This window comes from Anabrus simplex, chromosome 3 (genome assembly GCF_040414725.1).
Source record: "Anabrus simplex isolate iqAnaSimp1 chromosome 3, ASM4041472v1, whole genome shotgun sequence".
Classification (NCBI taxonomy): Eukaryota; Metazoa; Arthropoda; class Insecta; order Orthoptera; family Tettigoniidae; genus Anabrus; species Anabrus simplex.
Genome location: NC_090267.1, coordinates 494,566,846 through 494,697,113, shown reverse-complemented (window position 1 = coordinate 494,697,113; position 130,268 = coordinate 494,566,846). Strand labels below are relative to the sequence as shown.

Here is a 130,268-nt window from a genome sequence, read left to right as displayed (position 1 = left end):
TCATTTTTGTCATAGGTAAATTTTATACTTCTTTAGCATTAGTCACCTCCTCTGTCTGGACAATATCATTGTAACACACAATCTTTACATACTGCTGACTGAATACTTCTGCCTTTTGAGGATCCTCGCATACACACTCCCCTTGTTCGTTAATGATTCCTGGAATGTCCTTCTTTGAACCTGTTTCTGCCTTAAAGTACCTATACATACTCTTCCATTTTTCACTAAAATTTGTATGACCACCAATTATGCTTGCCATCATGTTATCCTTTGCTGACTTCTTTGCTAGATTTAATTTCCTAGTAAGTTCCTTCAATTTCTTCTGTAAGCAGGCATACTGCTTTTCTTCCTCGGTCAACATTTCAAGAAATAGGTGCAGTATGTTTTGCACATCTATAACTGTGAAGTTAGCAGTGTCATAAAAGAAAATGGAGGCAGTTATTCTCTGTGTAGTCTTTCTAATCAAACACCAACTTCCTGATCATGAAGAGTAATTTCATGCACTGCATGAGAATAGTCAGTCTCCCAATACTTTGAATTCTGAGAATTCACATACCCAGGTAAAAATGGAAATAAGCTTTATCCATAATTAAAAGAGAAGGATTGACAGTACCAGCAACTTCCTTGGAAGGAAATTTACGCAGGCAGCTGGATCCTGTAGTGTTATCTGATTAATTACCCAACACTTCTTAAGGATAAAAGTGTATCATTTTCAGTCTCTGTGATGCCAATCTTTGTGAAATACCACACACCTGCTCCACTTGGCTTGAAGATTTACTCAGGCTGATCCCATTTTTGCTTGAATATCTGGAAGCTTCTCTTCTGTGGCTGTCTCTTTTTGTTTAAAACAGACTCTATGTCTTGCCATTTACTTAATAACTTGGTTATGTATTGTCTCAAAGGCATTCAGCACCAGTTAAGCAACATAGAAATTTGCGAACAGTTCTGTCAAACAATTTTTTCTTTAGGAAAAATGTCTCAACTAGAAATACCCATTGTTCAGCAGTATATGTTATTATACTGATTGATAACTAACACAAATAACATTCAGCAACAAGTGTAGGAATGGAACACTAATAATGTGTGCTCAACAGGAACTCTACTAGTAAACTAAACATTCATTCTGTACGCTTATCGCTAACCATGATGACTGTGCGCTCTATCCTCACTGCTCAGGAACAAAGCAAGCATTTCTCCAGGTAAACTTTATGGCAGCTTTGGCTTAGGTACCACTAACTTCTCACTGTCTCTCCCTGTATAAGTGGTATGGCACTAAGTATTCTCTTTTTGGGAGCTCTTTTTAATAGGTTAAAGTACATTTAGGTTACACTTATAAGTCTGCATTGTAAGTACTAGAGTCATTAACTTGTATAAGAAGATTTGTGACTCGTAAAGTAATATCTTCTGTGTAGTTGTACCTAAAGTTGCAACAGAAGTTGAATTTTAAAATTTGATTTGTTGCTATTTACATCGCTGTTAATGAATTAAGGGGGATAGTTGATATAATAATAAAGGAATGCGCACAATGGTCATGGTTTTACAACACTCAATGGCACAACTGTCTCAGGATTTCTTGTCTAAGAACACACATCACAGAATGGTATCTCTCATGTAGTAGTTGTTCACAGCATCTATATACATACTCTGGACCCAACTCGTTGAATCTCACTGTTCTCCATACTGACAAGGAAACCTTTCCATTTGTAAGTCTCTGATCTAACTGAGAGTTTGTACGATGACTTCAGTAGGAATGCTTTATTCAGTCATATCAAAATTAGATGCCTAGTCGTATATTTAGCACCTGTTTTGGGGTGGCAGAGTTTGCTCATTTAAGCACTGCGTAGAAAGGAGTTACTTCAAAACTACCTTAAAAAGATGTTTTCCACCAAATCAACACTTCTTATGTACTGAACTAGTTTTATTACACTAGAGGACCAGTTTCAACTCATCATGGAATCATCTTCAGCTGAAATACAGTACTTCAAACCATCAAAGGTTCTGGAAAACTATTCCTCAATGTCTTGTAATTTGATATTACATAACATATGATATTTTATTATAACTTTTTACCTGTATGTATTTGTATAATGGTTTCTGATTTTAATATTTGAACTGAAGATGACTCCATGATGAGTTGAAACTGGTCCTCTAGTGTAATGTAATAAAACTAGTTCATTGCATAACGGAACATCTTTTTGGTAGTTTTGAAGAAAGTTAACATCAACATGGAAATAAACTCAACTCGTGCCCTCATCCCGAGGTGGTGCAGCTCTTTTCAGGCACACCCCCATTGGAGGTGAGCTGCATTACCATTTCAGCCATGAACCTGGGCTCCCGAGGATGGCAGCTAATAACACTAACTGTTACGTACTCGCACCCCGCCTACTGGACTCACCCCTCCCCTACTCTCCCTTCAAGCCAGCTTCCATCACACATGGCTTCCACAGTTCACTTCCAGTCAGCAGTCAACATCAACACGCTTCGAGCTAACCATTATTGGGCAGGCAGGGGCGGACACCCAACTGCACACAATGTCTCCACCTATGAAATCACAGTCAGATGTTCCACCTGCCTTATAACTAAGAATTGTTAACATCATCAAGCCAACAAGAAGAATTCAATTTTATCTTATTGGAACTATCACATATGTTTAACATATATTTAACATTTTTGTCTTCATTAATTAGAACTAAACATTGTGCTCCATAACATTCTCCGAGTTTTAATCGACATATTCAGCAAATTGAATCGTATTTTAACACAACATCATGCCAGAAGGACACGATTACCATTTTTTTAATGAACTGTCTCATGTGTTCAACATCTTTATATTTCATTTTAATAGTACCAAATATTGTGCTCCGAAACATTCCAACATTTCTAACATGAATTCTTAACTGATGTATTCGGTAATCTGAATCATTTTAATGTATTTTTGTCCTTGTCCATTGCTCTTAATCTTAATATTATTCGTCTTATGATGTCTACAAGATAGATGAAACAGGTTCCGATTTTTAAATGTTAATTAAATAAATAAATAAATTTTTAATATTGTAAAGGTGGAACATTTGACTATACCATTTGATTAAATTCATTTCAACCATATACCAGCCCTCATGCCATTCTTAAGTTTCTGGCAGTACCGGGAATTGAACCTGGGCCCCCGAGGACGGCAGCTAATAACGCCAACCGTTATGCTACGGAGGTGGACAACACGGAAATTCAAATTATTTATCAAGATTAGACAGGAGTTAATGGCGGGAAGCAGGTAGAGGCGAGGTGGCCGGCCAGTTCATGTGTCACACCCTCACTCTTTCTCTCTCGCACACGCATTATTTCTCCGCCTCTGTATGCTTTATGCCATTCACTCCTGTCTACGTGGTGCTTAAATGAGTAGAGTTTCCCACCCCAACACAGGTACTAAATATACGACTGGACATCTAATTTTGATACGGCTGAATAAAGCATTACTACTGAAGTCGTCGTACCAAATTTCAATCAGATCGGAGACCTACAGTTGGAGTGATCAAATCCAGGTATGGTGAATCTAGTAACCATGTGCCTTAAATCATATCCTCCATGTGTCCATGCCTGATTTACTATTAAGTCAAGTGCGTAAAACTCACTCCCTATCATTGCCCTCTTTCTCCGCAGCCCTTGTAAGAGTTTCTTATGGCTTGTAGCTGAAAGCAGAAGTTGCAGTCTCACATCTTCCCATAGGAGAATTTTCATGGCAAATAGGTAGGCTATTCAGAATGGCGTCTATTTTGACTCACTGAGAGCTTGCTTAAGAAACTTTGCCTTCAAATTTTCTAGTTGTTTTATTAGTTGTTCCCAGTGATGGGAAGAGTATAAGAAAAAAGTAAGAAGAAATGGGTCTCACAGTCAACACAAAGAAAACAAAACTAATGATTTTCAGTCGAGGAAGAGATAAAACTATTCTGAAACTGAAAGGTCAACAGATCCAACAAGTTGACAATTTTAAATACCTTGTTTGTTGGATATCATATGATTTAATCCTAGATTTCAAAATTACGACCCATATGTAAATGACCTTTTGGAGTGGCGAACCCATCGTACAGACAGCCTAAAAAATGAGTACGAGTGAATCAAGGCCTCAGAAAATGCTAGGGCGTCTCCCTAAAGTGACGTGCAGTTCCCGGTGCTCTGGGGGAACTGCGAGAACTGGGCTACCAGACATCACAAGAATCGGTATCATCGTCTTGACCTTTAATGGCAAGGTAGAACTGATAAAGAGTATATGGAGAAGAAAGACATAGCAATGATGGGAATGAGTGAGACAAAATGTAAGGAAAAAGTTTTAAAAAATTGAAGAAAGGGTATAGATTATATTGGAGTGAGGAAAGATGGCAACAAATAGTGTTGGGTGTTATATTGAGAGAAGACCTAGCGCAATATGTGGACAAAATTGACCAGATCAGTGACAGGATAATTAAAGTTAGAGTTGGACTTGAGAATAGAATCAAGGATTTTATACAGGTTTATGCACCCCAATCGGGGAATGCAGATTAATGTTTAGAAGAGTTTCTAGAAGAACTGGAAAGTTGCATTGAAGACAAAGAGGTTATAACAATGGGAGACATGAATGCACATGTTGGAACAGACAGGGAAAAGAAGAGTTAATTGGCCCCTATAGTTATGAAAACCAAAATGAAGAAGGAGATTTGAAAATAAGATTTTTGTAGAAGGAATGAATTAATTGTTGGCAAACACTACATAGGAAAATGAGTACAAAAGAAACAAATGGAGAACTGGAAAAATACTCCAGGATGCAGGCTTGCAAAGGAACTAATAAAAGGACCAAACAAGAAGCATACTAAAGAACTGTTGAAACTCAGCAGAGAAAATATAAGATGGGTAGTAGGACTGTTGACAGGAACTGCCATCTGAAAAAACGCTTACATAGAATTGGAGTAATAAGAGACAATATATGTAGGAAATGCAGTGAAGCAGAGCAATCAGCTGAACACATACTTTTCAAATGTAAGGTGCTGGGTAAAATCAGACTCTCCCTTCTAGGACTACCAGGTGAAAAGAGAAAAAAAATCCAAGATGAACCAATAAGAACAACCTGCAGCTTTGTGAAGGGAGCAAGTATATCTAGGTAGGAATGAAGGAAAAACATGGTAGCAAAAATCTTAGAGGTCGACGCTTATTAGGAACTAATATTTAGAGGCACCATGAAGAAAAGAAGAAGAATTGTTGGCAATACATGGTTTAGAAAAAGGAACTCACAAAAAATAACTAGATATGGTTGAGGAGATAGAAAGACAAAGACAATGATTGATCTTATTCTGGTGGAGAAGGAGAAACTTAAGACAACTGGAAGATGTGACAGCAATGCCAAGAGCAGATTTCGAAGGGGACCATAAGGTGGTGGTAGCCAAATTAAGACTTGATAAATTAACGAAGTTAATAAAAAAAGGGGAAAGAAAAAAAGGATGGAATTTAAAAGAAAAAAGAAATAAGGGAAAAGTTTCAAGAGGATCTGAAGAAATAAATTCCCAAAGATGATGTGAACAGTGTGGTAGAGGAATAGACATGTTTCAGAAATGGTTTTGTAAAGTGTGCAGTAAACACCTGTGGAAGACTATCAGGGAGGAAAAAGGAAAAGGAGACTCCTTGGTGGAACAGCAGGGTAAAGGAAGCAGTTAAAGAGAAACATATGGTTTGGAGGAAGTGGATAGGCAGCAATAGTACAGAGAATTGGCAGAAATATAAAGAAGCCAAAAAGGTATGTAGGAAAATATTACAAGAAGGGAAAGTTTCACAGGAACTTTACAGGAGGATATAAAGGGAAGTAAAAAGGTTTTGTATGGTTTGGTGAAGAATAGTTTACAAAATAGGGAAGATACAAAATTGGTAAAAACTGAAACAGGGCAGATATTTAGTTTATTATCTGGGTTGAACCTGTTGTTGTTATCTGTACATTACGTACAGATTGCTGACGTTTCGAATACATTGCAGTATTCTTTTTCAAGGCGACTGAAATATCCCTACTCGATCTGAGGTAGTCAGTCTCCCAGGCAGCAATCGCACTATAAGGGTGGTTCCTGACCTTGGTCTTTTATATCCTAGCCTTTGTGGCTGACGCAAGGCCCCTGGCTGTCTCGTGAGAATTCTGGAAGGTATGCGTCACAGCCAGATAGTGAGGCTTGCCCGTGCTGTTATGTAATTGGAGGTTCGGACTGCGTGTTAATGTTGTGGTCTGTATGTCTTATTAAACTATGAATGATAGGCATCCAAGAATTACTGATTTTATATCCTTCTAAATTCATATTGTTTGGATGTTTCTTGATTTCGATAGCCTCATGGATTTTCCTTTCCAGATTCCAAGGGATAGCTGCTAGGATCTTGGTTTTATCAAATGATATTCTGTGCCTTGTTTCGTAGGAATGCTTGGCTACCGCTGAGATATCTGTATTTTGGTTCTTGATGGGACGGATATCTTCTTTTAGGCGGGTAGAGATCAGACGTTTTGTTTCACCAACATAACATGCTCCGCAGCTACATTCAGTGTGGTACACTCCAGGAGCCTGTAGTTCTATTGTGTCTTTTACTGGTGGTAGATAATGGGCTAGCTTCCGATGTGGTTTATAGATGGATTTTATGTCGTATTTGTCCAGTATCTTGCCGATCCTGTCTATAGTGTTTTTGATGTATGGCAGTATCGCTGTTTTTGGGCAGGTCAGTTCTTCTTTCCCGTTGTTTTCTCCTACAGCGGCCTTTTCTTTGTTCTCTTCTGATTTTCTAAAGACTCGTCAGATGTTATTGAGCAAGTAGCCATTTCCCCATGGCGTACCAGAGCTGCTTATCAACTGGGTCAGGATGATTTTGTGAACCATGCTGTATTCTAATGACATCCTACTTGCAGCTACAACCAAAGAGGAACTGCAGGGCTGTGTTCAAACATCAAGCGAACGCCTAAGCCAATACGACCTGGATCTAATGGAAACTAACCTGACCCCTTCCACCATCACAATCCATGATCAAGACTTAGTGAACTAACTACTTTTAATATTCAGGATCCTGCCTGCAGTGACGATGGCATTCATCAGGCTAGAGTGAATATAGCATGGATTAGATGGAGGGGAGTCATTACATCTGCATTACCTTCCCAGTTAACCTTTGGTAAATTGAGATCACCCACTAACAGTAGCAACTGCTGAGGGGGACTGGCAGAGAACCACTGCTTTTTCATAAATTTATGTTCTTACTAAACACACATAAGTAAACAAATGCTTACACTGTTTTTCCTAACTTGATCATTACATTTGTTAATCATTTGGTGATAAGAAGAATCCACATGTGTCCCCTGTGGGTGAGAGGGTGGTGGTAGAATAATGCCTACGTTATCCCCTGCCTGCTGTAAGAGGCGACTCAAAGGGGCCTCGGGGGCTCTAAACTTGGGAGCATGTGTTGGCAACCACAGGGCCCTTAGCTGAGTCCTGGGATAGCTTCCACTTACTTGTGCCAGGCTTTCATCTATCCTATCCGACCTCCCTTGGTAAACTCTTCTTCTTTTCCGACCCTGACTCTAATAAGTTCCTGAGGCTTAGAGAGTCTTTCATTTTCACGCCCTTCCTGGTCCTTGTCTTCCTTTGGCCAATACCTTCATTTTTCAAAGTGTCAGATCCCTTCTATTTTTTCTCTCTCATCATCATCATCATCATTATACAGTTCCAGTTTCTCGGGTACTGTTTACGAGCCTCTTCCTGTCCATATACAGAATATCATCCTCTGTCCATCCTCTGGTAACTAGATCAACCTTGATCATGTCCATCCATTTAGGTCTTCCTGCAGATCTTTTCCCCTCCACTCGACTTTCCAAACTTATTCTGGCTGTTCTTATAGGTTCCAATGTTGTGTTGGTCGACCAAGTGTCTTTATCCCTGTCTTTTCAGTTAGAGACAGTTGCGAAAATGGTCTGTTTAGAAAATTACCCACAGAATTTGGTGTTTTAGAAAAATTACCTATTTTTTGTACCTCACTTGTAGGTTAATCATACCTACGAGTACTTCTGTGATATTCGTTATGTGTCTCTTCATTGGAATACTATATATATCCAGACACTGCATAGGACAATTTCATTTTAACTACACCACACTAAATATTATGTAACAGGATATTGATTAATTTCATTAGCCTGCATGACAGGCTTGTCAGACTACAAATTTGCAACACTTGCATTGAAAACAGATGTCGGACTCGGCACAATAAGCCTTTGTGTATTTCCATTGTGGGCTCTGGCTTTGCCAATGCCCATATTTCCTGTTCTGTGCGTATTGAGAAAGAGTACCGTACGTTCTATGCAGGTGCGAACCAAACTTACACATGAAAGAGTCTGCAAAGAAGGGCAGTGGCTCAGCTTGACTGGCCATCAAGCCAGAGGAAGCAAACTTTGCGTTAGATAAAAACATCATCCCACTAGCTGCATGCTGCACCTAGTTGAAAAATGGAATGAATCAACATTCGAAGTGCCGGTACTTTTAAAACAATACAATAATAAAAACATTTAAGCTCATTAGGCCTTTTCAATCTTGAAATTATCAGCGTTTCACCCCAGCGTAGCAGTGGACTCATCAGTTGGATTGCTACACCTTTTCAAGATGCTAGTGGCTAGTGCGCTGTTGAAATACAACTGCAAGTCTGTTATGTAGGACATTGCAGTGACAGTGCACTAGGGGATGCATGTGCCTCCACTTGCATAAATGCCTGAAGTACAATAATAGTTAACCCTGGAGTGGTCGCATGGGTTTTGTCAATATTAATGGTCGCATCGGGTCTCTCAGACCCATTTTTTCTCAGTGTTTTACTATTAGATTTTTATACTTTATTTCCAATTGCAGTATTATAGGACATTATTTTGTTTATTTTAATGCAGTCTACATGACTAAAATATTTAACTATCCCGTTTCTTAACCAAAAAATGTATTTTAATAATTACACTGAAAACCTGATTGTTTTCTGTTAACTTGTGAAAGGTAAAAACATGGTAACAGCAAAATGTATTTCACATTTTTTTTTTTTTTTTTTCCACTTTTTCCTGCATCTACATGCACGAAGCAGCACTTTCATCTATTTTCTGTACAGCGTCAAAACAACAAATGTTTGAGAATTTCACACTTGAACTATTGGTACAAAAATATGGATTTTTTTAGGTATGTGTGAATTATGTATCATAATTCATAAAATAAAAATCAAAGTTTTAGAAACACATCCAAGTACAGGAAAACATCACTTTAATCAATTTATATGCACATTCTGTAGACAAGTTGTCCATGTTCTCCGCAAATGAAATTTTGGCCCTTGGGGCAGATGAAGGATGTCTTCCTCTTTGTCGGGCATAAATGACCAAGAGCTTCTTCATCTTCAGATTCCTCCAATATGGAACGTATCCAGGCAGAGTTAGCTTCACCCATTGTTGCACAGAAGAAAAAGTGTACTAAACTAGCAATGCGAAGTTTGACCAACGTTAACAGTCGCACTGGGTCTGCGAGACCCTGAACAGCCTGTACGCGCAAAGTTTCCAAGGCAACTGAGAGGGGGCTACTGTGTTCGGTTGAAGGTCGGGAGCCAAGAAGCTACCAGGGATGGGGAAGCGCTTGTTCCATTCCAACAACAGGAACACCAATAAGTATGTCCGCCCGGGTCTCGCAGACCCATCGCGACCACTCCAGGGTTAATTAACCTGGAGGACTGAGCAAGTAGCCATGCAGCTTGGGTCATGTAGCTATCAGCTTGCATTTGGGAGATAGTGGGTTCAAACCCCACTGTCGGAAGCCCTGAAGATGGTTTTCCTTGGTTTCCCATTTTCAGTCCAGGTAAATGCTGGGGCTGTACCTTAAATGAGGCCACGGTCGCTTTCTTCCTACTCCTAGCCCATTCCTATCCCATAATTGCCATAAGACACCTGAGATGCTACAGCCTTATTATCCGAGCAGCAAATGGTATCGTCACTTGTAATGCATACAACTTTACCGTTGATGGTAAGTGCCCATGTGGAAGACCAATACAATGGTGGTGAGACAATGAAGTTGCATCTAATAGTTTAAAATGGCATTCGTCAATCCGCACCTACGGGTAAAACACTAAGTTGAAAATGAAGAAAAAGTTAAGGATCAGAAACACTGCATTCCAGATAACAGGCAATTTTATGTTGCTTGGGATGTTTGCCATTGTTTTCTCGAGTGCCACTTCTCTGTATGAATCCAGGCTGTTTGCATAACCTTCCCCTTGTACAAGACTGTTATACTTGCTAACCTCCCTGTTATGATTTGTATTGTTATGCTATACATGATATTGTTGAAGAGACACGTACGTCCATCAACATGGCTGTTTCCCGCAAAATCATCCACCCAACGTAACCAACGACCTCTGTATAACTGTACTATCATGGATTTGGGTTGTTATGTAGAATTGGCCGTTCTTCTCCCTCTAGGATTTACTGTTTAAAAGTGTTGTATTTTCCGCATCATTAATGGCTCTTTGTTTTAAAGTCTCTTCCATAGCAAATACAGCCATAGTTGGTGTTTGGTAAGACCAGTTACTGTGTAAACCGCTATCGGCGAAGCCCATTAAATTATAAAGGAGAAGAAGAAAAACGGCTCTTTATCAATAGCATGATAAAAATAACGTCATGACATTTCCGCTGCTCTCATAGCGTAAACTTTGGTAAACCTAGCCGAGCATTCACTTGATGAATAAACTTGACACATGGATTTCTTTTCTCATTTAACATCATGCCTTATGCATTTTACAGTTTATTGCGTTTGATTAGAGCTCGATGACTTGTAAGTCTTTCAATACAATGTTTTATTACCTCTTGTATTGGTGGCTTATCGCTTTTGATCGAAATTCATTTTTTAGAGTTAACCTCACTTTAATACCATTTTGCAATCGCTTACACTTAAGTAACATGCTTTTCCAGAATAAGGTAGGGGGTCAGGAATACAACTAAATTGATCTATTGATGGAATAGTACTGTAGATGGCACATTTGAGTTCAAAGTCCATTGAAGTGAGCCGTAAATCGGGAAAGTATATTTAGAACACGACAGGTTGAGCCTTTGTGTTATTTATCGGAATTTCTTCAGTATCATTCATGTAAATAAATTTCCCGTTTAAAATAGTTGTTTCGGTGCAGTCCAAGCCCAAGAAATGATGACCAAATATCTCTTATTTATGGTATTATATGGTTCTGCAAATAGTTATTTCGTGGTAGATGCTGGTTACAGAACGTGTGACATGTTTCCTGTAGTCTTAAACACGTGGGCTTTTACTGAAGCAACTGAAAAAGGTAAATATTTCGTTTCTTTTTATTATATTTATAACATTGTGCAAATTGATTTATAACATGACTGTATTAGCCTTATGGTCTGTGTATTGAACTATGTTTTAAAACTTTTACCGTATTTCTCTTCAAAATATAATTATTATAGCTTGGGAAACGGTTTATCTGAGGAATAAATCAGCGGTGGATGCTATAGAGGCAGGTTGTACTACTTGTGAAAAGCTACAGTGTGATGGTACTGTAGGTTATGGAGGCAGTCCAGATGAAAGTGGAGAAACTACTTTAGATGCCATGATCATGGATGGGTAAGATTCTTTTATTCTTAGAGTATGTTTACTTAACAGCCTAAACTCTGTACATGTCCAGTATTTAGGAATGATGAGGTGTGTTATCGTCTAATGATAGTTTGGTGCTATCTTTCACTTTTCCAACATTTTCACTTATCTTTACCTCTCACACTGAATCACTAATCAAACTATTGTTAGTATGGGAGTCCACTATGGGAAAGTCTATCCAATTATACTTGCAAGGAGTATTTTCATTGTTTGCTTTAGGTATTCCTTAATTTAGCCTACTTTTATTTAATTGGTAGAACATAGCAATCTCTGGGCATTTTGTGTACAGTATATTTGTGCTAGTATGCACGTAAAATGTCCTTGCAATTTCATAAGCTTGTTCTCTTATTCTCTTGGAGGTTAATAATGCTTTAATCTGCATGAAAATATTTGGGAGAATATCTGGTGAAATGGCCAAACTAATCATATCTGTCTAGGGTAGTCTGCTGCCCAAGCCTTTATTTTTGTATTCCCTAAGAGGTGCTATCCCTTGGGAACGAGAACAGCAGAAGAGAATGGAATCTGATTTTCTCAAATTCTTGGTTGCTTGCTACCAGGACTGACATGGACGACTTCAAGTTTGTGAAGAGCATTACGTTCTCCAAGCATTTTTAAGGAGTTTATAGTGAACTCATGGAATTTAGAAGATGAGAATTGTTTGTATGTACCTTAAGATCCTTAGCGTATCACAAGTGGAGGTGCTGCTAAAATATAGCAACTTTGGCAAAGTGGAAAAGCACAAAACTCGAAACCAGATCTGTGATATTATTTTCCAGCGAGATCCGGTGCTGGTTGCTAATGAGAAACTCAAGGAAGATATGAAGAACTGTGGTGTGGTAGAAATCCATTGCATTACACACGAAGTTGACCGCTAATGGTGCCTTTGCCTCCTTCGAGCTTCTAGAGAAAGTATTAATGAACTTGACCATATTTGGTTCCTATCTGTTCTCGAAACATGTACGATGTTAGAATTTAGTAAACATATAATATTGTATATTGCCGGGCGAGTTGGCCATGTGGTTAGGGGCGCACACCTGTGAGCTTGCATCTGGGAGATACGGGGTTCAAACCCCACTGTCAGTAGCCCTGAAGATGGTTTTCCGTGGTTTCCCATTTTCACACCAGGCAAATTTTGGGGCTGTACCTTCATTAAGGCCACATCCACTTCCTTCCAACTCCTAGCACTTTCCTATCCCAACATTGCCATAAGACCTATCTGCGTCGGTGCGACGTAAAGCCAATTGTAAAAATTCTTAGATTGCAGGCTTTCAACACAGTCTGCCATTAAGACCAGTCATCAGCCAACGTCAAAACCTACCCATTTCTCTAAGTGAATCCCTCCCTGCTATTTCTTATACTTTCAGTATTTCTTCTTCTTCTTGTTTCGTATAGGCCAGCTAAGGACCACGACATTCAACTATTGCATTTTGGAATGGGCTTTGATGTTTGCCCAGTAGTTGCGCATCCTCAGGCTGTGTTGCTCCTTCCTCTCCTTCGTCCAAAGGGCGCCAGTCTTCTTTGTTGGTAATCTGTCCTGGAACTTCTTATGTTTAAGCATCTTCCTGAGTGCTGTACGATCCTTTAAGATTCCTTCTGTTACTCCCAGTTCCTGTAGATCTTTATTCACTTCCATCAACCATGGTGACTTGGTCTTCCTATTTTGCCAGTAGCTGAGAATCCGGTTGGTCAACCTGGTAGGATGCATCCTGTAGACGTGCCCATAGAATGCTAGGCGTCTCTTCCTTGCTACACTCGTTATTCTTTCACAGTACTTGTAGAGCTCTTGGTTAGGCCGTCTTTTATAACTGTCCCCTTCCTTGAGTGGCCCCAGTATCTTCCTCATTATCTTTCTTTCCTGGATTTCAAGTTTTTCCATGTGTCCCTTCCTGTTGAATGTTAAACATTCTGAAGCATATAAAGCTTCAGGGCGGATGACTGTATTTATTATTTATTTATTTATTTATCTATCGTATGGCATATACATGAACAGTGCAATAAATTTCAGGTTTATATCTACATTATCCTCCTCTGCGAACCATGTGACCTTGCCGCGGTGGGGAGGCTTGTGTGTCCCAATGATGCAGATAGCCGAGCCGCAGGTGCAACCATATCGGATGGGTATCTGTTGAGAGACCAGACTAACGAATGGTTCATCGAAAGGGGGGTAGCAGCCTTTCGGTAGTTGCAAGGGCGGCAGTCTAGATGATTGACTGATACGGCCTTGTAATAATACTCAACATGGCTTAGCTGTGTTGATACTGGTACACGCCTGAAAGCAACGGGAAACTACAGCCGTAACTACGTCCCGAGGACATGCAGCTCCCTCTGTATGAATGATGTACTGATGATGGCTTCCTCCCGGGTAAAATATTCCGGAGGTAAACTAGTCCCCCATTCGGATCTCCGGGTGGGGACTACACGAGAGGGGGCGATCATCAGGAAGAAGGATACTGACATTCTGCGAGTCGGAGCGTGGAATGTTAGAAGTTTGAATCGTTGTGGTAGGTTAGAGAATCTGAAAAGGGAGATGGATAGGCTAAAGTTAGATGTAGTTGGTATAAGTGAAGTACGTTGGCAGGAAGAACAGGATTTTTGGTCAGGCGACTACCGAATTATCAACACGAAATCAAACAGGGGAAATGCAGGAGTTGGTTTAATAATGAATAAGAAAATAGGGCAGCGGATAAGCTACTACGACCAGCATAGTGAAAGAATTATTGTCGCCAAGATAGACACCAAACCAATGCCCACCACAATAGTGCAGGTCTATATGCCTACTAGTTCAGCGGATGATGAAGAAATCGAAAGAATATATGAGGAGATAGAAGATTTAATTCAATATGTAAAAGGTGACGAGAATCTAATTGTGATGGGAGACTGGAATGCAGTGGTAGGCCAAGGAAGAGAAGGTAGTACAGTAGGAGAATTCGGATTGGGACAAAGGAACGAAAGAGGAAGTCGGCTGGTTGAATTCTGCACTGATCATAATCTAGTCCTTGCCAATACTTGGTTTAAACACCACAAACGACGGCTGTATACGTGGACGAGACCTGGAGACACTGGAAGGTATCAAATAGACTTCATTATGATTAGACAGAGATTCAGAAACCAGGTGTTGGATTGCAAAACTTTCCCAGGAGCAGACGTGGACTCTGACCACAACTTGTTGGTCATGAAATGCCATCTGAAGTTGAAGAAATTGAAGAAAGGAAAGAATGCAAGTTGACAAGTTGAAAGAAAAGTGTGTGAGAGATTGTTTCAAGGAACATGTTGCACAAGGACTAAATGAAAAGGCTGAAGGAAACACAATAGAGGAAGAGTGGAGAGTCATGAAAAATGAAGTCAGTAGGCCGACTGAAGAAATGTTAGGAAGGAAGAAAAGATCAACTAAGAATCAGTGGATAACTCAGGAGATACTAGACCTGATTGATGAACGACGAAAATACAAGAATGCTAGAAATGATGAGGGCAGAAAAGAATACAGGCGATTAAAGAATCAAGTGGATAGAAAGTGCAAGGTAGCTGAGGAAGAATGGCTGAAGGAGAAGTGCAAGTATGTCGAAGACTGTATGGTCTTGGGAAAGGTAGATGCTGCATACAGGAAAATCAAGGAAACCTTTGGAGAAAGGAAATCTAGGTGCATGAATATTAAGAGCTCAGATGGAAAGCCACTTCTAGGGAAAGAAGACAAAGCAGAAAGATGGCAGGAGCATATCCAACAGTTGTATCAAGGTAACGATGTAGATAATTTCGTTCTGGAACAAGAAGAGGCTGTTGATGCTGATGAAATGGGAGACCCAATTTTGAGGTCGGAGTTTGACAGAGCTGTGAGTGACCTAAATTGGAACAAGGCACCTGGAATTGATGATATTCCCTCTGAACTACTGACTGCCTTACGAGAAACCAGCATGGTAAAGTTATTTCATTTAGTGTGCAGGATGTATGAGACAGGAGAAGTCCCGTCCGATTTTCGGCAGAATGTTGTCATACCTATTCCCAAGAAAGCCGGTGCTGACAGGTGTGAAAACTACCGCACCATTAGTTTAGTATCTCATGCCTGCAAAATTTTAACACGTATTATTTACAGAAGAATGGAAAAACAAGTTGAAGCTGAGTTGGGAGAAGATCAATTTGGCTTCAGGAGAAATGTAGGAACACGTGAAGCAATCCTGACTTTACGTCTGATCTTAGAGGATCGAATCAAGAAGGACAAGCCCACGTACATGGCATTCGTAGATCTAGAAAAGGCATTCGATAATGTTGATTGGAACAAGCTATTTATGATTCTGAGGATGATAGGGATCAGATACCGAGAACGAAGAATTATCTACAACCTGTATAAAAATCAGTCTGCAGTGATAAGAATCGAGGGCTTTGAAAAAGAAGCAGCAATCCAGAAAGGAGTGAGGCAAGGCTGCAGTTTGTCCCCTCTCCTTTTCAATGTTTACATAGAACAGGCGGTAAAGGAAATCAAAGAGAAATTTGGAAAGGGAATCACAGTTCAAGGAGAGGAAATCAAAACCTTGAGATTTGCCGATGATATTGTTATTTTATCTGAGACTGCAGAAGATCTCGAGAAGTTGCTGAATGGTATGGATGAAGTCTTGGGTAAGGAATACAAGATGAAAATAAATAAGTCCAAAACAAAAGTAATGGAGTGCAGTCGAACGAAGGCAGGTGATGTAGGAAATATTAGATTAGGAAACAAAGTCTTAAAGGAAGTAGATGAATATTGTTACTTGGGTAATAAAGTAACTAACGATGGCAGAAGTAAGGAGGACATAAAATGCAGACTAGCACAAGCAATGAAGAGCTTTCTTAAGAAGAGAAATTTGCTCACTTCAAACATTGATATCGGAATTAGAAAGATGTTTTTGAAGACTTTCGTGTGGAGCGTGGCATTGTATGGAAGTGAAACATGGACGATAACTAGCTCAGAAAGAAAGAGAATAGAAGCTTTTGAAATGTGGTGTTACAGAAGAATGCTGAAGGTGAGATGGATAGATCGAATCACGAATGAAGAGATACTGAATCGAATTGGTGAGACGAGATCGATTTGGCTAAATTTGACGAGAAGAAGAGATAGAATGACAGGACACATCTTAAGACACCCAGGACTTGTTCAGTTGGTTTTTGAAGGAAGTGTAGGTGGTAAGAACGGTAGGGGTAGACCAAGGTATGAATATGACAAACAGATTAGAGCAGATGTAGGGTGCAATAGTTACGTAGAAATGAAAAGGTTAGCACAGGATTGGGTGGCATGGAGGGCTGCATCAAACCAGTCTATGGACTGATGACTCAAACACACACAACACACATCTACATTATTTACATAGGTAATCGCCTGTGGCGTCGCCAGGAAAAATTCACTCGTTTCTCCATTGAAACATCTAAGTGGGCATTCTTGTATGATGTGCTTCACAGTTTGCCTCTCAGCACCACAGCCGCAGCAGGATGATGATTTTTTCCTCCATTTATACAGCAGATCTGCACACACACCATGGTTAGTCCGGATCCGGTTTAACTTGGACCATTCTTTCCAAGGTTGTTCAAAGCCAGGTACCTTCTGTGTAATGCACAGCATATATAAGGATTCTGCTGAAGCAAATTGTCTCCATTTATTAGACCATCTCTCAGTCAGATTGAAATGACTGGCTATAAGGTTCTCCGCCGTACGGATGGGTGAACGTCTTGACTTAAGTCTGTCTATATGTAGGTAGGGGATATCCTCATGAATGGGCAATCTTTGATTATTATGGATCATATTGTATTCATTCATCAGAGCAGTGCATCTACGGAGGTGGGATGGAGGAATATGGCTTAGTACGGGCAGCCATTGAATTGGAGTTGATCTGATCATGCCCGTGATCATTCTCATTGTGTCATTTAACTTAATATCTATTCTCTTCACATGAGGACTGTTCATCCAGGCAGTACAATACTCCGCAGTAGAGTAAACTAGACTTAGAGCTGAGCAGCATAGAGTAGTTGCACTTGCACCCCAAAAAGAACTACACAGTTTTCGAATTATGTTGTTACATGTCTGAATCTTGGTAGCACTCTTTCTCAGATGTTCTTGGAATGACAGTGTTCTGTCGAGTGTAACACCTAGATATTTGGGGTGTCTATTGTGGCAGAGGAGAGTGTTTTCGAAGTATATTTTGAGGTCCCTTGAAGCCATTCGGTTGTTCAGATGAAAACAAGAAACTTCTGTTTTATTCATACTTGGTTGAAGTCTTCATTTTTGAAAGTATTTTCCTAAAACAGAGAGATCTTTTGTCAACATTTCTTCTGTCTGCTCAAAGCATAGGTCTTTAGTGGCAAGAGCCCAGTCATCTGCATATCCAAATTTCCTGGAACTTGTGGATGGTATATCTCTGAACAAGAGTGGGGCAAGCACTGACCCTTGCGGGAGTCCATTATATTGTTTGCTGGGTTTACTGATTTCATCCCTCATGACTACACAAAATGTTATGTCACTCAGCATGTTATTTATAAGATGAGCCAGACTCCTACATGGAATCACTTTAAGGAGTTTGCTGATTATACCTTCTCTCCAAACTGTGTCGTAAGCTGCCTTTAAGTCAATAAATGCTACTGAAGTCTTTAGTCCTTGCTGGAATCCTGCTTCAATGAAGGTAGTTAGTGACAAGACTTGGTCAGCACAGCTTCTTTGTGGCCTGAATCCTGCTTGTTCAATAGGGATCGTTTCCAACACTTTTGTAGCAATTCTATTCAAGATTAGCCTTTCAAGTAATTTATAGCAAACACTAAGCAACGCTATTGGTCTATAGCTCTCTGGTGCATCATTAGGCTTTTCTGGCTTGAGGATTGCAATCTTACTCATTTTAAATAAGCGAGGTAGATTACCTGTTCTAAGAATGTAGGTTAGAGACCTAGATAACCATAATTTCATATTTGCTCCACAATTAATTAGAAACTCTGGATGAATCCCATCAAATCCCGGTGCTTTACCAGTTTTTATGTCTTTTAAAGCTGCCTCAATATCTTGCACACTAAATGGTCTAGTGTATTCCAAATCAGGGGGGCTTGTGGACTTAAGACTGGTTGATTGTTTTTTGATGTTTGTTGTATGATTTCTGTCTCAGTGATCTAGACATATCAACTATATGAGCTGCAATTTTGTTTGGAGTGACTGCAGAACTTTTACGAAAGATGGAAGTGGCCCCACCAAGCTTCCGTAACAATGACCATGCCTTTCTGCTCGATTCTCTGAAATTCATAGATGTTGACAGTTTCAGTCCATCTTTCTCTTCGAGCATTATCTAGATTATGAAGCAGTTCATCCCCGATTTCTTGTTCACCACTGGCAAGGAATTCTTTGTATAACTTTTCAGTTGCATCAGTCCAGCCAGGAATATATTCCTTCCTATAGCCTCTAGGAATGAATTTTTTTGCTGTGGCAATTACAGCACCCACAAATCTCTCATAATTGTTACTTGTTGGTGGTATCCATCTAACATATTTATCAAGGTCACACGAGAACGCTTTCCAATCTGCTTTCCTGAAGTTCCATCGTTGACGAGGATAAGAAGTTACCAGGGGTATTTGCATTCCAACCTCAAGACTTATAGGTCGATGTTGACTATGTGGGAAATCTTGAAGTACTTTCCGTGATGTGGGCAGAGGTTGATTATTCTGATCACTGGAAACAAAACATAGGTCTGGGTTGTATACCTGTTTCCATACACCAGATCTAAATGTTCCTCTATCTTTTGCATCAAATACAAGATGAATATTATGTTCCTTGGCCCAGTTCATGAGAGTTTCTCCATTAAAATCAGTGGCACTATATTTCCATTCTTCATGGTGACTGTTGAAGTCACCCACATAGATGGCTGGATGGTCCTGTACCTGAAGCATCTGGGAGGGCCATGGTGAAGGTGGAGGCTTGTAGATGTTTATGATGGTGACATCTCCAACTTTGATGACAACTGTATGTATGTCGTCTTTTGAGCTAGCTGCGAGCAATGAGGCATTTTCAATAGTACTACGGACATACGTAGCTGTACCATATGCATGGTGATATGTTGCACCTACGATATCATATCCCAATATTAGCCCTCTCATTTGTAATTGATGTTCATCCGCAACATGTGTTTCCTGAATGCCAACCACATCAATTTTTCCATCTCGTAGGATTCTTGACAAGTATTGACATTTGGATTTGCTTATGCCTTCTATATTTAGATGAAGGACTTTAAGTGTAGGCCTGAAAGTCTTTGCCTGTTAGTTCTGAAAAGAACCGTTTGAATGATATTTCATTTTCATGTAAAATAGCCAGGAGATCACTAGGATAGTCTGGCAGCCTGATCGCTGTTGCTCGCTTAGCACCACTCAGGGAGCATGTGAAGGGTAATATTAGGTTAAAACCTACAGACGTGAGCAACTTCACTTTCAGTAAATGGTACTTCTCTACTGTGAACAACACAGGGGAAGGATTACGGTCTTGTCTAACCCCGATGACTACTTTGAATCAAGAACTCATTCTACAATCAGTTCTTTCTATGGCAAGGTGTATTTCCTCTTAAAATTACAATCACCATCACCATCTCACTGTATCCGAATTGTCAACATAAATGCCTTCGTTTACCTGTTATAATCTACCTATAATCCCTCCATACAGCTAACATACTTTCCCTTGGTACTCTATTGTATGTTCTCTCTAGATCTATGAAACATGAAACATAACATGTTTGAATATTACATTTCAGCAATAATAAGCCTGGAAATTTTTCTACCAATATTTATCTTAAGATTTTTACCTAAGGGGTTAATCAATCCAGAATGTTATTTTTTCAAATTAGGGAAACCATGAACATGGGTGCAGTGGGAGCTTTGCGCAGAGTGAAGAGTGCCATATCTGTTGCTCGCCATGTAATGGATTACACTGACCATTCAATGCTGGTGGGAGATCAGGCAACACGGTTTGCACTTTCAATGGGCTTTAAGGAAGAATCCTTACAAACAGAGACTTCTCATGCAATATGGAAGACGTGGAAGGACAACTGTTGTCAACCTAACTTCTGGGTGGTAAGATAAAGACGAATTTACTTTCTGTATTTTATTTTCGGATAATGGCCGGCTCTGTGGTTTGAGGGTAGTATGCCTGCCTCTCGCCCAATTGTCCAGGGTTCGATTCCCAGCCTGTCAGGGATTTTTACTTGGATCTGAGGGCTTGTTCGAGGTCCACTCAGCGTACGTGATTACTGGGCCCAGCTTCAATTCCTGGCCAGGTCAGGGATTTTTACCTGGATCTGAGGACTTGTTTGAGGTCCACTCAGCCTAAGTGGTTACAATCTGATGGTGAGATCACAGTTGTGATATAGAAAGCCAAGAATAATAGGCGAGAGGATTTGTCATGCTGACCACTCATCACAATTAATAAATTCATGTTTTTCAAAATTTTAATAATTTAACTCTAAATTAAGAATGAGTCATATATGTATTACATGTTTTGGTCTAGGCCCTATATGATCTTCAGCTACAAAAAGCATAATTTACATTGAATATACAAAATAGTTGTGCACATTGAAGTTATTTTTTAAAAATGTTTTAAAAGGATAAAAATATGAAAACCAGAATTGAATCATCAATCTTAAGTTATATATATATATAAATTTTAGATAGTTCTTTGGTACTATTTAACTGTTAGTATTACTCTTGATAGTGATCAACTGGAACATAAAAATGAATTATTAAAAAATCCTATCTTACAAGTCGTATGAATGAATTATCAATACATTGAGCAATATATAGGCCTATACAAAATTCAGAAAGTTCATTTGTACTATTTGAATGTTTGCATCACACTAAAAAAATAATACATTGATAAGTTATATTTTGCAATTATATTTTGCAAGTCATTTAAAATGAACTAGAGTAGTAACTTTAACTTTGTTTTGGACACTTCCACCTAGTCAACACTTACAGGCAACAGGCATTTTAACATGACTCTGCCTCCTGACTCTGCCCATTCCACCTCCGTTAGAATCAAACCTCACACAAGAGAAAGCAGTCACTCATCTTGTAACACACCAGCAAGAAGGTCAAACGAGAAAGAAAGAATAAGTAAAGAATAGTATAGGTATCGCACTTAGGATATATAGATTTCTTTCCACTACATACAACAGTTCGGTGTTTATTTCATTGCAGGTTCCTTTCACAAAATTCATTCTTGGGAAACCCAATGATAAAACGTGATTTATTTTCCCATTCACATGCTGGTGTTTTTGACTCATGAAACAACAAGAAATTTCACGAGGACTTCTACCTTTCACAACACTCAACTGCTGCCATTTAAAATGAATGTATCCAAATCAAAACAAGGATACTGGGGAGATTGTTGCCTCCTACATACTTTATATGTTGTTGTTTGTCCAACCCTTGTCCCGTTCCTCTATGGGATCGGGTATGAGATGAGTTGAATCTTTCGTGGCAAGTTTTTATGACCGGATGCCTTTCCTGACATCAACCTCATCAGAGGAGTTATTGAGATGAAATGATTGACATGATATATGGTTGTAGGAAGGGAGAGGGTGAAACCCGGTGCCAGCACATAGCCTACTCCTGTCGAATAGCACCAAGGGGTCTGCTCAAGTCTTAACGTAGCTATCCGACAGACTAATCACCCCCTGCGGAGAGGTTTGGAATTTAATCCAGGCTTTTGGCACGCAATCTAGTGATTAGCAATTGTATACCACCACCTCCCCTACCCTGCCGGCCAACATTCTGATGGTGGAAATTTTTTCGACCAACGGGACTTGTACCGGTTAACCATGGTGTCTGACCGTTTAGACTTCAATGCCTTAACGATAATTGCCACCAGGCAATACTGGATGAAAGGCTTCTATGAAAAAAAGCCCAGAAGAAGGAGATAAAGAAAAATACTTCAGAGATAATAAATAAAATTATACCCCATCGTAATCCTTTACTTACTGGCACGGTATGGAGGCCTTGATATGTTCCCTCCCGTGTGATATCACGTCACCATTGAATTACAGTTAGAGTAATTAAAGCTAATCCTAAAAACAAAAGGGAATTATCATATTGGTGAAATCACTTAATTATTCCTATGGTAGTTGCTGTTGCTCCAATAGCACCAGTTAAAGGTCAAGGTCTTGGGTTAACTAGATGATACGGATGATTTGAATGTGTTACTATAATTTACTTCTCTAGAATAAAGGGTGGCTAAAACAGCCAAAAGCCGGGCTGAGTGGCTCAGACGGTTAAGGCGCTGGCCTTCTAACCCCAACTTGGCAGGTTCGATCCTGGCTCAGTCCAGTGGTATTTGAAAGTGCTCAAATACGACAGCCCCTTGTCGGTAGATTTACTGGCACGTAAAAGAACTCCTGCGGGACTAAATTCTGGCACCTCGGTGTCTCCGAAGACCTTAAAAAGTAGTTAGTGGGACGTAAAGCAAATAACATTATTATTATTAAAATAGCAAAAACATATGATTGAATAATAACTACTGCTGATTCTAATGTTATTAAAAGTATTTCAGCAATAAGTAGAATAGAGAGTGTTGAGAGTATCAAAGAAGGCCCAGTATTCCCTAGAAGAGTTAAAAGAAGGTGGCCTGCAATTATATTAGCGGCTACACGAACAGCTAACATTCCTGGGCGAATAATGTTTCTAATAGTTTCAGTACAAACTATAAAAGGTATGAGGACTGGTGGTGTTCCTTGAGGGACTATATGAGCAAATATATGAGTTGTATGATTAATTCACCCATATAATATGAAAGACAATCATAAAGGTAGTGCTAATGCAAGTGTTAGTACTAAGTGGCTGGAACTTATGAAAATATAAGGAAATAATAATCCTAAAAAACTCCCATGGTATCCCCTGCCTGTCGTAAGAGGTGACTAAAAGGGGCCCCACGGGCTCTGAACTTTGGAGTGTGGGTTGGCGACCACGGGGCCCTTAGCTGAGTCCTGGTATTGCTTCCACTTACTTGTGCCAGGCACCTCACTTTCATCTATCCTATCTGACCTCTTTTGGTCAACTCTTGTTCTTTTCCGACCCCTACGCTATTAGGTTTGCGAGGGCTAGGGAGTCTTTCATTTTCACGCCCTTCGTGGCCCTTGTCTTCCTATGGCCGATATCTTCATTTTTCGAAGTGTCGGATCCCTTCCATTTTTTTCCACTCCACAAATTCATCATTCATCAATCCATATTTCATTAATCATCCTTCCAGATCACATCTGGAATGGTAAACCCTGACTACAGTCAGAAACATTGATCATTGATCAGATAATCAGCCAAATATGATTAGTCTTCTCACGAATAAATCCACCGGTTTGGATATACAAAATCAGCAGGTCCAAACAAAGACACCACTCAGATATGGTGGGGTGTCACGTAGAAGATCAAGGCGAGTCGGAGCGCCTGGAAGCCCAACAGATGACATGCAGACACATCCGGTTAAGAAAAGACTGAAATTCAATAAACCAGGACAATTTTCATTTTTTGCAACATTAAATATCAATTCAATTATGAAAGTTGGAAAGTTAAAACATTTAACAGATGTATTGGACCAGCATAAGATAGTAATAACAGCTCTTCAAGAATTGCGCAATACAGATCAGGACCCATTAGAATCAGGAGGATATCGCCTTTACAAAGGTCCTCCAGGGAAAAGAGTGATGAAGAATGTTCCTCAATTTGGAGTAGGATTCTTGGTCCATAACAGCATATTAGATTCAATTGAAGCTTTTTCTTCGACCTCCCCAAGAATGGCACTCCTAACAGTTAAAGTAGAGAATAAAACATACACATTGATAAATGTCCATGCCCCAACGAATGACAAAAATAACAAAGAAAAGGAAGAAACAGAAAATTTTTGGGTAGAATTGGACCAGTTGATTTCAGGTATCTCTGATACACATATTAAAATTTTACTTGGTGACTTTAATGCTAAAATAGGAAAAGAAAAACGATTTCGTACAGTAGTGGGTAAATGGCCAGTGCATAAATTTACACATAAAAATGGTCAAAGATTAATTGATCTTTGTATAGATCATGGATTCATTTTGGAATCTACAAGGTTTAAAAGAAGACCACACAAACTACTGACTTGGAAATGCCCTAATACTAAATTGGGGGAGTTCCAGATTGACCATGTGGCCATGGACAAGAATTATCACAAAGAAATCTATAATGTGAAAGTACTCCGTGGGGTAGACATAGATTCGGATCACTATATTTCCAAGATTAAAATAAAATTAACGCCAAAAAAGAAGAACAAAATATCCAAATCCAATAGGAGGAAGAAGTATGACCCTAGTTATTTAATTAATAATAAACTGTATTTTGAAAGGTCTAAAACTCCTCTAAGTGACAATTTGGGGACGGTAATTGAAAAATTAAAAACCATAGCTGAAGAAATTGCTCCTGTTAAAAGCGAAAGAAACATGCTTGGTGGAATGTGGAGTGTGACACAGCGATTCAAAACAGGCACAAAGCATGGTTGAATGATCAACAAAAGAGAACAGAAAAGTCCCGTGAAGAACTAAATAATGCTAGAAAACAAACAGCCAAAGAAATCAGAAGGGTTAAGAGAAATTATCACAAAGAATCATTAAACGCCATAGATGAAGCATTCATACAACATAAGACGAGGGATTTTTATAAAACGTTTCGACAATACCAATCATACTATACTCCACCAACACTTATGATGAGAAATACAAATGGAAAACTGGCACATAGTAACCAAGAGAATGCAGAAATTTTAGCTCAATACCTTCAAGAATTACTTAATAGCGAAGAACCAACACAATACCTAGAGTATGACCTTCATTCAAAAAATAAAACACCAATAGAAAAGGTTATACCACCAGATTACAATGAAGTGTTGAAAGCCATCGATTCACTTAAAAATTACAAAGCTTCAGAGGAGAATCAACTAACTGCAGAAATATGGAAGAATGCTAATACACAAACCATTCAGAATTTACATAAATACCTCATAGACATTTGGAATACTGAAAAAATGCCCGAAGAGTGGAATATGGCGATAATACACCCTTTACATAAAAAAGGTGATAGATCAGATCCCAACAATTATGGGGGATATCATTGCTGGATATCACTTACAAAATTTTTTCAAAGTTATTATACATGAGAATTCAAGAACAATTTGACTGTGAACTTGGAGAATACCAAGGAGGCTTTTGTCCAGGGAGAAGTTGTCCAGATCAAATTGTTACGGAGTTATCCGTGGTAGTTAGAGGTGAAAGAAGGTGCGGGCTGGAATAGGTCTCAACTACAAAAGTAAAGTTAATTTAAAACTTTAACAAAGGTTATATTTTCTTTTCAAAATCAACAGATAACAACAACAGAGTAACAGGTACCAAGTAGCAGGAAAACAAGTTAAGAAATTACAATTGTTACAAGATTTGGGCTTCGAGCCCCAAGATTAATTTCTGAGCTCTCAGCTCACCACCACAATAGCTGAAGGGCAGAAAACCCCTAAGTACGAGGAGCACTTGCTCCTAATTACAATGTTAAGAGGAAAAGAGCAGACCCGCTCTCAATTTTACAAGCCTATCAAAGGCTACAACAAACTACATTCCTAACTGCCCTTAAGGCACACACACAGTGAAACAGGGGTATCTTGTACCCAACCTACAGGGCCTTCACATGAAGAAAACAAACTCTGGGTTAATTAAATGGCCCAAAAAACCAAATTGACTGGAGGCGTAGCTTGCACTCCTACATGAAACTTCTTAAAACCTAGGTGGCACTCGGCCAGTTATACAGGGGCTAATCCCATACTAGGGAGGTGACTAGTCGGCAAATAAGTTTAAGACTTTAAGAAGGAAAAGAAAAACGGTTACGAAAACATAGTCACCTCAAATTCAAAATGAAGGGGAGTTCGAGAGGGTGAAGCACTCTCTATCCCCGCTTTACAGATTTGTAATTTATAGATAGACAGAAAAGAATTTACATTTTAAAAGGGTAGTTTACATACTAAAGGTTTCGAACCCTCCCCGAGAGTTAAACTGCTGAGCTAGCAAGAAATGAAGATGTTAACTGGCCATTACCTTGTAGATGAACTGCTGCTTGGAGAAAGGGGCGCTTCCCGCCCCCTGCTATATATTCCCACACTGAGAAAGATGTTACTGAAGTGGCCCCGAGACAAGAAAATCAGCAGTTTATATATCCTCATGGAACATTCGAGACCTTTCATGAATGATAACAACCCGCCCACAAACTTTTATTGGCCGACAGCAAAAACTAATACACAAGACAATGAAGAAACACCTTATTGGTGGAAAATTAATTACAGAAATTTATGATTGGCTAATTTCAAAACTGGCAGAAGGAAAGGATTATATTGCCAACTCACAAACCACAGAACAAAATTTAGTAAAAATAAAACTTAGGAATACAATATTTCTTCAAGAAAGTTCATTCCATTGCACCAGAGTGTGTTACCATAGTTTTGGGTAGCGACATCTGTTAGAGAATGTTCAAACTTCTTGATATGGAGCAAACAAACACAAATCAAAATAGACACAGTTCAGAACACTTCAAGATTACCAAATTTACAGTAGTGACATCTTCCGAGAAACCATTGAGTTAATACAGTTTGTTAAAGTTCAGGCTTCCTCCTGTAGAGGGATTTGAACTGGCGCAATATTTGAATTCGCGGCGTGGAGGTGTACCGCCTGGTACAGACCTCCACCCCCCCCAAAAGTCCCTCCAAGGGGTGACACAGAAGAAAAAAAATTGTTTTAAAAAAAAGAGTCGAAGTTTTTGCTGAGGAGTTGAAGAATTTAGAAGAGAAAAATATAACTTTTCAATAGTCGAAGATCTCAGAAGTTAGTTTGATATAAGTGGGATTAAATAAAATCCAGTTTTGGAATTTCTTTGTAGTAATTTTGATGAAAGGTCTCTATGGTTGTAGAAGTTGAATTCCAAAGGAAAACTTTAATTCTTGGAAGAGGAAGAAAAAAAAAAAAATTTTTTTCTAAGTCCACCAGATGTTGATGTTGAATCCAAAAATACCGTAATTGTGGATATGGAATGTCCATGTAGCTGAATCAGTACATTAGTTGTTGATTAAGTTTGACGGCCGGCCCAGCCGCCGCTGCTTGTGTTCAGAGGAGGCCGCTCGGACCCCTCAAGTACCCTGAGATACACCTCTCCCGCTACTATGAGAAGGGTAGTGGTGGTGAAGCACGCCGCACATGCGACGATTGTTTACAGTCCGCAGGCAGTTAGCAGGTGGTGCGCCGCACATCAGCCTTGGCCGGAAGGAGGACTCCGACTCGTCGTACACTGGTTCACCTCACTGGAGTAGAGCGGGCCCATACTCCACCACAGTGGCGGTACGGCGCCGCATGGCTGCGGGGGTCACTGAAACATTAAGATCTCGGCGGCAGAATTTTGTTGGACCATAATGATTTTAGGGTACAGTCTTTGTGGTGAGGCTGAGGGGCCAGCGACGTGGAAGTTTTTATTTCATTTTAATTAGCCACTGGTGTGGTTTAGCAGGAGACGGGAGCTTGGTAATGGCCTTACGGAGAGGACAGCAGAGTAACCTGAGGGAAAGTTTCACACAATTTATACAAGGTAGATTCAACCAAATGTAAAACAACAAGGGGCAGAAGGCCTTAAAATGAACTTAAAAATATAACCTTCAGGATTTTTACAAAATTATAAGGACCAAGTTAGCACAGAAATTACACAGGTTTCACCTGCGACAGGTGAACCCTAAATATCCTCTCGGTGGCTGGATTGCTTAGTAACAACGTCACCGGGGTAAGGAAATCTAAAATGACGCACGGCCCATGAAATCCGGGGGAAGCTTGCCCGCGGGAACAAAATTCTTGACCATAACCTGGTCGCCTACCTTCAAATGGGTGGGTCTCCGTCCACGATCATACCTTTCCCTAACCTTTTCATGAGACACTTTAAGGTTGGCCTTAGCCTTCTTCCAAAGATCTTTAATGTTATCAGGATCTATTGTCTCGGGTAGAATATCACTAAGAGACCAAAGGTTAGAGAGCGGCGTGTTGGGAACAAACTTGAACATCAAAGAAGCTGGAGTAAACTTATGAGATTCATGAACCGCCGAATTCAAAGCAAAAGCTAACCAATGCAGGGACGTGTCCCACATAGAATGAATGATCTTCATGATGATATGCAATCAGCGCCGACCTCAGATTACGATTGACCCGTTCAGCCAGAGATGGTTGAGGATAGTAAGCAGAAGTTGTTACATGAGAGATAGATAGATCAAAACAAAATTTATGGAAAAGATTCGAAGTGAAAGCTTTAGCGTTGTCGGACACGATATATTGACAAGGACCAAAAGAAGCAAAGATAGAATTTAAACAGGAAATGGTGGACTGAGCGGTAGCCAGCTTAGTCGGAAATAACCATAAGAATCTAGTGAAGCCATCTACACAACAAGGATGAACTTGTTGGCATTCCCCTTTGACTGGGGGAAGGGTCCGACGTAGTTGATATACAGACGTTCCATTGGGCGCGATGCTTGATGAGAAGACAATAGGCCTACCTTGGTGGACATGGTGGGTTTACTAAGCAAGCAAGATTTACAAACTTTAACTAGTTCACGAATTTCACCATCCATACCTTTCCAAATAAACATCTCCCGGATCTTTTCACGGGTTTTGAAGATACCTAAATGCCCCCCTAATGGGGTTTCATGATAGTACTTGAAGATCATGGGCACGAGCACAGCTGGAACCACAACCTTCATCTTATTATCATGCCTCGACGGGCAACATAAAACACCATTCCTCAGCACATAAGGGACAACATATTCCCCAGAAGAAAGGGTTTCCATGGTAGGGGCCAGCGTCGGATCTTCACGTTGATATTTCTCAAGATCCCGAAACAACATGGGAGCATCAGTTAAAATGGCATTAACCTCAGGTCGTATGGACTCGGGAGGTGAAGAACTATCGACCAGTTCATGGATCTCTACATCATTGGAAAACATACGGCTGAGTCCGTCTGCCACAACATTTTCAGTAGATATGCCTAACGTCAAATTGGAAGGCAGAAATTCGGATGGCCCACCGGGTTATACGACCAGTACGACGCGGCCTACCTAAGACCCAGCATAAGGCTTGGTTATCAGTCTCCAAGTCAAACTTGACATGTTCCAGATAAAGGCGGAACTTTTCTAGCGCAAACAAGACGGCCAAACCCTCAAGTTCATAGATGGAATACTTGGCTTCTTGAGCCGAAAGAGTCCTAGATGCATAGGCGATGGGTCGCCCCCCCTGTTTGGTCTCTTGAAGAAGGACCGCAGCCACTGCCGACGATGACGCGTCGGTTTGGACGATGAATTTCTTCGAGAAATCCAGCATAGCCAGAACAGGGGCATTACACAGAGCTAATTTGAGATCTTCAAAAGCAGCTTGTTGACAAGGTCCCCACTCAAATTTGATGCCTTTCCTACGAAGTAAGTTCAAGGGCGCCGCTCTGTTAGCGAAGTTAGGAATAAATTTCCTGAAGAAATTCACCATGCCAATGAATCTGGCAATACCTTTGACATCCTTAGGAGGTTTGAACTCACGGATGGCCTGTGTTCTAGAATGATCGACTGCAACACCATCGGGCGACACAATATGCCCTAGAAATGACATGGAAGGCTTAGCGAAGGCGACCTTGGACAACTTCACAGTTAACCCAGCCTTACGAAGGCGATTGAGAAATTCTTTCAGATGATCTAGGTGTTCTTCGAAGGTCTCCAAAAATACGACGACATCATCAAGATAGTGGTACAGGTACTCAAACTTAATGTCGGAGAAGACCCTGTCTAGTAGCCTCGTAAGCACAGCTGCTCCCGTGGGGAGCCCGAAAGGCACGCGGTTGTACTCATAAAAGTTCCAATCCGTGGCAAAAGCTGTCGGGTGTTTGGATTCCTCTGCTAGCGGTATCTGGTTATAAGCCTGATTGAGGTCTAATATTGTGAAGAACTTAGCTTTACGAAACCATGAAAAACAAGAATGAAGGTCAGGAAGGGGTACAGATTGTAACACCACCTTCCGATTGAGAGCCCTATAATCATTCACAGGCCTGAAGCCACCTTGTGGTTTCAGGACTAGAAAAATCGGCGAAGAGTATGCCGACTTAGAGGGGCGAATAATACCATCTTTTAGTATCTGATAAATGATTTCATTCAGCGCCTTCATTTTCGGTGGAGATAGCCTATAAGGTGGAAACCGTACGGGAATAGAATCCGTAACCTCAATCTTATATTCGATAAGGTCAGTAACACCAAGAGTATCAGAGAAAACCTCTGGAAACGACTGACATAACTTACGAATACTCTCTGCCTGCTCCTCAGGTAGATGTCTTAAGGTCTAACAACATCTCATCCTGGGTAGGCGAAATAGATGAACATGTTACAGAACTACATTTTAACAAAGGGATTTTGGAATTACTATCAAATTTGAAAGTGCACGTCTTGCTCTGAAGGTCGAGCACTAGACCGGTGTGAGACATGAAATCAGCTCCCAATATAATGGGGCAAGACAAGTGCTTAGCCACAAACAGTTTTATTTTCCAAGTAAATTTCAAAATGCGGATCTTGGCATACAGAGAACCTAAAATTTCTAATGGAGATGAGTTGGCCGAAACATATTGAACCGAAGTCGAACAAAAATCAGGAAGTTTACAAATAGATTTTAATTTGGAATACCATTCAACCGAAATAATGGAACAAACACTGCCAGAATCTAATAGAGCTGTTACAGGTTCAGTATTTAATTCAATTTTGAGAAAAGGAACAGGTGCGGGGGTATCCGCCGCAATCCTAAGACATTCTTTGGGACATTCAAAAGATACATTTGAAGACTGAGTTTTCCCTGAAATTTCGACATGTTTACTTGGGGCTGAGCCTCGGGAAGATGGGTTCGCCGGCTCAGCCAAAGCCACTAGTCACTTATTATTATTGGCATTGGTGGAAGTTGCACCAGAAGTTGAGCAGGAGGGGGTGCTATTCGAATTTGGGCAATTCTTGGCGATATGGGAAAACGCGCCGCATTTAAAACAGCCTTGAGATGACCCTGCTCCATTCCTTGTCTCACTAGACTTGATCAATGGACATTTATTGCGAAGATGATCAGGCGACCCGCAAGCGTAAAATTTATGGGGTGTGATGGGTCGGCGAGGTGGAGGCCGAAAACTACTACCGGATGGAGGGGGTTCTTTCGCGACACGCAAGGTATCGGCGTATCTAACTCCTTCCGCTGAGACAGCCATAGCCTCTAACTCAGCAAAAGTTTGCGGACGCGACGCAAAACACAGGTATGATCTGTAAGGTGGTGAAATTCCTTCCACAATGGCTTGAACGATTTGATCTTCGGAAAAATGAAGGGCAAATACCCTCGTATAGAATTTAATGTCTTGGATGAAGTCTGCCAAATTTTCATCCAACCGTTGTACTCGGTAGTAGTACTTTTGAATGAGCGATGACCTAGCTCGAGCGGGGATAAAATTTGCCAACAGATGGGCATGGAAGTCTTCTGTGGATGACTGTTCAGCAATTGCTCTAACTATCTTGTCTGAGAGAACACCAATTGCATGGAGATAAATGATCTGCAAAATTTGACACAGAGAAAGAGAAAAAACCAGGGCATGATCCTGAAACTCAACTAAAAACCTTAAGAATGAAATTACGTCACTGGTAGAGTTAACAGAAAACTTAGAAATACCTCTGAACAACATTGCTAAAGGATGGGGCAAACTGCTGAAACCCAACGACGTAGTAGGAAGAGGCCTAAGTGGCAGAGAAGCAGTTTCAGAAGGAGCATTATTTAACACGAAGGGTGGAATGGACGTGCGACGATCGGACTCAGTTTCTAGTGGGGCAGGTGTTCGTTGGGTAGCCTCCGCAGTTCTACCTCCTTCCTCTTTAGAGGAATCCTCCCCACTTACGATATTTACTACCATAGGCTGGTCGGTTTTTGGAATAGCAGATCCAGATAACAAATGGCTAACTTTACTAGACATTTTAGACAGGTTTTCAGCAAGAGCACTAGCTTCCTTACCCTGAAGGTCATTTAACTTCAAGGACAATAGATCACATACCCTATTATAAAAATGGTACAATCTGGCCTGTACTCTTTTGAGTTGATTGGGAGATGGATCACTTACTTTAAAAAAAACTAACTACAAATGCTAGCTCAGTAGCATTATCAGTGATCGTGGAGAGAGCGTCATCGATCTCTTTTTCTCCCAAAGTCGGGATGGTAATAGGCAAATCAAGGGAATCTTTTAACTTATTGGTGTCTATCGCAACCGTGCCTCCAGATTGAACATTCCTAATCGTTAATTCATAGATCAATTCCTCCTTGCGCAAATAGCCGGGATGGAGGACGTCGCGAGAGCCGGACATGATGACAGAAAAATTTTAGAAAAAAAAAAAAATTCCAGCAACTGAGAAAATTGTTAGAGTTCGAAACAAAAACAATGTTTAGCCATCAAAAGGGGCTAAATTGAGACCCATTCAACTACGCTCTGCTACCACTTGTTACGGAGTTATCCGTGGTAGTTAGAGGTGAAAGAAGGTGCGGGCTGGAATAGGTCTCAACTACAAAAGCAAAGTTAATTTAAAACTTTAACAAAGGTTATATTTTCTTTTCAAAATCAGCAGATAACAACAACAGAGTAACAGGTACCAAGTAGCAGGAAAACAAGTTAAGAAATTACAATTGTTACAAGATTTGGGCTTCGAGCCCCAAGATTAATTTCTGAGCTCTCAGCTCACCACCACAATAGCTGAAGGGCAGAAAACCCCTAAGTACGAGGAGCACTTGCTCCTAATTACAATGTTAAGAGGAAAAGAGCAGACCCGCTCTCAATTTTACAAGCCTATCAAAGGCTACAACAAACTTCATTCCTAACTGCCCTTAAGGCACAGATACAGTGAAACAGGGGTATCTTGTACCCAACCTACAGGGCCTTCACATGAAGGAAACAAACTCTGGGTTAATTAAATGGCCCAAAAAACCAAATTGACTGGAGGCGTAGCTTGCACTCCTACATGAAACTTCTTAAAACCTAGGTGGCACTCGGCCAGTTATACAGGGGCTAATCCCATACTAGGGAGGTGACTAGTCGGCAAATAAGTTTAAGACTTTAAGAAGGAAGAGAAAAACGGTTACGAAAACATAGTCACCTCAAATTCAAAATGAAGGGGAGTTCGAGAGGGTGAAGCACTCTCTATCCCCGCTTTACAGATTTGTAATTTATAGATAGACAGAAAAGAATTTACATTTTAAAAGGGTAGTTTACATACTAAAGGTTTCGAACCCTCCCCGAGAGTTAAACTGCTGAGCTAGCAAGAAATGAAGATGTTAACAGGCCATTACCTTGTAGATGAACTGCTGCTCGGAGAAAGGGGCGCTTCCCGCCCCCTGCTATATATTCCCACACTGAGAAAGATGTTACTGAAGTGGCCCCGAGACAAGAAAATCAGCAGTTTATATATCCTCGTGGAACATTCGAGACCTTTCATGAATGATAACAACCCGCCCACAAACTTTTATTGGCTCACAGCAAAAACTAATACACAAGACGATGAAGAAACACCTTATTGGTGGAAAATTAATTACAGAAATTTATGATTGGCTAATTTCAAAACTGGCGCAAGGAAAGGATTATATTGCCAACCCACAAACCACAGAACAAAATTTAGTAAAAATAAAACTTAGGAATACAATATTTCTTCAAGAAAGTTCATTCCATTGCACCAGAGTGTGTTACCATAGTTTTGGGTAGCGACATCTGTTAGAGAATGTTTAAACTTCTTGATACGGAGCAAACAAACACAAATCAAAATAGACACAGTTCAGAACACTTCAAGATTACCAAATTTACAGTAATGACATCTTCCGAGAAACCATTGAGTTAATACAGTTTGTTAAAGTTCAGGCTTCCTCCTGTAGAGGGATTTCAACTGGCGCAATATTTGAATTCGCGGCGTGGAGGTGTACCGCCTGGTACACAAATTATCAGTTTAAAGTGGATTATGAAGCATCATAGGGTTAGAATCAAAAAGTTAGTTATCACTTTTGTTGATTTTAAAAAGGCGTATGATAGTATCCATCGTGAGTCATTATTGAATATCCTAAAAGAATTTGGTTTACATCCAAAACTTATTCGCCTTATTGGAATTGCCCTTAAGAACACTAAATCTATAGTCAGATTTAGAAATGAACTCTCAAAGCCATTTGACATTAATACTGGACTTCGGCAGGGAGATGGACTCTCACCATTATTGTTTAATTGTGTGTTGGAAAAAATCATGCAGGAATGGAATAAGATATGTCAACCTAACATCAAGATTGGCAGAAAAATAAGACTTAATTGTTTAGCATTCGCTGATGATCTTGCACTACTTGCTAATGATATGGAAGAAGCTAAATTGCAAATAGAAGAACTTGATAACATAGCAAGAAAAGTTGGATTGCAAATTTCATGTGAAAAAACAGAAATAATGCCAACCTTCCCTGTTACAGCACCAACCATTACCTTAGCCAATACCAAACAAATTAAAATTGTGAATAAGTTATCTTGGTGAAATTATAACTTGGAACACCAATGAAAAATCATCAATAGAAAGCAGAACATTTAAGTTAAAAAAAGCACAACGAATTACATGTCCAACGTACAAGGAAATATCTCTTTCAATAAATGCTAAACTTCAACATTACTGTTCCGTCATTAAACCTGAAGCGACTTATGCTTGTGAAACACTATTTAAATTGAACACCAAAGCAACAACTGATACACTGCAAAAGGTTGACAGAAGGATACTCAGAACAATCATTAACAAAAAACATCAGGTGGATGGACAATGGAGATTATTGCCTAATGCAGTGGTTTATAGGGAAAGTGAATCTATAATAGATACGATGAGAAAAAGAAGAATTGCCTTTTTCTGTCATCTTTCTAGATTAAATGATAATAGGATAATAAAACAACTATTTAATTACTTTTGGAAAAGTAAAACAAAAAATAATTGGTTTAAAGAAGTTCAGAATGATTTAGAAGAGCTGAATATTACAATGAATCAAATTGAAAATAGAGAAGAAAAAAGGATTCTCAAGAACAAACAAATAAGATTGTCATTAAAAACTATACAACATAAACAATATGTCATATCTGATGAAGAAAGGGCAGCCAGGTCAGCCAGAATGAAGAGGTTTTGGGAAAGAAGATGATGTAAGCTAAATCTTCAGTTAATTCTTTGTTAACGTAAATGTATTTGGGTTTGATTTAAGTGCTCCAATGTGGGCATAAACTATGTAAATAAATAAATAAATAAATAAATAAATAAATAAATAAATAAATAAATAAATAAAATGAGTGAGAATAATGAAATAAAAATGAAAGTTCTTCCATTATGACTAGTTGGCCCAATTAAAGTTTTAAATTCATTGTGGAGGGTATTTGTAATTGAAAATCAAGTAACAGTAACACGTGATGGGATTAATCAGTAAAGGAGGGGAAGTATTAGAAGTCCAAGGAATGTTCTTAATCAATTGAGTGATAAGTTTATAATACTAGATGTAGGGTCAAAAATTGAGAAGAGGTTATTTATCATTTTCAATTTATGGAATTTGAAGTTAGTGAAGTTTTATTTGTTGGTGTGGGAATATTATATATAAAAATATAATAACTGATAATGGCAGATAAGATAAGAGTGGTTGAAAATATAAAAAATAAAATTAATCAATTTATAGGTATTATCTGAGGAATAAAGAAATATTAAAGTTTTTAAATTATTTTAACATGACATACTAATGTTATGAATTAACTAATTTCTTCATCAGAAGTAGGTGTTAATTACTATAAAATGGTTTAAGAGACCAGTACTTACTTTCAGTCATCTGATGATGAATTTATTATATTATTAATTCATTTAATAAATGAGTTAATATTAATTCTTTCGATTACGATAGGTATGAATCTGTGGTTGGCCCCACAGATTTCTGAACATTGGCCATAAAATAACCCAGGTCGGTTTATAAAAAGAACTTGTTTGATTTAATCGACCTGGAGTAGCATCAACCTTTACCCCCAAGGCTGGGACTGTTCAAGAATGGAGGACATCAGCGGTGGTAACTAGTATTCGAATAGGTGTATTTATAGGAAGAACAGTGCAATTATCTACATCTAAGAACCGAAAACCATCTACAGGTATTTCGTTATAAGGTAGTATATATGAATCAAATTCATGAGGAGTAGTAAAGTCTGTATATTCATAACTTCAATATCATTGATGTCCAACAGTTTTTACTGTGATAAGTGGGTCTATTGATTCATCAAGAAGGTAAAGAAATCGGAGGGATGGTAGAGCAATGAAGATAAGTGTAATTGCAGGGAGGATTGTTCAAATTACTTCAATTGTTTGGCCTTCAAGTAAATAACGATGTGTGAATTTATTGAATAATAAACTTCCTATGATATAGGCTACCAGAATAGTAATTATCAATAAAATGAAAAGTGTATGATCATACTTTATATTTTAGATAATTGTTTTTACACATTAACATTTATCCATCGTCAACATTAAATAAGAGGCTACTTTCACTTGAAGATACAACTGAACAGGGGTGGTGTGTGACTTGTTGCAGTGTTGCACAACTCCCAATAATTTTACAATTAATTTGTCTTTTCTTCTAATGTTTTAGTTTAATAAACCTAACATATATACTAAAATATGTTAAAATCAACCATCTTTGGTCGTTCATTGTATTAATGCTTTTAACAAACCAATTAATGCTGCTGGCTTCGAATCACACTCAGGGTCTTTGCTTTCCTATGGCAACTCCCAAGCAGACAGCGCGGCGTAATGTACTTCAGAAGGGACGAGCCTAAGCCTGTATAGCATCGGGTAGCATGCCCGCCATTATAGGTCTTAGGAAGTTGCATGAGACTAGCAAGTCCCCTATCGAGAAACAGTTCCAAATGTCCCCGTTAGATTGCAGCACTCTGTGGAGATTACTTAATTCGTACTATCTGTCCTCTCGTAAAGGTAATTTCATATTTTTAAAAAATTTGCTTTATGTTGCACCGACGCAGATAGATCTTACGGCGACGATGGGGTAGTAAAGGGCTAAGAGTTGGAAGGAAGCGATCGTGGCTTTAATCAAGGCACACCCACAGCATTTACCTCGTGTGAAAATGGGAAACCGGGAAAACCATCTTTAGGGCTTCCAACAGTGGTGTTTGAACCCACTATCTCCCGAATGCAAGCTCACAGCTACGCGACCATAACCACACGGCCAACTTACTCTGTAATTTCTTTTCCACATCATAGCAGACCACCCATAATATTACCAACATCTTGCTTCAATGAAAAACAGGAGGGTAAATTTTCAGTTCAAGTGAGGCAAGAGTAACTGTGCTAGGCTGAGTGACTCAGACGGTTGAGGCGCTGGCCTTCTGATCCCAACATGGCAGGTTCAATCCTGGCTCAGTTTGGTGGTATTTGAAGGTGCTCAAATAGGTCAGCCTTGTGTCAGTAGGTTTACTGGAACGTAAAAGAACTCCTGCAGGACTTCAGCATCTCCGAAAACTGTAAAAAAAGTAGTTAGTGGGCACGCTAGCGTTCGAAGCGGAAGCTGACCGAACCATCAGACTAAGCGGTTCACATAACGAGTGTACGTAACATATGAACTTGACATGTGTATGATATAGACACAAGCCTTGAATGAGGTATCTGGCGCCGAGGAATGTATGAATTCGGAAAAAACCGAGACGAAATAACAATAGTGAAAGGACAAGGAAGGGAACTACCTGCGTAAATTCTTAATGGCTGGCAAGCAGGTATTACTTAATTGATAGCCGGTGTCCCTATTGAAATTGTTAGGATTTCTACGTATTTCCACAGCTTCCCGTATAATCCTGGACCTGTAGTGTCTAGTGTGGGTAAGAGATTGAGCATCTTGGAACATGACATCATGACCCGACGATAGAGCGTGCTCAGCTATTGCCGATTTGTCTGGTTGGTTGAGACGAATATTACGTTTGTGTTCTTTGATATGGGTACCAATGGACCGGCATGTTTGTCCGATGTATACCTTACCGCAAGTACAGGGAATTTCGTATACCCCAGGATGTAAAAGTGGGGACAATTTGTCCTTGGTTTTACTCATACTGTGAGCAATTTTAGTGGCGGTGCCAAACACAGTTTTTTTATTGTGTTTGAAGAGGACCTTGGCAATTCGATCTGTGGTGTTGTGAATGTAAGGCAAGTAGGCAGTTCCCTTCACTTATTCCTTCTGTGAGCTTTGCTTAGTCATTTCGCTGGGATGCAGGGCACTATGAATCTGCAAATCGCTGTAAACATTACCCTTGAACGCGACTTTGAGCGTGTCCATCTCCACCTGGATATGTGATGGCTCACAAATTTGTCTCACCCTCTTGGCGTGAAAATGTCTTGTTTTTGTGCTGGATGGTGGTGAGAATCTGCATGAAGATAGCGATTTGTATGGGTAGGCTTACGATAGACGGTATGTCCTAAGGAGCCGTCCAGTTTCTTTCTTACTGGAGCATCCAAGAAAGGAAGGCATCCGTCTGACTCCATCTCCATAGTGAATTTTATTGAAGGATGTTGCTGATTTAGGCGGTTTAGAAATAGATGAAGTTTCTCAGGACCTTCTATCCAGACCACAAATTCATCATCAACATACCTCCACCATATCATAGGTTTGACGGGCGCCGAAGCAATACCCTCCTCCTCAAAATGCTCCATAAAGAAATTAGCCACTACGGGCGAAAGTGGACGTCCCATAGCCACTCCATCCGTCTGTTCGTAAAGATTCCCACCCCACAAGAAATAGCTGGAAGTCATGCAGTGGTAAATTAGCTTAGTAATGTCCTCAGGGAACAGGTGTTCAATGAGAGACATGACCGAGTCAATCGGCATTTTAGTGAACAAGGAATCCACGTCAAAACTTTCCAAAAGTGCATTAGGTTGAAGGCTTATGGTTGACAGCTTGTTGACAAAATACTGAGAGTCCCTGACGTATGATTCAGTACGTCCTATGTGTGGCCGAAGCAATTTTCTTAGATATTTAGCCAGAGCATGCGTAGGAGAACCTATCGCACTAACAATAGGTCTGAGAGGAACATCTTTTTTTATGGATCTTAGGCAGTCCATATAATCTAGGTGGCACTGCATCCCCCGGGGCCAGATGTTTAGCTCCTCTTTTGGAATTGAAGATTGCCGTAAGAGCTTCACGGTGGTGTTGGACACACGAGTGGTGGGGTCACGTGAGCTCAGTCTGTAAACAGGCTCTGACAATATTGCCAAGATCTTATTCTTATACTCGTCAGTGTACATAACCACTGTCACATTACCCTTATCAGCTGAGAGAATGGTCAGTTCAGAATCATCTCTAAGTTCCTTCAGAGCTCTCCTCTCGCCTCTTGTTAAATTGGGTGCGGGTACAACAGGACCTTATGAGTCTCACACATTTCTGTCTTAATTCCTCAGCCTCATCCGTAGGTATCAATTAAGTAATACCTGGTTGCCAGCCATTAAGGATTTACATAGGTAGTTCCCTTCCCTGTCCTTTCACTATTGTTATTTCATCTCGTTCTTTTTCCAAATTCGTACGTTCTTTGGCGCCAGATGTCTCATTCCAGGCTTGTGTCTATATCATACACCTGTCAAGTTCATGTGTTACGTACACACGTTATGTGAACCGCTTAGTCTGATGGTTCGGTGAGCTTCCGCTTCGAACGCTATTATAACGTCTAAATTTTAAAGAGTCATTGTTTAGGAAGCCTTTCTCGTGGACAGTCAAGATTTCTTCTGAGATCACAGGGCACAGTTCCCTGTGAAACATAAAGAACTTCACCTTATTTTCTTGACACGGCATAAGCCCAAAAGCCTATACAGCATCATGTCTAAGAGTAACTGTTGTTATAGTGTATAACAGTGGCGTATAGGAAGGCTACCAAGGCTATTGGTGAAGCCTAAACCTCAGGTGAGAATGATGGAAGTCTAAAGCACATTATGATGTAAGCATCTGACACATTGTTCCATTTTCAATACTTGAAAGCAGTGAGAAAAAATGTTGCACGTATTTCTGAGAGATAGGCTTCAGAGGCTGATGTCGCAGCCCAGACTTCTCTGTTGGCTTTTTGTTGCTGCTCAAAACGCTGAAGGCTTGGCGTTGAGTAAACCAATCATCGAAAAGGGTAACCTAAGTCTAGTGGTAACCCACGTCTTGATCCCAGCATATGCCACTGGTGTATAATAAGCCTCTTATTTCCTGTGTTGTAATTACCAGATGTTTTTGAAGTTTAGTGGGAATGTAGTTCATTATTTAATGATAATAGAGTTTATTGGTATTTCTGTTATCTTCTTATATAAAAAAATGTATATATAAAAATGTAACACTGAAAACTTTGGTGCAACACCCAGCTTCAGATACCACCAGCTGTCACTGCAACTGAATATCTCAAAACTTTAAATAGCCATTATAAAACCTGGTGTGAAACATCAAATGAAGATTAAGGTTTAAAATTGTATTTTAATGTGTTTTCACAAATTTGCAGGACAACAGCAGAGATTTTATAATTTTACAAAATGGACCTTTAAATTGTGTTTTTTAATTTTATGAAGACATTGCCAAGAAAAGGAATGTAAACTTTATAATATAGAAATTTTGTCATTGTTTATAGTTTGTAATGTATAGTTCTTAAGTTTATCATTGCAGCTGAAGATGGTCTAAACAATAGACCAAAACTAGTTCTACTGTAAATGAGATAGAATAAGGTTGTATATCACAATTTCTAAGTGTTGATTAGGTGGACGTGTCCAAAACAAAGTTAAAGCTACTGGAACTGGGAAATCAACATGGAAATCACAGAAATCATAAATTATAACCTAGAGTAGCATATATAAAAATTCTAGTGTGTGTGGTTGAACTGTTGACATCACTCTGGAATAATGTTCGACTAAAATATGCGACGTGGTGACGTGAATCAAGCAGTTAACATTAAATAAATTAATACGGAGCCAAAAGTTGTTGGAAATGAGTGGTGATGTATTCCAGAAAGATATGTGCAAAGAAAAGTACACCAATATATAAAGAATGGATGGATGGATGGATGGATGGACGGACGGACGGACGGACGGACGGACGGACGGACGGATTACCTTATAATCTGCAGGCTATTGCACTGAACTGTGGTCACTTTATAGACCAAGGCCCTTCAGGGCTCTAGTGAATTTACTAATTGCCACCACAATCCTCTGTTTGTAACTAGTTATGTGGCCTTGTTTAGTTCTATATCTTTTATATTTAACTCATTGGAAACAGTCTAACCATCGTTGTCTTGGTCTCTCTCTACCTATCTCGCCCTCCATAACAGAGTCCATATTTTTCCTAGGTAACCTATCCTCCATTTGCCTCACATGACTGCACCACCAAACTCCAGTTTATGTGCACAGCTCCATCTATCGAGTTCATTCCTAACTTAGTCTTTATTTCCTCCTTCCGAGTATCCACCTGCCATTGTACCAGCAATCATTCTCGCTACTTTCACGTCTGTTACTTCTAACTCATGAATAAGATATCCTGAGTGTCATAAAGCAAATTTGGTCTGAAAACAGACCGATGTAAAGTAGATAGTTTAGTCCGGGAGCTGACTTCTTTCTTACATTAGCTTTGACTTGACTTGACTTATTTCCTTTAATTCCATGTGGAACATAGGGCCTCGACGAAATTTCTCCAGCCTGTTCTATCTGCTGCCAATGCTTTCACCTCCCTCCATATCTTGTTAACTCCAGCAATCTCCTTGTCTATGGTTCTCTTCCAGGTAATGCTCGGTCTGCCTTGTCTGCGACTGCCTTGTGGATTCCAACTCAATGCCTGCCTTGTGATACTTTCTTGTGGTCTCCTCAGGGTGTGCCCAATCCATCTCCATTTTCTTCTCATTATCTGTTCCTGTATGGGAGTTTGACTTGTGACCTCCCAAAGGTCTTTGTTTGAGATGGTTTTTGGCCACCATATTCTCATAATGTACCTCAAACACCGATTTATAAAAGTCTGTAACCTTGTGGTAATGTCTTTGGTCACTTTCCAGGTCTCACTTCCATACAATAACACAGATTTAACATTTGAGTTGAATTTCCTTAGCTTCGTTTTTTTACGAATGTGAGGGGATCTCCATATTGGTCGTAACTGTGCAAAAGCTCCTTTGGCTTTATTTATACGACTCACTACATCTCTAGGAGCACCTCCATCCTGGCTTAGCATGCTTCTTAAGTAGCAAAATTCCTCTACCCTTTCTATATCCATTCCATCTAGAGTCAAGCTACAATTGTTACGATTTTTTATTTTATTTTTTTATTTTTTGTTATTAATCTTTAAGCTTCTATTTTTAAGTCATTCAGTTTGATTTCCGTGTCTCCAAAACATTCTGCAAGAAGACAGAGATCTTCCGCATAATCCAGTTCTTCCAAACGATTATTTAATCCCCACTGAATGCCACGCTTTCTATTCGTTGCCTCTCTCAGCATACAATCCAGTATCATGATAAACAAGATTGGCGACAGTAGACATCCTTGTCTTACTCCAGATTTTACAGCAAAAGGTTCAGACAGCTTCCCTTTATGTTCTACTTGACAAGTATATCCATCATACATTGCCTGTGTAAGACGGACTATCTTTTGTGGAATTCCTAACTTTTCCATAGCCTTCCACATTTTCCTCCGGTTGACAGAATCAAAGGCCTTTTCAAAATCAATGAAAAGTATATACAGAGATGTCTGATACTCAGCAAATTGTTCAATGATTAGCCTTAGTGTGTTAATCTGATTCACAGTAGACCGACCTTCTCTGAAACCTGCCTGTTCTTGACGTAGTCTCCTGTCAACGGCTATGCTTATTCTGTTCAGTATGACTCTTGACAGCACTTTTCCCCCATATGAGAGCAACGTTATTCCCCTCCAGTCACTGCAATCTGAGAGGTCACCCTTCTTCGGTATCTTGATGAGGACACCCTTCTTCCACTCCTCAGGAAGGTGTTCTTCGATCCATATTAGTGTTAGAAGTGGCTCCATGATTTCCACTGTTAAATCTGGATCTACCTTTAGGGCTTCTGGGATAATGTTATCTACACCTGGTGCTTGCCACTCTTCATTTGTTTCACTGCTTGTGCAATCTCTTGTCATGTTGGTGGTTCTACCGAGATGTCTGGATTCTCCAAAATGGTTTCAACTTCTTCGTTTCTCGATTTCTCACCAAGATTATTGAGTACTGCCATGAAATGATGTGTTGCTGGGCTGAGTGGCTCAGACGGTTAAGGCGCTGGCCTTCTGACCCCAACTTGGCAGGTTCGATCCTGGCTCAGTCCGGTGGTATTTGAAGGTGCTCAAATATGACAGCCCCGTGTCGGTAGATTTACTGGCACGTAAAAGAACTCCTGCGGGACTAAATTCCGGCACCTCGGCGTCTCCGAAGACCGTAATAGTAGTTAGTGGGACGTAAAGCAAATAGCATTATTATTATTATTTGAAATTATGTCTCCATCGTTGCAATTGTTGTGTCTCAGATGTCAAGGCTACTCCGTTTGCATCTCTGACTGGTTTCTGCCCTGAAAAGTTCCTCCTAGAAAGCTTTCTCGTAATGGCATATACTTATTTGCTGTTGCCGACTCTTGCTGCTTCTTCTGCTTGTGTTGCCAGTTGGTCCGTAAACACTTGTTTATCTCTCCTCACTTTCTTCTTAACCTCCTTGTTGGCCTCCCTGTATTTTTCCATTGCCACTGCTTTCTGGTTTCTTGTTCTACTGGAATTGACAAGTGCCTTACAATCTCTTCGCTTTTGGATTGATTCCCAAGTGTCATCCGATATCCATTCTTTCCTCCCTGGCTCTCTGTAGCCTACTTTCTTTCCACATGTATCATGAAAGAGTTCCTTGACTGTGTTCCATTTGGTATTTACATCTTCATCTGTTTGTTCGGCGAGGGCTTCGAACCTGTTCTTCAAATGTATCTTAAATTCATTTTGCACTTCAAGTTTCCCAAATTTCCCGGAGTTGAAACATTTCATTCGTACTGCTGCCTGTTTTACTGGTGCTGCCACCTTCAATCTAATATCAGCACATTAGCTTTACTGCACCTTAAATCAATCTCACTTATGATATTACCATCCTGGGAGAACACACATCCTAAATACTTGATATTACCTAACCTGTTCCAGCTTTGTATTCCCAATCAGACATTCAGTTCTCTTGGATTTGTTACCTACTGTCATGAATTTAGTTTTAGAAAGGCTAATGTTCATACCTTACTCATTACACTTATTTTCAAGTTCCAAGATATTAGAATGCAGGCTTTCAGCACAATCTGTCATTAAGACCAGGTTGTCAGCATAGGCTAAGACTGCTTACTACATTTTCACCTAACTGAATCCCTCCCTGCCACTTAATACCTATCAGCAGATGATTCATGTAAACCATGAACAATAAAGTTCTAACCTTTGTAAGTACATGAACTAAGAACTCATTCTGGTGTAAATTCTCATTGCAGCCCAATTGTCAACATAAATGTCTTTGATTGATTTTAATAATCTACCCTTGTCCAGCTCATGGCTAAATGGTTAGCATGCTGGCCTTTGGTCACAGGGGTTCCGAATTCGATTCCCAGTAGGGTTGGGAATTTTAACCATCATTGGTTAATTTCGCTGGCACAGGGCCTGGGTGTATGAGTTGTCTTCATCATCATTTCATCCTCATCATGACATGCAGGTCGCCTACGGGAGTCAAGTCAAAAGACCTGTACCTGGCGAGCCAAACATGTCCTCGGACACTCCCGGCACACGCCATTTCATTTCATAATCTGCTCTTAATCCCATAGTCCCTCAGTATTGCGAACATCTTTTCTCTCGGTACCCTGTCATATGCCTTCTCTAGATCTATGAAACATAAATATAACCATCTATTCCTCTCGTAGCATTTTTTCAGTTACCTGCCACATACTGAAAATCTGATCCTGACAGCCCCTCTTTGGTCTGAAACCATGCTGGTTTTCATCCAACTCCTCTCAACCACTGATCGCACCCTCTCTTCTAAGATGCCAGTGAATATTCTGCCTGGTATACTGATTAATGAGATACCTCAATAGATGTTGCAATCCTTCCTGTTCCCTTGCTTATAGTTAGGTGCAATTACTGCTTTTGTCCAATCTGAAGGTACCTTACCAGCACTCCATGCTAATCTTATTACTCCATGAAGCCATTCCATCCCTACTTTCCCACTATACTTCACCATTTCAGGTCTAATTTCATCTGTTTCTGTTGCTTTATGACAATGGCATTTATTTACCATCCTTTCCACTTCATAAAGTGTAATTTCACCAACATCATTATGCTCTTCCCGGTTGTTTGCGACATTACAAGGAAGATACCCTTTTATGTTGAGAAGCTTTTCAAAATATTCTTTCTCACCCATCCAGTGATTCCCTGGGATCTATTATGAGTTGACCTGATTTACCCAAAACACTATTCATTTCACTTTTTCCTTACCTTCCTAGACTTCTTTATTACTGTCCAGGAAGGTTTCCCTGCTGCTTGACCTTAGCCTTTCCAAGTTATTACCAAAATCTTCCCATGACTTTTTCTTGGATTCAACAGCTATTTGTTTTGCTCTGTTTCTCTCCTTTAGATACAATTCCCTGTCTGCATTAGTGCTTGTTTGGAGCCATTTCTGATATGTCTTCTTTTTATGAATACAAGCTGCTCTCACTTCATCATTCCACCAAGATGTTCGCTTATTCCTCATCGTTGCACACAGTTGTTCCTAGAAATTCCCTTGGTGTTTCTACTACAGCATCCCTGAATGTTACCCATTCTCTTTCTGTATCCTGAGCCTGCTTACTGTCCACTGTTTGGAACTTTTCACTAATCATATCCATGTTATTCTGTCTAATTTCCTTGTTCAGGAGATTTTCTACCCTTATTCGTTTGCAGACAGATTTCACTTTCTCTATCCTAGGCCGAGAGATACTTAGTTCACTACATATCAGGTAGTGGTCTATATCATCAAAAAATTCCTGGAATACCCTCACATTCCTGACAGATTTCCTGAATTCATAGTCGGTTATGATAAAGTGTATTAGGCGGATCTTCTGCCCCATCTCTCCCAAGTGTAGCGGTAAATAGCCTTATGCCTGAAGAATGTATTTGAAACTGCTAATCCCATACTAGCAGAGAAGTCGAGCAGCAAATACTTCCCATTCCTATTAGCTTCCATATCTTTACCACATTCACCAATCACCCTTTTGTATCCTTCAGTTCGATTTTTAGCTCTCGTATTGAAATCGCCCAGTACCACTATTCTATCCTTGCTGTTGACCCCGACTGCGATGTCAGTCAATGCTTGGACTATGTGTAAGTAAGGGTAGCATCCTGCTTCACAGAATTTTTCATCGAGCACGCTCAGAACATTTTAAGCAAGCCTCGGACCTATGGGAGTAACGGAGTCTCACTCCCATTTGACAAACGAGGGACTCCTTGGAAACAATTTGGCAAACGAAATGGAATTTGATGGGGAGCTATCAGTATTAATGGGGCTTATGGAAGTAAGAAAGCAGAACTGGCTGAGTCAGCAAAGAGGATGCATCTGGGTGTGTTAGGAGTTTTTTATTATTATAATAATATAATTATTATAATTATTATATATAATTATATATTATTATAATTATACAACAACAATAATAATAATAATAATAATAATAATAATAATAATAATAATAATAATAATAATAATAATAATAATAATAATAATAAGAAGAAGAAGAAGAAGAAGAAGAAGAAGAAGAAGTTAATGATATTCGGATAAGGGGAGATAACAAGGAAGAGATAGGAGATTATTAAGTGTACTTGATGGGTGTTAAAAAAGGGAAGGGCAGATTGTGGGGTAGGACTGTTCATCAGGAATACTATTACATGCAACATAGTTTCTGTTAGGCACGTAAATTAGCGAATAGTGTGGGTAGATTTGGCGGTTGGAGGAATTAGGATGAGAATTGTTTCATTGTATTCACCATGGTAGGGTGCAGATAAGGATGAAGTTGACAAGTCTCATTATTAAGAATATAAGTAAAAATAAGATTCATCAGACTATATTACTCATTACCAATCCTCCAGGGTGAAGTTTTGTTGCTGCTGAAACTATTTCAAATGAGCTGCTGTGTGAAATGCTGCTAGCAGGGGTTTCTTCTATGGTATTTTGCTCCAAATATCCAACACATGAATACACTTTTAGAAATAGGTCTAATATAGTTCTAATGGGATTAGAAACGGATTTGCAACTCATAGGAGTGCAACATGGTGGAGAGAACGGTCTTTTATGACTATTTTTAGGACATGGGATGAAGTACACCACTCCTTGTACACCTTTTGAACTGCTAACATTGACTTGGGCACCTCCAAACACAGTGACACCATTTTAATAATAAGAAGAAATTGCACACAAATGTGCAATACATTTGAGAGTAATCCAATAAGTAAATTGTTCTTTACTGCATTCACTAAAATGGTATTGATCACATCGTTTGTTACATAACACGCACACAAACTGCACAGATGGATCATGGAAACCAGGTCGTAAGCACAGTTTGTGAGGATAAGCACGTATGGCCAGTCTGTTCAGAGCACTCCTCAGTTCGTTGTTCGGCCCAGTCCAGCTTTGATTAATCATTGCGTCCGTCCTGTAGAATTCCAAGTCAATTTCCGCTCGTTTTCTTAGTCTAATTTGAAGTAGTTCCTGTTCTTGTTTTGTGGAGGGTAATTGTAGTCTCATTCTAATGTCTTCCATAAGGAAGGTTTCTCTGGATAGCTCATAAGCAAGTCTTGATGGTGACATTTTGGAAATACCTAAAATTCTTTTCAAGAATCTAGCCTTGACATTCTCAATAACTCTAAGGTCAGATAGAGAGATGTTCCCAAATTAGCTCCAAACTGTATGTCAGGGCAGGTAGAACCTTTGCATAGAAAAGTGTCATGGCTGTATTTAGAGACAGTTTAGTGGGTTCCTTCAGATCATACGAATTTCTGATGGCTGCCAGTGACCTTTCTCTTACATGAATTGTAAAAGAAGTAGAAGAAGGCTGGAACATAATCCCCAAGTATTTGAATGAATTCACAACTTGCATGACTGTTGCACTGCTTGTTATCTTGTTATTTGCTACTATTCTCTCTCCTTTCTGGAAAACCATTTGGACTGTTTTCATTCTATTGATTATGAGACTATTCATGTCGGAATACTCATCGAGCTTATCCATTACAGCTTGTAGGTCATCTCATTTGTTTGATCCTATTGCTATGTTATTAATGGTTATGAATTTCATGTTTTTGGTCCGTATTGAACTGAGAATAATATATAAGTAATAATAATAACAACGTAAACGTTTCCACCTTTTCAATACTAAAATATATTCACAAAATTATAAATTACACGGTACTAGTTTCGACCCATCTAGGGGTCATCATCAGCCGTATTGGATTTCGCCAAAAGTGATCTATGCTCCAATACGGCTGATGATGACCCCTAGATGGGTCGAAACTAGTACCTGTAATTTATAATTTTGTGAATATATTTTAGTATTGAAAAGGTGGAAACATTTGCGTTGTTATTATTATTACTTATACACTATTGCTATGTCATCTGCATACTGGTACATCACAACCGATGTGTTGTGGATGATATTTGTAATATCTGCTAAGGCTATGTTGAATAGTATCGGACTAAGGGGATCCCCTTGCTGTACCCCGTTGCTCTGTAGAATGGCTGCTGAGGATGCTTTGCCATCTTGTATCGTGACCCTGTTGTAAGCAAGTTTGTTATTTATGGCTATGGTTAGTGGGTTGTCTGCTCCAATCATATTCGCAAGTTTTCTAAGGAGTATTTCTCTGTTTAAGAGATCAGAAGCCTTCTTAAAGTCCACAAAGATGACATAAAATTTCCCCTTTGGCCACCTCATTGAATCACGTATATTGTCCAAGAGATTCTTGACTGCATGTAATGTCCCTCTTCCTTTCATGAAACCAAATTGCTGTTCGGGGATCTTAGTCCCTGTTTCTGCAATTAGTTTGTTCTCTAGGATCTTGGCATAGGTCTTATAAATGTTGTTTTTGAAGGCAATACCTCTATACGAATCAGGGTCATCCCTGTCTCCTTTGCCTTTGAAGAGCGTTTTGATATGAGACTGTCTCCAACCTTTGGGTATTTTCCCTGTCGTAAAACACGCATTGAACAGAGTGATCCATGTATGAAGCAGTATGTCACAGGTGTCTTTCAGATTTTCATTGAAAACTCCATCCAGGCCTACTGCCTTCTTATTTGTCATGGACTGGATAGCAGTTTTGACTTCTTCCTGATCTATAGGTCTTGTTGTACAATGTAGATTTTCTCGAAGTGGGAGAGCTATGTGACACACAGTGGCACCATTTTGCCCCTTTGTTGCATCTAACTTGAAGCCCATTTGGTTACCATCACCAGCATCACCATCACCATTATCATCATCATCTACATCTATATATTCAAAATAAGACTTTTGTCTGTACTTTGCTCAGAATTTAAAAAAGAATGGTATTTCAGTATTGGTCATGTCCATAGTAAGAGGGAAATGCAATTTTTAATTTTCCGTCATGTCTGTCTGTCTGTCTGTCTGTATGTATGTATGTATGTATGTATGTATGTATGTATGTAAATACGTACATATCCGTATTACTTGAAAATGGCTGAACAGAATTTAATGAAAAGCAGTATGTAAAGTCTGAGAATAAGGCACTAAGATGTAGACTATAAATAATTGTATTCAGCCTGAGTGAAATGGTAGTTTAGGTGAAACCTAACGTTTAATTCTCAAATGTCTGTTATTAGTGGGCCTATCAATAAATATAACATAAGTAAAGTTACAGAAAATACCACTTTTGCCCCTTTGTTGCATCTAATTTGCAGCCCATTTGGTTATCATCAGCATAATCATCATCATCATCTTCATCTACAAGAATTTTGTCAGTACTTTGCTCAGAATTTAAAAAATAATGATATTTCTGTATCAGTCATGTCCACAGCAAGAAGCAAGTGAAATTTTTAATTTTCTGTCATCTCTCTCTTTCTGCATGCATGCATGCATGTATGTACGTGCGTACACGCATCACGATAAAATGGCTGAACAGAATTTAATGAAAAGCGGTATGTAAAGTCTGAGAATAAGGCACTACAATCCCAAGATAGCGGGTTCAAACCCGGCAGAGGTAGTCGGATTTTTGAAGGGCGGAAAAAAATCCATTCGACACTCCATGTCGTACGATGCCGGCATGTAAAAGATCTCTGGTGACACATTTGGTGTTTACCCGACAAAATTCATTAAATCTCAGCCATAGACACCCAAGAGAGTTTCGGTTTACTCGGTCAGCCATCTAGTGGGCCTAGAGTAAAATGGAACGTCGAAATTGACGAGCAGACAGCCAGATGGCATCAAATTGAAATGTCTGCACACGGTAGCTGAGGCCAAACGATTTATTATTATTATTATTATTATTATTATTATTATTATTATTATTATTATTATTATTATTATTATTATTATTATTATCTAGATTATAAATAATTGTATTCACTCTGAGTGAAATGGTGTTTAGGGGAAATCTAACATTTATCTATGTTATCAGTGGTCCTATCGGTAAATATAACATAACTCAAGTTATAGAAAATACAATTTATGATCATTTATGTCTTATACAGTTTTCCCGTACCAGCTATGATAACCGAGATATTGATGATTTACACTTTTATTGTGTAGTCCATATCAGTGCTAAGCTACTAGAAAATGCTTGTTCATAATTTAATGAACAAAGGTATGTTAAGTTGGGAATAAGGCACTAATGTCTATGTTTAGGATATAAATGGGTGAAATGATAGTTTAGGGGAAGGCCTAACATTTAATTCTGAAATTAATTTTGAGATTCTTGTTGCTTAGTCCATGTCAACACCGAACACTGTTAATGTGGAAATATTGTTCAGTCATGTTAAGTGGCGATGGTGGTGGTTTTTATCATGATTTCCTTAATGTGAAAAATCGTGTGGTCATCAACTCATATCGACAAAGAAAATTGTGAAGATAACTATCAAAATGAGAAAAAAATTGTGAAGGATCGATCACTTGAAGAATAAAACAAAATGGGGGCCATGAGAGAAGGAAGAAGTTCCTTCACATTGCCCTGATATTAGAGTCAGAAGAAACTAAATGTGAAGGCCTACAATATCGATAAAATTGATCAACAATAACATTACATTGGCTGTTGTTTGTTGTGATATGCTTTGTCTGTTCTGCTGCCACCCATCTTTGATATATGGCATTACTGCTGTGTACCGCATGAGCAAAGGGAGTTAGCTACTCGGGTAGAACAGCCTACCTAAGTACTGGTGGGCAGTAACTGGGAAGTTAGATGACTTTTTTTTCTTTCTTTTTAGCATGCCATTCATCTGGTCCATACATGGTCTGATAATTACTGGTTTGTGACACCCTGGTTCACGGCGATGCAGTTCCTTATCCACTTAAGTTTCTCTTAGTTTGTCAGCACATGATCTTACCTTATAAACAGGAGTGCAGAGAATGCTACCATGGAAATTAAAGGCACCAAAGTAATGCAGCGGTACTCGCCCGAGGGTAAGGACATTACACAGGAATATCATGGAGGCAGACAATTTAACAGGTGTATATTGTATATATACCATGTATTCCCCCAATTCCTACAATTATCCCATGCAATTTAGGCAACATCAATTCCCCTTAAGTGTCTGCTTTGCCTTGACTGTATATAAGTCGCATGGTCAAACGCTATCTATTGCTGGGGTAGAGCTTGGAAATTCAGGATATTTCTTGCATGGACAATTGTACATTGCTTGCTCTTGTGTTAGCTTTTCTATTTCTCTTTTTATACATGGGCCAAAGCTCTGCAGTAGAATGATGTCCCTTCCACTATCATTAAGTTACTCAATACCACTTACAGCATATTTCACACTTTCTACACTACTCCCATTTTTACCAAGAAGACTTTTTACAAACAGACTACTATATTCATACTTTCACTCTTGCTGCGAATCAGCACCAACATGGCTGACATGTTCTTTGAATTTTTACTTACACAGATACAGATTTTAAAAAACCACTCTATTGCATTAATATTGCTGTCATGTTGGTTTTGGGAAAACCACAGACAGTCTTTCTGAGGATATAAAAAGGCAGTTTTCACACAAGAATCAACCTTCCCATTGTGTTTGTTTGCTAACGTGAAGATCTACATTATGTAATAAAATTTTATTCACAACATGTACACTACTTCACTTACAATTACGAATACAATGTAGAATTCTGTAGCAAAGCACGGGTTCATCAGCCAGTCAGTGTATAAGATAGGTATATACGAGAGTTGGAACATAAGTCGTGGCAACTTTTCTTTTTTTGCATGAATGCGGAATCTAACCAGAAAAATGGAAATATACAGATGAGAGTGGGGAGCGCAAGGTGCTATGGAATGCCGAGTAGGTTAACCAGGTGTAGGATATAAAGCAAGGAAACTGTCAGCTGTGAAATTGTTGTGCTACATAATGTTTATTCTCAGAGCATACAGTAACCTTTACAGTAAACCCTAGCGTAGTCCTCTAGATTGTCCACAACAACCAAGCAAGAGGCCGCGCGGCTTGAGCAACCCCACTGTCGGCAGCCTTGAAAATGGTTTTCCGTGGTTTCCCATTTTCACACCAGGCAAATGCTGGGGCTGTACCTTAATTAAGGCCACGGCCGCTTCCTTCCAACTCCTAGGCCTTTCCTATCCTATCGTCACCATAAGACCTATCTGTGTCGGTGCGACGTAAAGCCGCTAGCAAAAAAAAAAAAAAAAAAGACCTATCTGTGTCGGTGCGATGTAAAAAAAATTAAAACAAAGAAAATGTCCACTACACGTTGCCAACAATGATGGAGGCATAGGATATCAGCCGCCTCACCATGTGTGAATTTTGCAGTCTCATGTTTCACAGCAATGATCTCTCATGTCCCAAACCGTCTCCCACACAGTGGTTTCTTCACTTTGGGGATGAGATCAAAACTGCAAGGAGACAAGTCTGGTAAGCATGGCGGGTGTTCCACTACTTCCCACCTCCAGGGCTGAAGTTTCCTTTGTGCCAATCTGCAGATCGTTCATTTTTAAATACTTGTTTTGGTTTGTAATTCAATTAGTGTCCATCTTCTGTCCACTTGCATGCACTGGGTATTTACTGCACATTACACATCAATCTGGACACTAGCAGGTCTTCTGGACTGTTGCACTTCACTGCTTGTTTTATGTCCCTGTTGCCCATCTTGCAACAGTTCGGTACAGAAGGGCATTATTCCTCACAGTTTCTTCAAGTTCTCTATGACATCTTTGGCATTGTGACCCCCAGGGAACTGCCAGTTTGCATCCATTCGGCACGAACGCTGACTTGCTACTGCAGTCCCATCACCCTGTGTGTGGTTCCTGTCCAACACACCACTCTCTCGTGCTGAATCCATATACTATGAGCTGCCTCTGTGGATCAGTGGTAGAGTGTCGGCCACCAGATCCCAAGATAGCGGGTTCAAACCCGGCAAAGGTAATCGGATTTTTGAAGGGCGGAAAAAAGTCCATTCGACACTCCATGTCGTACAATGTCAGCATGTAAAAGATCTCTGGTGACACATTTGGTGTCTGCACATGGAAGGACTCATTTGTTGAGATTTTTTCTCCATTCTTTCCGAAGTGCTGCTTTTCTGTGGAGAAGTTCGAAAGGGCTGGAAGCCAATTCAGTGGAGATGTTAGTGTGCCACTGACAATTCTCGTGGTTGCATTCAATTGAATATCAACCTTACTGGTGTGGGTACTGCAAAGCCAAACAGGTGAACAATATTTTGCTGTGGAATACAAAAGACCAAAGAACACTCCATGAAGTACTGATGTACCTGCATCCTATGTTGTACCTGCAAGGTACCTGTTTAGTGACCTGCTTGAACCCTCCCCAGGTTTCAGTGTGGACTTAACGGAAGAGGTCATTGCACATTGTCATCCTGTATTATTAGGGTACCATCTGTTGGGGTGACAAACCAGGGTGATTATTTTCTTTGACCAAGGAGCTTACTTAAATCTGTGTTGTTTCATAATCTTGAATGATTTTATGGTTGTATTTTTAGAAATAAAATTTTGAAAATGAACGTTTAAGTTGTCCACTACTTAAAATCTATATATATAAAATAAGAGTTTTGTCTGTACATTGCTCAGAATTTGCAAATAATGGTATTTCTGTATCGGTCATGTCCATAGTAACAAGAAAACGCACTTTTTACTTTTCCGTAATTTCTGTCTGTCTGTCTGTCTGTCTGTCTGTCTGTCTGTCTGTCTGTCTGTCTGTCTGTCTGTATGTATGTACACGCATCACGAGAAAACGGTTGAAGAGAATTTAATGAAAATCGGTATGTGAAGTCGGGGGATGAGCCTCTACAATCTAGGCTATAAATCATTTTACTCACACTGAGTGAAATGGTAGTTTAGGGGAAGGCCTAAAATTGAATTCTCAACTATTCATGTTATTAGTGGTCTAAAGAAAATCGGTATGTGAAATCGGGGGATGAGCCTCTACAATCTAGGCTATAAATCATTTTACTCACACTGAGTGAAATGGTAGTTTAGGGGAAGGCCTAAAATTGAATTCTCAAATATTTATGTTATTATTGGTCGTATTTTAAAGAAAATGGTTATGCAAAGTTGGGGAATAAATTGCTACAATCTAGGCTGTCAATAATTGTATTCACACTGAGAAAAATGGTACTTTAGGGGAAGGCCTAAAATTTAATTCTCAAATATTGTTGTTATTAGTAGTCCTATCTTGATGAAAATCGGTATGCAAAGTCAGGAAATAAGTCGCTATAGTCTAGGCTGTAAATTATTTTATTCACGCTGAGTGAAATTGTAGTTTAGGGGAAGGCGTAAAATGTAATTCTCAAATATTTCTTATTAGAGGTGTAATCGATGAATGCTACATAACTAAGGTTACATAGTATTAAATTTCCTATTATTCATGTCTTATACATTGTTACCGTACTGGCTATGATCACAAAGATATTCATGAATTTGGATTTTTGTTACTAAGTCCATATCAGCGCCGAGTAACGAGAAAATGGGTAAACAGTATTTAATAAAAATCGGTATGTAAAGTCGGAGAATAAGAAACTACAGTTTACGGTATAAAATATTTTACAAATCACAGAGTCGAAAGAAAACTAAATGCGTAGGCCTACAATATAGAAAGCTCATAACATTGATCAACAATAACATTACACTGACCATTGTTTGTCGTGATGTGCTTTGTGTCTTCTGTTGCCCCTCATCTCCGGTAGATACGATTGCTGCATACGGAGTACTTTTTATTTGATTTACTTCGCACCGACATAGATAGGTTTTATGGCGACGATGGGATAGGAAAGGGCTAGGAGTGCCTTAGGCCTTAATTAAGGTACAGGCCCAGCATTTGACTGGTGTGAAAGTGGGAAACCACGGAATACCATCTTCAGCGCTGCCGACAATGGGGGTTCGAATCCACTATCTCTCGGATGCAAGCTCACAGCTGCGCAGCGCTAACCACACGGTCAACTCGCCCAGTCGTACAGAGTGTAACAGCCTGCCTGAATATTGATGGGAAGTAGCTGGGGAGTTAGATAACTTTCTTCTTTAGCATGCCATTCCCCTGGTTTATAAATTGTCTGATACTACTGGTACGTAATACACTGGATCATCATAGCATTCGGGCTATTCAATCCCTACTCTGAGGCACTGATTGGAATGAACAGTGTGCATATTTAGCGGAATAATGGCAGGTGAGTGTTCATGGCAATCTGCGGCCTGGTCATCCCAGCTCTGGAACTTTGGACTATTAGATTGGCACCGCAATCTAACCGCAGCACTGTTCGTTAAAAGTGATAAAACGTGCGGCTTTCCATTTGATCGAGTATTTTATATGATAGCATTGCTTTTAATCGCTACATTCATACTTACGTTTTTGTAATGACCTATGTTGATTTCAGTAAGGAAAACCACAAAGTCAGTCTTTCTGAGAATTCCGTAGCGAAGCACGGGTACATTAGCTAGTATGAAATATATTTGAAAAACTCAACAGTTAATTTAAAATATACCGGGCGAGTTGGCCGTGCAGTTAGGGGAGCGCAGCTGTGAGCTTGCATCTGGGAATAGTGTGTTTGAACCCCACTGTCGGCAGCCCTGAAGATGGTTTTCCGTGGTTTCCCATTTTCACACCAGGCAAATGCTGGGGCTGTACCTTACTGAAGGCCACAGCCACTTCCTTTCCATTCTTAGGCCTTTCCTATCCCATCGTCACCATAAGACCTATCTGTGTTGGTGCGAAGTAAAGCAAATAGCAAAAAAGAATTTAAAAAATTAAAATATACTTTATTTTTTGTCAAGTTGAGAAACTGGTAGGGTACTATTTTTAGTCGCCTCTTACAACAGGTAGGGGATACCATCGCTCCAGAATTATACATATGACATCCAAGGGACCTGATTGATTCTGTTGTTATAAAGTAGTGTTGTTGTAACTGAGATTTATGCTATCATTCTACTGAGGTGTAAAACGGTAAAGAACAAAGCTTAATTAGGCTTATTTTAGATTGTACGTATTCACTTGTAAGCCTGACATTAAAGTGAATGATTGTAGGATGTAGATACTGCATAAAATACAGTATTAAATTTTGTAAGAGTGTTTTAGCTCTTAATTTTAGAAATATAAATTGTCATTACATTTCATGTCACTTCGTACCATTAGGAGCCGATGACCTAGATGTTAGATCCCTTTAAACAATGAGCATCATCATCATCATCATGTTTTAGCTCGTGCAACTAGAGTACAGTCAAGCTTCTTCATTTAGGAATAATAATGAGTAATTTTCATCTCTCTGTTCTCGCGCTTCCTCAATATATTTTTTGAAAATTACGTTGCCCATAACGATTTATACACTTTCCGTTAGCTTCGTTCAACATGTTCATAACTCTTATTCCTTTTAAAGGATTGCTCACTGTTGAGGTAGGTGCTTCAGTCTTTTCTTTTTCTTTTTCATGGTCACTATAACCCTTATTCGTCACGTGATTTACAATATCAACGTCTTTTCATGCCTCCATTTTAATTAGGCCATTATCTGTTGTTGCATACATTTCACAGTACATTGATTCAGAATATCACAGTCTGTTTTTTTGCAGCAATTCAAGATAACTTTAAATTATCACACACCCATTGGTACAGCAGATTCATAACCTTGCCAGGTTGTGCAATGCTGATGTAAGGATTCCTTTTGTTACTGGGAACAAACTTGCGGATCTTGCTGCAAAAGAAGCGGTACTTTTACCTCCTAGACCTATGAATGTACTTGCTAGGGATATTTGTTCTCAGCTACGTCAAGCCATCCTGGAATCCTGGGAGTTGGAGTGGCTAGGTATCTGAACTCTCAACATACTGAGAGCAATTCACGGAAAGAGACCATAGTTTTGGGTAGGCTGAGGATAGGTCATGGAAGATCTAGTGTATTCTTGTAGTGCTGAATTCACCATGGCCCATATTCTCACGGAATGCGCCGATCTCTCTGGCCTAAGACGGAATCTCAGCCTGCAGGACACACTCAGACTCGTACTAGCCGGTGGTGAGAATACTGCTGATCTAGTCATTCTCTTTGTGTGTGAGGATTAATCAAAGAATCAAGAACTTTTATTTGCCATTGACCATATACAATGAAATAGGCTTCATCAACTGATAATAATTTAGAACTTAATATTACTAAGGCTAAATGAACATACACCTTTTATTAAAACTTAATACTAACATTATGCATTTCTAAGAATTCAGAGGTATTTTAAAATGGATTTTCTATTAACCAATCATACATTTTCCTTTAAAAATTACTTAAAGGAGTGGACCGTGCAGAATGTGGTAATTTATTAAATAATCTTAAACAACTGATTTTATGTGAGTGAGCAGGCTTTTGAATTTCAAGTGTTCTGTTACTCAGGGACTTACATTACCTTTTGATTCATTTCTGGCCCTTTTGGCTTAATAAATTAACTTTTGTTTTATTTTTAAATGCATTTTCAAATTCAATCAGTCACTCGCTACTGATCTGCATTTAGGGCAGTTGCTCAGGTGGCAGATTCCCTATCTGTTGTTTTCCTAGCCTTTTTGTAAATGATTACAAAGAAATTGGAAATTTCTTAAACATCTCCTTTGGTAAGTTATTCCAATCCCTAACTCCCCTTCCTAAAAACAAATATTTGCCCCTATTTGTCCTCTTAAATTTCAGCTTTCTCTTCATGTTGTGATCTCTCCTACTTTTAAAGATACCACTCAAACTTATTCGTCTACTGATGTCATTTCACGCCATCTCTCCACTGACCGCTTGGTACAAACCACTTAGTCGAGCAGCTTGTCTTCTTTCTCCCAAGTCTTCCCAGCTCAAACATTGCAACATTTTTGTAACGCTACTCTTTTGTAACCTAGCCCGGTACCTAAGAAGCGGTACTTTTACCTCCTAGACCTATGAATGAACTTGCTAGGGATATTTGTTCTCAGTTACGTCAAGCCATCCTGGCATCATGGGAGTTGGAGTGGCTAGCTGTGGCCATTGTGTCTGTGAATTCCTCTGTAGAATAAATAGATTTTATTTTAAATATTGTTCATGTTTAATTTGTTCAGAGAGGATGATTACCTTGTTGTACTTACTCTTAAAACAATAATCACCACCAACAAGTGTACCATCAATATTTATTTCTTCAATGAATAAAATACCTGAATGACAGAAATCCTCATCCAAACTGAGGTTTAAAGTGATTTTGTATAATGAGATAGAAGCATATAGTTATGTTTGTCTTCTTCTTCTTGGGTTCCGGCCTTCTAAGTACCACGTTACAATTTCAATTGTTCCTCCTTAGTTGTTCTATCCTTTTCTTCCAGTATTCTTTCATTGTTTCACTGTGTTTCTTTTTCCTGTCTTCAGTCCACTTTGTGCCTGTCTTCTTTCCCTTCCTCCCTTGGAATCCTTCCATTTGTAAGACATTCTTCCTAAAAATCTTTCTTTCCAATAATTCTTCTTCTCATATGTTGTTCCTTTCCAGGTCTTTCTTGACTTCTTGAATCCAGGTGGTAGTTGATTTCTTTTCCCAAAGGTACTTGAAGATTGGTTTAGTTATTGTCATCCATTCTGTAAATGTGTCCAAGAAATAGCCATCTCCTTTTTCTTATTGTTTCTGATATGTTTTCTACGTTCTGGTAAATTTCATTGTTACTTCTTAATTTCCAAAACTCTGCAATTCTTAGAGGACCTAATATTTTCCTTATAATTCTTCTTTCTAATATTTCTAATTTATCAAGCTTGTAGTTCAGTGCTAGACATTCGCTGGCATAAAGGCATTCTGGTTTCACTACTGTGCTGTAGTGCTTTATTTTAAGTTTTCTTGATAAGCACATTTTGTTGTAAGTATTCTTAGTTATACCGTAAGCTCTTTCCATCTTTTGTATCCTCTCCTCTATAGCAGATTTTTCTAAACCATTTTCTTGAATTGTCTCACAACAATATCCATTACTAAAAACTTTGGGGCACTTTTATATTTGTCAAAAATTTGGTTTTCTCAGAGATTCTCAAGCCTGTCATGTTGGCTGTCTTTTCAAGGAGATTGACTTGCATTGCTGCATCTGTAAGGCTTTCTGAAAGTATGGCAAAGTCATCTGCAAATGCTAGGCAATTTATTGCAACACCTTTGTTCTTCTTCCCCAGCATGAGTGGCAATATTTTAGATTCTTTCAGTTTTTCATTCCAAATTCTTACAATTTTCTCCATGACACAATTGAAAAGGAGTGGAGATAGACCATTGCCCTGCCTGACACCTGTATTTATTTTGAAAGGTCGAGATACTTCACCCATAAATTTTACTTTCGAGATAGTGTCTGTAAGTGTTTCACAAATTAGGTTTGCCAATTTAGTTTTAACTCCAAATTCACGGATTACTTTATCTAGGATTTCCCTATCAACAGAGTCAAAAGCTTTTTTAAAGTCAATAAATGTTACAACTATGTCTTTGGAGTTTGTTTGTCATATTAAGCAACACTTATTCTGTTGGTACCACATAAAAATTTGATGTTCCAGATAAGTTCACACTGAAACTGACATTGCAATAACAAAGTTCTGCTGTATTTTTTTTCTTTGACCGTTTTTCTTGCATCATGCAAACTTCCATAAGTGTTGGTAACTAATTCCTAACTGTATTTTGGTTGTAGAATGTCTCACCAGATCCAAAAACAAGTTGTGGACCATACAAACCAAATCCAAAAAAGCATGCATTTGAGAGGACCAAACAGAAGAGCGTATTCAGTGAAAAGAATCATGATACGATTGGAATGGTTGCAATAGATTTCAAAGGTAGAATAGCTGCTGGCACATCCACAAATGGAGCTCGACACAAAATACCAGGGTAATGTAAATATTATGTAATCATGAGTCTCTTTATTCTCATTTCTGGGTCAGGAATTTTGAGAAGGTTCCTGTCATGAATCAGAACTGTTCTGCTGTGGACATCAATACAAAATGAAAATGGTGGAGGTGTTCTGCAATGAACCATGTCTGTCATTCACTGATTCTAATAACATTATGCAAGAAATTAATTCAGGGATAGGGTAAGAAACCTACATGTGGATCAGTGGTTAAGTGTCGGCCTACTGGACCATTCGTTCTCTGTAAGGAGAAGGAAAGGAAATCTTAAAAGCAGAAATCAAATGTTCTCTACAAGGAGCCCTACATACTATGTGACTGCATGGTATTCTGCATTTTAGCTTCATGATCTTATACAGCAGTTCAAGTTCACACCTCATTTTACAACTACCTTAGGAGGGTTTAAAATGCTTTCACATCTAATGACAATAGTAGCGGCATGACCACGTCTTATGCAAGATATAGTTACTGTGCTTATGATTTCACTTTTCATTTGTTAGAACATATGTTTTTACCATTTCATTTGGAGAAATAGGAGACAATTCAAAGAGACATTATATAGGACTTCACAAGTTCATATAAGATGAAGATCTAGTTTTAGTCTCGGAACACATGGTTTTAGAATGACTAAGTGATAGTTTTTCAATGACCTTTTGTCACAGTTTTTATTTAGTGTTACACTTAATGTACCAGAATTTTATGCATATAAGGTCACAAGACTAATTATCTAGCTTCTTGTTTTAATGTTTAGGGTTAATATTTTTAGATTGATTTAAGGCTGAAGATGCCCTATAGAAAGGGCGAAACATGTCTCGAAGGTGTCTGTAATTGCATGTATTTGTAACCACTTATAAGTGAACAATATTGAATAGGTGGACTAATAAAATACCTTTACCGAGCTCGATAGCTGCAGTCGCTTAAGCGCGGCCAGTATCCAGTATTCGGGAGATAGTAGGTTCGAGCCCCACTGTCGACAGCCCTGAAAATGGTTTTCTGTGGTTTCCCATTTTCACACCAAGCAAATGCTGGGGCTGTACCTTAATTAAGGCCACGGCCGCTTCCTTCCCACTCCTAGCCCTTCCCTGTCCCATCGTTGCCATAAGACCTGTCTGTGTCGGTGCGACGTAAAGCAAGTAGCAAAAAAAAAAAAAAAAAAAAAAAACCTTTATTGGATTTAAGTTACATACCACGTAGTCGAGCATCTCGTCTCCAAGTCTTCCCAGCCGAAAGTTTGCAACATTTTCATAACACTACTAGCTGCCTCTGTGGATCAGTGGTAGAGTGTCGGCCTCCGGATCCCAAGATAGCAAGTTCAAACCCGGCAGAGGTAGTCGGATTTTTGAAGGGTGGAAAAAAGTCCATTGACACTTCATGTCGTAGGATGTCGGCATGTAAAAGATCTCTGGTGACAACATTTGTTGTTTACCCGACAAAATTCATTAAATCTCAGCGATAGACGCCCAAGAGAGTTTCGGTTTACTCGGTCTGCTATCTAGTGGGCCTAGAGTATAACGGAATGTCGAAATTGATGAGCAGACAGCCAGATGGCATCAAATTGAAATGTCTGTACATGGTAGCTGAGGCCATATTATTATTATTATTATTATTATTATTATTATTATTATTATTATTATTATTATTATTATTATTATCATCATCATCATCATCATCATTATTATTGGTGGAATGAAGAAATTGCTGAGCTGAGGAAACAATGCCTGCACCTCAGACGAAGGACACAAAGAGCACGACATAACGATGAAGCTCTCTCAGTAGAGTATTAGACTATGAAGAAAAGACTGCGAAATACAATTAAAAGGAGTAAAGCCGACAAGTGGTGGGAAATGTAAGTGAATGAAAATCCATGGGAATTAGGGTATAAAATTGTTATGAAGAAATTCGGGATGTTACCAAGCCCTATCATGGATACACGCACCATGGAAGAAATAGTACACACACTATTCCCTGATCATGCAGAGAGGATTGATGTTGAGGCCGAGAAAGAACTAGATAATGTACCACCTTTTACAACTGAAGAATTGATAACAGCAATTAATTCCCTTCGAAATAAGAAAGCCCCTGAACCAGATGGTATTCCAGCAGAAGTACTGAAGGTGGCAGTCGAATTATGTCCTCAGCTGATGTTGAGAATGTATAATCATTGTTTGGAAGCGGGAATTTTCAGCTTTCGTTGGAAGATATCTAGATTTGTTCTGATCAGTAAAGGAAAAACTGGGGGTTACAGACCTCTATGTATGCTGGACACCGCCGGGAAAGGTTGAGAGAAACTACTACAACCGAGAATACTAGCAGCAGTCCGATTAGCTGGCGACCTATCTGACCAACAACATGGATTTCGCTGAGGTCACTCAACGCCAGATGCTGTGAAGGAAGTGGTGAAGACAGCAGAACGAGCTCAAATGGGTAATCATTACTCTAGAAAGCTGACGCTTCTTGTGACTCTAGATGTTAAAAATGCTTTCAGCTCGGCAAGATGGAGTGATATTTTGGAAGTTGTACAAGAAACTTTCAAGCTACCAGAATATCTCATGTATATACTGCGTGACTATATGAAAGACCGTACATTGTTATACGACACGGAAGATGGTCAGAGAAGAAAACGGCTCACAGCTGGGGCAGCACAAGGCTCAATTCTTGGACCACACCTTTGGAATATCATGTATGATGGTTTGTTATGGCTGGAGATGCCAGAAGATGTAAAATTTGTGGGTCATGCTGATGATGTGGCTGCTGTGATAGTAACCCGTAACCTAGAGCTGGCTCAATTTAAATTGAATCAGGTGATGTGACATGTCAAAGAATGGTTGATAAATCACAAGTTAGAACTAGCAGATCATAAAACGGAAATTGTCCTCCTGACGAGGAAAAGGATTAATACTGTTGTACCGATGCAGATTGGGCAGATAGCTGTCGAAACAACTAGGAGCACAAAATATCTTGGTGTAACATTTGATACTAAGCTTACATATTGGGACCACATCCAGCGGGTAACAGATAAGGCAGCGAAAACCATGACTGCACTGAGTAGACTCGTGGGAAATATCAAGGGGCCGAAATCTAGTAAAAGGCGGCTTCTCATGTCGACTGTTCAATCGATACTGCTATACGGTTCAGAAATTTGGGAATCGTTAAAAATTGCGAAATATCGGACAAGAATTGCGGCTGTACAACGGAGAGCAGCTTTACAAATTGCTTGCGCATATCGCACAGTATCAGAACCTGCGATTCTTGTAGTAGCAGCAGTAGCTCCTATTGACTTGTTGGCCTTCAGAAGACAAGAAATTTGGCTCACACAAGAAGAGCTAGGAAGGAAAAGGGCAAAGGCTTTGGCTCTTAGTCGCAGAATGCAACGATGGCAAACAAGATGGGAAGATGACTCTAGAGGGAAATGGACGAAAAGACTGATACCTTCTCTGGGCGTATGGGTTGGCCGAAATCATGGTGAAGTGAACTACTATCTCACACAGTTCTTGACAGGTCATGGATACTTCCGAAAATTTCTTCATAGGCTAGGGCTAGCAACCAGTCCGGTGTGCATATACTGCGGTGATATCAATGACGTATTACATACTTTCTTTGTGTGTGTTCATTGGCTGCCACAAGGAAGATGCTTAGAAGTTATGCAGGGAGAATTGACGCCAGGAGGGATCGTATCAGTAATGCTACGAAGTCAAGAATCTTGGGACCAGGTGGCAGCCTACGTAGAAAATATTCTGCGTCAGAAGAAGAAGGACCTGGACGATTACGACAGACAGTAAAGCAGAAGAAGGAAGATGAAGCACAAGATGCATTAAGCACGACATCCGTCCTGAAGTAATGCGAGAGCGGTTTCCGGGGCGGAGATAAACGTCGTGGGAAAAGGGAGTGTGGTTTTTAGTGGGTAAGAATCTCCACACACTTGTTGAATGCGGACCCTCACAAGCGTCTTATGAAAGATTTTCTACACTCCCTCGGAAAAAAAATTATTATTATTATTGTTATTGTTATTATTATTGTTATTGTTATTATTATTATTATTATTATTATTATTATTATTATTATTATTATTATTATTACACTACTCATTTGTTGGAAATAATCCAGTACAAATCGTGCTGCTTTCCTTAGGATCTTTTCCAGTTCTCATATCAAGTAGTTTTGGTGTGGGTCCCCATACACTGGAACTATATTCTTATTGGGGTTTTACCAGAGACATATACAACCTTTCCAACCCCTAAATACACTCATACCCATGTGAAGAGAACTGTAACCTTTCCCAACAACCTTGCTAATCTGATTACCCCAATGAAGATAATGCCTTATATAATCACGTAGGTATTTACAGTGATCCCCATGAGGAACTTTCACCTCATCGACACAGTAATTAAAGCTGAGAAGACTTTTCCTCTTGTGAAACCTACAACCTGACTTTACTCCATCATACCATGCTCCGTTAACTATCTCACAAGACTGTCTAGGCACCCCTGCAGTCGCTCACAATTCTGCAACTCTTTCGCTACTCTATACAGTATACAGTATAACATCATCTTATCTGTGATTCCAGTTATTTACTCACATAATATGTATATATAAGGGTCAGTCAAATGAAACCGAACACCCACTACAATGTGACCAAGGAATAGCCTAGTTTTATTCAAAAAGGAATTACCGAAAGCATTAATACATTTATCACACTTGGAGACGAGATGACCAATTTCAGTTTTGTAGAAAGAAGTAGTTTGCTGACGGATCCACAGCTGCACCCACGCTGAAACTGACATCCATGAATGTCTTTCTTCAGGTCGGCAAAAATGTAAAAATCACAAGGTGCAAGATCGATGTACAGAGGATGTTGAAGTTTTTCCCAACCAAATCGCTGAAGCGTAGCCTTCACCAGGTTAGAAGTATGCGGGGGCGGGGCGAGCATTATCATGAAACAGAATGACTCTGTGGTAGAAAGTAGTAGTTTGACTTTATAACGCATTGCAGTTTCTGCAAAGTATCTTCATAGCGTTGCACACTGATTGTGGTTTCACGCTCAAGGAAGTCGACAAGCAGAGGGCCTCTGCAGTCAAAGAAGAAGGTCATTGTGCCTTTACCGGAACTTGTGTGAATAGCTCTGGATTTCTTTGGAGGGGAAGAATTGTGATTTTTCCATTGTTGGCTTTGCCATTTACTCTTGGGCTCAAAATGGTGGCATCACATTTCATCCCCTGTGATGATATGGGACAGAAACGCATACTCTTCCTCGTGGTAATGCTGAAGATGACTCAGACATGACGCCATTCTGTCTATCTTTTGTCCCTCCATTAGTTGATGCGGAACCCACTACGTGCAAATTTTGCGGAAATGCACGTGATCTTTGATAATGGCATGCACGGAGCCATGGCTAATGCCAACCTGAACACACATTTTTTCCTCCATGATTCATCGGTTTTCCCGGATAAGGCCATCAGTCCGCCCTATCACATCAGGAGTAATGGTTTAATGAGCCTGTCCTGGGCGCGCACGTCTTGCAGAGATATACGCCCTTCTCAGAATCTCCTATGCCACTCACACGCACTCGTCATGGACATGCAGTGTTCGCCATACACAGCAAACATGCGACGAGTTTCGCTTACTCTAGCACCCTCGGCCACCAGAAAACATCCACACTTCTCTGCTCTTCTTCGTTTGCCTCCATTTCTGCAGTGGAACGAACACACTAGACCAGTCCGCGCACCAACAAAGACATAACCCAACAACTGCGTGCACCTGTAGGTTGTCACTATGCAGTTCTCTTACCACGGTGATGGGAGTATCGATACGTAACAGCAGTGTTACCACCTTTCGTGAGAATGTGCATTACGGCGGGTGTTCAGTTTTCGTTTGACTGCCCCCCCCCCGTGTGTGTGTGTGTGTGTGTGTGTGTGTGTAAGAAAACATAAACTGCCCTGTTTATTTTAAAGTATTCAGGTGAAAATAGAATATAACTGACTAGTAGTACCCATGGTTTCTGCAAAGAAATCAAAATTAGAAGTTTGATTTTGAACACTGTTGGTAACAGTAGTGAACAGTCCCATATGATCAACCTGTCACATTTCATCTCTCCTTTTAACCTTTACATCAATTAGTGTGTAGCCAAATTGTATTTTCTGCTTCCCAGCTCATTATGTCAGAAAGCAAGTCTGCTGCTAGAGCAAACAGAGATAGACTCGAACCAGACTCACTGCTGCTCAGTCAAAACAGACAATATTTGAACAGTGCGAATCAGACTAAACTCGAAATTCAATAACAGACTCAGTATACCAGACTACTCAGTTGTTCAGTCAATCGGTGGGTAATCAAACTGCGGGTTGTTACCATACTTATGCTTCACACGGGTGCGTTATGAGTTATGTGCTGTGTCGGTATATGCAGTGCATGCGGGAACAGTTTACCAGTGAGTGAGTCACTTGAACTTCCAAGCTGTCCAGACTCGTTTCTGCTCATTGTGATCGGACAGCATAAACAGTTTGGTAGACTCATTTGTTCAGTGAAGTTCAGCACTTTTTAGAGTTTGGTCCATCCAAACACTCATTGAGCAGAGTGCTCGAGCAGTTCTTGTAAATGAGTTTGAGTGAGTCTACACAACATTTTGCACAGCTCTACCAGACATACATTTCCTGTGGCTTGGTCAATATTTTTTTCATTGCTGCCTGTCTTCCTCCTTTAGAAAGTTTTTTCTATCATAAAATGAAAAAAATATTACGATTGCTGAACTCGCACCACTAATGAATACCAATAATGGTTTTCACCCTAATCCTCCCAGCTGCATCACACTTGGCATCCGAGCCCGCAAGCTCAATGCTCCTACAACACGTAAAGATGTAAAAATCTGTCAAACTGTTAGAATTACAAAGAAAATGCATGTGGACATTTTTATAGTAAATTTAACTCTAAATCCTTCTTGCACGCTCCAGCTAACAGCTTACCTATTATTTTTGTTCTTATCAGATAAAGCCTGTGCCAGAACACAGAAAATGGGAAGACTGCTGCAGCTAGGAAGATTCAGAGTAGACTTGATGGGCCCCATATTTTAATAGAGCCAGCGATGTTACCGTGCGATCTCCGAAGTTAAGCAGCATTGGCCACATTCACTGCTTAGATGGGTAGTCCACGTGCTGTCGGCTAGAGGAGCAACAGAAACTGGTGACCCTACCACAAGTAAACTCTGGCTCAGGATGACTGATCAGTGAGTCGCCAAAATCCAAGGCACTTTCAGGCAGCGTATTCACTTTTAAGGGTCTCAGATGTATAGTTTTTCTGACTTCCTGTACTTTCCTAAAATAATCTGGAAGATATAAGATTTGTAGCTGTTCAAGAAGGACATTTATATTGTTGTGTTGGTACCGTTATTTTTGTGCATATAGGTTGGTACTTGTCTGTTATTTTTATGCATATAGGTTGGTACTTGTATGTTATTTTTATGTATATATGTTGGTACTTGTATGTTATATTAAGATTCATTAAATTCAAGATGTCAGCTACGATAGCAATGAAAGAATGTCTGAAATTGTTGAGTGCTTCCTGAAATCACCCTCCATATACAAATAAACTCTCACACTTTGTCTCTTTACAGTATTAGTATACGGGGGTTGGGGCAACAGTCATTGCAACCATCTTCTTTCTTGCAGGTACCAGCCCAGTTGGAATGTGTGACATACAGATGTGGGAACTACATGTGTGGACATTGAAGAACACGCAAATGTTGTGCCTCACATATTTATTACGATAGTGTACAGGACAATATAGGTTTCATGGTACAAAATCATTGCAGCACAGCACACAAACAGCTAACATGACAAAACTGGGTCTAAATGCCCCTCAAAGTAGTCCCCTGCAACGTTCACTACACGCTGTTAATGATGTGGAAGGCTCTTAATACCATCTGCATCTCCATTTGCCGCACCACATGTGAATCGGGTCATCTGCTGTCACAAACTACCTTCCATGTAGTGGTTCTTTTACCTTTTGTGTGAGATGGAAGTCACAGGGTGAAAGGTCAATAGAGTATGGCGGGTGCTCAAATTCTTCCCATGCCCAGGGTTGCAGTTGCTGCCATACACACACTAGTTGGTTTTGCGTCGTCGTGCAGTATGATTGCAGTGTCCACAAGATCCGGACATTTCTCTCGAATGCCACGTCATACCTGTTGCACCAGGAAGTCCCTGTAGTACTCTGCACTCACTGTTCTACCTTGCGGAATGAAGTGGCACACAGTGACACTCCTGACGTTATATGCGACAATCACTATCAGTTTCATGGGGGAAGGATTCTGACGGAATGTCTGCCGCCATGGTGATCCGGCATGTCGCTACTCCGCGGACTGACGTTTGCGATCCGGTTCATATGCCTTGGCCCAAAATTCATGGATGGCGATTATACATGACAGGAAGTGTTGTCGTCCTGTTGCCAGCATGCGTGCGGTATACACCACAATGCGATTTTGTACAGCTGCAGTTCTGTCTGCAATATCCTGTGGATGGTGTGTTTCTTGATGCCACCTGCCCTCTCTAACTCAAGTAACATCCATCGTCTGTCCTTCTCCAGGAACTGCTCGATGGCAGCACGTGCCGCATCGGTCCGCACCCTGATAAGTCATCCCCCTCAAATGTTGATCACCTGTTGCCACACGTTCTTGCTGAAACTTTCCTACCTACCATGCTACTGTGCGGTAAGGGAGGGCAGGGCATTATAACCCAAGGGCTTTCCACCAATTCACTGTGACATTCTCCTGCATTTCTCCCATGGACAACTGCTATTTTGATGTATGCGCGCTGCTCAACACAGGTTACTTTCTCGCATGATGCTTGCCACACAACTAATTTCACAGCGCCCTCTTTGCTGCTACCAGCAATCACAGAGCCATCTGTTGTGAATACACACTATGTCTGCATAGCTTCCATGTGACAAATAACAGTTTGTGATCCTTTCACTTATCTGAAAAAAAAAAAAAAAAGTTGCAATGACTTTTGCCCCAACTCTCATATATATATCAATAACATAACCATTAACAGAAGGTTAATTTACCAGGTTTTTGGAATTCTTTTGTTTCTGACCTGATAACATGAATCAAGGCATGCTCTAGAGCTGATTATACAATGTCATGTTGAAGAAAACAGAAACTAAAAAATATTATTTGTACATTCTGTAAAGGAGAGTAGGAGACTCACCTATTCCTGGAGCCGGAGCCTATGCTGATGGGAATGTAGGAGCTGCTGCTGCAACTGGGGATGGAGATGTTATGATGAGATTCTTGCCCAGGTATGCACACATCAAATTTCTCTCACATGTTATGGAAAAAAAATGTTATTACAAGATTTTTGTTAAAATATTAAAAATTACTTTCAAATAGTTAAATGAAACATGTATATACGCTGAGTGGCCAAAAGTCATGGGAAGACACTGAATGTGATATTAATAACGAGTTGCTCCTCTGTGAGCCCTCAAAACTGCAGCAATATGGCGAGGCATCGACTTTACAAGGGGTTGGAATCGTTCTGGAGGGAGCTGGACCCACGCATCTTGCTCTGCTACCCACAGTTGGTCTTATGTAGTTGGTGCGGGGTTCATGGAGCGTACACCGGCAACGACAGCGTCCCATAAATGCTCGATTGGATTAAGATCGGGGGATCTGGAGGGCCAATCCATGGTCGTAACTTCACTGGAGTGCTCCTCCAACCATCTGCATGCCACCACAGAGCCGTGACATGGCGCATTGTCCTGTTGAAACATGGCAACTCCATCAGGATACTCTAGGGCCTGAAAGGGTTGCAGATGGTCTGAAAGAATGTCCACATAACGTGCACCTGTCAGCGCTCCCTGCAGCCGGACAGTGGGGCCTAATTGCGACCATGAGAACGCTGCCCAGACCAGAACTGAGCCACCTCCTGCCTGGCTCAGTCTGGTGGTATTTGAAGGTGCTCAAATACGACAGCCTTGTGTCGGTAGATTTACTGACACGTAAAAGAACTTATGCGGGACTAAATTCCGGCACCTCGGCGTCTCCGAAGACCGTAAAAGTAGTAAGTGGGACGTAAAGCAAATACCATTATTATTATTACAACCTCGTTGACGTCACACTGTCACGCGACCATCAGCTCGATGCAACTGGAACCGGGATTTATCGAACCACACCACCCGCCGCCACTGTTCCATGGTCCATTGCCGATGTTCACGGGCCCATGCAAGTCGTTGAGCTCAATGAAGTCAAATTCTACCTGTTCAATACATAAAAAGAGATAATGAATTAAATAAAATTATAGGGACATGTTTCGCCCTTTAATTAAGGGCATCTTCAGCCTTTTATCTCAAACTGAATACATAATATGAATGTGAAGGAAATGTTGGAAATGAGCGAAATGGTTGACAATAGTTATGAAATTCTTAATATCAGGCCTTAATAAAGTCTAAAATACAAATATTCGTAAATTTATACACTTTCTTGAATGTAGTTAAGAAATTCTTGAAATGAGGCCTTAATAAAGTTTAAAATACAAATAGTCGTGAGTTTATACACTAGAGGAAACTTTTGGATCTTAAACACATTGAATGTCATAATAATAACGAAAATGTAGTTGATAATTCCAAAAGGAGTATTAAAACATATTAAACCTGGTAAAGAGACGTTTCCGTTGCTCACTTCAAGTGAGGTATATAATAAATTGTTACGTTGAAATAAGTAAGTTAGAGAAAATTTATCGGGTGTTAAACCGTTCAAACGTCAGGATAATGATGAAGAAAGTAGTTAATAACTTAGAATGCAGTTTAAACACAATATCAAATAATTTGTAAAGAGACGTTTCTGCTGTTCACTTCAAGTGGGGTTTATAATAATATGTGAAGTGATAAAACTGTAGTCTTCTTAGAAGCATGAGGGAAGAAGTGTGCTTGAAGGTAAGTTGCTGTGTTAAATGTTAGCTGGACAGAACGGCTGTAGTCTGTTGTGTAGATTCTTAAGGGAAGTTTGGATTGAAGTCTGTAACAATAGGAGATTTACGTGTTAAAGTATGAATTTGAATGAAAGGAGAGTTTAAAGAGAAATCGAAGTGTGTAAAACCACTTACTACCTCTTTATTAACATTGAAATTGGTTGATGTAAAGAAGATTTGGAGAGAAAACGTTGTGTGTAATTTCTTTTATTTTCAATTGTAATAGTATTAAATAGTTGCTATGGTAGCGTTGAAATTACTAATATTTAAGTTACTAGTGTTACAGATGATGTGAGATTAATGGAGGAGAGGGATGAAGCAGTGTGCAAAGTTTATATGTTATTAGCCATGGTGGGTAACAGGAAAAGAGTTCATTTTTTAGAACAATATAAAGAGAAACGATATCATCAGTATCAAGTGGAATTCAAATAAAAGTTAGAACCGGTCTATAGTCAATCTTTTGTGAGGAGAAAAATTAGCCTTACTCTTGAATTACGATGCAGGAGCAAGGGCAAGTGTGACAGTAAACATCCAAAATTATAAAGTTCAATGAGGACTCGGTTAATTTCGCTGGAAGGTGTTCTGTAAAGGATTGATGGTATATAAAATTAAATTAAAGGTAAGTTTAGTCCTTTCAGAGCATGTAAGAGTGAGGGAGAGTGTTTGATGGTAAGCAGCTCTTTTTTTTTTTTTTTTTAACATATATTTTTGTTGGAAGTCTGCAAAAAGGAGGAGAATTTAGTATTAAAAGTATGAGATTATAGAGTTAATCAGTAGTTGTTACATGTTACTTGTGCTTCTGGTATTATAACGGTGTGAGGATATGGGTGGTGGAGGGGGGGGGGGGGGGTAGGTGGGGTGTTAAGTTTGTGTTGTTGGTAGTGGTTGGATTGTGGGTACGGGCAGGGCAGGAGTTGTGTTAATTGAAATTAATGGGGACTTGGAAGTTAATAATTCAATATTATTTAGAATGTTATGTTGACTTAAATTTAGTGATAGCAGTAATTTTGGTAAAATTTGTATAATGGTTTTTTTTAACTTCAACTATGTTATTGAGGTTTAGATTTTTGTAATAGTATTGGACTAAAAATATATAGATGTTTTTTAATTCATTCATTAATTTTCCTTTACTTTTTTTTTACAGAGATTTTGGTTAGAAGTATGTAATAAGGAGGAGAATTTAGAATTAAAAGTGTGAGATTATAGAGTTAATTATTAGTTGTTACTTGTGCTTCTGGTATTATAACGGTGTGAGGATGTGGGAGGTGGCTGTGGTGGAGGTGGGAGGTTAGAGGTGGGGTGTTAAGTTTATGTGTTGTTGGTAGTGGTTGAGTTGTGGGTACGGGCAGGGCAGGAGTTGTGTTTTTTGAAATTAATGGGGACTTGGAAGTTAATAATTTAATATTATTTAGAATGTTATGTTGATTTAAATTTAGTGATTGTAGTAATTTTGGTAAAATTTCGTATAATGGGTTTTTTACTTCAACTATGTCATTGAGGTTTAGATTTTTGTTATAGTATTGGTCTAAAAATATATAGATGTTTTCTAATTCATTCATTAATTTTCCTTTACCTACTTTTTTAATAATTGTGAGGTCTTGATCTATAGTGGTGAAATGATGTCCGGTTTCTTTCATATGGGAACTCATAGCTGAGAATTTGTTGTGTTTGATGGCATTAAAATGTTCCAAGTACGTAGTTTGAAAGCTTCGGCCTGTTTGACCAATGTAAGAGATGCCACATTGTGTGCATGCGAGTCTGTATATGCCTGAACCTGTGTAAAAGTTGTTGTTTGAATTGATTGTGTTTTGATTGAAAATAATTTTTGGTTGGTGTTGAATGTTCTGAAGGTTATGCAAGTGTTTTGTTTTTTTATGGGGTTTGAAATTTGGTAAATGTCTGGATTGTTGTATGTGAAAGTAATAAACTTATTTTTTTGGGTTTGTCAGGGATGAGTTTTGTTGTTAATTTGAGTTTGATTTTGTTGATTAAATTGTTAATTGTTTCTAGTTTATACCCATTATTTTTTGCTAAGTTTTTTATATAATTGAGTTCTGTTTTTTGGTTTTTAGGTGATAGAGGGATTTTAAAGGCTCTGTAAATTAAGCTGTGAAAGGTAGCTAGTTTATGGGATTTTGGGTGTAATGAAGTATTTTTTATTGTTGAGGTGTGAGTAGGTTTCCTATAAATTTGGAAGTCAAAGGGGTACTGTAATGTCTAAGAAATTTAAGGATCCATTGATTTCGTCTTCTTTAGTAAATTTTATATTTTGGTCTAAGTTGTTTAAAAAATTTAAAATACCAGTACTGTTATTGAGTTCTTTATCAATAATTACGAATGTGTCATCTACATATCGAACCTACAAGTTAAGGCCTATCATATTAGTAGAAATTTTATTATGTTCTAAAGAATCTAAATAGATGTCGGCTATGATGCCGGATAAGGGATCTCCCATGACTGGGCCATCTTGATGGTAGATTTTACCATTAAAAGTAAAGTAGTTGTTTTTTAGAACAAAGTTTAGGAGTCTTAAGAATTCTTCTAATTCAAGTTTGCTAAGTTTACTGTGTTTAGTGAGGTTGTTTTTGATAATATTAACAGTTTCGTTGACTGGTACGTTAGAATACATGTTAGTAATATCAAAAGAGCACATAGTGTGGTTGGGTAGTAAGGTGAACTCTTTTAAAATATTACAGAAAGCAACAGAATTTTTTATTGGGGATTTATTGTTAAAAATGTAATGTTTTTTGAGAAAGTTGTGGATATATTTTGAGGTTTTATAAGTTGGACTATTTCTGCAATTGATGATTGGACGTATAGGTATATCTTTCTTATGTAATTTAGGTAAAGCTCTTGCTGTGGGAGTATTAGGGTTCATAAGGATTAGTTTTTGCTGTTCTTGTTCATTTAGTAAAAATGAAGAGTTCTTTAATAATGTTTTTAAATTTCGTTGGATTCTTATTGTGGGATCTTTATTAACTATTGTGTAAGTTTCGTTTGTGAAAAAATCTTCAGTTTTTTAATATAGCCTTTTTTATTTAATAAAACAGTAGTTTCCCCTTTGTCAGCTTTAGTTATTATTATATTGTTATCTCTTATTTTGTTTTTTATGTCTTTAATTATTTTAGTATGGTTAAGATTAGCATTTTTATTTAATCCCTCAGTTAATGTTGGTAGTTTCTTTTTTATTTCGTGTCTAGTATCATTTTGTAATTCCAAAGGTAGTTTTGAGATATTTGTCTCAACTTCTGCTATGGTGGTGATGATATCATTTTCTTTATGTATACTAGGCCAATTATGTTTTAATCCTTTATTTAAGAGATCCAATTCTTTATCTGAAAAGATCATACTTGTTAAGTTAATTATGGCGGGTGTGTTGTTAAAAGGAGTCTTTTTGTTTCTATCTTCTTGCCTTTTAGGTGACTGTAGTTGATTTTCTTTTAAAAAGGCAAGTTTTTTATCTAACGTTATTTGTTTCTTATTTAGGATGATATTTAATTTGTAATCTACATGCAATTGAAATGAATTCCATTCTATAGGGGCTAGAAATTGAGACACCGATAAGTGTAGTCTGTATAGTTGTAAGTTTAAAAGGGACTTCTTTCTGTATAAAGCTTTAATTTCATTTTTGAGCCAAATTTCATTGGTTTTGTTTTGGGTTTTGATTAAATAAGGAGAAGATAAGTTTTTCCTTTGGACATGTCTCAAAAATCTTGGTACCAATTTTAGTCTGACATTCTTTTAAAAAGGCTATGACTTTAATTAAACTACTGATCTTAATTTTCAGGTTGAGATATGAATGAATTAAAAAACATCTATATATTTTTAGTCCAATACTATAACAAAAAACTAAACCTCAATGACATAGTTGAAGTAAAAAAAAACATTATACGAAATTTTACCAAAATTACTGCAATCACTAAATTTAAGTCAACATAACATTCTAAATAATATTAAATTAATAACTTCCAAGTCCCCATTAATTTCAAATAACACAAATCCTGCCCTGCCCGTACCCACAATCCAACCACTACCAACAATACATAAACTTAAACACCCCACCTACCCCCCCTCCACTTCCGCCACATCCATCTCCCATACCCCACACCGTTATAATACCATAAGCACAAGTAACAAGTAACAACTACTGATTAACTCTATAATCTCATACTTTTAATACTAAATTCTCCTCCTTTTTGCAGACTTCTAACCAAAATTTATGTAAAAAAAAAAATGAAGTACTTACCATCAAACACTCGCCCTCACTCTTACATGCTCTGAAAGACTAAACTCACCTTTTCAAAAAAAAAAATTCTTTGCTTTGCCAAATTATTAATGCTACAATATAATTTTATATACCATCAACCCTTTACAGAGCACCTTTTAGCGAAATTAGCTAAATCTTTTTGAACTTTATAATTTTGGATGTTTACTGTCACACTTTCCCTTGCTCCCACATCGTAATTCAAGAGGAACACAATTAGATTATTAAGGAAGGTTCAACCTTTTCAATACAAAACGTGTTGTATAAGATGTTCACAACATATTATTTATTATATTATTAGAACCGGTTTCGACGCTTATTGCGTCATCATCAGCTACAAAAATCACAAATGGACAAAGTACATATCATAAAAATTGCATTAATAACTCTTGCATGGCTGAATACAAATGATGGACTGCTTTTCTCCTTAAAGGCTAGAAGAAAATGAGTAAAATATGATGATGTGATGTGACACATAAAAGCGTAGTAGTTTGATGGGTGAGTATTGTGCATAAAATTGATCTGATGCTTTGAACATAAAAGTCTGAATGTGATAATAAAACGATGTAGTAAAAACAATGTAGTAAAATTGTCCACTCTTCTGTTGTTCAAATGCGAAATAGTTGTTATGTATTACGAGTTTTAGGACCTGCATGAAGTCTTGGATCTCTAGTTTACTTAGCCCACTATATGATTTTAGGTTTTTTGTATTATGGGAAGGAGTTTTTTTGGTGTTGATACTGGGATACATGTTAATAATATCGAGTGAGTGATGGGTGTGAAATGGTTGTATTTCAAATTTATTCAGTTTTTCGATTAGTTCGATGGTGTTTTTTACAGATTTTTTAGACTGAAATATATAGTTTTTACTAAGAAATTTTTGTATGAATTGGGCCAGTTTGTATAATGGGCTAGGTCTATAGTTGATGATGGGGCGTATGGGGACGCCGGTCTTATGGATTTTGGGGAGAGCTTTAGCGGTAGGCAGGCCGGGGTTCATATTAATTAATCTTGTTTTTTCTTGTTCTGTAAAAAGGAATGATGTGTTTTTTAAAGTTTGTTTTAGGAGACGTTGGATTTGTTGTGTCGGATCTTTTTTGACTATGGAGAAAGAACCATTATTGAAAAAACTTTTTGTTTTTTCGATATAATCGTTTTTATCCATGATGACCGTTGTATTGCCCTTATCGGCTTTTGTGATGATAAGGTTATGAACTTTAATTTTCTTCGCGAGTTTTGTAATGTTACAAGATATTAGAATCATTCCGTATTGACGGTTTTCACTTTACAATGGCGAAAAATGAGAGTATCCTCCTATTCAATACATCATATATTCCGTCATTAGACGGAGCAAACAAATTCAAACATGTTTCGGCTTGCTTGAGCCATCTTCAGTGAAAAAATTATGGGGATTGGAATAATTTACATAATATAAGTTGAAAAATTGCTAAAAAACATAATGAAAGAGCAAATGAAAAAACAAACAAAAGAGAGCCTAGACGGAAACAAAATTAGCACAAATAAACAATATTTACGTCAATATGCAGAGCATAACACAAACAAACCCGACCTCCATCTCCCCGACTCACCACCACTCCCCCCTCCTCACTCCAGCCCTGCACCACCCCTTCCCCCTCCGCTCCTTCCATCGTAGCAAACACAGCCAAACCAACAATAGACTCGATCACGCGACCGAGACCATCACTTTGAGAAGGCCACTCCATTCGAGCTTTAGAAGTCGGCGAGTTAACTAACATCCTCCTGAAACATTCATTCCATATATTTGCCAAACAAACCCCACCTCCACCCCTCCCTTCCTCAAACCAGCCCTGCACCTCCCCTTCCCCCTCCGCTCCTTCCATCCTAGCAAACACAGCCGAACCAACAATAGACTCGATCATGCGAACGAGACCGTTACTTTGAGAAGGCCAGGCCATTAGAGAGGACAACCAACTACTGCACACCGTAAGTTTAAGCTTTCTTCACAACCATTCCACAATTTTTACTTATCAACCCATGTTTCTCATACAACCTCATTTTTTTCCATTACAGATTAGAACTTCATTGACGGTTTCCACTAGATTACTTACAGTTTACTATGCATCTGTCTTCTACCTAACACAGCTTCTCAATTTTTATACGCGGCCCTTCCGACCCCTTTATAATAAGGCAAGACACCAGCCAACATTATGAAACAATAATGAAGAAAGGGACTGCTAGATTGAGAAGATATTGAGAATGCTGCTATTTCTAAAGCCTTAAATTTCATTGGTGTTTTTTCTCCTTGTCACAGGCTTTTCGTCTGCAGGTTATATCAGGCTTGGTTTCTCAAAAATGTTTGCTCCCACTCTCCTCCTGACCAATTTGATGTGATGGGTTTCTACTAGGATGATTTTGACAGCAATTTCAAACTGTTTTGTCAATTTTACTAAACCAATAATTTGTAAACTATGAGGTCCACAACCTCACCATGTGCTACTATTATTCATTTCCATCTGCATCATTTGTTTTCTCATTCCCTTGTTTCTTAGGTTAACGCAGTTTTTAGTTTCAATTATTATTTTAAATTAACACCTGTTTCACTGAATTTTGTCGCAATAAGTTGTTTTTTGCTCTGCGTATTGACGTAAATATTGTATATTTGTACTAATTTTGTTTCCGTCTAGGCTCTCTTTTGTTTGGTTTTTCATTTGCTCTTTCATTATGTTTTTTTAGCATTTTTTCAACTTATATTATGTAAATTATTTCAACCCCCCTAATTTTTTCACTGAAGATGGCTCAAGCAAGCCGAAACATGTTTGAATTTGTTTGCTCCGTCTAATGACGGAATATATGATGTATTGAATAGCAGGATACTCTCATTTTTCGCCATTGTAAAGTTTTGTAATGTGTTCTCGTTCTGCGAAGATTTTTTCATGTGAACTAATATTAGTGGGAGTTGTTTTGTTTTTTAGGTTATTGATTTTGTTTAAAGTTCATTTGACATCCAATCTAACCTCATCTTGTGCATCTAAAGGCATTTTATTTATGGCTGTTTCGGATTCTATGACTAGTGTGGTAGCAATATTAACTTTATTTGGATTAGGCCAATTGTGTTTTGGTCCTTTTTCGAGGATCTCGTTTTCCTTGTCTGAAAGTGTTATTTTTGTTAAGTTAGCTACTGGGGGATGGAAATGTTCTATTAAAGACTCTAGGTTACGGGTACTCGATTCGTTAGGAATTATTGTACTGTAGTTGGACTATTTAACCTTGCGTTATTTTTAAGGTTATTAGTTTCTTCTCATGTGTTGCTTGTTTTTGTTCAAGTATATTGAACAGTTTATCCGCAATTTTAGTTTGGAATACATCCCATTGAGCTTTGGAAAGTAAATGTGCTGTCTCAAGGTGCGTTTCATATAGTTTGTTATTTAAGAAAGATTTTCTCTTGTATAAGAATCTTATTTCATTCTTAAGCCAGATTTTATTTACCTTGGCTTGGGTTTTCGAGTGTTGAGGAGATTCTCGTTGTATTTTTTTCGAGTTAGTCTTAAGAAAGTTCGGAGTTAAATTGTATAATAAACATTGTTTTAAGAAACGAATGTCCTTGCCCAGTTTTGCGATCTTTATTCTTAGGCCCATGTATTGATGGGCTTTAATTTTGCTTGGTTAGCTTTGTCATTATAAGTTAAAAACTTCATTTTCCCGTATTGAACTGAGATTCACAATTAGATTATTGAGGAAGGTTCAATCTTTTCAGTACAAAACGTGTTGTATAAGATGTTCACAACATATTATTTATTATATTATTAGAACCGGTTTCGACGCTTATTGCATCATCATCTGCTACAAAAATCACAAATGGGCAAAGTACATATCATAAAAATTGCATTAATAACTCCTGCATGGCTGAATACAAATGATGGAGTGCTTTTCTCCTTAAAGGCTAGAAGAAAATGAGTAAAATATGATGATGTGATGTGACACATAAAAGCGTAGTAGTTTGATGGGTGAGTATTGTGCTTAAATTGATCTGATGTTTTGAACATAAAAGTCTGAATGTGGTAATAAAACGATGTAGTGAAAACAATGTAGTAAAATTGTCCACTCTTCTGTTGTTCAATTAAGACACATAAGTCCAGGTCCGATGTTATATGAGGTTGGCAAGACCAACAAAAAGATTTTGTCAGTGCCGGAACACCTGATGTTAAGCGATTGAATAAGGTTGATCTTCAAATTAGTCTCAGCTCAACAAGGGTGGTGAATCTTAAAAGAAAGGAAAGAAAAACTAAGTGTAAGATCAAGTACACAATGGAAGTAGAAAATGAAGGCAAATTACCTTTTCTTGATGTGTTAGTATACAAGAAGAATGATGGTACACTAGGCCATGCAATGTACAAGAAACCTACACATTCTGAAAGATACCTGCATAATGCCCGGTTTCTGGAATGGTGAGATATCTTTCCGACAGCTATTGATTTGTTACAGCTGTCGAATCGATAAATCTTCGCTGCGTTGCACAGCGTAATAGCAGTTAACTTATCGAACTGTCAACTATTGGTTCGTTGATCAAGTTTTGTAACTACTCACTAGATGCCTCCGCTAGTACTGCCTTGTTTTTATGCATAATATGAGCAGAATCCAAAAGGCAGTAATTCACAGTCTTGACTATTATCCAGCTGTCCCAGTCATCATCACAAATACGTCATACGGTACATTTCGCTGAATAATATTGCTAAATTTTGTAGAGGGTAACATCATGGATAGCAAAAGGGCAAAAAACTTCACTGAACAAGACAAAAATATATTGTTAGATATTGTAGAGCAGTTCATAAGTGTTATAGGGAACAAAAGGACTGATGCAACGAGTGTGAAAGAAAAGAATACAGCTTGGGAGGAGATAACCAAATTGTACAATGCTAATTGTCAATCAGGACCCAGGCTCCCGAAACAGCTGCACTGTTTGTACGACACATTGAAGAGGAAGGCTCGGCAGCATATTGCAGATGATAAGGTAAGATTTTTCAATAAAAATATTTCTATCTATTCCTACTATATTGTAGGTTAGGTTATCCATATAAACCTTACAATAGAAATGCCTACAAGTGAGTTCGCTACGCGGTTTGTCACGTAGCTGCCAGCTTGCATTCGGGAGATAGTGGGTTTGAACCCAGCTGTCAGCAGCACTGATGATGGTTTCCCATTTTCACATCAGTTGCTTCCTTACCAGTCGTAGTTTTTTTATCCCATCATTGGCATAAGAATTATCTGGCACTGTGATGTAAAACAAATAGCAAAATAGGAAGATGAAGAAAGAAAGAAATTCCTAGGCTTAGGGCCATTTCCTCCAAATGATTTTAAACGTGCATTTATTTGAAACTGCTGCAGTTTAGCATTTCTGGTTGGTGATTATTGTTTTAAGAGGAAGTACAGCTGGACAACCATCCTCCCAAAACTACTTAATTCTGAGTTTAAACTAAACCCATTTTCCCCCAGTTTGTATTAATGTATCTGGGGATTTCCTAGTAAAAAGGTTACCATACATTTGAATAACAAGCTGCTGAACTATTTACTCAAACACTACACTTTTTAATACAGCTGAAAAACAGTAGGCCTATTGGCATTAGAAAATGAAATAATTAATTGAAATTATTGATGATAGATTGATATTGATGAAGATAGACTAATGATTCAATGTACAACTTAGGTTAAGAAAGCATATCTCCTGTTACTGATGACCAGTTTGAAGTCACTAACACACTGCACAATTTTCCTCAGGGAATTAACAATCTCCCAAATATGGCAGAAAATGATATCAAGCAAACTATCCTATCCACCAGTATTTTTATGATTTGTTGGTGAACCAATGAAGGAAAAAATTAAAGTTAACATAAAAGAAGCATCTGTTTTCGTACTTACCTGTCAATACCTCCAAATCCCTCTCTTAACTCATGACATGAGGTTTAGCAGTCCACTTGAGAATTTCAACTGAATGTAGGGAGCTAACCAAGGCCACTTAATATTCCTGAAGGGTGTGAAGTGTGTTGACACAGATAAGAAGGTAGCATAAACAGCAGCTCTCAGCAAGATTTTTAATTAAAGAGGCCCAGATGTTTTATGTTTCTTGGGAGTCACATATTTCATTGAAACTATCAGCCGGTTGTTTCCAAGCTTGTTCTTTGTCTTTGAAAGATAAATGCTTCCTCTTAAAACAGTAATCACCACCACCACTTTGAAAGGTACACAGACTATTTTCTTAAATTCTAAAATAGCTTTCTTTGCACTAACTAAAGAAAACAATAAGTTAATTTCTATGTGATTAAAATCTTACTTCTGTTCCCTGAATTCTCCATGAAGAGCTGATGATAAAATTGGGCCTGGAGGAAATAATAATAATAATAATAATAATAATAATAATAATAATAATAATAATAATAATAATAATAATAATAATAATAATAATAAAAGATCTAATCTGATCATGCAGTCAAACTGATATTATTAAAAACAGTAACATAACAGTAAGAAAATGAAATGCAAGTGCAGTGGATTCATTTGAATAAGAGCTAGAACTTGTTTTGTCCAAATTTAGGCAACTATTCTTAAGATGCATGCAAGGTACTGAGTAGGCCTATATTTTTATGACACAGGAAGGTATGAAAACGTTTCATGGCAGCTAGTAATTGAATAATACAATAATTATCAGTTATGAATCTTTAATATTAATTATTGTTAATATACCAGTAATGAAATAATAATGCAACATGTGGATAACAACTGTAAATATTACATAATTAGGACTAGGTTAGTCTATATGCAAGGCTAGAATAAAATAATACCTCTCTTCCATTTTTATCCTCAGTGGTCTGTCTGTTGGATAGGAGGTTTGCTGGTTTGCTTAGCTATTATGTGAATTACTTTAGGATTCAATGAGATTTATTGCTTTGTGATTATTGGTAAACATGCATGTATTTATTATTTCAGGTGGAGCATTACAAAACAGGAAGTGGAACATTTACTCCAAAAACAGACAACATAGATGAGAGATTCATAGCAATGATGAAACCTCAGCTTGAGCCTCTGCGGAATTGTTACGATTCATGTGCTGAATATCTTGGAGGTATCTAATTTAATCTTCATCTGTTATCTTCCTTTCTGTCATATAATTTATTAATTTATTTTGTTGGAATGAGTACTATAACTTAACTATGACCTTTTTATTTTATATTAATAAATACTATTATATTTTTCAGATGTTGTACTAGATGTGATTAATCCATCAGATGATCATCTGCAAAAGGCACCAGAGGTGGTCACCCAAACAGCCCTTGAAGTTGAGATTCAAAAGTCACCAGGAGTCGTCCCCCAAACAGCCCCTATAGTCCATAAGGTACCAGAAGTTGTCACCCAGGCAGTCCCTGATGTCCATAGGGCACCAGAAGTGGTCACCCCAACGCCCACATGCAGTCGATCAGCTGCAATAAACAGTGACCAATGTAATGGTAATGGTAATGGTAATGTTATAAGAAGGAAGAGGGCAGCAGAGTGCATGGCAGACAGAGTAATAAACAGAAAAAATATTAAAGACAAATATGACCATGAAATTCATGAAAAAAAATTGAAAATAATGACTACTGAGGAGGCAGTAAAGGCAAGGGAGGAGGAAACCAGTATTTTAGTGTTGGACCATATGAAAAGATGCCATAAAGTAATTGAAAATAAACTTGAAATAGAACTGGAGAGTGCAAGATTGGAACGACAAGTGAAATTAAACCAGTTAGAGAATATTCAGATAGAAAATGAACTTAAAACCTTAGAACTTAAAATAAAGCAAGCACAGTATGATCAATTAAAGTGCAACATTGATATTTAGAAGCAGGGAAACAACGTTAAATAATTTTTTTCTACTATTGTGTGTTATATTGTTCATTACAATGTAGTGTTGTACAATTTCATTTATTAAATCATATTTCAGTCTTACCTGAAGAAGGTGGTAACCAGTATTCTTCTCACAGCATTTCCAGACCCATTGTCTGGCAGAGGTGGGTCAATGTTATTTTCTTCAGGAATAGCTTCAATGTCAAACTCTTGTCCATGTTCATCTATTGCTAGGTTATGTAAAACAGCAGTAGCCACAATTACAGCAAGTGCTGTTTCCAATTTAATCCTCAGGCCTAAAGATAAACAAGGAAATCTCCTTTTCCAGACACCAAATGTATGTTCCACTAATACTCTTGTTCTAATATGAGCATGATTATATCTCACTTCACCTTCAGTATTAGGATTGAGAAATGGGGTCATGAGATATGGACGACATGGGTAAGCACTGTCACCAAGTAAAGTGCCATCAAACTCCTGAGCTTCAAACCTAGCCCTGATATGGGTACTGTTGAAGACTGTACTGTCATGAACAGACCCAGGAAATCGTGCGACAATATCCCTAATTTTCAATAAATGGTCACAGACAACTTGAACATTAATGGAAAAGAATCCCTTTCTGTTTCTATAAAGTTCACCCATATCTTTGCTCGGTGATTGAACTGGAATGTGACTTCCATCAACACAGCCTAATACATTAGGGAATCCACTCATAGAAAAGAAGTCTTCCTTTACCCTTAACAGTTCGTTCCTTGATTCTGGCATTCGTACGTAATTAGGCCTCAAACTGGCAATCTCGTGAGTTACCTTCTTAATTACTCTACAAACTGTGCTTTTATGGACATGAATGCAATCACCGACAAGAATCTGATAAGAACCAGTAGCATAAAAACGTATTGTTATTAATATTTGTTCAAGAGGGGAAATTGAAAAACTTCTGTTTGTCACAGGACGCAAATTATTGCCTATAACCTCAACCAAATGCATGACAGTATCCTTATGTAATCTGAATCTGTCTTTGAATTCGCTTTCACTGTATATCGTCATAACATTAGGCCGACGATGATATAATCGTGGTCGTTCTAAAATGTTGACAGCTTCTATAATTTCTTCGTCGGAAGAAGATGAGAAAGCCATGTAAAACGTTAACACAATATTAGCTGCCGATACCTTAGCCGATATTGAAGTACTGCGCAACTGCCAACCCAGTTAACAAATAGATATCTCCTTCTCAGGGCCCTCTAAGTTAGCAGGAGATTTATCAAATCGATAGATGTAGCTGACGTTCGTGCAACGCCAAAACACAAGTTATCCATTCTATACCGCTATAGGTTCGATATCTCACGTTCCAGAAACCGGGCATAAGTCTTCACATCACCACCCCTCCCAAAAATCAGCTCTCCTTCGAACGTTATATACTAGGGTGAATAATGTTGCAGACGATGATAACCGCTTGAGTGCAATGAGAGAACTGACAACATCCATGAAGAAAAACGGCTATACATCTGGAGACATAACACGAGCTGTGAAGATCAAGAAGCCTAACTTGAATAGCACCAACCAGGTCTACAGCAAAAAGAAAAAAGTATTCCTTCCTTACGTGGCAGGTATAACTGACAGAATAGGGCGCATTCTTAAGAAGTACAATATAATTCCAGTTGTCACCGCAGACCGGAAGCTCAAATGCCTGTTTCGACCAGTCAGAGAGAAGCCACGTCTTGAAACACCGGGCGTATATGAAATTGCATGTGGTTGTGGTTGTTCATATGTTGGCATGACAAAAAGGCTTGGTAGCACCAGGGTGAAAGAGCACATCAGATCGGTAAAGAATGTCGCTCTTTCATTCTCCACGAAGAACGCTGTTAGCCAGTCTGCCATAGCAGAACATTTCTACAGTACAGACCATGAAATCCTCTTTGACCAGGCGAAGGTCATCGTGCCTGTAAAAGACTTCTATGCTCGTCTTGTGAGGGAAGCCATAGAGATAGAGCTAAGCCCAAATAACATCAACAGGGAAGATGGCTTCAAGTTATCAAATACATGGAGACCTGTACTGCAGAAATACATGCATAACACCACCATTGCACAGCGGGACACACTCAAACTGTCGGCAGAGGGCGGTGCATCAGTAACTTCCCTCCCAACCACCACAGCACAGCGCCACGATCCTTGAGTCCAGTTAGTGGGGTAGGCCGTGGATGGTACGGGCATGACTTCCATGTTCCTTCAGATAATTTCTTTGCTCACTGTCGGAGGCAAAACTTCACATGCCCTGATGAAGGCCAATGCAATTTGGCAGAAAGCTTGGCTTTATTATTAATAAATATATATATATATATATAGTGGCTTTAATCCAGTTCATTTATTTTGTTATGTTAATACAATGAGCCACGAAAACTTACGTTCATTAATGTCCCTATAATTTTATTTAATTCATTATCTCTTTTTATGTATTGAACAGGTGGAATAAATAAACTTTAATATTTATTTGACTTCATTGTACATTTCAATACGGACCTAAACATGAGAATTATTACATATTGAGCTCAATGTCGAGGTGTTAGCAACGGGACACATGTTGTTCATCGGCTGGTGAAGCCTATGCTGTGCAGTTACCTCCTTACAGTCCTGGTAGAAATGAGTTCCTGACTCCCTTCATTCAACTGGGCGGTGATCTGACTCTCAGTAGCCTGTCGAGCGCCCAGTATGGTTCTGCGGAGGCAACGTGATGTCCGTTTGTTAAACACCTGTTGTCTTCCTGTGCAAATGACAACTGAAGATCAAGGATGTGGACAGCAGAATGGAGTCTATGAGTAGTGGAATGAAGGACTTTTGTGAAGTGAACTTCAAATGAAGATTAATTAGTTAACACCTGTTTATTTTTATTTTTAAACAAATCGAAAGGAAATAAAGAACATTTATATAGTCTTGATGTGATATGAACAAATTCTAACAAGTCACCTCGCCACCCCACGGCGCAACAGCCCCGAAGGACTATGGCCTAGAACGACATGGCCATTATTCTTGGCTTTCTAGACCAGACTCTAACAAGTGACAAATATAAATTAAACTTGACATGAACATGATAGAAAATTAAATTAGGATGCAATGATGATCTTTTCCACTACGCAAAGTGAACCAATATTTAAATGAAGTTGTAATCAATCGAACACAAGTTGAACTATTTTAGTTGCATCTTTAGACAAACACTGCAGAAAACTGTTGAAAAAAGAGAAGTAAAGAAACAACCTTCACTAAAGAAAATACAGATTACTGAAAAACAATTTAAAAGGGGCTACAACTGCAATACTGAGGTCAAGCCTGGTGAACATTGAAATTAAAGGTTATCAAACTGATAGATAAAGGCTTGCCTTGTGCAAAAAGAGGATGGTTGTAAAACACTTATTACACCGTCATTAAATTCTTTCAGTTCAGTTTAATAAAATTGACTGTTAAACTCCTGTAACAAGTTAACATCTAAAATTAAGTTACATTAGGAAATTTAAGATTTGCTTACCCCAAGAAAAGCCAGAGTGCCAGGCTGAGTGGCTCCGACAGTTAACTTGGCAGGTTCAATCATGGCTCAGTTTGGTGGTATTTAAAGGTTCCTAAATAGGTCAGCCTTGTTGCGGTAGATTTTCTGGCACAGAAAAGAACTGCTGAGGGACAAAATTCCCGCACCTCAGTGTCTCTGAAAACCGTAAAAGTAGTTAGTGGAACGTAAATTAAATAACATTCTTATTAAAAGACAGCGGTCCCCAATAACCTGCCCGTAATTCATGATCTCAAAGACAGAATGAAGCTACCCTGCGACATGTTTTCCGAAGGTAGCACGCACTAGGTTGTGAAACAGGAAACAGCACAGCGGGAGAAATAACCAATGAACGTCTTGATAGTTTTAACCAATCAGTTTAAATCTTCGCTGGTTGTTTAGTCCTTGGTAACTTCTAGAAGCTTGTATCTTGTGCATCGTAAGCAAGCCACAGGAAAAATCACATGTGTGCGGGACCAAGTGTCCCACAAGTTTTGATGATTAAAATTAATCAGGTTTTTTTTGATGATCTAAAATATTGACATAGTTTGAACATTGAGCAGAAATAACACTCACAGCACACGGCACAGAGACGAATAACGATAAGTGTCAGAAAATCAAGGTTGCTTCAAATTTGGGAATCGTCCTAGGCTGATATGGCAGCATTGACACCTCACTTGCAAAGACTGCCTTTCAAATATCGTGGAGCATCACCAATGTCAGTCAGCTACAAACATGAATGAAGAATTGTGCCTCACAAAACTTGACCCAAGAGGCAGTAAAGATTGTCTGAAGTGGAGGAAACGGTGTAAAAATGTAGGCCCTGATCACGGTGTCAACATTCACTTAAAACTGCAGGCTGGCTTGCTTGGAATGAGGATTGAGCGACTTTTCGACTTTTCCTTATCTAGCCTAGTTTATTGCTTGTATTCTGCCTTTGATTGGTAATCATATACTAAAGGGATTATTTCAATAACACTATTAATAATAAGGTTTCTGTCCACATGACTACGGGTTTTATATGAACTTTTCATGCTGCTATCCATTTTTAAATAACTACTTATTCCTCAGTTGTAATTATTTTCCCAGTCAATTGTATGAAGTTGTGTCTTTCTGTATTTATAGTTTGTTGGCTGTAGAAGAAATGAGAAAAGGAGAGTCACCTGGAGCAGCTGGAGAGTATGCTTTGCGTCGTATTGCTGCCTACTATCCAGATTTTGTTGGTGGAATTGTTGTGTTGCGCAAGGATGGTGAATATGGAGCAGCCTGCCATGGTCTTTCAACATTCCCATTTTCAGTGTGCACTCAGGGTTCAAATAAAGCGACTGTACATAATGTCACCTGTATGAGATGAAATGTGTGCAAGTTCTCAGTCACTTGACTGTTCTTCAGTAAGTATAAGACAGAATGGATTCTTCTGATAGTTGCAGTAAGTGCAGGGATTTAATGAAGTGAATGGGAAGCACTTTCTTTGTTGTTTTGTTTTCATTTATTATTTAAATTGTTCCAGAGTTTTTAAATTATTTTGTTTATTTCATAGCAAGTATGTGAAGTTGGTAAAATTGCAATACTTGAGAAATTAAATTCTGGTTGTATTTTAAATTTCTACCTGGCCTTCTTTACCAGTTCCTGTTGCTATCCATGTTGATTTTAAGATCATAGCAATGACAGCTGATGGGTCACAAGTGATAGAGTTCAAGTGCCGTGGGTAAAAATGAAAGTGGTGTCCTTCAGTGGATACCCAGAGGAGAATTGGATTGACAGCCATAACATTGACTTCGCTTTCAAAGTGCCTCTGGAAGAAGAAGAGGGAGGAGTAAAAGAAGGAGAAGAAGACACTTAAGAGTAAAATCTGCATCTCGCAGATATTTCCTTATGAGTCTGAAATGTGGCCACTCCTCTCGACGACTGACCTCAACAAGTTCAAAATAATCCAAATTCGATGCTTCCACAGATACTGGTGATTTCTGTATATGGCCATGTTCTAACTAAGTGAAATATGCAAACATCAGGCACCCATTGAAGAATAAATTTAAAAGTGGCGATTGCAATGGTTCAGTCATGTTTGTCGAATGAACACAATTTCAGTACCACCTCAACTCATCTGGTGACAGTGACCAACCTTATGGAAGATCCAGTGAATGTTGCCATAGAAAACTTGGATCAAAAACATCAAGCAAGATCTGAAGGGCTAAAGTCTTAACCGTACAGTGGTGAGTTAAAATCCATATGGTTGTGGTGTATTTCTTTAATAAAGTAAGAGCAAAAGTTACAGTTTACAGGAACAAGTATATTGATGGTTATAAATAGGTGGTAGATTTCTGTGGCCTAAAAATGTATGAAACATGTATGCATTTATGACCTAAAAAACATTATGACCTTTAAAATTCAAAATATGACTTAACAAATAGCATCAACGTTACATAGAAACACTTTTATTACAATTGCTACAGGCTGCAATTAATTTAGAGTTAAAAAAGTTTTAATTCTTCAAACTCTTAACCCAAAATCAACTAAAGTGATGAATATTTCATGAACTCGTTGGTTACACTGCATACTCCTAGGCGGACTCTGTGGAAGACATAAACACTACAGTTACATTCACTGTTCAATATTAAATCAGTTTTAATTTATACACAAAACATATGTTATTTGAATGAAACTTTCATACCTGATCTAGTCTCCATTATCAGAATTTTTGCAGTTTATGACCACATGCATCTTAAGATTGTTGAATGAGAATCCCCTTCTGTTGTCGCTGAGTATCGTCTTGTAGCGAGAAAAACTTCTTTCGACATCACATGATGTAAGGCGAGCGTACTTGAATAGAGTTAAATCATTTGGAGAAAATTCCTGGAAATCTGCAGATGAAGGGTTTCCACAAAGAATGTCACTTATTCCACGCAGTACATTTTCTAATTTTCTACACACCCTAGATGCTACTGTTCCAATCACATGCTTTTATTCCTGTTCAATGCACTTTACAACATCCAGTGCATCGCTTAGTTCTGCACCTGAAATTTCCAGTTGCGTGATTGCTCCAGATAAAGAATTAAAATTGGACTTTATGTAACCCAGGTCCGCTTTTAATGTAGTGCTTGAAAATAAACCTTGAGAGGTTTTTATGGAGGACGATTCTGCAGGATCAAAAGACTTCACGATCTTCTCCAGGACATCTAAGATGTTGCAATAGTACACTGCGGCATCAGGCCAAGTCCCCTGCACCGGTGGGTTTATTACTGTTCCCGCGGTAACTTTCTCAATTGTGCCACGTTGGAGCATTAATTAAATATATACCTGTTTAAACATCGCTCTGGCTACGAAATTCACAACATCGGGTAATGAATCATACCTAGACTCTGTATTATATCATTTACAGTTAATTTACATGAAAATTGGGATATCATGTATGAACATGAGCAATAACAATATGGTGCATATTCGTTTCTCAGGGTAAATTACTTTCATTGTATTCCCATATACTCTAAATAAGTCGTAGATTCCGTTGAAGAGCAGCTATATGCTTAACCAGTCATTCATTCTCCACATATTAAGGAAATTGCCTGGTCTACGCGTAGTATTCGGCATAAACAAATTCAATTGATCCATATATTATCTTATTATTACATACTACAAGTTACTTTAAAAATAGAAACGCAATATTACTACTATATTTTATTAGCATGCTAATATATTATAAATCGGAATATCAGTGCATCTATCAGCAATAGAGAAAAGAATATCATACGAAGTTACAAAGATCATTCTTAAATTCTTGAATTCTGAGATAAACATAGTTGAAAATCTTTAAATTACCATTATATTTGTTTACATTTACGTTAACCTTCAATAATATTTCATATTTTCAGTATTTAAGTTGATTCATGGGGGAAAAGTAGGGACTAAAACTTTATTCATCAGGGAGGAGTGGAATATCTTCCTGTTAATACTGTTTGGGATTGTCTTTGGGGCATCATTTAGGTTTCATCTTTCTTTTCGGTCTATATGTCTGAATTTATTTGGATACTTGTTTGGATTCTCACTTCTGACTCATCACGTTACGAGATAAACATTACGTTGTTTAAATCTGGGTTCAAAAACACCCATGCAGTTATTAACATTCCTATCATAACCAAAACTTGAGTAAATTAAAACTGTACACCAACATATGTACATAATAAACCAAATATCCTTACAACAGAGTGCCATAGATATAATAGTAAGTCAGTCTAACCTCCGAAAATCGTGCCATGAATTCCTAATCATATGCCAATGTATTTACTTATTCTCAAATATCTCTTCTCTGTGCCAAGATTTTGTCAAAGAAAACCGTTCTTCATATTAGCATTAACGCGCTGAACTTCAAATATATATATGCGAGACTCCATTTTATTCTTGTATATTTGTATTACGTAACGTATAACAAACAAGTAACCCATCAATACCTTCAGTTAAAAAGTCGCTACGAAACATATTATGTTTGGCTCAAGTCAAACACTCAACTTAACATGGCCTGAATCCTTCATTTGCAGTGCTAATCCTAATATAAATATTATATGTAACACAGGAATTCGCAATTTAATCAGCTATCCCTTACTCATGCAACGAACAGAAAACATATCTCCTCATATTCACTACATCTTGCCACATTAATATTCCATTTCCTTTATATATACCTCCATAATTAAGAAACATATTAATTTAACTCCATTTAAATAACCTCTGTGTTACGGTAGAAATACTTAATAGACTGAATATTCTTTCACTCACTGCAACTCCGAAATATTTCAACATTTCCTTACAATACAATTATCATACTGGCCATGACTGCAACTCATATTGACCTCAAATATTAGGTTACGTCTCGTATCTCGCATGCATTTTCTACAACCACAACTGGTTTAACATTTCACGGTCTGCTCGTATGGATTGGCACTAATCATGCACAAATGCTCAATCTGATCTTGTTTCCATTAACCTAAAATTATCTCATAAGCACCTTAGTTATACTGCAGAAATTGGCACATATCATCGGTTAATAATTGGCATTTATACTCTAGTATCCATTCATTGGCACTAAATCTCTCACTTCTAGCACTCCTGCACTCATATGAAATATTTTTCATTAACTAATTTCAAATTCAATACGATGCAACTCATAATACTTATCTCGTAACGGGATTTTGCTGCTGGATTTCTCCTGGTCTAGGACATCTTGGAATAGGCAGCCCTTGCAGTCCAAAGATTACGTCATCTGCGGCTCCGGCTGGGAATCTTGGCTTGAGCTATTTCATCTTGAGCGATCAATTCCATCTGTTTAAGCTGACTCCATCTTGTCACCAGTTCTCATGAAATGATAAAACAATAAATACATGGTAGAATGCATATTTCACTGGTGAATAGTAGGTTACTCAATACGTATTAATTGTTTTGTGATTCTCGTATTGGTCGTAAATGTCTTTCTCAATTTGGTAATTTCTTTAATTCAGCCTACTTTTTGTTAATTCTTTAGCTTAAACAGATATTGTTCCCCACTTGGAAACAATAAATTATGCCTTCCTTAGCATAAATTTGCTGCTATAATATTGATTTCGGCAATGTTCGACTCGGCTGTCGTCTCTCTTTGCTTCTGAATTTGGCTGTTGCAATAATAAATATTCTCCCTCAAATCTTCGCTCTTCCTGCCGATATTTCGCAGATAAAGTCTTCAGTGATATCTGTATATTAATACTTTAGTATTAACGTTGTGCTAATCTTTTCTTCTCCTTCCTTAGGTTGTGCTGAATCCTCTTCAAGTCGGAACTTTTTCTCAAGGTAGTCAAGAATCGGTTCCATTCAAATTTTTTTTATAGTCCAACATTATTTAATCTTGAAACTCTTTTCTTTGCGACCGGTCGATATCGATTTACTATATCTCTACTCTGTGCATTTGCACATTGCCTGAAGCTATTGTACGCCATATTTGTCCACTGTTGTCCATCTAAGATGTTGCAATAGTACACTGAGGCATCAAGCCAAGTCCCCCATTGTGTTATAACTGGCTTGGGGGGTAGGGGTAGTGAAGGTGCTTCTCCTTGAAATTTCTGAACGCGAAGTGGAGCTTTGACAAACACTTTCTTACAGTTCGATATTAATTTATCAACTTCAGGGTAGCTACTTCCAACTTCTTCAGCTGCCCTGTGCAAGGCATGTGCAAGACATTTCACATGTATCATTTTGGGGTATAGCATTTTAAGTCCCTTGGCTGCCTTCGCCATGTACGGAGCAGCGTCAGTTACAAATAAAAAAGTGTGCTCTCTCTTTGCCGTGTGTTATCCACAACAGATTCATTGAATTGTCGAAGAGAACTGCGGTGGTGGTATGGTTTGTCTTCTCTAGCACTTCACATGTCAGGAGGGACATATCTCCAGGCCGGTCTTCCTTCAGCATGCCAACGATCACATTTGCTACATATCTTCCCTCCACATCTGTGGTCTCATCTATTGAAACCCATATCTTACTGTCTCCCACCCCACGCCTTATTATATCCAACATCTCTTCATAACAAGGGGTCAGATAGTCCTTCCTGAGAGTAGATTCATTGAGAACAGGATGCTTTGTATATTTTTCAAGAAACTGTCTGAAGCTTCGTCTGTTAAGTTCCTTTAAAGGAATATTAGACGAAAACATCATCTTGCAGAGATCTTGTGAAAATTGTGAACACTGTGAACTTGATGTCAGGGTTTCAAATAGCAGACGTTGCCTATTTTCGAGTGCAGAATATCTAGTTACACAATTCTTATGTTTTACAATATTACAGTGTTGTTGCACAGAGAAGCGTTTTTCAGCAGTAACTTTTACCTCATACAATTTACAGAATAATATCACTCCATTCCTACTGAATATGTTTTCACCGAACTCGCAAACAAAACTTCGCAACTTCCCACAAATTGAGACTTTCGTTTTAGGCATATTGAAAGGAACTGAATGACTGAAGCTCCCTAATGACCAAGATCATTCAGTGTGTTGAAGGTGGAAGAGGGAAGGGTGAAGGAGGAGAGATAAGAACAATGACAGATAACTGCAGAATTACTTCTGTTTCTGTGTAAACAATAGCCCGGTTTCCAGGAATTGACCCAGCTAGCAAACAATAGCTCCTACCTGTTAGAAACATTCCATACACTACTTTAGAATGGTTCTTCAGTAGTATTATACTGATTTTTATAAAACAAAATTCAAATAAAAATTACCAAAATATGCCGTTATAATGGTATTTTGTTCAAAATATGCCATAAAACTTAAGAAAGCCTAAATATGCATTTATGCCCAATAAAACCTGTTTAATTTTTGATTATCATGCTTGGAAACGTGTTGAAAATACAACACTATAAGATATAATGTTAAGGGAAAAAACATGAATTGTCATAGAAATCCGCCCCTAGTTATAAACAATGTACTAGTCGCTGTATTAAAGAAACACATTAGGGACTATTAAGTATTTTCCGTACTTCCTTTTTGTGTGGCTGTCTTCGAAGCAGCCCACAATGTATAGTGGAACTCCACCGTAAGGCTTTCATTCCCAACTCGTTTCATAGTGCCCTGGATATACACAGCATACTCGGCTTGGAAAATTCTTCTCAGTTAGAGGGATCTTTTTTAGGAAGTGTCGGGCTGTGAGACGAGCTGGTAGTTTAGAGAGGAATGATCTTCCTCCTCAGGTGTTGTCTTTCTCCATAAGATTAACATTTAGGCCTAACTTGCGGTCACCGAATAAAGTTCTGGCTGAGATGCAGTGCCGTGTTTATGTATTAATTATATTAGCTCATGTTCCAGAGATGCCCGTTATCTTCATGACCACAATAATCACTGTCACTCAAACACAAACCTTGGATCACTATCAGATTCATAATAATAATAATAATAACAACAATAATAATTTTATTGGTTTTAAGTCCCACTATTTACTTTTATAGCTTTTTGAGATTTCGAGTTGCTGGAATTTTGTTCCACTAGAGTTCTTTTATGTGGCAGTAATCTATCGATACGAGGCTATGAGATTCAGATCCAATTTCTATATACTCATGAATCAGCTCCCTCTGTGGATCAGAGTGTCGGCCTCTGAATTCCAAGAAAGTGGGTTGAAACCCAGCAGAAGTAGTGGGAATTTTGAAGGGCGGGAAAAAGTCATACTCCATGTCATACAGTGCCGGCATGTAAAAGATTTCTACTGACACATTTGGTGTTCACCCAACAAAATTCATTAAAAACTCAGCCATAGATGTCCAAGAGACATTCGGTTTACTCTGCCATCTAGTAGGCCTAGAGCAGGGATGGAGAACCTATGCCACGCGTGTCACCTAACGCGATTTTGGTGGCACGCCACATGAACATAATATTTTATATATACGTCTTGTACTACAGACAATGCATATCTTATAGTGTTTCACGTGTAAGAAATAAATATCGAAAATCTCAATACTAGTTCCATTCGGACGTGTAATATGGCAACTGCTACACTGATAGGTCCGGAAATCAAGTGAGATAGTGTCGTATTCTGGTGGTTTTGTATATGGACATCGCAAACATGTTTTCGGTGCCGAAAAGAACAGAAACTTAACAAAGGTGGTGGCCATATTTTTCAAGAACTCTGACCAGGGAATTTGAACTGATAAAAAGATGTGTTGCCTGTGTTCGAAAACAATTGTATTCCCCACATTTAATGTAATGCGCAATTTCGAGACTGGTCATTCAAATGTCGGTTCCATTTCAAATGAAGAAAGAAGAGAGTTCGTTTCACAAAATGTCGAACATTACACAAACAAACTAGTTCTTTTGTATCATATTTCCGGCCAAGGAATAATATCAGTGCGGCTGTTTCTGTCTGTCTCACTGCATAGTACAGCATGTGTGGGAAACAGATTTCTGACGGTGAGTTGTTGTAAGAAAGTTTCTTATTGACGTCCGACACATCATTTGAAAACTTCCCTAACAAACAACTAATAATTAACAAGATTAAAGGAATCCCAGCCAGCTGAACTGTTGTCAAGGATAGAATAATAAAAATGAGTGAAGAAGTTTTGGAGCAGTTGAAAGCTAATTTGGATAACTCCCACATGTATGCACTATGTTTTGATGAAAGCATGAATGTGACCTTACAAACAAGGATAGCTGTTTTTTTTAGATTTCCTTATGGAAATGTGATGAAGGAGAAATTCGTTTAATTGTTGAGCGTACAAACTACAACATGGAAAGATAATGAAGCTAATGGAGGAAGTGAAGTCCATTCGCAATATTAGTACTTTTGATTTTTATATCTAATAATTATTTTTCTAAATTTGTTTTAAGTGCACCGACACAGATAGGTCTTGTGGCGACGATGGGATAGGAGAGGCTTAGGAGTGGGGAAACTGCTGTGGCCATAATTGAGGTACAGCCCCACGAAACATGCAATCAAATGTATTTACAAGATATATGTATAATAAATAAATACATGAATGAATCAGTAAATGAATAAATAAATAGCATATTATGAAACATAATCGGGAATTTAGAAAGGAAGTCTCGAGGGTGGGGGATTTGTAGGTTGTAGACATCCCGTAATGGAAATAAAAAAACAACAAGTGGCACAGTCAACAGATGATAATAATCAACCAGAGTTAAAATGGCACACTAGTAGGAAAAGATTCGCCATCCCTGGCCTAGAGTAAGGCAGAACATCGGAATTGACAAGCAAGCAGCCAGATGGCGTCAATTTAAAATGCTTGCACATTGTGGCCGAGGCCATACAATTATTAATATTTTTTATTTAATATTTTTCATTTTATGGTCTACATTGGACCACTCTAGAGGAATTTGTGCTTTTCTGTCAGCCCAATACTTCATTCTGAGAGGTGCATCATTTTTATTTATTTATTTATTTTTTTATTATTTTTTTAAAATTTTTTTTTTTTTTTTTTTTTTGCGTTTAGGCCATCTGTGGACCACGGTGCTTGTGTTCTAGCTGTGTTTTTGTCGTCGTCTGCCCCTTTTAGCGTACTGGATTGTGTTCTTAGTGGCCTCTTGAGCCTTCCTGTTGGTCCAGTATTCCTTCATTTTATTGCTGAATTCTTTCCTGCGCTCCTCTGACCAATTCCCGGCTCCTTTGTGGCTAGCTGATGTAAGGGATGTAAGGAAAGGTTTAGTTTTGACCATTAAACGGTATGTATTTCTGTCAGTAATGGCGGCTTGATTAATATTAAGCTCTGCAAGATCTTTGTCCACTTGTTTGGTCCAGGGGAATCCAGTAGCTGTGCCTTTGTTAGCAACCTTGAAGATCTTATGGGATAATCTATTAGGATCCATTCCGTATAGGTGTCCATAGAAAGTCAGACGTTTTCTCCTGATGGCATCTATGAGGTTTTCTTGATGCTGGTAGAGCTCATTGTTGGGTTTGTACCATCGCCTTCCATCTGGTAGGATCCTTGGCCCTATTATTCTTCTCAGAAATTTCTGTTCTTACACTTCCAGGGCTCTCAGTGGGGTCTTTTTTAGTTAGGGATAGGCATTCTGCTGCGTAGAGGACTGATGGTCTGACTACTGCATTATAGTGTCCCAGTTGTACATTCTTTGATAAATGCTTTGAGGCATACAGTTTTCTGCAGGCATGGTAGGCCTTGTCTAATTTGATTCTCCTTTGTTCAAGAGCCATCGTTTCACTTAGGTCCTCCGATATCCACTCTCCGAGGTACTTCACATTTTTAGCTCTCTTGATGTGTTTTGTATCATTGACTCCCATTGTTGTAGGGGCATCTTTGATGTTGGTCATAAACCCAGTCTTTCCAATGGAGGCCCGCTTTAGCTGCTATAGAGTGCAGTGTTTGAAGCTGCATAGTGGCCTTGTGCATGTCATTTGCTAATAAAGTAAGGTCATCAGCAAAGGCCAGGCATGGAGTCCTCAGGTTGTCTGATTTAAACCCCATCCTTAATCCGGTGTTCTCAGGTAATGACCTGGTCCATTCTCTTATGATCTTTTCCAGGACACAGTTAAATAATATGCATGAGATACCATCTCCTTGCCTCACCCCTGTTTTGATTGTGAAGCTCTCTGATAATTGACCTCTAAACTTAACTTTGGAAGTGGTGTTGTGCAGGGTGGCTTGCACTAACCTATTAATTTTTTCGTTTAGTCCCAGTTCTCTTAAGGTGTTGCATGCCTTCTGGAAGTCGACAAAGATAGCTACCCACTGTCGGCATCTTTTCTTGCTATATTGAAGGATGGTCTTCAGATTTTGTATCTGTTCAGCACAAGACCTTGCAGTTCTGAACCCTGCTTGATATTCTCCTAATTCTTTATCCAGTTGTCTTGTTATGTGCTGTTCCAGAATCTTGGAAAAGACTTTATACGATACTGAAAGGAGTGATATTCCTCTATAGTTGCTGGGATCTGTTTTGCTTCCCTTCTTGTGGATTGGATGGATAACAGCTGATGTCCAATCATCTGGGAGCCTTTTCTTAGCCCATATGTCCGGGATTACTTTGTGTATGTGCCTGAATGTTTGCTCACCAGCTTGTTTCAACATTTCTGCCACTATTCCGTCTTCTCCAGGAGCTTTGTTGTTCTTGAGAAGTTGAATGGTCTCTCTTACTTCTTCATAGGTGGGAGGAGGGATGTCTTTGGTGTCCGGGTTAGCTAGTTCTGTAACTGGGAGGGGCTGTGCAGGTTCGTCAGCATTCAAAAGTCCTTGGAAATAATCAGCTAGGGTCTTGATGCAGTCATCATCATTGAGGCACAGTGATCCGTCTGTTCTCTGGAAGTGTAAAGTTTGGGGTGTAAACTGGGTCGTCTGTTGTTTTAGACCTTTGTATAAGTCTCTGGAGTTGTTTCTTCCAAAATCCTCCTCGGCTTGCTTAATCAGTTCTTTGTTGTATTTTCTTTTCGCCCCTCTTATGATGCTGGAGGTGTTCTTTCTTTGTGTAATAAAGGCTTGTAGGTTGTTTCGTTTTTATGATGGTTCCATTTGAGCCATGCTAGTCGCCTGGCTTCTATAGCCTCATCTCATTCGTTTGACTACCATGGGTGCTTGTTTCCTTTAGGTCTGTTGGGGATCGTCTTCTGAGCCGCGTCTGTTATAGCATCCCGAAGTGGGTCCCAATTTGTAGTGGTGTTAATCCTATTGATGTGTTGGTTCAGACTCTCTTGGTAACTTGCAGATAATGATCGAAGTCTTTGTTAGCTCCTCGTAAAACCTTCACGTTCATAATGTCGCAGTGGTGCTTCTTATCTATTGCTACATGGTCAATTTGGAACTCGCCCATCATGCATCATTATTATTATTGTTTGTTTTGTTTGTCCAACCCTTGTCCCGTTTCTCTACGGGTCAGGTATGAGGTGAGGTGAGATGATGTCGTGGTTGGTTTTTATGACCGGATGCCCTTCCTGACGTCAACCTCATCAGAGGAGTTAATGAGATGTAATGAATGACGTGATATATGATAGTAGGAAGGGAGAGGGTGAAACCCAGTACTGGCACGTAGCCTACTCCTGTCGAAAAGCACCAAGGGGTCTGCTCAAGGCTTAACATCTCCATCCGATGGACGAATCACGATCAACAGTGTCATATGCCCTCACTCCATATGAGCACTGCGCAGAGGTTTGGAATTTAATCCAGGCTTTTGGCATGCAATCTAGTGATTAGAAATTGTATACCACCACCTCCCCTACCCTGCTGACCAACATTCTGATGGTGAAATTTTTTTTCGACCAACGGGACTTGAACCGGCTAACCTCGGTGTTTGACCACTTAGACTTCATCACCTTAACAATCATGGCCACCAGGCAGGCTGCTGCTGCTGCTGCTGCTGCTGCTGCTATTATTATTATTGTTATTATTATTATTATTATTATTATTATTATTATTGAGAATCTTTCCTGTTGGTGCTCTCTTAGCTGCCATGTTTATTGTGGATTTGGTGTCTTGATTGGTTGCTACCATGGAAACACTCTCCCGAATAAGCCTCAAAACCATCACAAGATCATGAAGACCGATCTCGATAGCTGCAGTCGCTTAAATGCGGCCAGTAATCAGGAGATAAAGGGTTGTACCTTAAATAAGGCCACGGCTGCTTCCTTCCTACTTCCAGCCCTTTCCTGTCCCATCGTCACCATAAGACCAACTGTGTCAGTGCGACGTAAAGCAACTTGCCAAAAAAAAATAAAAATTATGTAGGCAGTGAACTGAGGTATGGTTTTGTTTCATCTGTACAATTTGCACTGCAGCAACATTTTTACTGATTGTACACATTTTGAACACATACTGTACCAATGCAATTATTTAATGTTTCAGTGTTGTTTTGCTTTGCTGCATACAGTATTTACGTTCAACAAGACATGAAAGTACCATCGCTTACCTTCTATGCAATCCTAAAGACTATTTTCCATGGTTTCCCATTTTCACCAATAATGCCTCGATTACTTCCTTCCCAATCCTAGGGCCTCAGGGGATCTGTACTCTGGAGCTGGGTTGGCGATCACAGGGCCCTTAGCTGAGTCCTGGCATCACTTCCACTTGTGCCAGGCTCCTCATTTTTATCTATCCTATCCGACCTCCCTTGGTCAACTCTTGTTCTTTTCTGACCCTGACGGTATTAGAGCACTCGAGGCCTAGGGAGTCTTTCATTTTCACACCCTTTGTGGCCCTTGTCTTCCTTTGGCCGATACCTTCCTTTTTCAAATTATTGTATCCCTTCCATATTTTCTCTCTGATTAGTGTTAGAGGAGAGTTGCCCAATTGTACTTCCTCTTAAAACAATAATCGCCACCACCACCACCACCATCCAATCCTAGTCCTTTCCCATCCTTGTGTCACTAAAAACATTCAATGTGTTATTGCAACTTTAAACCACTAGGGAAAAAAAAAGTAGCAGAAATAGATTAACACCCATTAAAAATTTGACACTTCAGTGTTGAGCCACACCCCCTTCCATCGTGGAAGCAATCCCAGTACCAATAAGATACAAAATGAAGGTTGAGGCGTAGATCGCAACTAGGAAAGGCCTAAATGCAACAGCCTTGAACTGGAAACCAGCCTCTTGACAATAATAGTAAGAGACTAGATCTATAAACAATAAAATTCAAAATACAGCAAATAAAGGTTTATTCAAATCATGAAACAAAGGTAGAGGGAAAGGAAATTAATTCAAATAAAAATGATAAAGAATGCATACATACATGATCAGTCCAGACCAAGTTCTTGGCACGACATTATTCCATGAGCATCAGGTCACAAAAAAACATATTTAAACATTCGGCGGGCTTACTCAGTTAAGTACAATACCTTTCAAATGGTGCCAGTATTTACATATCTCTAATGGCGCAACAGATCAAAAGAGAGGTCGTTCTTTCCAACGAGTATATTCCATACAGTTTCCACTCAACAACGCTCAGACACCACCCTCATTAATAGCAATAACCCCAGATCATCCAACTCCCATGCATCAAGGAGAAAACCCAGAGTTAAAAAGAAATAAAATTCATAGGATTTCAGTAAGGGATAAAAGAGAAATGACTCTGGACCAAGGAGATAATATATAACAAAGGGGAAAATCCCAGGTATGCAGATAGCCTAAATGAACGAAAGATGAAACATTGCAGCCTAATAGGTAAATGAGCGGCCAAGATATGGTGCGAACAATTAAAATAAAAATCTTTAAGGTTCCACCTTGTTCAATACAAATACACTGTTGTTAGATGACCTTTTTACAACATATATTTTATTGCAGTACTAGTTTCGGCACTCTGTTATGGCACCATCATCAGCTGCGCAATAAGTAGAAAAAACTTGAAGATATAACAATACAAAACAACATACTGATATACTTAACTCCTTAGTGTCTATCTAATGGTAAGTTTAAAACTCTAAGTTGCAAGCAAGATAACCCTTGTGAGTCGAAATTGTAAAATCTCATGAGTTGTCCCTAAAATTCTGTGATGGCTATAATTTTTTACATTTGTAAAGATCAAGTTCAACAACATTCCTAAAATCGTGAAATAAAGCTGAATCAAGTCCTAAAATGTTAAAATGTTCATTTCACAGATGCATTAGTTGCCATGTGTTGGATAAAAACTCGTCGTATTCATTAAATTGCCAGACTGTGCCGTCTTCCGATGTTTGTTGATATGTGGAAGCTTATTTCTTATGTTGTGTTTCTAGTGGTTGGAACTGATTATTTGCCCTGATGTTATTAAGCAGGCATAGCTTCTCAGTTCAATAACCCTGTAATGATGAAAGTCCTCTGTTAATAGAAAAGCCAGATAAAGATATTAGGAACCTGATTGAATCAAAATGTTATTGAAGTTAACTCACCTCAACGGCTATGTACTTTGCGCGGCGTCTGCAGCACGATGAGTGTGTCTGCTCGTGTCGAGTGTGATGTGATGAAGCGCTAAGGAAGGGAAAGAAGGGGAATGTTTCTGGAACGTTGGCAATGTAGGAGAGGGTCCGGGGGGCGTTGCGGACGGAGACAGTAGAATGAGAAACTGTTACGTAGAGTTCGAAAGATGGACGAATTTTCCGGAATTCTTAGCTTGTCGAGAAACCCAAAGTATTATACGATTGCTTGATTCTATTACTCGACAAGCTAAGAATTCCGGAAAATTCGTCCGTCTTTCGAACTCTACGTAACAGTTTCTCATTCTACTGTCTCCGTCCGCAACGCCCCCCGGACCCTCTCCTACATTGCCAACGTTCCAGAAACATTCCCCTTCTTTCCCTTCCTTAGCGCTTCATCACATCACACTCGACACGAGCAGACATACTCGTCGTGCTGCAGATGCTGCGCAAAGTACATAGCCGTTGAGGTGAGTTAACTTCAATAATATTTTGATTCAATCAGGTTCCTAATATCTTTATCTGGCTTTTCTATTAACAGAGGACTTTCATCATTACAGGGTTATTGAACTGAGAAGCTATGCCCGCTTAATAACATCAGGGCAAATAATCAGTTCCAACCACTAGAAACACAACATAAGAAATAAGCTTCCACATATCAACAAACATCGGAAGACGGCACAGTCTGGCAATTTAATGAATACGACGAGTTTTTATCCAACACATGGCAACTAATGCATCTGTGAAATGAACATTTTAACATTTTAGGACTTGATTCAGCTTTATTTCACGATTTTAGGAATGTTGTTGAACTTGATCTTTACAAATGTAAAAAATTATAGCCATCACAGAATTTTAGGGACAACTCATGAGATTTTACAATTTCGACTCACAAGGGTTATCTTGCTTGCAACTTAGAGTTTTAAACTTACCATTAGATAGACACTAAGGAGTTAAGTATATCAGTATGTTGTTTTGTATTGTTATATCTTCAAGTTTTTTCTACTTATTGCGCAGCTGATGATGGTGCCATAATAGAGCGCCGAAACTAGTACTGCAATAAAATATATGTTGTAAAAAGGTCATCTAACAACAGTGTATTTGTATTGAACAAGGTGGAACCTTAAAGATTTTTATTTTAATTGTGATCTCAGTTCAATACGGGCAAATAAGATGAAGTTCCTCACATTTAATATGGTGCGAAGGCAAAAAAAATAGCACCATACGAAAATTCATAAATAAAATAATGAAACAAGATCAAAATACGAATTCAACTGATTGATAAGTCTTTGTTACACTCCCCTCTCATACTAACGCTCGTGCACACATTCAGACACAGCCAGGTTCGGCAAACAGTACGAGCAGCAGCGTCAGTTAAATGACCCCAAGGCCACAAACGAGGTCTCATTTATTCCGGAAGTTGCTTGCTCAGGTCAAACAAATTCAGCTGTGAGATCAGAGAAATCCCGCTGTTATGCACAAACCCATCAAGATTCGCACTTCGTACGACATGAGTGGAAGCTTGCACCGACACAAAAGGCAAACAGTCATCAGATGGCAAATTACATAAACATGCAGCACATACACAGTAGTAATATGAGACCGTACCATCAAACATATGATAACCCCAACAATCACAAGGAAAAACATGCAGTCCATTCATACTGCATAGCAAACAACACATATCCACCTATATATCATTGAACAAATATTACGAGAGAACACCCATACCTGGAGTAAATTAACAGTCAAAGAAAGGAGAAAGATGGTAGTACAGGGTAAGTTTGAAGCGTTTAAAGACTTTTCTGTACATCAAAAATGCTACTCCGATATGCGTGGAGTCTATCTTTATATTCTTCTCTCAAAGCAACAACCAACGATTCGAGTCAGGGAAATAAAATTAACATCTCGTCGGAAAGATACGACCATCAGTGCCCAACATTGAGGGAGCTGCCCTCTCTAGTATATTCATGGAAGTTATCAAGTCATCTAAGGTGAGGCCACAAGAGGCCATTAGCAATAACCGAACAGTAACAATTGGCAATTTGCCGTGCAGATATGGCTCAGTGTCTAGAGATGATGGCTGTTCTGCTTGGCACAAGACTTCTGCACTCCATTGGTCAAGTTAGTGGCTGTTGGGACATCACAGGCATATTTTGTGGCATCATTGCCCAAGGTCTGAAAACCCAGCTCTTTTTTTTTTTTTTTCTTTCCCCAGAAACCTGAAAGCAGATGAAATTGCCACTGCTGACACATTTTGGACCACTGGACCACTGCTGTGAGCATCCAAAGCACCACACTACCTGATGCATGAAAATTAGGTCTGCAAACTCTGACAGTCAATGCTTATGAGCCTTGAGATCCAGCTCATATTATACACTTCTGTGTGTAATGGAATGAATTCTGCGCTTCGTCAATAACATCAAAGCCTTGCAAGGAACATAGGAAAGAATCACAACCAATGATTTACATGTCACAGCTAGACAGCTTCCCAGAGGTGAGATTCTTCAGCTTGTCAAAACTACTTCAGGATTATTTAGTTAGCGTGTGACTTGTATAGGTATAAAGCACAAAACAATGGGGAATAAACAAAGAAACGAAAAATAAGTTCATGATGGACACTTTCCAGTAGCCCTTATAAATTACAGTCCATGTTCTTGAGCCATTCAACTACATCAGGTGACGCACCTATAAAACTCAATAAAATCTTGTCTCTTGCCTGGATAACACCTGATAGGAAACTCAAAAGTGATGTGGTAGATTGTCTGACTGTCATTCCCACAGTCGCAGTCAGCTGATGGTTTCCAATCCCATTTATATGCCAAGGCAGCGCAGCGTCCATGGATAGTGTGTATGCAGTTTAATTGGGCCCATAACTGACGGTATAGCTAGAATCCCAGGGGCCTTTCATTATGCTGTTCGACTCATTGCCATCGTGGAGGTGCCTTGGTGGACCATTCTTCATTCCTTTTCTGTTGTACCTTGAAGCTGTTTACTGAGTGAATCAATCCTGCTGATATTGGTGGGATTCTTGAAGCTATTTGTGATGTAATATCATATGATCTGAAATATCAGCACTGATTGGTAACTGTGGGTTAGACACAATTTTTTAATATTATCGGATTAAGCTGCTTTGTCTCTTAAGATGTGGAGGAGCAATATCATAGAGAGTTGGTAACTCGCCTGCAGTACCTACTGCGTGGATTGAGTAGCTCCGTAGTGGCTGTTGCCGGTCCCAAGCCCGGAGAAAGGAGGAGGGTTGGCTCAATGCCATAAAATGACAGCCAGAGAACATCTTGAGGCAACCTCTATGGTTCAAAACCATAGTTGTAACTCGGAGCTTGCTCCATCCAAGGCTATGCCTTTGACAGTCAAGAATGGACGGAAATCTTTTCGGTGAATTTCCACCGCTTGGTACTAACCAGGGAAGACTGCATTCGGATATGGTGGGCAGTCGCTTGAAAGATGAGACAGATGAGTCGGAGCATCTGGAAATACCCAAGATAAACCACCGACTAAACCATAGACTAAAATTTAAACAGATAAACTATTTAGCAACATATAACATCAACTCTTTGGCACAGGTGGGAAAATTAAAAATCCTAACTAATGAACTAGACAAAGGATCCTTACAGCAGGACTACAAAGATGAGGAATTCAGACCTGGAACCCATGGAATCCCAAGGGTATAGAGTGTACAAAGGCATCCCTGGAGAAAGAGTGATGAGGAATTGTCCACAATTTGGTACAGGATTCATAGTCAACTTGAAAATAATTGATTCGATAATAGATTTTCAGGCACAATCCCCAAGACTCGTGACGCTAACAATAAAGGCATCAAATAAAATGTACACAATAATTAATGCCCACGCTCCTACAAATGATAAAAACAATAGGAAAAAAAAACAGAGAAGAGGTGGATGAATTCTGGGACCTCCTGGATCAAACATAAAAATCACACCAAAATTTTAATAGGCGACTTCAATGCACAAGTAGGTAAAGAAAAGAGATACAGAGACATAATAGGAAATTGGCCAGCTCAAAAACCGACTAATAAAAATGGCATAAGATTGATAGACTTTTGTAGAAACCATAATATATCAAAAGCTACGTATTTTATGAGGAAACCTAATAAACTTAGGACATGGAAACACCCAGATTGGAGAAAAGGAGACTGGCAATTAGATCATGTTTGTATGGAAAAGAATTATCATAACAAAATCCAAAGTGTTAAAGTACTTAGAGGAATAGACATAGGGTCTGACCATTACATGGTGAAAATCAAAATTAAATTCACACAAGTAAAGAAACCAAAATCAAAGTGCAAACTGAGAAAAGTTTATGATCCCCATAAACTAATAAACAATGAACAGTATAAAGAACTAACTGGAGACATTGATAAAGCAAATAAATTAGAAGAGATCATCCTGAAACTAAAAGATATAGCTGAGAAAATAACCTTGCCAAGTCCAAGGACAAAACATCAATGGTGGAATGAGGTATGCGATAAAGCATTTGAAAGTAGACATCAGGTATGGTTAAATCATCAAAGTCGGAAAACAGAGACGTTGTATGAAGAAATCGCCAAGCAAAGAAAATTAACCCAAAAAACCATCAGAAATATTAAAAGACAACATCAAAAAAGCATTATTCAACAAATAGAAATAGATCACAAAAAGACCAATTCTAGGGATTACTATAAAATATTTAGTAAGCAACTTCAAAAATATGAACCGCCAACACTTAAGCTAAAAGATAAGAATGGAGATGTGGCACATAATAATAAAGATAATACACAAATTTTAGCAGACACATTCAATAAATTATTGAATTGTGAAGAACCAAAAGAACTACTTGATATGAACACAGACATGCCCATAAAAACTCCACCAGAAAATATCGATCCACCCAGCTTTGATGAAGTTAATCAAGTCATTAAAGAACTGAAAATTATAAAGCTTGTGGGGACGACCAAACATTTGCTGAGTTATGGAAAAATGCAGTGGAATCAATTAGAGAATCACTTCACCAATGCTTGATTAAAATTTGGAATGATGAAAAATGTCCATAACCCGTTAGAGGAGAAATCCTCACTTGGACTATGTGTAAGTAGAGTAGCATCCTGCTTCATGAATATACCGAGGTCAGAACATTTTAAGCAAGCCTCGGACCTATGGGAGTAACGGAGTCCCACTCCCATTTGACAGGCGAGGGACTCCTTGGAAACAACTCGGCGAACGAAATGGAATTCGATGGGGAGCTATCAATATTAATGGGGCTTATGGAAGAAAGAAAGTAGAACTGGCTGAGTCAGCAAAAGAGGATGCATCTGGATGTGCTAGGAGTAAGTGATATTCGGGTAAGGGGAGATAAGGAGGAAGATATAGGAGATTATAAAGTGTACTTGACGGGTGTTAGAAAGGGAAGGGCAGAGTCTGGGGTAGGGCTCTTTATCAGGAATACCATTGCACGGAACATAGTTTCTGTTAGGCACTAAATGAGCGAATGATGTGGGTAGATTTGTCATTTGGAGGAATTAGGACTAGAATTGTGTCCGTGTATTCACCATGTGAGGGTGCGGATGAGGATGAAGTTGACAAGTTTTATGAAGCATTGAGTGACATCGTGGTCAGGGTCAACAGCAAGGACAGAATAGTGCTAATGGACGATTTCAATGCGAGAGTTGGGAATAGAATTGAAGGATACGAAAGGGTGATTGGTAAATGTGGGGAAGATATGGAAGCCAATGGGAATGGGAAGCGTTTGCTGGACTTCTGTGCTAGTATGGGTTTAGCTGTTACGAATACATTCTTCAAGCATAAGGCTATTCACTGCTACACATGGGAGGCTAGGGGTACCAGATCCATAATAGACTATATCTTAACAGACTTCGAATTCAGGAAATCTGTTAGGAATGTACGAGTTTTCCGCAGATTTTTCGATGATACAGACCACTATCTGATCTGTAGTGAACTAAGTATCTCTAGGCCTAGGGTAGAGAAAGTGAAATCTGTCTGCAAACGAATAAGGGTAGAAAATCTCCAGGACGAGAACATTAGACGGAAGTACATGGACATGATTAGTGAGAAGTTTCGAACAGTAGACAGTAAGCAGGTTCAGGATATAGAAAGTGAATGGGTGGCATACAGGGATGCTGTAGTAGAAACAGCAAGGGAATGCCTAGGAACAACTGTGTGTAAAGATGGGAAAAGGCGAACATCTTGGTGGAATGATGAAGTGAAAGCAGCTTGTAAACGTAAAAGGAAGGCTTATCAGAAATGGCTCCAAACAAGGGCCGAGGCAGACAGGGAGTTGTACGTGGATGAAAGAAAGAGAGCGAAACAAATAGTTGTTGAATCCAAAAAGAAGTCATGGGAAGATTTTGGTAACAACCTGGAAAGGCTAGGTCAAGCAGCAGGGAAACCTTTCTGGACAGTAATAAAGAATCTTAGGAAGGGAGGGAAAAAGGAAATGAACAGTGTTTTGAGTAATTCAGGTGAACTCATAATAGATCCCAGGGAATCACTGGAGAGGTGGAGGGAATATTTTGAACATCTTCTCAATGTAAAAGGAAATCATCCTGGTGGTGTTGTGAACAGCCAAGCTCATGGGGAGGAGGAAAATGATGTTGGTGAAATTATGCTTGAGGAAGTGGAAAGGATGGTAAGAAAACTCCATTGTCATAAGGCAGCAGGAATAGATGAAATTAGACCTGAAATGGTGAAGTATAGTGGGAAGGCAGGGATGAAATGGCTTCATAGAGTAGTAAAATTAGCATGGAGTGTTGGTAAGATACCTTCAGATTGGGCAAAAGCAGTAATTGCACCTATCTATAAGTAAGGGAACAGGAAGGATTGCAACAACTATCGAGGTATCTCATTGATTAGTATACCAGGCAAAGTATTCACTGGCATCTTGGAAGGGAGGGTGCGATCAGTCGTTGAGAGGAAGCTGGATGAAAACCAGTGTGGTTTCAGACCACAGAGAGGCTGTCAGGATCAGATTTTCAGTATGCGCCAGGTAATTGAAAAATGCTACGAGAGGAATAGGCAGCTGTATTTATGTTTTGTAGATCTAGAGAAAGCATATGACAGGGTACCGAGGGAAAAGATGTTCGCCATACTGGGGGACTATGGAATTAAAGGCAGATTATTAAAAGCAATCAAGGGCATTTATATCGACAATTGGGCTTCAGTGAGAATTGATGGTAGAATGAGTTCTTGGTTCAGGTTACTTACAGGGGTTAGACAAGGCTGTAATCTTTCACCTTTGCTGTTCGTAGCTTACATGGATCATCTGCTGAAAGGTATAAAATGGCAGGGAGGGATTCAGTTAGGTGGAAATGTAGTAAGCAGTCTGGCCTATGCTGACGATTTGGTCTTAATGGCAGATTGTGCCGAAAGCCTACAGTCTTATATCTTGGAACTAGAAAATAGGTGCAGTGAGTATGGTATGAAAATTAGCCTCTCGAAGACTAAATTGATGCCAGTAGGTAAGAAATTCAACAGAATTGAATGTCAGATCGGTGATACAAAGCTAGAACAGGTCGATAATTTCAAGTATTTAGGTTGTATGTTCTCCCAGGATGGTAATATAGTAAGTGAGATTGAATCAAGGTGTCGTAAAGCTAATTCAGTGAGCTCGCAGCTGCGATCAACAGTATTCTGTAAGAAGGAAGTGAGCTCCCAGACGAAACTATCTTTACATCGGTCTGTTTTCAGACCTACTTTGCTTTACGGGAGCCAAAGCTGGGTGGACTCAGGATACCTTATTCATAAGTTAGAAGTAACAGACATGAAAGTAGCAAGAATGATTGCTGGGACAAACAGGTGGGAACAATGGCAGAAGGGTACTCGGAATGAGGAGATAAAGGCTAATTTAGGAATGAACTGGATGGATGAAGCTGTACGCATAAACCGGCTTCGGTGGTGGGGTCATGTGAGGCGAATGGAGGAGGATAGGTTACCTAGGAGAATAATGGACTCTGCTATGGAGGGTAAAAGAAGTAGAGGTAGACCAAGACGACGATGGTTAGACTCGGTTTCTAACAATTTAAAGATAAGAGGTATAGAACTAAATGAGGCCACAACACTAGTTGCAAATCGAGGATTGTGGCGACGTTTAGTAAATTCACAGAGGCTTGCAGACTGAACGCTGAAAGGCATAACAGTCTATAATGATAATGTATGTATGTATGTATGTGTGTATGTATGTATGTATGTATGTATGTATGTATGTATGTATGTATGTATGTATGTATGTATGTATGTATGTATGTATGTATGTATGTATGTATGATGAAAAATTACCGGACCATTGGACAATTGCAGTAATCCACCCTTTACACAAAAAAGGAGATAGAACAATTCCTGATAACTATAGAGGAATATCACTCCTGGATTGTACTTATAAAAGTATTCTCGAGAATAATTTACAATCGGTGCAAATATCAACTGGAAAAAGAATTAGGGGAGTACGAAGGAGGATTTCGACCATGGTGTAGTTGTCCAGATCAAATCATAACACTAAATTTATTAATGGACTTCTACAAAAGAAGACAGAAACAAATGATTATCACTTTCGTAGACTTTCGGAAAGCTTATGATTGCATTCACCAACCTTCAGTATTAAAAATATTATGAAATTTTGGATTACATCCTAAATTAGTTTAAAATGATAAGCTTAACGTTAACAAACACTAAATCAATGGTGACTTTAGAGGAGAATTATTCCAAAGCATTCACAATCAATCAATCAATCAATCAATCAATCATGCAATCAATTGTGATCTGCATTTAGGGCAGTCGCCCAGGTGGCAGATTCCCTATCTGTTGCTTTCCTAACCTTTTCCTAAATGATTTCAAAGAAATTGGAAATTTATTTAACGTCTCCCTTGGCAAGTTATTCCATTCCCTAACTCCCCTTCCTATAAATGAATATTTGCCCCAGTTTGTCCTCTTGAATTCCAACTTTATCTTCATATTGTGATCTTTCCTACTTTTATAAACGCCATTCAAACTTATTCGTCTACTAATGTCATTCCACCCCATCTCTCCGCTGACAGCTCGGAACATACTACTTATGATACAATTCCTTTAGTTTTGCCAGTTTATAACATGCAACATACCACTTAGTCGAGCAGCTCTTCTTCTTTCTCTCAATTCTTCCCAACCCAAACTTTGCAACATTTTTTTAACACTACTCTTTTGTCGGAAATCACCCAGAACAAATCGAGCTGCTTTTCTTTGGATTTTTTCCAGTTCTTGAATCAGGTAATTAATCCTGGTGAGGGTCCCATACACTAGAACCATACTCTAGTTGGGGTCTTACCAGAGACTTATATGCCCTCTCTTTTACATCCTTACTACAACCCCTAAACACCCTCATAACCATGTGCAGAGATCTGTACCCTTTATTTACAATCCCACTTATGTGATTACCCCAATGAAGATCTTTCCTTATATTAACACCTAGAAACTTACAATGATCCCCAAAAGGAACTTTCACCCCATCAACGCAGTAATTAAAACTGAGAGGAATTTTCCTATTTGTGAAACTCACAACCTGACTTTTAACCCTGTTTATCAACATACCATTGCCTGCTGTCCATCTCACAACATTTTCGAGGTCACGTTGCAGTTGCTCACAATCTTGTAACTTATTTATCACTCTATGGAGAATAACATCATCCGCAGAAAGCCTTACCTCCGATTCCACTCCTTTACTCATATCATTTATATATATATAAGAAAACATGAAGGTCCGATAATACTGCCTTGAGGAATTCCCCTCTGAATTATTACAGGGTCAGATAAAGCTTCACCTACTCTAATTCTTTGAGATCTATTTTCTAGAAATATAGCAACCCATTCAGTCACTCTCTTATCTAGTCCAATTGCACTCATTTTTGCCAGTAGTCTCCCATGATCCACCCTATCAAATGCTTTATACAGGTCAATCGCGATACAGTCCATTTGACTTCCAGAATCCAAGATATCTGCTATATCTTGCTGGAATTCTACAAGTTGAGCTTCAGTGGAATAACCTTTCCTAAAACCGAATTGCCTTCTATCGAACCAGTTATTAATTTCACAAACATGTCTAACATAATCAGAAAGAATGCCTTCCCAAAGCTTACATACAATGCATGTCAAACTTACTGGCCTGTCATTTTCAGCTTTATGTCTATCACCCTTTCCTTTATACACAGGGGCTACTATAGCAACTCTCCATTCATCTGGTATAGCTCCTCCGACCAAACAATAATCATATAAGTACTTCAGATATGGTACTATATCCCAACCCATTTTCTTTAGTATATCCCCAGAAATCTGATCAATTCCAGCCGCTTTTCTAGTTTTCAACTTTTGTAACTTATTGTAAATGTCATTGTTATCATATGTGAATTTTATTACTTCTTTGGCCTTAGTGTCCTCCTCTATCTTGACATTATCCTTGTAACCAACAGAACACGATCAGAACAGGTCTAAGACAAGGTGATGTACTATCACCACTTTTGTTTAATTGTACTCTGGAATACTTGATGAGAGAATGGTATAAAGACAATAACAAAAATATAAAAATTGGATACGCTAAAGATGAAATTAACCTAAATTGCTTAGGATTTGCAGATGATCTGGCACTACTAGCTAATAACCTTAATGAAGCTCAGAATCAAATCACAAGTCTCCAAACTATTGCTGGAAAAATAGGATTAACAATTTCATTTGAAAAAAACTAAAATAATGACAGTAGATCCCTTTTTAATAAGCAGTGTTCTGATATGTGGGAAAGAAATAGAAATTGTAAAACAGTTTAAATACCTTGGAGAAACTATAACATACAATTTAAATGAAAACATTTCTTGGTCAGAGAGAACGAATAAATTATCCAGAGCCCAAAAAGTAACCAGAAATACATACAACAAGAAATGTTTGTCAATAAATACAAAATTGAAACATTATAAGACTGTAGTCCAACCTGAAATAACTTACGGAAGTGAAACATTTAAACTAAAGCAAAGAATAACGTAGACAAAATTTTGAAAATAGAAAGAAGAATAGTAAGAACATGCATTAATAAGAAGTACCAAAAAGAAGGAGAATGGCGTATCATCCCGAATTCAGTAGTATATCAGGAAATAGAACCTATAACGGATTTCATGAGAAAGAAGAGAATATCATTCTTTGGTCTTCTGTTGAGAACACCTCAAGACAGGTTAATACACAGAATTTTGGAAAAGCTTTGGAAATAAAAGCAACAACCTGTCTTGATAAAAGAAATATAAGAAGACATGAAAGAATTAGACATAACACTGGAGGATTTAAAGAATAAATCAAACAAAGTAAATAAATTGAAGAATAGTAAAGTTAGATTCCTATCAAAATGTGATAAAAGAGAAACAACTAAAAAGGTATTTTCAGAAGAAGAACAACAACGAAGATCAGATAGAATGATGAAATAGTGGAAGATCAGAAAAGAAAAAAACACAAAACATCATAGAAGACCGGACAGAAATTGACTACAGTGGTCCAATGTGGCTGTAAAAGCATAATAATAAATAAAAAAAAGGGTTGGTAACCACTAAACTGGGGTATTGAGGATAAAATTAACTTAGAAAATACACAATTAAGATACCATTAAATTTTTCAGGTATAATCAGTTATTAAATATTATATTAAATGTTACAGTTATAGATTATCTAAGTCAAAACTGCAAATAAATGGCTGAGATTATAAAGCACACACACACAGAAACTTCCCATATGAAAATAAAACACTTTGTAATTGTAATTCGAAGATGGGACCATTTTCATCCCTAGCTGGAGGACAACCTTAATTACCTCGGGGAAGGCTTGCTACCCGTTGCTACTCAGTGGTAATCACCATTTCGTGCACCTACTCCTGTGCTAGTCCTACATCCGACTACTTAACCTGGGAATAAAAATTGTACTCTCCGAATTCGCTCTCTAACTTCTGGATCCTTCAAACCAAACAAAGCATCATAAAAGTCTCACACAGACTTACAAAGTCACCAAAATTTGACCCAGATTTTTTGCAAGACAACTAAAGAGTTGAATGATGAACACTCGCCATGATCACACTTGTTCTAGTGTAAGTTCTCAACATTTTCTTCCAATTTGAAAAATGCTCCTCCCAAAAGACCAGCACTTGGAGAATCTTCTGAATGTGAACAACACACTCTTATTTTATAAATTGTATCTATTTAATTTATGTCTTTCCTTAACTTTATGATTGAGACTGATGATGGTATCTAGCAGGACCAAAACTAGTTTCAAATATATGTATCTTTTCAAGGTTACTATAAACAAATATGTTATAAAGATAATAGTGAAAAGTAGGCATGAAAACTTGCGACAGCAACTTTGGCTCACTCTGGAGGCTCGCAGCATGGACGTAAAACTGGGCATCAACAGCTGTGAAGTAATTCAGGGACAAATGTTAATGATATTTAATTGTTTAAAGAAAATATGGCTTGAATAGGCAGTATTTATGCTATATATGGCTGCAATAATTACAGAGGGCCATGTGCGTCAAAGTCTTTCTACAGATTTCTGAAAAATAAGGAAATGTAAGTACGAGTTTAGATGTTTGGTCAGGTTTACACAACTTTAGTTTATATAGAATGAATACTTTATTTTAGGGTAGTAGGGTAGTAGAAAGTGATGTACTAATAATTGATATTACTGATTTTATTAGATGTAAGCAATGGGTTATTCGGAGCAGACGAGCAGACCTGGATGATATATTCAAAAGAGATGGACCAGAACATTTGAACAAATGTTATGTTGTATGTTCAGATCATTTTGTACAGAAAGACTTTAGAAACAAGAATTTAGTAAGTCAGGGGTAAGTATTTCAAACACATTAGGATTTGAGATTATGTAGACTTTATATAAGACTAGCTGTAGTATCCGGCATTGCCCGGTTGGTTTTTGAAAGTTTACTTTTAAGATTAGTATTAATTTTTGATTAAAACTTTGTCCTTGTGGAAGCTCGAATTGACTGGGAAGTATTTGATCCTTTCAAAAAAATAATAAGTGATAACTACATGTATATACCCGTCGCACTATAGATGATTTACAAGATTCCAACTGTTATTTATACTGTCACAGTCAGCCTTGCAACCCCAAAAGCAATGGATTCAACAATAATCTCAGTAATTTTAGACTGTTTACTATTAAACCCCATTCAGCCTCACATCTCAATGGAGGCTGAATGTGGACTTAAATGTATTTGGAGCATCACAATTCATCTCAGCGACACATAAACAAAGGATTCGACATTTATATCGGTTATTTTTCATTATTTTTAAATGCCATCCCCTCCCATTCCCCATCTCCAGCAGGGGTTGGTATGTTTTATCTCCATATTATCTTTTTCAGATGGTGAAGTCATATGTTTATCAAGTTTCGTTGAGAGCTATTCTGGAACATACCCACATACACCCATTTGTATGACTTAACCCTCCAGAGTGTCACCTTGCAACTGAGTGACCTCATAAACGATAGTATTCAACATTAATATCAGTCATTTTAATTTATTTTTATATTTCACCACCTCCGCTAGGAGTGCTAGGGGTGTTTTACTGAACAGTATTTTTTTCAGATAGTAAGTCATATGTGTACCAATAATGTATGAGGGCTATGTTGGAAGAAACACACATACATCTGTAATTTTGGTCATTTTGGACAAATTCTTTTCCACCCCTTCTCATCTCCATGCCAATGGGGGCTGAACATGGACTTCAATGACATCTGGAGTGACACTATTCATTATAGCGACCCTATTTTCGATTATTTTTATATTCCACACCCCTCAACCCCACCCCTAACGGTGCTAGGGGTGTCTTTCCCCCACGCGGTTATTCTCCTGATAGTCATAAGTGTACCAAGTTTGGTTCAAATTGCCCCAGTAGTCCTGAAAACTATGAATTTGACTCTTATTGGTCGTTTTTATTTATATTTGCATTTAATCACTTCCCCTCCACGGTATATTTCACACATAGTAAGTACCATACAAATCGTCGCCAGTGCGTAGTGATAAAAAATCAAAGATCCCAATGGGCTGTTAAATCATCTGGTGTCCCTCAAGGGTCTGTTCTAGGGCCTTTACTGTTTGTTTTGCATATTAATGACATATCTTCCACACACCAGTATTGCAACTACCACTTATATGCTGATGATATGCAGATTTATAAACACACCACTACAAACAATTTACATGAAACAGTTCAGCATATTAATTCGGATTTTGAAAGGCTTACCGCCTATGCTAAAAACAACCACTTACTCCTAAATCCTTGTAAAACACAAAGTATTATCATAGGAAACTCTAAATTATTACATGTAAGAAGCAATATCAATCCTCCTCCTATCATAATCAATGACATTGCTGTACTGTACCTTAAAAATGTAACTAATCTTGGAATCTCCATCTATGAGAATCTGACCTGGAATGAACACTTAACAAATGTATGTAGAAAGGTTCATGCATCTCTATATCCTCTGAAACGTCACAAGAATTCTTTTCCTCAAAAACTTAAATTAAAATTAATCCAAGCACTACTATTCCCAATTTTAGACTACTGTGATACAGTACTAGTCAATCTAAATGCTGAACAAGCTTCAAGACTTCAGCGAGCACAAAACTCATGCATACGATATGCCTTCCAACTGCGACATGACGCTCATGTTACACCATATTTCAAAACATTGGGATGGCTATGCATAAATGAACGAAGGATTACTGCATTGAGACTCTGGAATGCACTTCCAATGGACATTCAGCACATTACTTCGTCTCATAAATTCAAATCTGCCTGCCGAAAGTTTTTCATGGGAACATAAAACTGAGTTGTGAGAGTCATTGTGTATATGTTGTGTGAATGGGTTTTCTTCATTTTTTATTATTATTATTATTATTATTATTATTATTATTATTATTATTATTATTATTATTATTATTGTCATACTAATTGCTGTACTGATATGTAGGCCTAACTTAGTCTTAGAATTATCTGTCCATAGTATTATTTCTTTTTAGAATTTCTATGTCGTACTTTTATGTTTACATTTTTAAATTATAATGGTTAAGTGTAAGAGAGGGCCGTGAGCCCTAACTTCGCCACAAATGTAAGTCTGGAATAAATAAATAAATAAATAAATAATATTTGCACCACATTTAACTGACAGCTATGCTGGAAAATACACAAATATATACAAAGTCTCTGTCATTTTGGTTATTTTACTTTTTTACCCTTTCTCATTCCCTATGCCAAGGGGGGCTGAACTTGAACTTTAAAAAATTCCAGGGTAGTACTGTTCATCTCAGCGACCCAGAAAACTGTGGATTTGACAGTATTTCCTTATTCCATGCTTCACCCCTCCCCTCAAGGGTGATAGTCTCCTGATAGTGTCATATGTGTACCACTTTTGGTATAAATCGCTCCAGTAGTCCTGAAAAGTATGGTTCCAGATTAATATTGGTCATCTTTATTTATATGTATATTTCACCACACCCCCTGAGGGACTTTCGATGCGACACTCTTTTAGTTTATTTTATATCTCGCTCCCTCCTAACCCCGCACAACAAAGGGGACTGAACTTCGACTTATAAAAAATCCGGAGTGCCGCTATTCATCTCAGCAACCCCTAAAACTATGGATTCGAAACTGTTTCTGATTATTTTTACATCTCACGCTCCCCTCCACAAAGGGAGCTGAAATTGGACTTAAAAATCCAGAGTGTCATTATTCATCTCAGCTACCCCAAAAACTATGGATTCAACACTATTTTCAATTATTTTTTATTTATGTCTCCCTCCTCAACCCCCATATCCATAATTTCGGTCATTTTATTTTTTCACTTTAAAAAATCTGCAGTGTCACTGTTCATCACAGCAACCCCAAAAACTATGGAATCGGCTCTATTTACTATTATTATTTTCTCACTCCCTCCTCACCCCAACCCCAAAGAGAGCTGAAATTGAACTTAAAAATCCGGAGTGTCATTATTCATCTCAGCGACCCCAAAAACTATGGGTTCGACACTATTTTTGATTATTTGTATATCTCCCCCTCGACCTCCACCCCTGAGGGATAAAAAATCCGGAGTGACACTGTTCATCTCAGCGACTACGAGAACTATGGATACTCCTACCCTCGCCCCCCACCCCAAACAGACTTTAAAAAATCTGGAGTGTCACTATTCATCTCAGCGACCCCGAATATGGATTCAATACTATTTTCGATTGTTTCTATAACTCAGCCTCCTTGCCCCCCGCCTTTAAGGGAGCTTATGGTGTCTTTCCCCCACGAGGTTTGTCTCCTGATGCTAAGTCACAAGTGTACCAAGTTTGGTTGAAATCACTCCAGTGGTTTAGGAGATTTAATACATATCCACATGCAATGACATTTATATACAGACCTATTTATAGATTACATAGGCTCAACTTTGCTCATTGAGAACCTCCATATAGATAGATTTATTAATTTTTAATTGATCTTTTCAGACTTTGGTCTGGATCTATCCCTTCAGTTTTGCCATCTGCAAAGGAAATCAATCCCAGGAGAAGCCTAAAGAAAAGGAAGAGAGAAGAGGAAATGGAGTCAGAAACAATAGTGGGTGGTGAAAGTGAAGTGGTTAAGGAAGAGTGCACAAAGTGTTTACAAATGGCTAAAACGTCCAGAGCATTGCAAAAAAACAGTGTCCAGATATAAGAAACAGAATTGTGTGTTGAAAGCTAGGCTAAGTAGTTTGAATCATACTAAAATGAGAAGTATTATTAGTGACGTGAAAGTAATGTTTGTAGTGATGTAGCAGATAACTTTATAAAACTCCAGGCTAAACTTAAAGACAGAAAGGCTCAGGGCAGGAGATACTCAGATAAAGATAAGAGTTTTGCTTTGGCCCTGCATTTCTGTTCTCCAAAATCATACAGGGTTTTTGTTTACCTACTACTAGGTCATTGAGAAGTTGCCTACAAAATTCAGAGGTAAAGCCTGGTATGAATGGCATGGCTCTTGATTTGTTACAAATTAAGTGTGAAAATATGAAATCCCAAGAAAAAGTCGTATCTGTGCTAATCGATGAAATGTCACTTAAGTGTCTGTTGACCTATACAGCTCAAAATGACTTGTTCGTAGGGTTTGTACACAGGTTCAGAAATCTTGTCTGACTTAAATGTCACTGAAAAAGAGTTATGTAATCAGGCTATCGTCATAATGATTAAAGGTCTGTACCTCAATTTCAAACAAACTATAGGGTACTAGCAGGATACCCGTGCTTCGCTACGGTATTATACTGAAATTTATAATTGAATGCTTAACGTTTTATATATAATCTGCTGATATTCATGATCTGACTCGTTTTCTGAGAAATTCTGCCAAAATTCGAGATCTGACTCGTTTTCTGAGAGATTATGGCAAAGTTCCTCCCATTCAATCTTTCTTCCAACAATCGATTTCGTACTTCCCGGGCTAGGTCCGGGTATTCCACCCGGTCAGTTGGGTCCCTAAATCTTCGCCATCTTTTCATATAAGCATTTTTAATGAGGATCAAATCCTTGAGGAAATCCGGGGTGGTGTCGTCTTGGGTGCCTTGGCGGTACTGAACCCGTGGCCGGATTGCATCCATAGTCATTACCCGTCCAGGACCTTTTTCCAGCGCGGTCCGCACATTTTTACGATGGTCCAGAACATTATTATTATTATTATTATTATTATTATCATTATTATTATTATTATTATTATTATTGTACCGGGTGGTAAACCTCCACGCCGCTAATTCAAATATTGCGCCAGTTGAAACTTCTCTACAGGAGAAAGCCTGAACTTTAACAAACTGTATTAACTCAACGGTTTCTCGGAAGATGTCACTACTGTAAATTTGGTAATCTTGAAGTGTTCTGAACTGTGTCTATTTTGATTTGTGTTTGTTTGCTCTGTATCAAGAAGTTTGAACATTCTCTAACAGATGTCACTACCCAAAACTATGGTAACACACTCTGGTGCAATGGAATGAACTTTCTTGAAGAAATATTGTATTCCTAAGTTTTATTTTTACTAAATTTTGTTCTGTGGTTTGTGGGTTGGCAATATAAATCCTTTCTTTCCGCCTGTTTTGAATGTAACCAATCCTGAATTTACGTAATTAATTTTCCACCAATAAGGTGTTTCTTCCTCGTCTTGTGTATTAGTTTTTGCTGTTGGCCAATAAAAGTTTGTGGGCGGGTTGTTATCATTCATGAAAGGTCTCGAATGTTCCACGAGGGTATATAAACTGCTGATTTTCTTGTCTCGGTGCCACTTCAGTAACATCTTTCTTAGTGTGTGAATATGTAGCAGGGGGCGGGAAGCGCCTCTTTCTTCAAGCAGCAGTTCATCTACAAGGTAATGGCCTGTTAACATCTTCATTTCTTGCTAGCTAAGCAGTTTAACTCTCGGGGAGGGTTCGAAACCTTTAGTATGTAACCTACCTTTTTAAAATGTAAATTCTTTTCTGTCTATCTATAAATTACCAATCGAGTACAGTGTTCGATTCTGGTCTTGATAACTTATTTTGTGTTCTGAACACATCAATCAATGTTCTGATCACATGTTGAAGTTAACGAGATCGAGTACACCCGTACGCATGAACTTAAAGTACAAAGAATAGCCATGTTTAAAAGCGTGTACATATTTCCTATCGATTTTTTATGTATCAACTATCGTACTAAACTTCTTCCGCTAGATTGTACTGCTATCTTAGCATAACCTATAGGTACGAACTTAAAGCACAAAGAATAACGATGTTTAACAGCATGTACACATCACCTATCGATGATGCAGGCATTTCTACTAGAGCGTGCGACTATTGCTTGTATCTGCTGCTATCTTAACATGACCTATGTGCATGGACTTAAAGCATAGAGAATAGTTATGTGTAAAAATATTGTGAACATATTACCGGGCGAGTTGGCCGTGCGCGTAGAGGCGTGCGGCTGTGAGCTTGCATCCGGGAGATAGTAGGTTCGAATCCCACTATCGGCAGCCCTGAAGATGGTTTTCCGTGGTTTCCCATTTTCACACCAGGCAAATGCTGGGGCTGTACCTTAATTAAGGCCACGGCCGATTCCTTCCAACTCCTAGGCCTTTCCTATCCAATCGTCGCCATAAGACCTATCTGAGTCGGTGCGACGTAAAGCCCCTAGCAAAAAAAAAATTGTGAACATATCCGAGTGTTAACTACGTACGTGTAGAGATTAAACTTCGCATGCTGATGTAGCATACCACGTAACCGTGAGGTCACGACCAGGTGCACTCTTTGGTAAACAAAGCCACGTGCTTTTATAGACAGCTGTCATCTTGACGGACCCTAACCTCACTTTGAAGGACAATAGAGCATCGCTAACCTCACTATTGCCATCTTTACAGCGCTAAACCTCAAGGCTGCCACCTTATGCATGTCATAGCACGGAATTTAAAATCCAACAACAGAACATCGCTAACCTCACTGCTGCCTTCTTGAAAAGTTCAGTGTTCCAAACACTAAAAACAATCAAGCAGATACTGATTTCTGTTAGAAAAACACAACTCATTGCACCTCGGGGATTTTATTAGATAATTCTGATAAGACTTGACCCCTAGGTTCCATTCCTTGTTCTGAACACAAAACCATTTACCAATAAAGATTAATTTGCTACACTTAACAAAGTAGAAGCGTTCTTGCTGATAACAATGAATGAGGTTGTTGCTCCTTTAGCCCATTAGCCCTACAAGGAATGTGCGGTAAGGAGGAGGAAGAGTCCTTTCATCATTTTTGCCCTTCTGATAAGAGGTAACCCCTGGGTTCCATTCCCTATCACGATTTTTTTTCGGCTCAGCATTTTGCATAGTAGCCCTCGCCTGCACACGCTACATGCTTGTAAACCCTCCGAACAGATTGAAAAAATATGTTTCCGAACCGTTATTTCATGTTACATATTCATGTAATAACTTGTTTAACAGCTAGGGACTTAAATGTAAGCAGAGTATTTCTTATAGCACTAGCGTTCTGTTTAATTTTACTTCCCGCATAAGTTACAAGATTGTAACCCATGCCAACAGATTGACTGATGTTACATGTTTATGCGATAACTTGTTCGACTGAAAGGAAAAGCATTTGAAGTTGTACTTTTGCTCTATCGTTTACCGAGCGAGTTGACTACGCAGTATGTGCACAGTGTGTTTTTATTTTTACACTAGGCAAATCATTGAAGTTGTAGTTTTGCAATGTCGTTTACTGAGCGAGTAAGCTACGCGATATGTGCACAGTGTGTTTTTGATTTTACACTAAGCAAATCATTGAAATTGTACTTTTGCTCTGAGCACATCAAACAATATTCTGATCATATGTTGAAGTTAACGACATCGATTACAGTGTTCGATTCTAGTCTTGTTATGTTTCAATCTGATCTTCTTAAAACAAAGGTACCCCTAACATGTTCTAAACACATGTTGTATCGAGTACAGTGTTCGATTCTGGTCTTGATAACTTATTTTGTGTTCTGAACACATCAATCAATGTTCTGATCACATGTTAAAGTTAACGACATCGAGTACAGTGTTCGATTCTAGTCTTGTTATGTTTCAATCTGATCTTCTTAGAACGAAGATACCCCTAACATGTTCTAAACACATGTTTTTCGAGTACAGTGTTCTATTCTAGTCTTGATCACTTATTTAGTGTTCTGAACACATCAAGTAATGTTCTAAACACATGTTGTATCGAGTACAGCGTTTATTCTTGTCTTGTTATGTTTCTTTTGTGATCTGCACATGCACAATAATGTTATCGCTGCACACTCTTGCCTCCGCGATGCAGGTTTAAACTTGTTCGATAGAGCAATGCCTTGACATAGGAAAAGGCCTTAACAGCTTATGTATAACCGCTATTGTTAAAATGACCGCTGATAGCAGTCCAAAAAGCACGAAGAATTTTTTTAATTACCCGCCACCACATTTCAAAGGTATGAGATTTAGTGCTGTAAAGATAGCAGCACGATGCTCTGCTGATTAAAGATGAGAGCTGTCACAAATTGCCTGGTAGCACATTTCAAAGGTAGTAGCTAAAGATAGCAGCATGATGCTGTGTTGATTGAAGATGGCCGCTGTCAAAAAAGGACGTAGAATTTTTCAAATTACCCGCTACCACGTACCTAAGGTAAAAAAGCACGAAGAATTGTTTTAATTACCCGCCACCACATTTCAAAGGTATGAGATTTAGTGCTGTAAAGATAGCAGCACGATGCTCTAGCTTCCTTCATAAGAGTAGCCGCAATCTTGTGCGAGCACCCCTAGGCTGTCTCATAAGGAGCTATGCATAGATGCTAAAGATGGGAGCACGGTGCTCAATTAATTAAAGATAGCAGCTGTTACGTAGACATTGCCGCCACCACATTTCAAAGGTAGTAGTTAAAGATAGCAGCATGGTGCTCTGTTGATTAAAGGTGGCCGCAAGCACATGGAATTTCAAATTGCCTTCCCCCGCAAGCATAACAGCAGCCGCCATCTTGTGCAGTAGCCTCTAATCTAGCTTCCTTCATAAGAGTAGCCGCAATCTTGTGCGAGCACCCCTAGGCTGTCTCATAAGGAGCTATGCATAGTCACCATCTTGTCGCTGCTATCTTGCGCAAGCACCCCTAGGGAGTCTCAAGCCATCTTGTACATGCGCTCTTAAGCCGTCTCATAAGGAGCTATGTATAACCGCCATCTTGTGTTCGTCTTCTTGCGCAAGCATCCCTAGGGCGTCTCAAGCCATCTTGTGCAAGCACCCTTGAGCTGTCTCATAAGAAGTTATGTATAGCCGCCATCTAGTAGAATTAGATAGCCGTTAATGCCAAACGACCTAAGTAGGAACCGAACCGTTGATCTCATTAAACTATGTTTTTCGTATGCTATCATATTTCTGATACTGTGAAACTAGGTATTAGGCAGAAAATTTTTATCCCTTTTGCTCTACGACGTACCGTTCTCAAGATATTTCGCATTTAAGCCCCAAATTTAATGAATCGAACGAGCACAGCACGTTATATTCTCTACCATAGCTAGACCTGACCATGTTACAAAAACTTGCTTCAATACAAGCTAAAACAGAGCAAATGCCAAAGGGCTTAAGTAGGAACCGAACCGTTGATCTCATCAGTAGACTCTGTTTTTCTTATGCTATCATATTCCTCATACTGCGGACCTGAGTTTGAGGCAGAAACATTTTGTCCGTTTTGCTCTACGATGCACCGTTTTCGAGATATTTAACATTTTGCATTTAAGCCCCAAATTTAATGAATCGAACCAGCACGGCACGTTATACTGTCTACCATAGCTAGACCTGGTCATGTTACAAAAATTTGCTTCAATACAAGCTAAAACAGAGCAAATGCCAAAGGGCCTAACTAGGAACCGAAACCGTTGATCTCATCATTAGACTATGTTTTTCTTATGCTACCATGTTCCACATACTGCGAACCTGGGTAATGGGCAGAAAATTTTTGTCCGTTTTGCTCTACGATGCACGGTTTAAGAGATATTTAACATTTCGCGTTTAAGCCCCACATTTAATGAATCGAACTAGCACGGCACTTTAGTCTCTAAGCTAGCTTTCTTCATAAGAGCAGCAGCCATCTTGTACAAGCGCTCTTAAGCCGTCTCATAAGGAGCTATGTATAGTCACCATTTTGTGTCCGTCATCTTGCGCAAGCATCCCTAGGGAATCTCAAGCCATCTTGTGCAAGGACCGTTAAGCCGTCTCATAAGAGCAGTCACCATCTTGCGCAAGCATCCGTAGGGCGTGTCATAAGGAGCCATGTATAGCCGCCATCTTGCGCAAGCATCTCAAAGGCATCTCATAAGAACCTATGTATAGCAGTCATCTTGCGTAAGCACCCTTAAGGAGTCATGTATAGCCGCCATCTTGTGCAATTAGCGTCGACAGATGGCTGCTGTAGAAATTTTTAAATTATCCGCCACCATATTTCAAAGGTATGTACCTAAAGAGTGCAGCACTGACGTTTGCGATACAAGATGGCGGATGGAAGCTAACGGCATTGCCCGCTACTACGATAAAGATAGCAGGAATTTTTCAAATTACCGCCACCACATTTCAAAGGTAAGTAGCTAAAGAGTGCAGCACGGTGCTCTCTTGATAAAGATGGTGGATGACAGCTGTCAATAAAGCACGTGGATTTGATTCCAAACAAAAGAATGTGGGTTTTTTCAAATTGCCGCCACCACATTTCAAAGGTATGTAGCTAAAGAGTGCAGCACGGTGCTCTTTTGATTAAAGATGGCGGATCACGGCTGTTAAAATGGCATGTGGATTTGTTTCCAAACAAGAGAATGTGGAGCCGCCACCACATTTCAAAGGTTAAGAGCTAAAGAGTGCAGCACGGTGCTCTCTTGATTAAAGATGGTGGATGACAGCTGTCAAAAAAAGCACGTGTGTTTGTTTCCAAACAAGAGCACGTGGAATTTTTCAAATTGCCGCCACCACATTTCAAAGGTATGTAGCTAAAGAGGACAGCACGGTGCTCTCTTGATTAAAGATGGCTGCTGTCACGTGGAATTGCCTGCCACCACATTTCAAAGGTATGTAGCTAAAGAGTGCAGCACGGTGCTCTGCCGATTAAAGATGGCTGCTGTCAAAAAGCATTTTTCAAATTATCCGCCAACACATTTCAAAGATATGTAGCTAAAGAAGGCAGCACGGTGCTCTGTTGATTAAAGATGGCGGATGACCTCTGTCAAAAAGCACGTGGCTTTGTTTACCGATTCAAATCTCGCGCTAGTAAGGTTAAGTTGGCAGCATTGAAGTTTAGGCCCGTCAAGATGTTAGCGATGCGTTGTTGTCGATGATAGCTGTCAAAAAGCACGTGGCGTTGTTTACCGATTCAAATCTCACGCTAGTGGGGTTAAGTTGTGTAACGTGCTCCCGATATATATGTTTTCTTACCTAGTGCGTATTCGTCGCTAGTGACATTGGACTGCTACGTTTAGCACCCATCTGTTGCCTTGTGTGCCTCAAGACTGTGTGTATCCTTGCTTTCCTCTCCCCGCCAGCCCCTGACGTCATAATTGTTCCCGCACATTCCCTGCCTGGCCCTCCAGCCTACATAAACTTGCCGTTTCGCCTTGATCGGCGATCAGGTGTGTGCATTATGCTATTGTCAAGGTAGTTTGAGTAAGAGGTAGGGATCACGCGAAGGTGTCCCCACCACGCTCGGCCGTCGATGACGTCACGTGAACCCTCAGCGCCTTGTGTTCTGCATGAGGTAGGCTAATACACAGCTGCAAGCTATTCTGTTTTAGCCACAAGTTAGAGATAAGAGAACTTCATTGATATTTAAACATCACCTCACAAAAGGCACTGCCCTTCACTATTACAGTAGAGTAATAATAGGAGATCAAATACAGTGTGAATCCAGCTGCGTTTTTGCAGTATTTCGATCTGTATAAGAGGTTGTAACAATGCTAAGACTGTGATCGCAGTGGAATGACCATTCCATATGTTCATGTTCTCAACACCTATGATAACAATAACAAGGGGCTCTAATTGTTACAGTTACAGACGCGAACATTAAAGCTTGATGGCTGCAAAAATATGTCCGTTGTTACAAGCAATATTGGGAAACTATATACACTATCAACAATACAAACAGCAAATGTTAGGAAACTGTCCACAACACAAGCAGTACAGTAAATGTTCTCCTCCAAGTGCCAGGCACTCACAAATTTCACGTTAACATTAGATAGGCCATATAAATTAATGAGCCTGCACATTAACATTCTTAGCACTGGTTTCATATACAACATAATAATTTGCCTTTCATGAAAAAAATAACAGGTACTTATACACAAAGTGTAATGCTGATATTAAAAAAATATAAAACACACTTATCCCTAGCATCAATGGAATTTCTTTGCTTTTCTTCTTTCTATATCGGTATTTTATTAACTGAAAGCCGGTCTCTTGAATGTCTTACTTTTGTTTAAAGCGCCCGTTCGAATAAAAGAACGGCTTCTCACGAAGCAACTTGCAAACTCATAAATTTCGGGGAATTCCTTCTTCTGGATATCCGTAAGGTTTGTGATGATGTTAGAACCCTCTTAAAGTTCTTTCCCGTGGTAAAATTGAAACTACCGAGCTTGATAACTGCAGTCGCTTAAGTGCGGCCAGTATTCGGGAGATAGTGGGTTCGAACCCCACTGTTGGCAGCCCTGAAAATGATTTTCCGTGGTTTCCCATTTTCACACCAAGCAAATGCTGGGGCTGTACCTTAATTAACCCTTTCCGGCCCTTAGCGCCCGACTGTTCATTTAGCCTTCGGGTCCTTAGCGCCCGGCTGCATTATCTGCATTCGTCTGCGATCTGTGCGATAGTTTTTTTTTATTTTTCTCATCAGTGAAGTGTTTATAAGGCATTTATGAACACGCAGTGTGATCTACAAGTCTTAGAGAATAAAGGAAGACAGATAATCTGTCTTGACGTTGCCTAGGCAACGGTCTTGAACTTCCGCGAGCGCGGGTCAGCTGTTTCGTCCGTAAACATAGCGGGATTGAATATCGCGTATATTGAAACTGAGCTGAATATGGGCGAAAAAAGTGACACAGAATCCTTGAGTAGGGGTGCAAGTGAATTTTTAATGAGTGAATAATGTATCAACGAAGATAATTTTAGTGATAACAGTGATGTGAATGAAAACGAATATCGATAAATCGGACCTGATGGCGATGCCACGGCAATTCAGGTAACACAAATATTACGTCTCGTTACTCCGAATGATTACATGGATGATGTTGAACCTGCGCATAATTCGGAAAGAGTATTAGGGGAAAGAGATTGTTTTTTACGTATGTTAGGAGGAGAAAAACTATTCAGTGACATAGCCTGTTGCGCATATAACAATGCAGCCTTCAAACAGTCGCATTCCGGTAAGATAAAAACAGAATGGGAAGACCCTCGCCCAGATGAAATAAAATCTTATATACATGGCCATCATTCCACTTACAAAATCACGTGATTATTGGTTTTGAGGGATTCAGGCAACATGGGAATGTGACAAATGCAGACTGTCTCTGTGTCGAGTATCACGAGGGGGGGGGGGACGACACATTATGACTCAATAAACAGAGAAATGGATGTGATGGTATATTTTCTAATGTTATTGAAAATTTGAATTCATTGTGATCAATAGTTTTTACTGTATATAACTTTTTCTGAAACAATACGGTCTGTTTCAGTTTTTGCTAAATAATAGGTTAAAACCTGGGGATAAGCGGAGTGAAAATGCGGGCGGGAAAGGGTTAAGGCCGCGGATGCTTCCTTCCCCTCCTAGCCCTTTCCTGTCCAATCGTCGCCATAAGACCTGTCTTTGTCGGTGCGACGTAAAGCATCTTGCAAAAAAATGGACCTCTCTTTGAAATCCAATATCCACCCCTTGTAGTTTGACCTGTTTTCTCTCCGTAATTATTTTCTATATCGAGGTTCTTCTTCTTTACCCTAAAAGCTACAATATAGCCTGTGAAGTTTTCAAGCAGCTCATCATGAACCTTGGTTTTGCGACTGTCCTCGAGCTGTTTTATTAGCTCTTCAAGGGCTCTAACGAACCCTTGCTCATCCTCCGGTAAATAAGATACTGTGGGCTCAACGCTGATCGAGTTCATCAGTAGCTTGTAACATATTTTGGGCGTAATATTTCATAATCTTTCGAAGAACAGATGAAATTTCTTATCGCCTCGGAAGCATTGAGGCTAAGAAGCAATGATCTCACCTTTCGCGTCACAGCTGTCGGAAGAGGATGGTCATAAAGCCTTTCGAAGCTGAGAAAGATAGGCTTCGCTAATGGTTTGATTACTTCTGTCACCATTCACTTAGGTCAGTGTCTTTAGGGAATACATGAAATTGTATGTTTCGTTCCTTCGCGTGCCTGTTATGATCTGTGCAGCCTGCAATGTCATGACAAAGCATATTGAAAAGTGAACCCTATTACTGCTTTTTACGTTTTATCACATAAAATAAACACGCACGGTTTCTTA

General features: G+C 38.8%; 2 protein-coding genes across 3 annotated transcripts; both read left to right on the top strand.

Moving 5' to 3' along the window:
- Positions 1 to 10,510: 10,510 nt before the first annotated feature.
- On the top strand, positions 10,511 to 121,688 carry LOC136866563 (N(4)-(Beta-N-acetylglucosaminyl)-L-asparaginase). Of its 2 annotated transcripts, XM_067143648.2 has the most exons (7): positions 10,511 to 11,319; positions 11,462 to 11,618; positions 20,477 to 20,702; positions 61,043 to 61,236; positions 70,431 to 70,538; positions 88,981 to 89,246; positions 119,732 to 121,688. In XM_067143648.2, exons 1-6 carry the CDS (start codon positions 11,181 to 11,183, stop codon positions 89,207 to 89,209), a joined length of 1,053 nt encoding a protein of 350 aa, XP_066999749.1. In that variant the 5' UTR covers positions 10,511 to 11,180; the 3' UTR covers positions 89,210 to 89,246; positions 119,732 to 121,688. The 2 variants fall into 2 exon arrangements, with proteins under 2 accessions (XP_066999749.1, XP_066999748.1); XM_067143647.2 differs by lacking the exon at positions 119,732 to 121,688 and having other exon boundaries at positions 10,515 to 11,319; positions 88,981 to 89,457.
- On the top strand, positions 79,504 to 84,444 carry LOC136866564 (uncharacterized). The gene is made up of 3 exons (XM_067143649.2): positions 79,504 to 81,459; positions 83,430 to 83,565; positions 83,699 to 84,444. The coding sequence occupies exons 1-3, from the start codon at positions 81,205 to 81,207 to the stop codon at positions 84,316 to 84,318; spliced, it is 1,011 nt and encodes a 336-aa protein (XP_066999750.1). The 5' UTR covers positions 79,504 to 81,204; the 3' UTR covers positions 84,319 to 84,444.
- Positions 121,689 to 130,268: the final 8,580 nt, after the last annotated feature.

What these genes read in the sequence shown, in the direction of transcription:
- LOC136866563 (XM_067143648.2), top strand. Translation starts at nt 11,181, where the DNA reads ATGATGACCAAATATCTCTTATTTATGGTATTATATGGTTCTGCAAAT. An exon ending in GATGCCATGATCATGGATGG is followed by an intron (nt 11,619 to 20,476) that starts GTAAGATTCTTT and finishes TTTTCAAATTAG; the next exon opens with GGAAACCATGAACATGGGTG. An exon ending in GTCAACCTAACTTCTGGGTG is followed by an intron (nt 20,703 to 61,042) that starts GTAAGATAAAGA and finishes TTTTGGTTGTAG; the next exon opens with AATGTCTCACCAGATCCAAA.
- LOC136866564 (XM_067143649.2), top strand. Translation starts at nt 81,205, where the DNA reads ATGGATAGCAAAAGGGCAAAAAACTTCACTGAACAAGACAAAAATATA. An exon ending in AGCATATTGCAGATGATAAG is followed by an intron (nt 81,460 to 83,429) that starts GTAAGATTTTTC and finishes TTATTATTTCAG; the next exon opens with GTGGAGCATTACAAAACAGG. An exon ending in ATGTGCTGAATATCTTGGAG is followed by an intron (nt 83,566 to 83,698) that starts GTATCTAATTTA and finishes TATATTTTTCAG; the next exon opens with ATGTTGTACTAGATGTGATT.